Source organism: Furipterus horrens, unplaced genomic scaffold, assembly GCF_987537825.1.
Source record: "Furipterus horrens unplaced genomic scaffold, mFurHor1.1.pri manual_scaffold_5, whole genome shotgun sequence".
Lineage (NCBI taxonomy): Eukaryota > Metazoa > Chordata > Mammalia > Chiroptera > Furipteridae > Furipterus > Furipterus horrens.
Genome location: NW_028327175.1, coordinates 178,617,728 through 178,761,906, shown reverse-complemented (window position 1 = coordinate 178,761,906; position 144,179 = coordinate 178,617,728). Strand labels below are relative to the sequence as shown.

At 40.1% G+C, this 144,179-nt stretch overlaps 1 protein-coding gene and 2 pseudogenes across 1 annotated transcript; 2 read left to right on the top strand and 1 right to left on the bottom strand.

The window, feature by feature from the left end:
• The first annotated feature begins 39,550 nt into the window (after positions 1-39,550).
• Positions 39,551-119,059, top strand: ERCC6 (ERCC excision repair 6, chromatin remodeling factor). The gene is made up of 21 exons (XM_090278360.1): positions 39,551-39,678; positions 43,760-44,192; positions 46,469-46,589; positions 48,661-48,772; positions 52,896-53,616; positions 72,871-72,999; positions 77,445-77,603; positions 85,843-85,978; positions 98,049-98,219; positions 98,693-98,869; positions 104,477-104,593; positions 108,325-108,420; positions 110,358-110,573; positions 111,031-111,141; positions 111,545-111,664; positions 112,383-112,477; positions 113,799-113,944; positions 114,030-114,728; positions 116,201-116,405; positions 117,020-117,098; positions 118,197-119,059. Exons 2-21 carry the CDS (start codon positions 43,774-43,776, stop codon positions 118,617-118,619), a joined length of 4,452 nt encoding a protein of 1,483 aa, XP_090134486.1. The 5' UTR covers positions 39,551-39,678; positions 43,760-43,773; the 3' UTR covers positions 118,620-119,059.
• LOC150010461 (microtubule-associated protein RP/EB family member 1 pseudogene) lies at positions 57,132-57,907 on the bottom strand (annotated as a pseudogene).
• On the top strand, positions 109,592-109,676 carry LOC150010460 (U6 spliceosomal RNA; annotated as a pseudogene).
• Positions 119,060-144,179: the final 25,120 nt, after the last annotated feature.

Genomic DNA, 144,179 nt, shown 5'->3' with positions numbered 1-144,179 from the left:
GGGAATTGAAAATCTTACATATTTTAGGAAAATAAGATGATACATATATTGTATATTTTATAATTCCCCAGGAGGATCTGGGGGAGAGCCCTATAATCAAATACATCAATATTGTCTGCAGAGAAATATACAAATCTTCACACTTTGCAGAATTAGTAGAGACCATAAATAGACTTATGTTAGTTCAGGCAGATTTTGCCACCAAATGAATTAGGTAAAAACAGGTTTTACCATCTCATGAGCTACAAAAAATATTTTGGCCTTTATTGCTTTTTAGATTTTGGAATCGCTGATTAGGGATTATGCGTCTGTGCTTGTCCTCAAACAGGTTCTGAGAGGTTAAGTGAGCAAAGATCACAGAGCTAGGGAAGTGGCAGAGCTGGGGCTCAGGGGCAAGCTGTCTGGTTCCAACAACAGGCTTTTAGCCTGTGCAGCACTGGAGAGGCACCTACTACTGTTAATACACAATACACCACATTTGTAAGCGCAGTTAGGATATGGTGGTGAGAAACTTGCTCTCTAAAATCAGAGATGTCCAGAAATGAGACATCCCAGTCATAGCAGGACCTGAGCCAGCAGTTCATGGTGATTCAGAGAACCAATCCCCATTTCTAACACAGATGCAGAGCTCCAGGTAAGGGATTTTCAGACACAACATTCCACACAATCTTATCTTTGTAGTTTCTGAGGAAATACAACCCTGGGTCTATCTCTCAGCACAGACCCCCTTCACATACAACCTTGCTCTGTCTTGACTATGTAAAACACTTCTTCACCTAAATTTTTTCCTACATTCTGCTCTTCCCCAAAATCCTTTAGTAGCCTTGTCGCTCCTCTGGTAGGCCTACAGCTGCCAGGTGTACAGTCTCCCTTGCTGCAGCAAGTTCACAAATCTAACTTTGTTGGGCTATAATGGCACAGTCCTAGTGATTTTTATCAAATGGGGCTTGTTATCACTGATTAACAGAAAAACCTCATATCTGAGTCTCAAAGCCCTTTCACTTAACCCCCACTGAGACTGGCAAAGTCGATATGATTACTAGTCCCATTTTACAGATGGAGAAGAGGCTCGTTGTTGGTAGTCATGGTGTGCAAGACCTCACAATTAGTGGGAGCTGAAGCCAAGATGCAAAGCCAGGTCCACTAATCAGGGATCAGATTCTTCCCTTCTCTTGTGACCTCCTGGAAGGCTTCCAAAGGTAATGGTTTCAGTTTGTCACAGCTGTGAGTGACCTGGGGCATGGATCCCATTTGTTGTAGTCCTCAGATGGCAGGCTGTAGCCTGGGTTTCATATAAGCATCTCAATTTCTATTGTAAAACAAAGAAGTCTGATGAATCAGAGCGCTCTTTTCCACTTGACAACAGCTTACTGGGCAAAGTGGCAACTTCCCCTTCAACAGAACATGTGGTCATCAGCTTCTTACATGCCCCATCCAGCTCTGACACTCATGTCTGTTAGTCTCCAGCACCTCCTGAAGGCATTTCAGCTTATAACCTCTGCTCTATGATCCCTCTGACAAAATGGGCAATGGTCTCAACTCACATACCGCCAGGCATAGTCTCACTACTTTCTGAGGGAAGAGAAGATCATCTCCATGTGCTGAAAGCTTACTATGCATTATGCACTGTGCCAGATATTGGCGTGCTTGATAATTTAACAACCCTGTGAGAAATGTAGTTTTAGCTCCATCTTACAGATATAGAAATTGAGGCATGGTGAGTCTTGGTGATTTGTACAGAACCTGTAGAAAGTGGCAGGGCTGATACTAGAGTAGGTCTGTCTTCTTCCAGAGCCCATGCTCTTTCAGCTGCTATGCCCAGACCTTGTTCCAAGGCTCCATAGGCAACAGCATCATTATCTACTCACCCGCCTCCAGACATTGCTGGAGGGATACCCTCATGGTGTGAGTGTGGCACAGCCCAGGCTTTCATAGGAGAAACCAGGGCAGAACTAGTGGAATATGAGAACAGGTCTGGATTTTCCCTCTAATTTACCAACTGAGGAACTATGGAAAGAGGGAGCTCCATGGTGTATAAAGTTTTACCTCTATCGCCAAGTATGGCGAGAGATAAGGGCCCAGAACTGCAGATTGTGTTCCCTGGGTTGATCACAGGGTTCTTTTCCAAGAGAAGACCCAAGACAAGAAAAGTGTCACCTCCAGGTAATCAATGTGAGAAGCATTGAGGCAGGAGAGGAGGGTTAGACCTGAGACAAGACAGCCACAATGCCCAGACCAGGACAGTGGTGATGAGGTGGCTAGGTTGGCAGCTGCTTTTGTACACGCTTGACTCTGACCCACCCATTCCTGTTTCAGCACTGGTACCAGATTTAAAGCAGGTTCCCTGGGCTGACAGAGTGACTGCTGTGTTTTATTTCTTTCCAAAATGCAGTTTAGTGCCCAGCAGAAGCTGTTTAGCCAAATAAAGAAACATGTAATAAACTTCTACAATAGTGCCTGCTCTTTTGGAGAAAACTGACCAGAGCTTGGCTGCACAGTTTTCCAAGTGGACATCAGAGCCACCTGAAGGGCTTGATAAAATGCCGAGTATGGGGCCCTACCATCAGCAGTTTCTGATTCATTAGGTTTAGATGTGTATTTCTGGCAAGTTCCCAGCAGGGCTTTGTTTGCCCTTGCTTGAAATTTCATACCTTACATCTTCCTAGAACAAGCTGCCCTACCAGAGGCTGCACTTTGACTAACAGCTGAATGATTCCATTACTGGTATTTGCTGCCACTGTATGGTCACTCTGAAGAATGACATGCTGTTCCTCTCATGTTGATTCCATCTGGCTATTTAATTTTTTTTTTTTTCACTAAAAGTACCTTCACTAGGATAAGTTATTTTCTTTGTAAAATTATCACTGAAGGTTTGATTTTTCCATTGGGCTTTAAAAGTCATCTAATTTTTCCACTATAACTTCTACCTCTGAGGTTTTTTTTTTTTAGGAGTCATTATCATTCATTCATTTCTTTAGTCAATTAATTTTTGTATCTATGCTGTTTTACCTATTGTGTTTTGTGTTGCCTATTTTAAACAAATTTCTCCCCGCTCCGAGCAATTTGGTCAAAGTGTTGCTGGAGTTAAAATTGCAGAGTCAAATATCTTGCTTTATCTCGGTCACTTCAGAGTTATGAAAGGACTATTTCCTAAGAAGAACCAAGAAATCTGATATCATCAGAATTGGAAGGCTTGGATTTGAACTCAGTATCTGTCACTTGCTGGTGTGATCTTGGGTGAGTTTCCTGAGGATTTGGAGAGATAATGTCTGTAAAGCCCTTGGCACACAGTAGGATCTACAAAGACCCAGGCTGCATTCTCTCTCCAGGCTGGACTACATTCTGATGCTTTGTTCTCCCTGAAATGAAAATAGCAGGCCACCCGGAGACCGAGCTCAGTCTGAAGGTTTCATGCCTCCTTTATGCCCAATTGTACACAGTACTGTGCAACCTCCACGCATTATCTGCAGGGATAACTAGAATTCAGAGATGATCCACGTGGTCCTGGTCTGTGGAGTTGGTGGGGAATTCAAGGGGGTAGGGTGCGGGGACAGGTGGGTTTTCATGTGGCCTCTGTCAAGCCACTTTAAGGATGGTTGGCAATTGCTTCAGCAAAAGATGGGGAATGTTCTGACCTCTGTCACCTTCTCTGGAACAAATTTGTGGGTCTATGGTGACAGCTATAAATATTTCCTTAGTCTTATTTTGGGCATAAAGAGACAAGTTCTTTTCCCCAATTTATGTAAGAAATATATCAAAAGAGTAAATGAGAAGAATTTTAAAAGAAAGGGGCTTTCAAACACCTGCTTGAGATAGAAGATACATGTCCTCTTCCCTCAGAGCAGATTCATAAACTATTTTATTTTGGAAGACATATAGCGGTCTTGGCATGCTTTCCTGAATGACAAACAGATCGTCTATTGTCTCTCTGTCCCCAGGAGAGGAAGACACACTTCGGGCTGTGCTTGGCAGCACAGGCTCGTCCAAGGCATTTCCTGAGGATTCTTACAGCAAGAAGTGCCATTACTTTATTCAGGCTTGGGAAAATGCTAACTGACACTGAATACTAAACTCTTTAGTGATAGAAATTTGATATTGGTTTGCCTAATATTAGTTCTTCAAGTCCTTCAATTTCTGGGAGTGGTGCATTATCTTCTGAAGGTATTTTAGATTGGGAATAAAGGGCAGGATCCAGGGCTACATTAAACAGATTTGGCTTGGGTGTGTGTGTTTGTTATTATTGATCTGTTTTATTTTGCTGCAGAACTTCTTCAAAACTTAATGAGGTATCCAGTATCCCCAAACTTATTTGACCACTGAGTATTTTTACTCTTCTTGAAGATCATTTTAAGGGATTAAGTGTTGGAGAAGCTCTGGTGTGTTAAAAACAACTTGAGAATTGAAGCAGACAGCAAGCCAGTACATCTCAAGGAGGATTTGTTCTGGGACCCTTCTGTGTTCTGAGGATCCTTGAAGGGAACCTGACCTTTTCTGCTTTGACCAATGACCATTCATGGACCATCCCTAGCCCAGGCTGTGGGGCCCTGGGAAAGATCTGATATTGTGGGTGGTCAGAGGCTAGGCCTCAGAGGAAAAAATGTGTTTGGTGAATGGATTAGTCAGCATTCTAAAAAAAAAGAAAGAAAAGAAAAGAAAGAAAAAGAAGCAATGTATATACAAAGAGAGAAAGAATAATTTAAAGAAATTAACTCATGTGATTATGGTGGTATGGCTCAGAATCTTAAGCTTCTGCCTTCTGCCTCTGAAAAGGGTGTGTTCAGAGAGAGAAATCAATGTTTGTTGCTGTAAGCCACTGAACTGGGGTTGTTTATATGCAGAGTGGCTGTGGTGGGAGGTGCTGGTTCTTGGAAATATGACAAAAGGCACTGTCACTTGTGAGCCCTTGGTCTCATGCTGAATCTACTGTGGTCCAGATCCTGGCCACACCACTCAGAAGCTGTGTTCCTTGGACACTTACATGCAGTAGAATGGAGGTACACAGTTGTTCATTTGTTTGTTTGTTTGTTTGTTTTTGAGCACCCACAAAGAAGCTACTGCAGTGTGGAGAATAAGGGACAGTATTCCTGAAGAATGAGATCTAAACTGAGTCCAGAACTGGCTTGGTCTAGAGGCCTGCATTTAGCCATTATTACATGCATGTGTATGTGTGTGTACACATGTAATTATTCACACTCATGGCATACACGCACAGATACACACACACATACACATTAAGGCTGCCATTTTTCTTCTGAAGTCCATTATGTTATCCACTTGCCCTCTGTTCAATTATTAGGCTATCTTCCAACAGATAACCATCCCTATTCCAATTTCTATATAATTATGAGCAAATGTTTTTGAGTGCATGGGTAAACTTCCTATATTTGCTCTACTATACCTTCCCCATGCTTGGTTGATACACTCAGTCCCTGGGCCCTCTATGGGTGTCCTGTGGAATCTGTGGCACCACACAAAGCCAGGCTGGAGCAAGCCCAAACTCAGCCCACTCACTGACTCTGACTGAGGTCCAATCATCAGTGACACTGTTCCTCCTTACAGATAGGGACTGTAGGAGAACTTGTACTGCAAGCTCATGCTGACTGATGTGTAGGGCGAGAGGGCTTTTAGTGAACCACTTCCCCAGTTCGCAGAAACAATGAAACTGGCCTGGAGTCAGGAAACGTATGTCTGTATGTCCTGTAAACCATATAATGTGGCCCCAGATTCTGCTTCTGGAGGCTCTGTGGGAATGACATGCTGGGCTGCTGATTGCCAAATTTCAGAGCAGGAGAAGAGCAGCTGAGAGGCATGGAGAAGTGAAGGAACAGCCCCACCCACCTCCACTGAAACTGCTTTTCAGCTGATGTGTGTGCATGTCCTATTGTGACATTTAATTCTGTGGTCTTAGGTGATGTCTCTGCTTTTGTCCGGGTGACAGGTGGTAATAATTATTTCTCTGGTGTTCAAAATAGCCCAAAGTAATAAAATAACCCCATATGTTTTGGATGGGGTAGAGATGAAGTATAGAGGTGGGGAACCAACCCTCTATCAGCCCAGCAGCAGTAGGGAGAGGAAACCCACACAATAGATTGGAGACTCCTCCCTGATCCTTAAATGGACCTACAGGCAAATCAGAGTTAACTAGACCAGAGAGGAGGACAAGGACTTCCTAGGAGGAGGAACAGCCCATTTGAAAGAGCCCTGCCATTCAGACACACACAAGGAATTGGGCAGGGCTGGAATGCAATGGTTGGATGGTGAGAAAGGGTGGAAAGGAGGCCTGGGCATCCATCATCTCATCTGCTCTCAGCCTGAACTGGAGCTCATCCTCTCAGAAGGCACCATTTCAAGCAGAGGGAACAGCATGAGATAAGGATTAGTTGAGAGATCAACTGACTATATTATGAATTTGAATTCGCATCTTATTTTATTCCTCTTGTGTAGCCCGAGTCTTCTTTACCTTGCTTGAAATAGCCATAGTACCTTCATTCATCTACTAACTCATCGACCCATCCATCTTTCTCTGTGTCTGCCTTGGGCCTGTTGCTCTGTTGTGGGATGGGAACACAAAGGAAACAGCCATGGCTCCTACTCTCCAGGTTCCAGACCCAACAGCCTTTCCTCGTGTGTCTTGGTGATGAAATTGCTCATCTTACCCTCTCTGGTCTATATCATATTCACCTTTCAAAGCTCACCTTTTAGTGACTTCCTCCCCCTGAATCTCCCCACTGGTGGTGGAAGAATATGTAGTTCCCTATGTTGCTGCCTGGGACACAAGTCAGTTAAACAAATGAATGGACTAGCCAGAGGCGGTCACTTCCTGGTTATTTCACTGAGTTGATCCACAGATTTGCTGTTGGGTCATGAGAGTAAAAAAATTCAAAAATGAGGAAAAAGGAGCAAAAAGGAATCTTGGTAGCAGTTGGAGTTCCTTTTTCAGCTCAGAGCAGAGACCAGCTTCCAGATATTGAGGCACTGAACAACACTCTAGATCAAATGGATTTAGTCGATATATATAGAAGTTTTCACCCCAAAGAAGCAAAATATACATTCTTCTCAAGTGCACATGGGACATTTTCAAAGACAGACCACATGGTAGGACACAAAACAAGCCTTAACAAATTCAAGAAAATTGAAATTATATCCAGCATCTTCTCAGATCACAATGGCTTAAAATTGGAAATCAACCTCAAGGAAAAAACTCAAAAACATTCAAACTCATGGAGAATGAATAACATGCTATTAAATAATGAATGAGTTAACAATGACATCAAGGAAGAAATCAAAAAGTTTCTGGAAACTAATGATAATGAACACACAACAACCCAAAACCTGTGGGATACAGCGAAAGCAGTCCTGAGAGGAAAGTTCATAGCAATACAGGCCTATCTAAAAAAGCTAGAAGAATCTCTAATAAAAAATTTAACCCTATGGCTACAAGAACTAGAGGAAGAACAACAAGCAAAGCCGAGATCAAGTAGAAGGAAGGAAATCATCAAGATCAGAGCACAACTAAATGACATAGAGACTAAACTAACAATTCAAAAGATCAACAAAAGTAGGAGCTGGTTCTCTGAAAAGATAGACAAAATTGACAAGCCTTTAACCAGGCTCATCAAGAAAAAAAAGAGAGAGGACCCAAATAAATAAAATCAGAAACAAAAAAGGAGAAATCACAACTGATACAACAGAAATACAAAGGATTGCAAGAAATTATTACGAAAAACTGTATGGCAAGAAATTTGACAACCTAGAGGAAATGGACAAATTCCTGGAAACCTATAGTCTTTCCAAACTGAATCAAGAAGAAGCAGAAAGTCTGAATAGACCAATAACAGCTAGTGAAATTGAAGCAGTAATCAAAAAACTCCCAGGACACAAAAGCCCTGGACCGGATGGCTTCACAAGTGAATTCTACAAAACATTAAGGAAAGAACTAACTTCTATTCTCCTTAGACTATTCCAAAAGATACAAGAAGAGAGAAGACTCCCAAACTCTTTCTATGAAGCCAGTGTTACTCTAATTCCAAAAACAGGTCAAGACACAACAAAGAAAGAAAACTACAGGCCAATATCGCTGATGAACATAGATGCTAAAATCTTAACAAAATATTGGCAAACCAGATCCAGCAACACATTAGAAAGATCATACACCAGGATCAAGTGGGATTCATCCCAGGGATGCAAGGATGGTTTAATATTTGCAAATCAATAAACGTAATACACCACATAAACAAAATGAAAGACAAAAACCACATGATCATATCAATAGATGCAGAAAAAGCATTTGATAAAGAACAACACCCATTTATGATGAAAACTCTCAGCAAAATGGGAAAAGAGGGAGCATACCTCAACATAATAAAGGCCATATATGAGAAACCTGAAGCCAACATCATACTCAATGGGCAAAAACTGAGAGCATTTCCCCTGAGATCAGGAACAAGACAAGGATGTCCACTCTCTCCACTCCTATTCAACATAGTCTTGGAAGTCCTAGCCACAGCAATCAGACAAGAAAGAGAAATAAAAGGCATCCAAATTGGAAGAGAAGAAGTAAAACTGTCATTATTTGCAGATGACACGATAGTGTACATAGAAAACCCTATAGACTCCACAAAAATACAAATAAATGGAAGCGTATACCATGCCCATGGATGGGAAGAATCAACATCATTAAAATGTCCATACTACCCAAAGCAATTTATAGATTCAATGCAATCCCTATTAAAATACCAGCAACGTATTTCACAGACCTAGAACAAATACTTCAAAAATTTATATGGAACCAAAAAAGAGCCCGAATAGCCACAGCAATTTTGAGGAAGAAGAACACAGTAGGAGGAATCACAATACCTGATATCAAACTATACTACAAGGCCATGGTAATCAAAACAGTCTGGTACTGGCATAAAAACAGACATATAGATCAATGAACAGAATTGAGAGCCCAGAAATAAACCCAGGTTCATATGGTCAACTAATATTTGACAAAGGGGGAAAGAACATCAAATGGAGTGAAAAGAGCCTCTTCAACAAATGGTGTTGGGAGAAGTGGACAGGGACATGCAAAAAAATGAAACTAGACCACCAACTTACACCATACACCAGAATAAACTCAAAATGGATCAAAGACTTAAATGTAAGCCATTATACCATAAAAGTCCTAGAGGAAAAAATAGGCAGGAAAATTTCAGATATCCCACGTAGCAACATTTTCACTGATATATCTCCTAAGGCAAGAGAAATAAGGGAAAGAATAAACAAATGGGACTACATCAAACTAAAAAGTTTCTGCTTGGCTAAAGAAAACATCAGCAAGATGAAAAGGAAACCAACCATATGGGAAAATATATTTGCCAATGACATCTCAGACAAGGGATTGATCTCCAAAATATATAAAGAACTCAACACCAAGAAGACAGAGAACCCAATTAAAAAATGGGCAAAGGACCTGAACAAACACTTCTCCAAAGAGGACATACAGAGAGCCCATAGACATATGAAAGAATGCTCAACATCACTAGCCATCAGAGAGATGCAAATAAAAACCACAATGAGATACCACCTCACACCAGTCAGAATGGCCATCATCAACAAATCAACAAACAACTTGTGTTGGAGAGCATGCGGAGAAATGGGAACCCTGGTGCATTGCTGGTGGGAATGCAGACTGGTGCAGCCACTATGGAAAAGAGTTTGGAATTTCCTCAAAAAACTAAAAATGGGACTGCCTTTTGAACCAGCATTCCATTGCTAGGATTATATCCGAAAAATCCTGCAACACCAATTCAAAAGAACCTATGCACTCCAATGTTCATAGCAGCACTATTTACAATAGCCAAGTGCTGGAAACAACCTAAATGCCCATCTGTAGATGAGTGGATCAAGAAACTGTGGTACATTTACACAATGGAGTACTATGTAGCAGAAAGAAAGAAGGAACTTCTACCATTTGCAACAACATGGATGGAACTAGAGAGAATTATGCTTAGCGAAATAAGCCAGGCAACGAAAGAAAAATACCTTATGCTGTCAGCTATTACAGGAAACTAATGAACAACACAAATGAGAAAAATTGAACCAGAGCTATGTAAACAAGAAGTAGACTAACAGTAACAAGGGGGGGGAGGGGGGAGGGAGAGAAGGGGGTAAGAAGGGGAAGGGTCAAGTCAAAGAACATGTATAAATGACCCACGGACATGGGCAACTGAGTGGGGACTGAATGTGGGGGAAGGGAGGGACAGGGTGCAGGGAAGCAAGAGGGGGAAAAATGAGACAACTGTAATGGAAAAACAAACAAAAATTTTTTTTTTAGTGGGGGAAAAATGAAAATATGAAGAATGGAAATGCCAGTTCAGTGAATATTAGGACAACGATTTTCCTTCACGTTGTATATTTTTCTCCCTATCTGATCCCACCAGAGTTTGGCATTCTAAACAAGTAAGTAATGACATAAGTTTCTTTGCATAAAACTAATAAGACCAGTTGCTAATAGAGGTTCCTTTTCTTTTTTTTTTTTTTTCTTTTTTTTGACCAAGTCTTTGACTGGAATGTCAAGCCTAAAGGAGACATACTTGGGCTCAGATTGTTACCAAAAAGCCCTGAGGAACTGGGAATGACTTTCAAAGGTAATAAAAGCCCGCGAGATAAAAGGCCTGGTACCATGGTTGGTTGTATGGTACACAGCAATCTTTCCAGGGAAGGAACAAAGGTTGTTTTCCTGAAAGATGGCTAGAAGGGACCTTAAGGCGCAATGAAAAACCAGAAAGACTTGGAAAGAATAGGTGTGTACAGGCAAGGATGAATGCCAGGTATGTGGCCCAGCTTCTGTGCCCTGAAGAGCAGACTGAGGGTCACCCTAAATGTTCCTTGGGTAAGTTCCAGCAAAGCAGAACTAAAGATCATAAGTGATCATTTGCTGCTCTTGTTGTGTTTATGGAAATGAACAGGATAAATTAAAAATGGACTTAATGTAGTCCCTTTAATGACAAGGAGGGTAATCTTAGGGAGAAAAATCATTATTCAAGGAAAATCACAATGATCAGTAGTAGACTATAAAGTAGGGCAACTAACAGTCTTAAAAGTTTCTTCTCATTTAAAAAGTGGTTTCACTTGAAAATTAAACCAAGTCTGTGATATCATCAAAGATATTCAAGTTGCAGGCAAGTAGAATGTCAAGTGCCTTGCAACTGGATGTCTTCCCAATAAGACAGTCTTACAGATTTAGAGACTTGTTTGTGGGTTATGTTACATAAATTAACATGTGTTTTCTGTTTTCAAAGGGCATAAGCCTATGACCGCATTACCTGAGTGATTGTCTGTATGTATAAGGCTCACTTAATCCTCTCTGCAGCACTGCCTCCTGAGACTCAATGGTTTGGCTGAACTAAATGGCTGGGTTGGTGAAGAATGGGGTGGTCTGTGGGCTTCACTTTAAAACTGGTTCCTCTTTTCTATTCTAATGGCTTGGACAGAAAGGACCCAGAGGTCTGAGAGGCGGGAAACCTAAACTATTTCCCTCAGCCCAAACTAAGTATAATGGGCAAAAGGGTTTTGGACAGGTGAGATGTGCCTAGCACACCTTCCTCCAAAGAAGTCCTTTTTTCCTTTTTTTTCCCCCTAATGTGGAACATTGAAAAATTAATCCCTGCCTTTTGTCATCTAGTAGTTATGGATTGAATGATGTCTTTTAACCCTTTTCGCCGAATCTGTTGCCCCCAGAACACAACAAGGATGCCAGCCTGTTAAACCAAGTATGCCGTTGTCCGGAGACCGCCAACTGACCTGGAGTCTGCATGATCCTTCCCCATGTGGGAAGGCCACCCTCCCCTCCACACCCCCACTATTAATAGGGATTTCTGGACCCAAGGGTAGGTAGGACGATGACCATGTCCAGATTGAAGCAGCTAGAGGAGCTTGAGACCTTCGCCCATTGTCCTTTACAAGATTACAAAGGGTCTTAATATCTGAGAGGGAGGGATAGTTATTTTTTATTGTTAAAATAATTAATTAATCACATATTTACTAAGAAAAAAAGAGAGAAGAAGAAGAAGAATATATGAAAGGGTGAAGCGGGAAAGCTTCTATGTATGAACCATGGGTATGGACTTGGGGGGGGATTGCTGGGGGAGGGAGATGCTGGGTGGAGGGGAGTAAAGGGGAGAAAGTTGGAACTATTGTAACAATATAATCAATAAAATACATTTAAAAAAAAAAGAAAGAGAAGCAAGGCAAGAGCAGGTAGGCCACAAGATGTAAGGTCCATGTGAAATTCTGATGTGGTGGGGCTGCTTTTGAAGTTTCAGGACCTGCTCCACAGGCATCTCTGTGCTTCCTCGCACAGTGGCAGTTACCTTAACATCAGCAAGAGGGAGTGACCAGCTACTAATTCTTATCTTGGGGTCTTAGACCGTAAAACAGATCAGATACTAGGGTCATTTTGGGATTCATGAGAATCCAAAATAATCTGCACAATTTATGTGGGTTTCTTTTTATTTACTGTAGGGAATACAGTGTAGGGCCTTATTTAGTTTTATGTCTAAGGTCAAAATTTAAAAGCCAATAGTACTTAAAGAAAGAGGGAGAAGGTGAGAGAGGGGTGTAGAGGGGGAAGGAAAGAGAAAGGGAAGGGAAGAGAGGGAGAGGGAGAGGCAGAGAGAGAGATACTTAGGGAGAAATATCTGCTACAGTAGTATTTTACATATAAATCTGATTTTCAGAAGATTAATTTATCTCCAAATTTGATTATCTCTGATGTACACTACACCCACACACACCCAAAGCTCATGGATGTTGAGAGCCTTTTCTGGTAGCTTGTTCAAGACATAAAGAAAGAGATGTTTGGAAATGACTGGGCTGTTTTGAAATAATGGTTTTATACTGTATGCTTTTTTATAAAATGCCACAACATAACTCACAGCTCTTTTGATCCAGCTACTGTATAAATAATCCATTTTACCATCCAATGTGTAGCCAGGACTAACTATGTAATGTTTGGTTGTAGTGTCTTAATGAGGTTTAGAACAATCCTCCACTCCTTACTTGGCAAAACTTATTTTCTACATCCTTGGTGTTCTCAGGTAGGATGTTTATAAACTCTAGTCCTCTTTTTATTCTGTTCTCTCATGTAATCCTTCTGGGTCTATTCCATTGAAAGTATCTTATTACCCAATGGTCACTACAATTTCTATTGGACTTCATGAGGGAAATAGTGTTGTGGTTGCTCTTGCTCTCCCTTTTATAAAAGTCACTTGAAATTTGGAACATAATGGCCCACAGAGGAGCCTTATGAGAGCAGTAGGCCCTGGAGGCAGATAACAATGAGCCTTCTAATAGGTGATAAGTCATGGTGCACATTCCTGGGATGGCCCACAGGGGCTTTTGCATACAACAATTTGTTCAGTCCTTGAAGTGGTCATAGGAAGTGGGTGGTATAAATACAATGGATCACTTGCTGCCTCTTGAAATAGTCTCCATTTTTGTTTTTGTGATAGTCTCTCTTTCCCAATGTTTCTCCTACCCCAGTTTCTCAGTCTCCTATGCTGGTTTATTATGCTTCATTTTTATACGTTGGAGGCTCCATAGCTTGGTCCACATTTTTATTTACACATTGCCTTGAGGTGCTTTCTTCTACCCACATGACTTTGCATTCCATCCATGTACTGAAGACTTCCAAACTTAGGTTTCTACTCTAGACCTCTTCCTCAACTCTAGGTTCATATATCCAAATGCATACTTGGAATTTTCATTTAGAGGTATAAGAATTCTCTCAAACATAACCTGACCAAAACATTCCTTCTGTTTTCCTTCCCATCTGAATATATCTGCTTTTCTCCCAGGCTTCCCCTTCTCAGTAAATGATACCACCACCCAACCAGTGGCTAAACAAAAGCTCTTAGACTCATTCTTTTTATATATATATATAGAATTTTTATTTTGTTTTTCAATTACAGTTGTCCCATTTTTTCCCCCATTGCTCCCTCCCACCCAGCTCACCCCTTCTCCCGAAATCATATCCCCCCACCATTTTCCATGTCCATGAGTCATTTATACATGTTCTTTGACTAAACCCTTCCCTTACTTATCCCCCTTATCTCCCTTCCCTCTCCCCCCTAATAACTGTTATTCTGTTCCTTGTTCTATTTAGTTCATTTGTTTGTGCTGTTCCTTAGTTTCCTGTATTAGGTGATATCATATGGTATTTTTCTTTCTTTGCCTGGCTTGTTTCACTAAGCAAAATTCTCTCTAGTTCCGCCCATGTTGTCGCAAATGGCAGGAGTTCCTTCATTCTTTCTGCTGCATAGTATTCCATTGTGTAAATGTACCACAGTTTTTTAATACACTCCTCTTATAGATGGGCACTTAGGCTGTTTCCAGCATTTAGCTATTATAAACAGTGCTGCTATGAACATAGGGGTGAATAAGTTCTTTTGAATTAGGGTTTTATGATTTTTCGGGTGTAATCCTAGCAGTGGAATCACTGGTTCAAAAGGCAGTACCATTTTTAGTTTTTTGAGGAAATTCCATACTGTTTTCCAAAGTGGCTGCACCAGTCTGCATTCCCACCAACAGTGCAGTAGGATTCCCATTTCTCCACATCCTCACCGGCACAAGTTGTTTGTTGATTTGTTGATGATGGCCATTCTGACTGGTGTGAGGTGGTATCTCATTGTGGTTTTTATTTGCATCTCTCTGATGGCTAGTGATGTTGAGCATTCTTTCATATGTCTATGGGCTCTCTGTATGTCCTCTTTGGAGAAGTGTTTGTTCAGGTCCTTAGCCCATTTTTTAATTGGGTTCTCTGTCTTCTTGATGTTGAGTCATATAAGTTCTTTATATATTTTGGAGATCAGTCCCTTGTCTGAGACACACCAGAATAAACTCAAGATGGATCAAAGACTTAAATGTAAGCCGTGACACCATAAAAGTCCTAGTGGAAAACATAGGCAGGAAAATTTCAGATATCCCACGTAACAATATTTTCATGCATATATCTCCTAAGGCAAGAGAAATAAAGGAAAAAATAAACAAATGGGACTACATCAAATTAAAGAGTTTCTACTCAGCAAAAGAAAACATCAGCAAGATGAAAAGGAAACCAACCATATGGGAAAACATAATTGCCAATGATAACTCATTCTTAATTCTTTCTTCCTTTAACCCTCACATCAACTCCTTTGGCAAGATCTGTTGGTATTATTCTAATCTAAAGCATAATTCAAATCTATCCCTGCTCTCACTCTTCATTATTTCCATCCTAATCTCTATTTTAAAAATTGCAGAAGCTGCCTAATAGTCACTTGCTTCTATCCCACCCACTCCCACCCCTGCCACTGCTACCACCTACCTGTCATTTGCAGGCAGAATCATGTTGTGAAAACTAAAATCTGATATCATTATCTTACTAAAAATCATCCAGTGGTTTTCTATTACACCTAGAATAAAATTTAAGCAGGGAGTACCCTGTAGCTCACAAGGTCCTACATGATCCAGCCCCCACCCACCTCTTGGACCCATATCACCCCTACATCTTCTCTCTTCCTCCACTTGCTGCAGTGCTGCCCCTCAAAGACCTGGAATTCACTCTGATCTCAGCAAGCTCTTCTTTCTCTCACCTCACTTTCAATCTTCCCACAGCTGGCACCCTCTTGGTTACCAGGCCTCATCTCAAAGACCATCTCCTCAGAAAGGCCTTTCCTGACCACTCTGTCCAAGTCCCCTCCCACCTACCCAGCTACAGTGCCAGGCACAGTGACATTCACCACTGGATGACATTGTTGCATTTATTTATTTGTTAACTTGTTTATTATTTGTATTTTTTTCTCTACTAAAATCTAAGCTCCAGGAGAGTGGAGATTGTGTTTTTGTTATTTACTGCTATATCCTTAGTGAATAGAACAGTTCAGGCACAGAGTAGGAACAGCAATTTTCATTGACTTAGAGAAAAATGAGGAAACCAAGGCTCTTAGGTATTCACTCATTTGTCAGGATGCATAGCAGTGACTTAGCCAAGACATCAGGTCAGGCATTTTGCCATATTGCTCCAAAGCTCATGTCATTTTATACATTCAATGGTCGTCATGGGGAAGAGTCCCAGAAACTTCTTCTCTAATTGTGTTCATGGACAAGGAGCACATGGCCCAGGAAAGAGGGCAAGAACTGAGGCCCTGGCTGAGGACTTCTTTAATCAGCCACTTGAGGGAGGAGTGTGTGTGCCCAGGATGTTCAATGCTATACCCGAGTCTTGTAGAATAAACCAGACAGGCAGCTGCACCCAGCTGAGCCAGCAGTGTATGCAGCGGGATGGAGAGCTCTGGGTGTGGGTTGGGTCAGTGCTGATGTGATGTGATGTGGTCTCTCCTGGGAGGACACTGCTCCTACAGAACCTGGCTATGCAGTGGAAGGGTCTGGCTATTCTTTCAGGAGCCTAAAACTATGAAGGAACTCTCTAGGGCTCTTGGGTATGCTGTCTAGTTGGAACCAGTCAGCAAAGGAAAGGTGGATTTCAGCTTTTTGGGTGCTTAAAGGAAGCTTTCAGAAATAGGAAGTACTTGGGGAGGCTGTGGCCTGGCTTGTCATGTAACCATAATTCCCCAAGCAAGAGATTTGGCATCTGATGGCAAAGGGTGGCAGGGCTGAAGACATCTGAGGCACTGAATAAAATGAACTGTGACTTTGTGAGGGCAATACCATGGCCCATGGCCTTTCCTTGATTTAGTCTGGGGATAATCCAAGCTGGGAGGAGAGGGACATGAGTTTTTCAGGCTCAAGGAAAGTAAAGGCTATGTGTGAGTAGGTGCAGCTGCATAATGGAAAGGAGGGTGTAATTCCAGATAAAGCTGGCCCACAGGATCTGGTGACAAATGGGGGTGGAGAAGTAGCAGCTCATTGGGTACAAGGCTACTCTAAATACTCTTCTGCCAGGCCTGGAACCTTCAGGTCTTGCCTCCTGAAGGCCCCGTCCTGAGCATGCTCTGTGCCTCCTCCTTTTCCCAGTCTTCCACAAACTGGTGCTGCACCCCAGGAAAGCCCAGTGGATGGTCTGTTTGGATGGAAACACAGCCTCCCTGGGAGCATCATTTGAATAGAAGGAAGGTGGCTCCTGAGGGGAGGAGCATGAGACCCAAACCTTTATTTCCCCTCCACCCTAAATCTCCTCACAGAAATAGACCTACATAGGTCAATAAACCCCCAATGTAGCTATTTTTCTATTATTTTCCCACTGCTGGGCTAATGTGCTCAAGAGCTGCCTCCAGTTGTGCACCTGGGCAGCTCCCATTTGCTTCTTCTGAGTGCACAGATCTGACAGGCCACAACCTCATGTTGTTTGAGCCTTATGATGTCGAAGATGACTCATTAGGTTGATGCCAGCTTTACTGATCAATCTTACTTATGTATACATCTTCTTTCTCCCTGTAGGTTTGCCAGGAGCATTTATTTCTGCTACACTAGGAACAAAATCACAGGCAGGTCTCTGGAGCATTGCATATTGCAGACTCCATCTCCTTGGCCCTCCACATTAATTTCCTTCAAATGGCACCAAGGGGCCAATATGTTGCACACACACTGTTGTTTCGACAAAATTTTTGCTTTCACTTCTAATCATTTGTGTAAAAAGCTCTGGATTGGGTTTGTTCAGAGCTTTTGGGCAGGGAATTGATCTCCAAACCATTTCCAAATTGCTTCCATTTTGGAATCTTGCTGAGCCTGGCATTTTCTCCTCTGGACCAGGGGACTCAATTCTTTTATCAGTCAGAAAACTACACCACACTGGCTATGAATCCCAACCCTCAGCCCCAGTCATGGTGTTAACTTTTTTTTTTTTAATTAAAGCTGTGATCCCGAGGCATTAATTGAGAGTGCTGTGCATTGTTTTCTTGAGATTCTTCCTGAGAACTTGGTTGAATTCTATACCTTTGCTTCTTACTCCTGACCTGTATCATTTCCGTGTTGTCTGGGCTAGAACAGCCAGCTACAAATAAAATATGGGGTTGACCAAAAAGTTTGGTTTTTACCATAAGATGGCTCTAGTAGCACTTAGTTGTCTTTATTTCAAAACAATTTTGTTACATTGTATTGTGACAGCTGTCATAATAGCATGCATTAAAAAAATCAAAATTGGTGAATTTTTGTGCAGCCATTTTAATCTTGAAGATGGAAGAAAATACACATTTTTGGTATATTATGCTTTATTATTTCAAGAAAGGTGAAAAGCAACTGAAATGCAAAAAATGATTTGTGCAGTGTATGAAGTTGCTGTGACTGATGAAACATGTCAAAAGTGGTTTGTGAAGTTTTGTGTTGGAGATTTCTCACTGGACGATGCTCCATTGTTGGGCTGACCAGTTAAAGCTGACAGCAATCAAATTGAGACATTAGTTGAGAACAATCAATGTTATGCCATGTGGGAGATAGCTAACATACTCAAAATATCCAAATCAATAAAGTTATTGGTAAAAATGAAAAACATGTCTTTTATTTTACGGAAAAACAAAGAGAACTTTTTTGGCTGACCCAATACTATCTTTCCTGAGTGGGAAATGTGAAGTAGAAGGAAACTCTCTAACAGGCCCTTCCAAGGCCTCATGTGCTGGCCTTTCATTCATTGCATAAATACCAAACAATCACATCTGAGGTGCTGTATTAAGCAGGGTTGGTGCAGAGGTACTGGGTACTTTCTATCATGGCCCTTGGGCTGTGTTAGAAATAGAACACATGTTAAGTCTTATAACACACTGTGCTGCATGCTTACACTGCTAAAGCCTCATGCTATATTTTAGAAATATTACTTATGGAGCATGGGAGAAGCTACTACTCAAGTGAAAAAGTAAGTGCCATACTTATCTGTTTTTTAAAATAGTCTTAGTCTAACAGGCTCTTCTGTTAAGTGCCAGTGGCAGATAGGGATGTGATTTAGAGACTTCAGCAGACGTTTCTAGGTGAATCTCAGTGCAGGCCCTTAAAATTTTGGAGCAAGCCCTGCCATCTTCCACAGATGACTACTCTCCTTTTGAGAAACAGCTCTTGGCCTGTTACTGGGTCTTTACAGAGATGGAACACTTAACCATGGACTATCAAGTTACCAATTGATGTGAGCTGCCCACCATGAACTGGGTATTATCTGACTCACCAAGCTAGCAACATTCCAACATCAAATGGGAGTGATATAGACATGATTGGGCCTGAGCAGTCCCTGAAGGTACAAGTAAGTTACATGAAAAAGTGGCCCACATGCCCACAGTCCACACTCCTGCTATTCTGCCTTCTCTCTCCCAACCTGCATCTATGGCCTCATGAGGAGTTCCTTATAATCAATTGGTAGTAGAAGAAAGACTGAGGTATGGTTTATAGATGCTTCACTTAATATGTAAGCACCACCCAAAAGTGGACAGCTGCAACAATACAGCTGCTTTCTGGGACATTCTTAAAGAATAACCACGAAGGGAAATCATTCTAGTGGGCAGAATTTTGAGGAGTGTACCTGGTTGTTTACTTTGCTTGGAAGGAGAAATGTTCTGACAAGTGATACATGCTGATTCATGAGCTATAGCTAATGGTTTGACTGCATTGTCAGGGACTTGGAAGCAACATGTTTGAATAACAAGTGACAAAACGTTTGAGGAAGAGGTATGTAGATAGACCTCTTAGAATGGGCCAAAAATGTCAGTATATTTCTCCCATGTAAATGCTCACCAAAGGGTGATCTCAGCAGAGGAGGATTTTAATTAACAAGTTGATGGATGGCCCATTCTGTGGATACCAGTCAGCCTCTTTCCTCAGACTCTCCCAGTGGGTCCATAAACAAATTGGCCACAATGGCAGGGATGGAGTTTATGTACGAGATCAGCAATATGAACTTCCACTCACCAAGGCTGACCCAGCTATGGCCATTACTGAGCACCCCACCTGCCATCAGGAGAGACCAACACTGAGTCCCTAGTATGGTATCATTTCTTGGGGTGATCAGCCAGATACCTAGTGGCAGGTTAGTTACACAGGATTACTACTTCTGTTATGGAAGGGGCAGTACTTTGTCTTTTCTGGAATAAACACTTAATCTGAATATGGATTTGCTTTCCCTGCATGCAATATTTCTGACAAAATTACCATCCATGGTTTTGCAAAATGCCTTCTTGTTATTCCACAAAGCATTGCTTCCAATCAAGAAACTCACTTCACAGGAAAATAAGTGAGTCAATAAGCCCATACTAGTGAAATTCACTGGTCTTCCCATGTTCCCTACTATTGTGAAGCAACTGAGAATGGCCTTTTGAAGACTAGGTTATAGTGCCAGCTAGGGGGTAATACTTTGCAGGGCTGAGTAAGGTCCTCCAAAGACTATATATGCTCTGAATCAGCGTCCAATATATGGTGTTGTTTCTCTGATAACCAGGATTTACTGGTACAGGAATCAAAGGATGAAAATGGGAGCAGCACCACTTACTTTTATCCTGTGACCCATTAACAATTTTTTTTCTTCCTGTTCCTGTGACTTTATGTTCCACTGGACTAGAGGTCTTGGTTCCAGAGGAAGGAATGCCTTCACCAAGAGACACAAAAATGATTCCACTGAACTGGAAGTTAAGATTGTCATCTGGCCACTTTGGGCTCCTCATGCCTCTGAACCAACAGGCAAATAGAAGGTTATCATGTTGGCTGGGGATATTGATCTTGATTGCCAAGGGGGAAAGGAAAAGTATATCTGGAATGCACAAGATCCCTTTGGGTGTCTCTTAGTATGATTGTCCTTCATTTTGCTATGAATGTTTGTGTAAGATATATGTACATGTATTTGTATATCTTTACTTCATGTGTTAGCTCATGCATCTGGAGATGATTCTAATAGCTTACTCAGTTGGTTGATGGGAGCTTGGACTCCATGCCCACCCACATTTAATTAGGCTGGGATGCCAAAGCTGCCCTGGCATGACACAGAGAATGAAATTTAAAGGCTAGACAGATAGGAATTACGGACTGGATTTATCATGTACAACCTGTATATCTACTCCCACTCATGTTCCTGGAGAGGGCCCAGGAGACACACCCTTCACTAAGACATTGAGAAATACATTAGTGATCAGAACATCTGCACTCTTGAACAGCTATGTGGTTGCTTTCTTTTGTAGGTCAGGGAATGCTGACATTGAGATGAGCTCTCTGGTTTTAATAAGAATGAGATTTCACAATAGTAGAGGTCAAGAGGCAGTACTTAAATGCAAAGACACACCTACTGTAAAGGGTAGGAGGATGCACAAGTCATTAGAATGCCTTTACCCACAGAGGTCTTTGAGTGGCCAGTTATTTATGGTGTTCTTAAAAATGAAATACATGAACAGTCTATTACAGTGTTGCTTGATTTATAGAACAGGAAAAATTCTCAGTCTGGTAATGAAAATATGACTTGAGTCATGGCTTTTCAAGATGTTTTTCAAGCTGATTCACACTCAGTCCCTTGAATAAGAAGCCCCTTGAAAAAAACGCAGCATCATTTCCACAAGTAAACACTGTAAATATTGCTACAAACCTTCTCCAAAGACATCTGTAGCTGTTTACTAGTGACTGTGCATTTCTGAAGGGGAAATTGCCAGATCTCTCCAAGATTATGACATACTGACTCTGGGGACCCAAAATGCTATAGTGGCCACCAATCAGAGTGAGAGTTCATGAGATGAAATTTTAGCTGAAGCCTGACTTATAGTAGGCTCTCTTGGTCTATATATCAACTATGGGGTTACTTTTCAAATTTTTGAATTAGACATACTTAGCAACTGGTAGTGTAACAGAACCCCTGGGCTGCTCCGATTTGAAACAGAACCCACAGGCTGTTTTGTTGGGCATCCAATTGCCCGCTGCCAGAATTATAACTCTCAATACCAGAGTTTAGTGAAAAGAAAAAGAATTATTTAATAGTTATATAGATTTAGATTATTTGTGGATTTCTGCTGTTAAGTCTTGTGTTCTTTAAAACACCCACAAACACATAGCTCTGCCTCCCCCTACCAAACCAGGCTAGTTTTAGAAAAGTTAGAGATACTGTTTCCCTACTTCCTAGACATAGTTCAACTTTACCAGTAGCTGCCAATCATTCAATTCTGATTGGGGAGGTCTTTCTGTGTTGTGGTGCCCGTCAGCTTTCAATCCAAAACCTCGTGGATTCTCAGCCTCCTTGTAAACTGCCTTCTCAAAAGCCGCATGGTGTTTCCTTCTCAAAACAGCATGGAAAACCTTCTCAAAACCGCATGGAGAACTCAGCTTCTTTATTCCACATGGAGAACCTAGCGTCTCAAAACTTCATGGAGAGAGCTCCTTCACCAAGCCACATGAAGAGAGCCCCTTCACCAAGCCACATGGAGAGAGCCCCGCTAAAATGTCTGCAGCTGCTTTTAAAATCCCTGTCTGAGTCCCCTGACGCAGTGGGTGTGGTAACCAGTTCTGACCATTCACAGACCCTTAGGCAGGCTCTGTAAGCTCTTTCAGTACCATCCCATGGTCCAAGACCCCTCCCATCTTCTTGGGCCTTGGAAGTATCAAAGCCATTTGTGTAACAAAGACACTAGCCACTAGCTCCAGGCATGCAAAGGCATTTTAAAAGCTGCTTCCTTTTCCCCATCTCCCAGCCGCAAGCTCTGGGGGTTTTTGGACATCCCCATTCTGTAACAGTAGGATACCCACATGTTCTCTCTGACCTATAAGGTGAGGACCATTTAGATAAGAATGGCTAAGGAATAACTTCCACTTTCTTCAAGATACTAAACTAGAAGCAGTACTACAATCCTGGAAGAAATGCAGGATTAATGTTACCATAAAAGACTTTAAAGGAATAGGGGTGATGACTATCACATCCCTAAAACTCACCAGTTTCATCTGTTCACAAGTCAGAAGGATTTTGGAGAATGACTGTGAACGATTGTAAACTTAAGCAAATAGTAACTTCAATTTTCAGCTGCTGTCCCAGGTAACTTTACTAGAAAAAATAAACACAACTCCTGGCTCTTGGTATGCAGCTAGTGACCTAGTTGGTATTTTTATCCCATACCAATTTATAAAGATCACTAGAATTTATTTGCTTTTACCTTGCACAGTAAGTAGTATATCTTCACACTTTTGCCTCAGAGCTATGCTAATCTCCTGCTCTCTGTTAGGAGCTGAATGTTTGTGTATTCACCCAATTCATATGTTAAACCCTTAACCCCCAAAGTAAGGGTATTTTTCTTTGGGGGGTGATTATTTTTATATGAAGTCATGAGGTTGGGGCCCTCCTGATGGGATTAATGCTGTTATGAGAAGAGACACAGAACTTGTTCCTTCTCTCTCCCCACATGTGCACAAAGAAAAGGTCATGTGAGCACAGTAAAATGGCAGCCATGCAATAAGCCAAGAGAAGAGGCCTAGAATGAAATCCACAATGTGGGCACCTTGAACTTTGATTTCCCAACCTCCGGAACTGTGAGAGATAAATTTCTATTTTGTTAAGCCATCCAGTCAATGATATTTGTTATGCAATCTGAGCTAAGAGAGGTGTTGAGCTTTCATTAGAGTGGCTGCCCTCAGACTTCTGTTCATCCCTATTGTTACAGAGAGAAAGGGGTTCTTTCAAGTGGCGCCTTGGTGTAAAATCCAACAACTAGTGTTGAGGAAAACAGGTCTTTATTTACAGTATTCCAACCGGGGGAGGGCAGTGAGCACTTCAGCTCAGAGCCCTGTTCTCCCACGTGACCCAGCACTTCCCTTGATCCCCAAAAGGCTAGAAGCCAAAAACATGCCCAGAAGTTCCCCATTCCTTATCTGTCAGCTGTCTCCTTCAGCATCTGGGGTACAATGTCATCAGCCTCCATATAACAGTCCAGGAAAACATGGTATTCTCCCTTTCAAAGCAGCATGGAGTTCTCTTCTTACTACAAACCGCATGGAGTTCTCCTCTGCCCTCCTTGCAAACCACGTGGATCTCCTCTCTTCTTCACAAAGCAGCATGGAGATCTCCTTCCTGCAAACTATATAGATCTCCTCTCCTCCTCTCTAAAATGTTGCCGCCTATTTTTAAATCCCTGTGTCCTGTGATGCAGTGGGTGTGGTAACCAGTTCTGACCATTCACAGACCCTTGCGCAGGCTCTGTGTGCTCTTTCTGCACCATCCCATGGTCAAAATCCCTCCCATTTCCCTGGGGCCTTGGAATAACCAAGGCCATTTGCATAACTAAGACACTAGCTACTAGCCATAGTCATGCAAAGGCATCTTAAAAGCTGTTCCCTTTACCTATCCCCCAACCCACAGGCTTTGGGGATTTTGGGAGACCCCCACTCTGTAACACTATTGGCATTCTTTTAAATGTGTAGATAGACATGGAGGGGTCCAATGTGATGGCAGAGTAGCTGGTAGCTCTATCCATTTGCTCTCAGACTCAAGTTGGTCTTGAAGCCAGAACAAAGAGTCCAGTAGAGAGGGAGTGAGAGTGTCTGTGAGTGAGCACATACATAGACAAGTGCAGAGACTGCACAGCAGTGGGCAACATGCCCACCTGCAGGGCATCCAGGAGCCAGTGGCCTGGACTTTCCAAGTGGAGCTGCCACGGCTGCCCAGCCCAGCACTTCTGGCCGCACAGAGTTGAGACAGCTGCGGATTGGCTCAGGAGGCAATTGGGGCGGAAAGAGAAAGCCTGGGAGGTTTGGGCTCCAGAAACAGCACAGGAGGAGCAGGCTCCATGAGGCCGAAGATCTGTGGAGGGAGCGGAGTCAGCACTCTGCCACTGCCCTGTGTTACAGTATAGCTGTGGGGTTCTTCCCAATGTCATCCAGTAAAGATCCAGAGAGAAACTTTATTTAAAACTGTTGGAGGCTCTGAAAGGCAGTGGCCAGCCCTGTGAGAGATTCTGTAATTTTTGGGGAGAGGGAGTGCGTGGAGAACAGGTTTCCTGGGGATCACACAGAAACTTTTATAAGGAGAGTTGAGGTGAGACCGAGACTTGGCTGGGACCCAGGACTCACACATGTGTGTATGTGGGCATAGCAGCTCTGTGAACCAAAAACTCAAGAGGGATAGTCACACTGAAGTAACTGAAAGTCCCAACCCAGCACAGCTTGTGAGCAGGAGGCTTTTCAGAGAAAAGAATTCGGGCCCAAACCTCCTGTGAGAGAGTGGTGGGCACAGGACTGGAAGACAGAGGGCGAATTCCTGAGATTTGCTGTAGCCAGCCAGACCCCCACATAGATAGGTGAGCCTAGCTCCCTCCTGCAGGATTAAAGGCTCTGCAGATCAGTGAAGCAAGGCTCAGGAGACTCTCACTGGATATATTCTCACAGGGAAAAGAAGAAAAAGCTCTGAAAGGGCCCTTCACCAGACACTACGAGCTATACAGTTCCTTGGGCCCTGTGCCCTCCGTCTTCTTTATGATTGGCATTATTTTCTCTGCTGCATAGCTTTTTTAACAGTCATTTCTTGTCCTTCAAGTCTAGGCCTAATGAGTCACCAGGTTTTATGTTATAGTTGATTTCAAATCTCATATTCTGCTCTTCCCTTCTCTTACTCCATTTAACCATCTTCCTTTCTCTTTTTTCTAAAATTTCTTCTTCCTTCTACTTGTTTCTATTCTGCACTCTTACTATTTCTTCCCCCTCCAGCCTCTCAAAACCATTTTTGCTTGTCATTAGTCATCCCACATTCCTTTAATGTTCTTAAAATACCTTTATTCTCTCTCCAACTTAAATAAATTTTTGCTCATTGGTTGTGGTTGCATTTTTTCAACTTTATATCTTCACTATTTTTGTACTTCAAGTTTCCAATTTTACTGTCCCCCTCTCCTACATCACTTTGCTTTCCTTCTACCCTTTCTTTTTTCATTTTAAACATTAAATTTTCCCTGTCTTAGCCTGCTTTTCATTCCTTTTAATATTCCTTCCCACTCTATCTTCTCAAAATCACTTTTCTTTCCTCTAGGCATCTCTTAAGCTTTCCTTTCTTTTTTTTTTCCCTCTTATTCCCATCCAACCTATATTAATCTTAGCTCATTTGTTGTGATATTGCTTTGGTGGATCTTTTCTCCAATTGGGTCCCCATTTTTATATTTATATGGTTGTTTTATTCTCTCACTATACATGTATACATATACAAACATATATGTATTTTTAAATTTTTGGTTTAACTTAATACTATATGCATCCTTTCTCTCACTCCATTATGCCTTCCCTCCTCCCTTTTTATTTATGATGTAAGCTTTATTTTATTTTTTCTCTTTTCACCTTGTCTCTATTCCCTACTCTTATTATTGCTCCCACCTGTATCCTCGCAATATCACTTTTCTTTCAATTAGGTATCTCATATTCATTTTTCTTTTCTTATAATAGTCTTAATCTCTTTACACTTTTATTAATGTTGGCTCATTTGCTGTTGATAGTGTGGTTGTGGGTGGGGGTTATTTTTATGGGTGTGGGTGTGTTCCCCGGGCTGTTTTGTTTTGTTCTGGCAGCACCTGTACGACAGTATACAAGACGTGGTGGGTGGAGTGAGTCTCAGTCAGCCAGTCAGAGGGTAGGACCCATCAAAGAACAACCCAACAACAACCAAAACCCAATTACAGCAAGACAGACTATATAAATGGCTAGAGGGCATCCCAAGACAATCAAGCTCAAGAGATCAAGGAGGCTTTGCCACTGAGTCCCATAGGTTTCCTACCACAGAGGTCACACCATGAAGACAGGGAGTTAAAGTACATCAATCTGATACACAGAAACAAACAAGAAGAGTCACCTAAAATGAGGAGACAAAGAAACAACCCCCAATCAGAAGGAAAGGAAGAACACCCGGAAAGACTGCTAAACAAAATAAAGGCAAGGAAACTATCACATATCAAGTTCAAGATAATATAAGTATGTTCAAGGAGCTAAATGAGAACTACAAAGAACTCCAGGGAAGCTACAAGAAACTTACTGCAAACCACACCAGCATGAAAAAGGACATAGAAACTATCAGTGAGAGCCAGGTGGAAAAGAAGAATGCAATATCTGAAATGAAGAGCAGAGCAGAAAGAATTAAAAACAAGTTAGATGAAGCAGAGGATCAAATCAGCGATCAGGAGGACAATGTAGAAAAAAATTCCCAGAGAGAGCAAAAATATTAAATACTCAGAAAGAATGAAGAGGGGTTAAGGAAGTTGCAGGACAACATGAAATGTAATAATATCCATATCATAGGGATATTAGAAAGAGAGGGAGAAAGGGATAGAAAACCTGTTTTAAAAATGACAGGAAACTTCCCTAACATGGTAAGAGAAAAAGTCCAGGAAGCACTGAGGGTCCCAGTCAAGATGAACCCAGAAAGGCACCCTACAAGACACATAATTAAAATGTCAAAATTCAAACACAAAAAAGAGAATCTTAAAGGCAGCAAGGGAGACACAGCTAGTAACATACAAGGGAACATCGATAAGGCGATTATCAAGTGATTTCTCAAAAGAAACATTATAAGTCAGAGAGAATGGCAATAAATATTCCAAGTAATGAAAAGCAAAGGACTTACTGCCAAGATGGAGGCGTAGACAGACATGCTGTGTCTCCCTCCACAACTAAGAAGAAATACAACTACCTCAAAACTAGAAACAACCAGAAGTTCCAGAAAATCAAAGTGTATAGAAGTTGAGCAAACAAGGATATAAAGAAGAAATACTCATCCAACAGGTAGGAGGGGCAGGGCCTGGGAGGAGAGGACACGATGTGGTGGTGGCGGCAGCGGCAACAGCAATAGGCCGGTGGAAAGTGAGGTTACACGTTTTAAAGTCATGAGGGACACCTGGGGAGTGTTCCCAGCTCCTCACCAGAGCAACTCCATGTACCAGCTCCAGAGAAAATCAAGCCTCATTGCTTTTGACTGTGCAAACCAGTGGGGGTTGAGACGGAGGCAGAAACTGCCAGTCTCTCAGCAGAGTCCACTTGTTTAAAGGGCCCCCATGGACTTAGAACATCGGCAGACCCATCCACTCTGGGAACGACGGCCAGGGCAGCAGCTAGAGAAGCACCAGTCCGGTGCGGAAGTGGGAGAAGTGTCTGAAAAAGGGGTGAGTGCGGGGCAAGCGGCATTTTTCCTTCTCAGATCGCTCCCCTGCATATAGCACACAACGTGGTGAAACAGATCACCCATTACTGACAAATACCTAAGGTTCTGCCCCTTATAACATAGTAGTAGGAGCAACAGCTCTGCCTGGGACATGGAAGCAAACAAACACGGGAGACTTCCGGCCAAGATGGAGGCATCGAGTGACACGCTCCATCTCCCTCCACAACTAAGAAGGAATACAACTACTGCAAAACCAGAGATAACCAGAAGTTCCACAAAATCAATGGAAGTCCAAAGTATGACGTTATAAAAAAGTGGTGCTCATCCAGACAGTTAGGAGGAGCGAAGCTGGGGAGGAGAGTTCAAGCTGTGCTGTCCATGGCTGCAGCTGCGACAGAGGCAGGACAGCAGTAAGCACAGACACCCGTGTTTAGGGGGAGGCAAGAAGCGCCTGGGGAGCACCCCAAGCTGCAGACTAGACCCGTGATCTTGCGATTCCAAAGCCAGGGAAGGCAGACCCCCATTGCCTTGGACTGTGAGGTCCAGTGGGGATGGGGACAGAGGAGGCTACCAGTCTCTCAGAGGAGATTGAACAGCAGGAATCCATCTTGCACCCGAACCACTGCAGAAAACACCCCATTGTGATGACTGCACAGGGCTCCGCCCCCTATAGCGTGACAGCCCTGCCCAGGAAGAAAAGGTAAACACAAAACAGTCAGGAAGGCACAGATCATGATAGAGATCCTGGTGATGCTGCTGACCAGACAGCAAATTTCTAATCTAACTAAGCAGCAGATAGAAAATCTTTCTGAAGCACAGTTCAGAGCTTTGGTTATAAAAATGTTTACAGGCCTAACAGCAGATATTAAACAAGACAGGGAAGGAATGAAGGCTAGTCCTGCTGAAATGAATGAAAACACATACAAAACTAGTGGTGAGGGCAAGAAAACCAGGGATCAAATCAACAAATTGGAACATATGGATGGAACAGTCAACCAGTGCAGAAAGAGGAAATGAAAAATGAGGAAAATGAGGAGAGGCTCAGAAACTTATCGAACAGTTATAAGCAGGCCAACATCCAAATCATAGGGTTGCCAGAAGATGAAGAACGAGAAATTGAAAACTTATGTGAAAAAATAATGAAGCAGAACTTCCCTAACTTGGGGAAGGAAATAGACTTATAGGTCCAGGAAGCACAGAGAGTTCCAAAAAAACTGGACCCAGGGAGAACCACACCAAGACACATTATAATTAAAATGTCAAAAATTAAGGATAAAGAGAGAATCTTAAAAGCAGCAAGAGAAAAGAAGAGAATTACATACAAAGGGGTCCCAATAAGACTATCAGCTGATTTCTCAAAAGAAACTCTGCAGGCAAGAAGGCACTGGCAAGAAATATTCAAAGTTATGAAAAGCAAAAACCTACAACCATGATTACTCTACCAGCGAAGCTGTCATTCAGAATAGAAGGGCAGAGAAAGTGCTTCCAGAACAAAGTAAAATTGAAGGAGTTCATCAGATCCAAATCACTGTTATATAAAATGTTAAAGGGACTTGTATAGGAGAAAGAGGATCAAAACTATGAACATTAGAATGAAAACTGTATCACAACAACCAACAACAGAAGCTAGGGAATCAAAACAAAGGCAAACTAAGTAGGCAATGAGAGTGGGAAAAGAATTATAGGTATGGGGAACATTATGGGGGGAGGTCAGTAGGGAGAGGGAAGGGGGGAAAGGGTGGGAGATGGTACAGGAATCAAGAAGCATAGTAGGAGGGAGTAGAGTAGACAGAAAGATGTTGAGAAGAACTATATGCACAACCAATGGGTATGGACTAAGGTGGGGGGACAACTGGAGGGAGGAATGTCACTGGGTGGAGGGGAACAAAGGGAAAAGTGTCACATGAATATTTGTGGAAAGGAACGCTGAGATTAAGTCCAGCAAGCAGGATGAGTGGCCAGCTACGCACGGAGGACTGTGGCTCGCTCAGGCCATCAGCAATTGTTCACAGGCCTCCGTCTCTTTTATTGGGTTGCAGAAAAAAAAAATTTTTTTTTAAAGTAAAACTAAATAGAAACTAAAAAGGCTTACATGGTAAAAAACATTCTTTCCACTAAAAGGAATAAACATTAACCTATAGAGCTACGGAACTAAAAGGCTTACGTGATTCCACTAAGAGGGATAAACATTAACCTATAGAGCTACAGAGCAAAGAGCAAAGCAGTAAATCACAAAGGTTCAAGGGTCTGTTCCACATCCGATATAGTTGCTAGGAGAGAGGAAATACTAATTTTCAAGCTTCTTTGTTCTTAGAGACTTGTAAACTGGCCCCCAAGAATTGTGTGCGAGTAAGAGTCCAAGAGTCTGCACCATTCGACGTTATCACTATGGGAAGGAGGCTTAGGTCTTCAGCCCTCTTTGTTCCCTTGATTCTATGACTCAGCCACCAGGAGCTGCGAGCAGCTGCTGGCGTCAGCAAGACTCGCTTGCAAGTTCTTGCAAGCTGAGGTCACAGGACACCTGGGTGGGGGGGCCTGCTTGCAGGCCCTCCGGAAGAGGGCTTGTGACTTTTGCCTGCAGAAAAGAAATTGGGAAAACTGTAACAGCATAATCAATAAAGCATATTAAAAAAAAAAAAAAAAACTCAGGAAAAAAAGAAAAAAAAGAAAAGCAAAAGCCTGCAATCAAGATTACTCTACCCAGCAAGGCTCTCATTCGAAATGGAAGGTAAAATAAGGAGTTTCCCAGACAAAAGAATGCTAAAAGAATACATCTCCACCAAACCAGCAATGCAAGAAATGCTAATGAGACTGTTTAAGAAGATGAAGAAAAAGAGAGAGGAACAAAGTACAAAGGGAAAAAAATGGCAATGAATTAGTGCCTATAATAATAATCTTAAATGTAAATGGATTAAATGCTCCAATAAAAAGAAACAGGGTAGCTGAATGGACAAGAGAACATGACCTGTATATATTCTGCCTACAAGGGACCCACCTCAGAAGAAAAGATTTACATAGACTGCAGGTGAAGGGATAGAAAAGCTATTTCAAGCTAACAGACATGAAAAAAAAAGCCAGGGTAGCAATATCAGACAAATTGAAGTCAAGACAAAGGATATAAAAAGAAATAAGAAAGGATACTTCATAAAATTTAAGGGAGTAATTCATCAAGAAAATAGAACCCATGTAAACATATATGCACCCAACACAGGAGACCCAAATATATAAGAAAAATCTTGGAAGGCTTCAAGAAAAATAATGACAGCAACACACTCCTAATAGAAGATTTTAACACCCCATAGTCAACAATGGATAGATCTTCCGAACAAAGAATCAAAAAGGATATTTTGGCACTGAACAACATGCTAGAGCAAACGGACTTAATGATATATACAGAACCTTTCACTGCAAAGAAGCAAAATATACATTCTTTTCAAATGCACATGGGACATTTCAAAGATAGATGACATGGTAGAACACAAAACAGCCTCAACAAATTCAAAAAAATTGAAATAATACCAAGCATCTTCTCACATCATAATGGCTTAAAAGTAGAAACCAATCTCAAGGAAAAAACTCAAAAACACTCAAATTCACAGAGACCGAATAACATGCTATTAAATAACAAATGGGTTAACAATGAAATCAAGGAAGAAAATAAAAAGTTTCTGGAAACAAATGAAAATGAATACACATAGGAGTAATACCTATGGGACACAGTGAAGGCAGTTCTGAGAGAAGTTTATAGCAATATAGGCCTACCTAAAAAAGATAGGAAAATCTCAAATAAACTACCTAACCCTACAGCTACAAGAACTAGAGGGATAACAACAAACAAAGCCTTGAGCAAGTCAAAGGAAGGAAATAGTCAAGATCAGAGCAGAAATAAATGACATAGAAGCTAAAAGAACAATTTAAAGGATCAATAAATCCAGGAGTCAGTTTTTCAAAAAGATAAACAAAATTGACAAACCTTTAACCAAACTCATCAACAACAACAACAACAAAAAAGAGAGGACCAAAATAAATAAAATCAGAAATGAAAGAGGAAAAATTACAACTGATACCACAGAAATACAAAGGATTGTAAGAAATTATAATGAACAACTATATGCCAAGAAATTTGACAAACTGGGAGAAATGGACAAATTTCTAGGAACATTAATCTTCCAAAACTGAATCAAGAAGTGAAAGCCTGAATAGACTGAAAATAGCTAGTGAAATTGAAGCAGTAACAACAACAAAAAAACACCAAGCACACAAAAGCCCTGGACCCGATGGCTTCACAGATGAATTTTACCAATCATTTAGGAAGCGCTAACTCCTATCCTTCTCAAACTATTCCAAAAAATTCAAGAGGAATGACTCCCAAACTTTTTTTATGAGTCTAGAATCATCCTAATTTCAAAACCAGGTCAAGACACAACAAAGAAAGCAAGGTACAAGCCAATATCACTGATAAACATAGATGCTAAAATCCTCAACAAAATATTGGCAAACTAGATCCAGCAATACATTAAAAAAGATCATATACCACAATCAAGTGGAATTCATCCAAGGGATACAAGGATGGTATAATATTCACAAACCAATAAATGTAATACACCATATAAACAAAATGAAAGACAAAAATCATTAGATCATTATCAACAGATGCTGAAAAAGCATCTGATAAAGTACAGCACCCATTTATGATAAAAAAAACACTCAACAAAGTGTACATAGAGGAAGCATAGCTCAACATAATAAAGACCATATATGATAAACCTACAGCCAACATCATACTCAATAGGAAAAAACTAAAAGCTTTCTCCCTAAGATCACTAACAAGACAAGGGTGCCCACATTCACCACTTTTAATCTACATAGTATTGGAAGTTCTAGCCATAGCAATCAGATAAAAAGAAGAAATAAAATGCATCCAAATTGAAAAGGAGTAAGTAAAAAGTTCATTGTTGAAGATGACCTAATAGTGTACACAGAAAACCCTGTAGGCTCCACGAAAAAAACTACTCAACCTAATAAGTGAATTTGGCAAAACTGTGGACAAAAAATGAATATTCAGAAATCAAAGGCATTTTTGTACACCAACAATGAAATGTCAGAAACAGAAACTAGGAAAAAATCCCATTTACTACAGCAAAAAGAAAATTAAAGTACCTAGGAATAAACTTAACCAAGGAGGTAAATGGCCTGTACTCAGAAAACTACAGAACACTGAAAAAAGAAATTAAGAAAGACACAAATAAGTGGAAGCATATACCATGTTCATGGATGGGAAGACTTAACAGCATTAAAATCTCCATTTTACCAAAGCAATTTATAGATTCAATGCAGTCTCTATTAAAATACCAATGACATATTTCACAGATTTAGAACAAATATTTCAATAATTCCTATGTAACCATAAATGACCCCAAATAGCCTCAGCAATCTTGAGAATGAAGAACAAAGTAGGAGCAATCACAATACCTGATATCTAACTATATTACAAGGCCATGGTAAATAAAACAGTCTGGTACTGCCATAAGAACAGACACCTAGAGCCATGGAAGAGAATAGAGAGCCCAGAAATAAACCCAGGTTTCTATGGTCAATTAATATTTGACAAAAGGGGCAGGAGCACAAAATGGAGTAAAAATAGCCTCTTTAATAAATGGTGTTGGGAGATCTGGACAGATACAGGCAAAAAAATTAAAGTAGACCACCAATTTACACCATGCATGGAATAAAGTCAAAATGGATAAAGGATGTAAACATAAGCCATTACACTATAGAAGCCCTAGAGGAAAACACAGGCCGGAAAATATCAGATATCCCATGCAGCAATATTTTCACCTATATATCTCCTAGGGCAAGAGAAATAAAGGAAAGAATAAACAAATGGGACTACATCAAATTAAAAAGCTTTTGCACAGCTAAAGAAAACATCAGTAAAATGAAAAGGGAACCAACTGTATGGGAAAACATATTTGCTAATGATATCTCAGACAAGGGTTTGATTTCCAGAATACATAAAGAACTCATATGACTCAACACCAGGAAGACAAACAATCCAATTAAAAAATGGACAAAATACCTGAACAGACACTTCTCCAAGGAGGACATACAGAGGGCCCACAGACCTATGAAAGGATGCTCAACATCACTAGCCATCAGAGAGATGCAAATTAAAACCACAATGAGATACCACCTCACACAGGTCAGAATGGCCATCATTAACAAATCAACAAGCCAGTGCTGGAGAGGATGCGGAATAAAGAGAACCGTAGTGCACTGTTGGGGGTAATGCAAACTGGTGCAGCCACTGTGGAAAACAGCATGGAATTTCTTGGAAAAACTAAAAATGGAACTGCCTTTTGATCCAGTGAAGGCACTGCTGGGATTATACCCCAAGAATTCTGAAAGACCAATTCATAATAACCTATGCACCCCAATGTTTATAGCAGCACTATTTACAATAGCCAGGTGCTGGAAACAGCCAAAGTGCCCATCAGTAAATGAGTGGGTCAAAAAATTGGTATATTTATACAATAGAATACAATACAGTAGAAAGAAAGAACTCCTACCTTTCACAACAGCATGGATGGAACTGGAGAGTATTATGCTAAGTAAAATAAGCCAGGCAGCAAAAGACAAATACCATATGATTTCAGCTATAAGTGGAACCTAATGAACAAAACAAATGAGCAAAACAGAACCAGAGACATGGAAACAAGAACAACTGACAGTGACCACAGGGATGGGGGAAAGGGATTATGGGGGAAAGAAGAGGAAGGGTCTAGTCAAGGAACATGTATAAAGGACTCATGGACATGGACAACAAGGTGGGATTGACTGTGGGAGCAGGGGTGTGGTGTGGGAGGGGTAGGGTAGAGGAACGGGGAAAATTGGGACAATTATAATAGAACAACAAGTTTAAAAAAAGACAATCACTGTTTCTTCAATTCTAAAAAAGAAAAACATGTAGAGATACAGCAAAACCTCCGCTTGACTGCCCACCTCTCTTGTTCTTATAATTCCATGTTCTACTGCTTGTACTCCATCTTTCTCTATAGGCAAGGCTCTTGATGACTCTAGCCTAGCTCTTGTTGATAAATGCTGGCTAGGTCTTGAAGTTCCTTTCCTCAGTCAGATTAGCACTCTTCTGGCTGGGTTATGTTGTAACCTGACGCTGGTTATTGGTCTCCTGATTAGTAGAAGGGGTGGGGGTAGATCCTGAGGAGGTATGTATTGTGTTTAAGCAGGGGAAGTAGGTGGGTTTTAGCTTTTAATAAGGAGAGGCTACTTCTGAAGACTTAAAATTTCAGGAGGACATGGAGTTTTAAAGTTCTCAAATGCCATCAACCCAGATGTCGCCATCTTGTCTCAGAGTTCCACCCTTCTCATCCCTGGCTCTGACCTTGGCATTGCAGACTTTCTGGGTAGAGAATTCAATTTTCTTTGAACTTCCACTACTTTTATAGTTAATCCTGGGCCTGATCTCAGTTCTTTCTGCAAGTGAAGAGAATCTCTGCATTGCTAAGAAGGCTCTGACTTTCATACTTTGCCTTTAAGTGATGATTAATCGCCCTCAGCCCTCCATTGTCTTTCTTTCATTGAGCATCAGTGGCTCTCAGTAAGAGCCAATTTCATTGTCTTTATAATCCTTACTCCTCTTGAGCTTCTCAGAAACCTGAGGCATTAGTCTTCGGCAGCCGTCCGTCTCGAGAGACGATGGTGTAGCTTCTTAAGAGTCTACCTGCACCGCCGAGAATGGTTGTGCAGTCCGACTCGGGAGTGACACGGTATCTGTCTCCTCCCGTGTTGAATCGACATCTTGCGATGACGCTGGAGTGTCCTCTCCAGTGAAGCTGAAGCTACAGATCCTCGAGAGACGATGGTGTAGCTTCTTAAGAGTCTATCTGCACCGCCGAGAATGGCTGTGCAGTCCGACTCGGGAGTGACACGGTATCTGTCTCCTCCCGTGTTGAATCGACATCTTGCGATGACGCTGGAGTGTCCTCTCCAGTGAAGCTGAAGCTACAGAGCCTGGGCAGGGTGATATGGAGGGTCTGCTGTTGCCCATGCAGCAGACCCCCCCTCTCTTCGCAGCTGAAGGATCCAAGGGAAAGACGGAGTCAATACAGCTTGGCTTCAGGTGCGCCGCAGGAGTTGCCGGTGTTGACAACAACGTCAAACCGCCTTAGGGACTCCGGCTCCGGATTTTCTGTCGGGGTTTACTCCCTTAGCCTTTCCCCTGAAGAGGTATGCCGCAAGGCAGCAGAGGTTTTTTGGAATCAGAGTTTTCCTTCTCTGATGTGCCCTGACTGGAAGATCGAACCAGCGACACTTAGCTCGCAGGCCGACGCTCAATCCACTGAGCCAAACCTGAGGCATTATACCTGTAATATCTTACTGCGGTCCCATTTCAGTGCATGACTGGTGTAAGTTTTTAAAAATTGCACTGCTTCAGCATGCTAGGGGCTATCTACTCCATCTATCCCAGTTAAGGGGTCCTCATTGTCAGCCAGTGTGTGATACTGAGGAAGAGTAGTAAGAATTTAGGAAAATTCTTTGCCAAGTGGAATGCGGAAACTAAGACAGCTGAGTCAAACGGGCCCCACCCAGCACCCTGACTCACTTCTTTTCCCCTTCCAAGACCACTCTTTAAGCATTAAGCCCTCAGGACAATGAGGTTCTGACCTACATCAAATAATCTCAGGAATTAGTGGCAATGATCACACAATTTTGCAAATATCCTAAAAAGCTACTGTATTTTACACTTTTAAAATGAATTTTGTGGGTGTGAATTATATCTCAAAAAGTTTTTTTAATGCTCTAGTGCCTTCGGGCTTGAACTGTTGGTTGTCTTGGAAATCTTGCGACAGCTGCTATGCAAATAGGCTCAGTGGACATCAGGCCAACTGCAGCTGTGTGAATGCGGCCGTTCTGTAGCACCCAAAGTCAGCAGAGAATGGAGCCTTCAGCTGACTGCAGCAATTGGTGGAGCTGACCCAGACCAGGGAAGTTACTTGCTGACTCAAAGAATTGTGAGAACTAATAAATATTGGTTATATCAAGCACTGTTTTCTGGACTACTTTGTTATGCAGTAAACGTTAACAGATATGGAAAGTGACCCAAATGGCTGTCACAATGCTCAGTACCAGAGATGGGGAAGAAAACAAGATGGCTTCTTTGAGAACTCCTGGTACAAGAGAGGATCTGCCATTTACACTGCACTGTCACCCACAGAGCATGCAGATCCACCAGGAATTCAGAGTCTGCACAGATTGCCAGCATTCAAAGTAGATGCAGGAATGAGCAAGCAAGAGACTCATTTCTGCTTCCACCAAGAGCAGGTTTTCGCTAAGTGGGACTGTTACAGAAACAGGGGTGGCAACCCCCCCCCCCCCACCCAGGTTGTGGCTGGGGGATGGGGAGAAGGAAGCAGCTTTCAGGATGCCTTTACATGCCTGAGGTTGGTAGCTAGTGTCTTTGTTATGCAAATGGTTAATGCATCCAAGGCCTCAGGTAGATGGGAGGGGTTTTGGACCGTAGGATAGTATGGGAAAAGGACACAGAGCCTGTGTGAGGTTCTGTGAATGGTCAGAACTGAGTGCCATGCCCACTGCGTCACAGGACGCAGTCAGGGATTTAAAAATAAGCAGCAGACATTTTAAGGAGGCTGACCATTCGGATTTAACGGGGACTGACGATGCAGTTTTAAGGAACATACCTTGCTGCTTTGAAAAGGAAGGCTCTCCCTGTGGATTACAAAGGACTAACCATGCAGTTTACAAGGAGGCTAAGAATCCACGAGGTTCTGGATTAAAAACTGGTGGACACCATAGCACAGACGAGGTCTCCCCAATCAGAATTGAATGACGGGCAGCTACTGGTAAAGCTGAACTGTGTTTAGAAAGTAGGGAAACAGTATCTCTAACTTTTCTAAAACTAGCCTGGTTTGGTAGGGGGAGGCAAGAATGTGTTTATGGGTGTTTTAAAGAACATAAGATTTAACAGCAGAAATCCGCAAATAATTAGATCTATATAACTATTAAATAAACAACTCTTTTTCTTTTCACTAAACTCTGGTATTGAGAGTTATAATTCTGGCGGCGGGCAGTCGGGCCCCTAACTAAACAGCCCGTGGGTTTCTGTTCAATTGGAGCAGCCCAGGGTTTCTGTAACAGGACCTTTCCTGATACTGTCCCAGCGCACTGGCCTCATTAGTCCTAGGACCGCTGGTGCCATCCTGAGTTTTCCTAAATCAGGCCTATACCTTTGTAAGAGTTATTAATTCTCAACTACCCAGTTTAATGTACCACCTGCTACCTGTCCAAATTCTGATACATAGGGACTCTCCAAAATAGTACATATTAAAAAGGGGGCCTCATTCTCAAAATGTTTGGGAATCACTATATACGTGGGAGAAATTCTGCTTTCAGATTCAAGTATGAAAACTATCTTATCAAATGCCTTTCAAATTCTCAATATTTTACTCAAAAGACCAATAGACTTCTTTATTCCCCTTAAAAAAAAAACAAACACAAATTACATTTTATGCGGTTTGCCAGGAGGCGTACGTACATCAGCGCTTATAACAGGAGAGATATGGTGATATTACTAAGCATTTTTCAAGTTCGCTTCCCAACCCCTTTCCTGCTGTAAGTCTTCAGTCTTAAATGAGTAAGGCACTTTCCTACCCAGGCCCCAAAGGTCCTTTCCACAACCCTCTGTGATTCTCAGAGGGCTTTCTGGTTCTAGACGCTGGAAAATTTACCCTCTCCTAGATTGGAATTCCTGCACCAACCGCTGCCACCTGGTACACTTCCCACAACCAGGGCTACCCCTTTCTCAGGTGAACCTCCGTTTCCTCCGTTTCTTCTTAACCTGTGCGTGGACATTTTATTTCTTCAAACGCTCCAAGCTAAAATTTTCACCTGGCTCATAATACTCCTTACCTCTTCGATCTTGAGAGCAGGTATTAAATGACCGATTCACTAATGCAATCAAAACATTCATGTAAGTCCATTAAGAGCACACACCGCCCCCGCTCAGTGTGTGTGTGTTTGTGCGCGCACGCGCTCGCACGTGTGTCGGCCAGATAAGTCCTCACCCTATTTTTAAAGGGCTCACAGCTGTACCAGGCGACCAACGGAAGTCACAACGCCCGCGCGTGGTTACTGACATGGGCGGCGTTCAAGCCAGCTCCCTTCCTAAAGCTTACTTTCTCTTTGGGATTCGCGATTTTAAGTATTTACATTCTCACGGCCTACTCAAATATCTCTCTCCGGAAACGTCTTTTTCCTGGTAACCGCCTTACGACAGAAGCATTTCGCCAGGAGTTAAGCGTGGAAAACTAAGTACATATCCGGACTCCGAGTACTCATTCAAACCGGGTCAAAGGTAGAAAGGCGGGGCTGAACCCTGCCCTCAAACCACGTGACCTTGCCGGCTTTGCAAATCAACTTCGCAGCTGGAAGCCTGCGCAGTTGGCCCCACCCGCGTAAAGCCCTTTGGCTCTGTGTTGGAGGCGGTGCCTACGGCGGGCCCAAAACGCATGCGTCGTGGTCGCTGCCGGTCGAATCCCTCTGTAGCTGCTGTGTCTACATTAAAAGTGAGCTTTGGTTTCCCTCATGGCCCTTGGGTGAGTGTTGGCGCGGCTGGGTCGAAAGTTGGGTGGGTAGTATCTGGACCTCGCTCGTGTTCCCTAGGCAGGCCCTGGCCTCTGGTTTCTGTCACGGAAGCCGGCCGCGCCGGTGGGCGGGAGCTGGCCCTCAGGCCCGGCGCGCGCCTTTCGTGCCCGCACGTCGGCGGTCGGAAGTGACGATGAGGCGCGCGCTCAACCGGGCTGCGTGGGCCCCAAACTCTGGCCTGAAGTGGGGTGGGTGAGCAAGCTAGGAGGCGTCAACCTCTTGGCTTTGTGTCAGGACACCGCCCGCAGGGTCAACTCGGCCCAGTTTGATCTTGACTTAATACTAGAGTTGTTACTTGAAAAACAGAACCGGGCTAACTGCAAGTCAGGCTTTGGGCATTGATATAGTCAATGTTGTGAAGGAGGATTGAATAGTCTGCACGTAAGTGCTGTAATAGTGATTTCCCACGTAGCATCCATCTTCACTGCGCTGACCCTGTACCACGCTGCTGTCGCTTTTCACTCGTCTGTCGCCCATCATCTTGTTGCACTGTTTCCTCCAATCCATTATCGTTACATTGGCCCACAAACATCAGTTGGGTCATGCTGTCATCACTACCATTGCACTTGTAGTAAAATTCAAGTTCACTTTTAACCCAAGCCCGCTGGGCCTGGTCCTCTCCTGCTCCTCCGTTTCACTTAAGTTGGGCCCCTCAGCTTTGTGTGTGTGTAGCCAAACCTCCAAACCAGAATCCAAGTCGTTCCACGCAATCCCCAGTACTCAAAGAGGACAATGAAGATACTGTTTCTCCAGATGATTTAAGCCTTGCGAACATTAGAAGATTTGCACGATGAATGGAGTCCTTATCAAGTTCTTTAATTCAGTATTTATGTAAACTAGATTCTCACTTCCATTTTCCCAAATGCACCAGTTCTTACCAGCCTTAGAAATTACACATATTGTTTCTTTGCAAAAACGTTCACTCCACTTTTGGCCTGGTTAATTCCTGTTCATTCTTCAGATACTGGCTTAAATATCACTATCAGAGAGGCCTCCCTGACCTCATACCCACCTCCACAGTGTCAGTTAGGTTCCTCTGTTATTTTGTTGTAAAGAACCCTGTAGTTTCCTTTTACAGCAGTTACCACAGGTACCACGATGACGTGCGCGCGCGCGTATACAGCATGGGGCAAAAGTAGGCTTATAGTTGTGAGTGCACAAAACAGTTTATTCTTGTATTTTATCAGAACAACTGTAAACTTACTTTTGCCCCCCCTTGTATATTTTTTATATGTAATTCTTAAAATATTGTCTTCCCCTAGAGACTCTAAGCCCTATGGGGACTGAAACTAATTGACCTAGCACAGTGCCTGGTATAATTAACTCTCAATAAGTATTTTTGAATGGATGATTTATTTCACCTCTGAATCTCTTAACCTTCCAATGAGAACCTTTTGGTTTTTAACTCTTACTTCAGAAATCGTGTTCTTTGATCCACAGACTCCTAAGTAGCTTCTTGATGTCTTTTCCTTCTTACATTCTTCCTCTTCCTTCCCTATCTCCCTGCTTTCTTTTCCCTCCCTCCCTCCTCTAGTCCCTTCTGGCCTTTTGTTTGTTTGTTTTTTTGTTTTATTAATTTATCCAGCTTGGACCCTAGGGTCAGTAACTTCAGCTGTTCTCCTCCTTAGCATCTTTACCCCATGCCTATTTGTCTTTTTGCTATTTCTGCTCTGAAAACCCACAACAGTGCTCTTTCCCCTGGGATTGTTATTTACTGAAGTAGGAAATTTTACAGTGTTGGAGATTGTTAGCAATCTATGGTTTTGGGTGTCCAACTTAGATAGGCCCTCCACACCTGTCACCATTATTTGTCCCCAATCAGCTTTTCCCTTCTATAGGACATTTATTCCAGAATCTTATTCTTCTCCATCACCCATCCCAAGTTTGCCCCCTGACTCATGAGATGTACAAACTTCTACCTGATAAGTTATTTTCTTTAAGGTCCACCTCAACCTCTCTCCTCTGTACCTACAAGTTGGAAGTACATCAGAAGTCATACTTCTGCCAGAAGTATTCTACAATATTATTATTTAGTATATTTGGTTGAATTAATGTCATTTTAACTGAAAAAGAAATCCTTGCATACATATAAGTAAGAAAAATGATAACAGTTGTTAAATTCCAGCAACTATTAAGAATCTGAGGCAGAATCCTGCTTTCTCTGTTGAAAGGGGAGACTAATTAATGATGGTGCACTAAGCTAATTCTTTCTCCTAAAAATATTCAGGACAAAAAAAGGAGGGACTTTCTTACTCTGTTTGTTCACTTTTAACCATTTCAATATTAGCTTTCTCTTACCTTCTGAAAGGATCTCTGGTATCTATCATAGCTTTGGGGCCTCTGGCTGTTCACTCCGGTGATGCGTCCACATCTCTTTCTCCAGATTTGCATTTCTGACTACATCCTGGACATGTCGCTGGCAGTTTGTAAGCTCCCCATCAGTCCATCTCCCTGGTTCGTCTGCTTTTACAGAGATTTAATTTTTGTGTCTGAATTTACCAGTGATTCAGTTGTCTAACCAGACTTGTTATTTCAGACTCTTTTCTGAACCTGACTTGACTTCAGCATATATTGAGCACCTCCTATGTATCAGACCCTTGGCCAGGTGTCCAAATCTTAACCTGTACATGTTTTTTGAGTTCCACACCCAATGCTGTCCTTTCTTCTGTTTGCATGTGGCCTCTTCTCCATTTCTCTTCTATAGCTTTGTCCCACTGTGTTGTTTTTGACACTCTTCTCCACTAGAGAGTCAGCCTCTCAGGGCAGGGTGATGCTAAGTTCTGTCATCTTTGCATCCCAGTGCATGGCCTCTGGGATCTTTATGTTTAATGAGGAATGAGTAGAGCTTATTGGGGGAACTAGTGGTCATTTCACAGAAACATAGTTTCAGTGCTGAAGGAAACCTTAGTTTATTCTTAGTTAAATTAAAAGCAAGGCTACCTCTTGGTAATTGTGTTGCTTAATAATCTATTTATTAGCGTTACACAGGCAATACAGGAATACATTTTCATTCAAGGAGCTCCTGACTACTTGGAAATGTGGAAGTTTCTCTCTATTCCTTCCTGCCCTGTCTGCTTCCCACTTCCAGCTATTGTAGGTTTAGTATATATCTCCATATCACTTTGAACATATTCCATATACACAGATGCACATAAACATTTTTTTTTAACATAGATGTGTTTATACTATGTGGCTTTTTTCAGTTTATAAGACTTATTGGTACTGAATGTACTTAATACCTACATTAAACTATTAAAGCATGCCACAATAAACATGTTTGTACATATGTATTTCTCTGCAATAAACACTTTAAACCTTAGTAGGTATTGCTAAGTTGCCTTCCAAAGGAGCTTTACTCATTTATATCCTCACCAGCATTGTGTGTGGGTGTATCTTTTTTGTTTATACTGGATAGTATCTGGCTTTATGTTTTGCCAGTATAATGGGCGAGAACTTATATCACACATTGAAATTGAGTTATTGTTTGAGGATGTGTTAATTTTTCTCACATTCTGGTTTGAGTGGTGCTATGATTATTTCTTGCTCAGAATTTCTGTTTATTGGAGTATATATTCAAACTCTGGTACCTAGTGTCAGATTCATATAGAAGCTCTCCTTATATCACTAAATCTAAATCTATACGTTACAGTTGATCATACACTGTAATGTAAATCATTTGTGCCATAATGCAGTGAAGCTGCTAACTTGGAGAGCATCAGTCGGATATCTTCAGTTGATTTGGAGAAGACTCTAGGTGTCACTCAGGATGTTGGCTGCCATCTTTTTTAGCTGGCTCCCCAAATGCCCTTTGTCAGTGATACTGAATTTTTTTCTTCTGGGTTTTTCTTATTTATTATCAGAACTCAAGAAGATAAATAACTTTTAAGAAAAATAATACTTTGAAACTTGAATTTGTGTGATTATAAGATTATTAATCTTTTGAGAAATCAGTCTGCTTCATAAAATATTTAAGAAACTATATATCAGTTCTGTATAACCAAAAGGCTTATTGAAAGGATCTTTTTCTTTTAGGTAATCTGTAGAGGATGTCAAATGAGAGAATCGCCCACTCAAGTCAAACTCAGGAGCAAGAGAGTTTACAGAGTCCATATGTCAGTGATAATGAAGAAATAGCAATCAAGCAAGAAAATGATGATGCGGAGATGGAGGACAGCCTTCCTTCTTGTTCCTCTGCAATTGAGCCATCCAGTTCTGCAGAGAGGTGTCCGTCAGAATTTCCTAGGAGAAGGCCTGCCTTGCTGCACATTGACAGACATCAGATCCAGGTGGTGGAGCCGAGTGCACAGGCCCTTGAACTGCAGGGCTTGGGTGTGGACGTCTATGACCAGGACGTGCTAGAGCAAGGTGTGCTTCAGCAGGTGGACATTGCCATACATGAGGCCAGTCATGCTGCCCAGCTTGCTGATGCAGAGAAGGAGTATCAGTCAGTCCTGGATGACCTCACGTGAGTGTGGACCATCTTCTCTCTAATTGCAGAGTTGTGTTTACTTATGATGGAGAAATTCAGGTAATAACTGTAGTATTCAAGAAATATTAGGAGATTGATAGAACTTATTTGAAGGATAGAGTCAATAAGGGCAGTCATCAACCTTGTGCTTGAACCTCAGCCCTTTCCCTCTAGAGCAGCATTGTACATAGTAGTTAGGGTCTCAGTCTAGCTTACAACAGCCTATTTATGCATAATGTCTTGGGGAGAAGTTAAGTGACCCAGAACTCACAAGCATATGCACAAAATGGTTCTCAGAAGTATACCTACAGTTCTGATGTGTCCTGCTCTAGATATCAGGGACACATCGGCCCCCTCACATTTTTCTGTGTCCTACCATTTCTTTCCAGTTTCTTGTCCCCAAACCGAGTGTCAGTCTTTTGGTAATTTTTCAGATTTTACACTTCTAGAAATGAGCAACATCTTTCTGCTTTTTTTTTCCTCTCTGTTACTTTTGACTTTGAGGGAGGATGAAGTCCCACGGAGATTTCATTTGTGTTTTAGAGGAAACACAGCCGTGTGCTCTCTTGAGCATAGCAAATGGTTAGGGAATGGAGAGGCTCTGGACCTGGGCTAGAAGAAGGGTGTGAAGGATTATGCTCACTCTCCATTGCCAGTCTTCCCTCCCTTGGCCATGTTCTAGGCAGTGTCAGGCAAGCAAGAAAGGGAAGGGGAGGACTGAGTGGAGGAATAGTGCAATCTTAAATGGGGGTGATTGGGGGAGGGGAGAGGGACGAGCAACATAGATCTGTTGGCTACCCATTGGGGAAGGCTGTAGTACAGGTGGCTGTTGACACTTAAAGGACATGTCTTGTGTTAAGTTTTCTGGTATGTACTCAAATAGTTGTAGTCTGTGTGAAGACCTTGACTCCTTGTAATGAATACACCTTTTACATTTGACCTTAGAAATGTGTTCATTTCTTACAGAGGTGACAGAGCAGAGTGAGTGCTGGAGAGTCACAAGGCAGGTTTAACACTAGATAGATGGTGGCCTGTATTGTTTAGCCTGCCAGTAACTTACATTGGTAATATCTTTTTATGCTGAAATCCATAAAGGATATAGCAGCAAATTACATAAGGGTAAAGATTGAGTTTGTGTTTTGAAAATTGGGAGCTATAATTCTATGGTGTCTATTTTTGGAGCAATGTATTATAAATTGATTTTTCCACTTCGCTCTACAAAAGGTAATTCTACAGCAAATATGTCTTCTAGTCACGTGAACGAAAAATATTGGCATAAATATCTGACTTACAGAAGAAAATGTTAAAGCATTTTCAGTACTTTTCCAAACTTTGGAAGATTTCCATAATGGGCTTTTAAAGCCCATGTATGTGTTGTTGATAATGGGGGGAGGCTGTGCATGCTTGAAGATGGGTGTATATGGGAAATCTCCATACCTTGCTCTTAATTTGGCTGTGAACCTAAAACTGCTATAAAAAGTAGTCTTTAAAAAAACCATGCATAATTTTTTATATTAAAGGACAACATATTGCACATTGATTTTAGCATAGTCTCTGGGATAAAATAGACACTTATACTTGTAGAATCAGAGAAGGAAAACTCTGACTCCAAAAAACCTCCGCTGCCTTGCGGCATACCTCTTCAGGGGAAAGGCTAAGGGAGTAAACCCTGACAGAAAATCCGGAGCCGGAGTCCCTAAGGCGGTTTGACGTTGTAGTCAACACCGGCAACTCCTGCGGCGCACCTGAAGCCAAGCTGTATTGACTCCGTCTTTCCCTTGGACCCTTCAGCTGCGAAGAGAGGGGGGGTCTGCTGCATGGGCAACAGCAGACCCTCCATATCACCCTGCCCAGGCTCTGTAGCTTCAGCGTCATCGCAAGATGTCGATTCAACACGGGAGGAGACAGATACGATGTCACTCCCGAGTCGGACTGCACAGCCATTCTCGGCGGTGCAGATAGACTCTTAAGAAGCTACACCATCGTCTCTCGAGATGGACGGCTGCCGACGATACTTGTAGAATAAGCTAATCAGATTACAGAGTGAGATAAACTGATTTAAATAAGAGAGAAAAGAAGACAATAGTAGTCTTAAACTTCTCACAATCCTTCAGGTTCTATTTGTGGCCAACAAGAACATGTATTCTGGTTTAGTTTCTTTTATCTTAGTTAATAAAAAGTAAAAGAGACATGTTTTTAGTATTTCTCTCTTTATATTATATTATTTAAAATGTTCCCAGGATTGAAAGTAGACATTTTATCTTATTTTTCAGGTCATGTACGACATCCCTAAGGCAAATCAATAAAATTATTGAACAACTTAGCCCTCAAGCTGCCACCAACAGAGATATCAACAGGAAACTAGATTCTGTAAAACGGCAAAAGTATAATAAGGTGATTTCAAATAAAACTTGAAAAAGTCATCATTTAGTCATTTAATATTTAGGAAGTATTCTAAAAAGTACTTATAAGATGTGAAGCAAATATTTATAATAGAAAATTCTGAGGTCTATTTTTTGTATGTTTAATTTTTTTTGTTTCTTTTTAGTATCCTCTGTTAAAGAGTATTTTTAAAAATGCACAGACATACGCATATATATACATACATACATACATACATATTTTAGAAAAAGTTTGTTTTTGCTTTGCCTGCCTCCTCACTCATGTGTACTTTCATAGTCTTCTTTGCTCCACCATTTACTTTTACCCAGCTCAAGCTTCTGTTTTGTATGCCGACCTCTGATCAGTCTCCTTGTCTTGTGTGAACTTTCTTTTTTTCCCTGCTTAGCTCCTACTTGTACTGATTGTTTACACTTTATTTCCTATTGATACAGTCATCATCCCTCACACACTCGGCTCACTGTTCTGAGAGACAGGCCTTAGGTATTACCATCATCACCCAGCCACCCTAGGTCTGTATTTAGAGTTGTAAAACTTAAGGGTAGGGAATATCTGTTAATTATGACATTGTTTTTACTGGATTTGAAACACTTTTTAGAATTTATATACAGTTTATGGAAATACATTGCAGAAGACAAGAATGACTAGTTTTGTTCATTTTATTTCTGCCATTCAAAATGACTAACAGGTACTGTGTGCTTACAGTTGATTCATGGCCGTGAGTAGAGTCTGTGCATCTTTCATTTAAGCTCTGCTGTTGGGGGTGTGTATAGACTTACTTCCTCCTTTTGCTTTCCACTCACCACTCCATTATCTTTACCACCCCATCTTCTTTCACCTCCAGAATAGCAGCTAGGAGTGGCTTGAGGCATCTGTTGGTATTCCCAAATCAGAGAGGGAGCACCTGGCCTCTTGTGGGAGCATATGAATTAATGTGCAGAGACCTCTGACCTTGGGCTTCTGGTGGGCTGGAGTTGGAAGGAGAGGAGAGTATCAAACGTTAGGCCACTTTAGGAAATAGTTCAACTCAATTATTCCTGTCTTTCTTTAGCAGCTCTTTAATATTTATAGATAGACTATTCAGAGAGAAAGGCTGTTTTAAATCAGATTGTGCTGAGAAAAACTGCGAGAGAAAACAAATTACAAGTCATTCTGACATGGCCTTTATATTCAGGTTTTCCCCTTGCCGCACATTTGTATTTGGTATTTAAACATTCTTGACCTTGGGAAGAACCAGGTACCACAGGCTTAGTTAATAGGGGAGGCCCTAGGGATGTCCCCATATCTGAGCTTTGGTGATATAGAGGGTGACAAGACAAAGAGGAGTCTGGGGTCCCTCACTTATCGCGGGTATTACATTCCAGACCCCCCGCGAAGTAGGAACCTTACATTTATTCTATACTCTTAAGCCTACATAACTTTAACAACATACGTATAGCGTACTGCAAAATCCTGCGATATAGTGAAAAATCCTTGATAAATAATTAAATATAATATTTTATAAAATCCCGCGATACAGTGAGGGCGCGATATAGCAAGAGACTACTGTATCAAAATATATTTTCCTTTAAAAATATTGTGATTGTGTAGAATACTATAAAGGACAATCATAAATATGGTAGGTTATCAAAAGAGACTGACTTTTTCAACTTTTGAACATTTATTTTTATGTTTCTTATCTACAGCCTTTTGACTTCATAGCCCATTGGCTGTTAAGGTCCAAAACACAAAGAAGTGTGGTGATTTACCCAGTTGTGATGGGGGAACCGAGTAGAGCAAGTCAAGGAGAGTCAGTACATGTGAACATCAGTACTCGGCACATGGCCATGTCAGGGGAGTGGGTAGGAACAGGGATTCCTGCCTGATAGAAATGCTTTGAGGCTTACTTCTTGCTAGGAATATGGCAGTTGCTCAGATAAGGTTCTCTGTAGTAACAGCAATTTATGGAATTGCTGTTTTATTTTAATTTTGCTCTTAAAATTTTTAAATTTTGAAATGCTATCTTTTGTATTTAACAATAAATCACTGCATTGCTGTTTTCTATATTCAATATTTACCATTTAAGGAACAACAGCTTAAGAAGATCACAGCAAAACAAAAACGTCTCCAGGCCATCCTTGGAGGAGTGGAAGTAAAAATTGAAATAGATCATGGCAGTCTGGAGGAGGAGGACACAGGTAAGGATACTGGGAACAGTGTCTCTGTGTCCTTGAATTGATGCCTGATGCCTATAGTTAGTCCTGGCCTAGGTTTTAAGAAAAATATATTTCTTTGCCTTAGTTAGTATCAAAACTGATTTAGGAAAATTTTATTCTCTGCACTTGCAGAACCCAATCTCTTTTAAGTTAGGGGGAAAGTAAAATTTTAACTCAGTTTACTGTTGGCTGCTGGTGTACATTTCATATTATGTTTAGTAAATTAGAGATCTTAAAATTTGTAGTTTATTTCATAAAGAAACTAATATCTTGATTGAATTACATTTTGTAAGCCTAATGTCATTAATCAGCATTTATAGAATTGCTTTCATGTATCTTTTGAGTAAATGTTTGACAGGTTTTACAAACATCAGGTCTGTTGTTTAAGAAAAGACAGCTTCGTGCCGTGGCCATGATTTTGTTTACATCACTGCCTTAGATGGCCATCTTTTAGAAATCTTTTGAGACAATGCATAAGTACTGAAACGAACTATCTCTGTAGTTAGTGTGTGTATATGTGTGTTTAGAAGTTATTGGTAGTTGTTCATTCATTTACTACTTAAAATAAAGATGAAGGCTTCTTAGCATTTAAGCTCTTCAAGCAAATATTTTCTACTAGCTCCAACAATTCATTCAGTAAGATAAGAGAGTTATGAAGAATTAATTGAGGCAATAGAAGAAATATTACATGTGTTTTTAAAGCTCATGCTTTCTGCTGTTGAGGTATCATATTTTTCATTGGTAACAAATAAATGGGGGGTACGCCCCATGGTAATGGATCAAAGATGTGGTATTGTAATGTCAGTTTTATCTATCTATAGTTTCAGTGCAGCCCCAGTATAAATTCCCAGGGGGTTTTTGATGAAGGGGATGTGGGATGGAAAATGTAGGATATAACATAGGAAAACATTTTCATGACCCCGGGGCAAAGACTTTATGAGACACAAAAATGCTCACTGTAAAGGAGAAGTTCTGATAAGTTAACTATATTACAACTAAGAACTTCTGTATGTGAAAAGATAGCATTAAGAGACTGAAAAGTGGCAGAGTGGGAGAAGATATTGCCAAGACATGTATCAAATCAGAGGGCTTGAATCCAGAATGTATAAAGAACTAGAAACCTTTATTTTTTTAAGTGTATTTTATTGATTATGATGTTACAGTTGGCCTGATTTTTTTCCCCTTTGCCCGGTACCCCCACCCTTAGTTCATGTGCATGGGCTGTGCGTGTAAGTTATTTGGCTTCTCCCTTTCCTATACTATTCTTAATATCTCCGCTGTCTGTTTAGTTCTTACCAATTATACTTCTTAGTCCCTGCACCATTTCTCCCATTCTTCCCCTTCCCTCTCCCAGCTGATAACCCTCCCAGTGATCTCCATATCTGTGATTCTCTTCCTGTGATTCTATGATTGTTTACTTAGTTTTTTGTTTTTGTTTTTCAGATTCAGTTGTTGATAGTTGTGAGTTTGTTGTCATTTTTTAGTGTTCATAGTTTTGATCTTTTTTTTAAGTCCTTTTAACATTTATGTAATAATGACTTGGTGATGATGAACTCCTTTAGCTTTACCTTGTCTGGGAACCACTTTATCTTCCCTTCCATTCTAAGTGATAGCTTTGCTGGATAGAGTAATCTTGGTTGTAAGTCCTTGCTTTTCATCACTTTGAATACTTCTTGCCAGTCCCTTCTTGCCTGCAAAGTTTCTTTTGAGAAATCAGCTAATAGTCTTATGGCAACTCCTTTGTAGGTAACTCTCTGCTTTTCTCTTGCTGCTTTTAAGATTCTCTCTTTATCTTTAACCTTTAGCATTTTAATTATGATGTGTCTTGGTGTGGTCCTCTTTGGAGCCCACATTTTTGGGACTCTGTGTTTCCTGGACTTGTATGTCTTATTTCCTTCGCCAAATTAGGGAAGTTTTTTCTCATTGTTTTTTTCAAATAAGTTTTTAATTTCTTATTTTTCCTCTCCTTCTGGCTCTCCTATGAATTGGATGTTGGTACATTTAAAGTTGTCCTGGAGGTTCCTAAGCCTCCTTGATTTTTTGCATTATTATTTCTTCTTTCTAGTCTGGTTGTATGTTTTATTTCTTTCTTTTGTTCCAAATTGTTGACTTGAATCCTAGCTTCCTTTCCTTCACTGTTGGTTCCCTGTATATTTTCCTTTATTTCACTTTGTGTAACCTTCATTTCTTCCTTTATTTTTTTGCTGTACTCTTATGAGTTCTCTGAGCAACCTTATCATCAGTGTTTTGAACTCTACATCTGATAGGTTGGCTATCTGTTTCATTTAGTTCTTTTTCTGGGTTTTGATATGTTCTTTCATTTGGGCCATATATTTCTTTGTTCCCTCAATTTGGCAGCTTCCCTGTGGTTGTTTCTGTGTATTAGGTAGAGCTGCTTTTACTCCCTGTCTTTGGAGCATGGCCTATGTAGCAAAAGCAACTTACATATTTTTTTTTTGTTTTTGTAAAGGGAGACCACCTATGAGAAAAATGGGCAAAAGACTTGAACATTTTCTTCAAAGGAGGCTATCCTAAAGATCAATAAATGTATGAGAAGGTACCATAGCATTAATAATCAGGGAAATAAAAATTATACCTTAAAGTGGTATTAGTACATGCCTAACAGAATAGTTAAAATGGAATGGCAAAAATATGGACCAGTTGAAATTCTCAAACACTATTGGTGAAACTTAAAATTGGTAGGCCCATTTTGGAAAAGTGGTAATGTCAGCTAAAGCTTAACATAACCAAAGAATTATAAACATATTACCAGTGGAAGTGTTCCAGAATATTTATAGCAACATTATTCCTAGTAGCCAAAATCTGGAAACAACCCAACTGTCATTAATTGTGGAATGGAAAGATTATAGTATGGTTACATAATTGAATTCTAACAGCAATGAGAATCAACAAACTGCAACTATATTCAACAAGTGTGAGTCTTACAAGTGTAATGTTGTGTAAAAGAAGCCAGACTCAAGAGTATGAACATTTACATTTACATAAAGTTAAAAGTCAGGTACAACTTGTCTTTACTATTGATAGGTCATTATCTTGAGGTGGGGTAGGGGCTTGGAGGCGCCAAGAAGGGCACATCTGTTTCTTGATCTGGATGCTGGTATATGTTTTGTTTTGGTATGATTTTTTGTTTATTTCTGAAAATTCATTGAGCTATACATTTAGGATTTGTGTATTTGTGATTATTTTTTCCTTTTAGTGCAAGTTTAATGAGAAACTGGTTGTGGTATTATTGGCCTACAAGAAATGTAGAGTATAGAATATGGATTTCTTCTTGTTAAGCCTTATTTCTTTTGGTATTTTGGTGATGGGTAAAATGATCTTTCCAGAGATTATTCAACTAATGAAAGAAGGATGATTTCTAGGTTACTTTATAGTTGTTATGGCTATTATAGTCCATGCCTTCAGTCAGTTAACTTCATATATCTAACACATGCTGTCCAGTAGACCTTTTTCAATGATTGAAAAGTCCTGTATGTGTGGTCCAACGCATGTGGCTATTGAGCACTTAAATTATGGCAGGTGCAACTGAGGAACTGAATTTTGAACTTAAATTTAAATTGTCACATGGTGACTATCATATTGGTCATTCAAGATCTTATATTTATGCTTCACCTATTTAGGTGCATGCTGATTCTTCAGATATCTGTTTTCAGTTTTACTTAGTCTTGAATTTAAGTCCACCTGAATGCTGATATTAGTCATGACATGGTAACTTGGGAGATTGCTTCCTCCCAGGTTACTCTTTAATTGATAAGGAAACTTAGCTGAATGTATCTATTTCTCTTTATGTTACAAATTATTAGTTCTGTCTTTGGATGCACGAGAGTATATTTATAATGCTATATTCTGAAAAAAGTTATTGAGAAACCCCTTTTTTGAAGAGGAGTATATTGAAGGTGGCATGATGAATGCTATAATAAATTTTACTCTATTCTTCATAGATAATATGCTTTAGTACATTAATGATTTATTTTTAAAAATGAGTTAGTTGTAGGTGCCTACTGTTTATTGAATAAAAGAATATATCCCATGTACTACTAGAAAGCGTTAATGCTAATGGCCAGTGCATTGTCATCTCTTTCAGAAGCGGAGCCATCCTGTCTCGGCAGCATGCTCATGCCTGCTCAGGAGACTGCTTGGGAAGAACTCATCCGCACTGGCCATATGACACCTTTTGGTACTCATATTCCTCAGAAACAGGAGAAAAAGCCTAGGAAGCTAATGCTCAATGAAGCATCAGACTTTGAAAAGTATTTGGCAGATCAAGCAAAACTGTCTTTTGAAAGGAAGAAGCAAGCTTGTAATAAAAGGGCAGCTAGAAAAATTCCAGCCATGGTCACTTCTGAGCTGAACCCAACAGTCAGTGAAAACAAGCCAAACAAAAGCAGCAACATTCTCTCGAAAACAGACAAGCGCTTGAAAAAACACATCAGGAAACTCCAGAAGAGGGCTCTTCAGTTCCAAGGGAAAGTGGGATTGGTGAAGGGAAAGAAACACTTGGAGTCTGTTGTGAGGCCAACGGAAGAGGGAGACTCTGAGGGTGAAGAGTCTGAGTACTTACCCACTGAGAAGGAAGAGGAGGAGCAGGAGGTGGCAGGGGTTGACCTGTCTGTAGAAGGCCCTGACTCTGTACTGGGGCCTGTGCTCAAGCGCCAGAAATGGCAGAAAAAAGTCACAGTGCAGGAGACTGATGATGACTATTTTCCAAGTTTTGGGGAAGAATCTAAAGCCGCCAAAGGAGGAGGTCGAAAAGTGGTGAGATGCAGAGACGATGGAGATGAAGATTATTATAAACAGCGGTTAAGGTCAGTCTGCAGAGATTATTATAAACAGGTTGTACTGCTTGATTTATCTTAGGCAGCAGGTTTATTAATAAGAATTCTGGATCCAGCTTAATATATTATACCCTCATTTATTCAAAGGTTGGACTTTTGCAGCCTTAGCCTGCTAGAACCATCAGAGCCCCTGAGTTCTTTATGGAGCAGACCCAAAATCCTTCTACTTCTGGGTCTTCACTCAGATTTGGGGGCAAGTCTACAGCAAAAGTCTGAGGGGAAGGGCTTGGGCAAGAGGAAACGAGGAGGCCTGATGCATGAGCTGTGTAAGGAGTTACCCTGAGACATGGTGGGGAGAAGGAAAAGGGTGACTTCTGCAGTGTTTGCTGAATGGTTTGTGTTTTCTTTTGAAGCACTAAAGTAATTTTAGAGAATTTTCCTTAAAATAAGTTGAAATGTAAGCTTTAGTATGTGAAAGAATAAGCCTGGTTTCTTAAATCCTCCCTCCTTATCTTGAAAAAGTAGTTATCTACAGGATTATAAACTGTTGTCATGCTAGAAATGCACTCTGTATGCATAGCATACCTTTCCTGTTCACTGCCTTTTTTTATGTTAGAGATGTACTCTGGCTTTTATTTCTATGACTTTGTTAGTATATGATACAAATAAGATGTAAGAGAAAAGGGAAGGTGAACACGTTCTTCTAAAGTCAATATTGCGTATTTTCTGTGAGCCAGTAACAGTGTTTGCTGCAGGTTTCTGCACGGTGTCTCCCTGAGCACAGTACTCCTGCCTCTCCAGCCTCTCACTGTAGCTTACTAAGAGCACCAAGAAACTCACAGAATAGAGGAATCCAGTTAACAGTTTACTTTTTAAATATTTGCTCTTGGTGTGGCTTTTTTCCCAGTCATCAACAGGTTCTTCTTGTTTCTCAATGTAGGGAGACCTAGTTTATTGGGTGTTTTTGTAGCTTTCCACTGACCTGATATCTTTTTTTCTGTTATTTAGAACTACTGATTACCCACATCCAGATGGCTACATGTATTCTTTAACCTTTTAAAAGGGGATGCAACATAGTTCTTTTCACAAATAATTTTAGGGTCTGTGACCTACATCCAGTTGTTTATAGAGCTGTTACACTCACATTATAGTAGTACCTTAAGTAGTACAATAATACATAGTTGAAGAGTGGTTTGAATTTGTTATTTCTCATTGCAATTTTAAAGCTACTTTGCATATTTAATATCCGAAATTTTTGAGGGATATTCAGTATCTTTGAACTGTGAGCAGTGTCAGTCTTTTTCTTAACTATTATAGAGAATTAATAAAAATGTTAATCTCAATGTATTAATTAAATGGAACTATATTTTTTCCATTAAATTGAGTCAATATTAAGTTTATTTTAAATATATCAGTATTTTGATCATGAGCAGTTTGTTTTAATTGAATTTTAAGTATGGGCTTAGTTTAAATTTTGAGTTTTTCTTAATAATGTTAAGATTGTAAAACAGTTTTTTCCAAAGCCATATCATAAGTCAGTTTTTTGCTAAAGTTACAGTAAAACCTCAAATGAATTTCAAAAATGTCAATAACTAATTGCCACCAAAATACTATAGCTCTTAAAATTTTGTAGCTGTAGTCATTAGGCTGTTAAACTACAGATATCCACATTGAAATGTTTGTACTTATATCTCCTTTGGTACTCTTTGCATTAAGCCCTGGCTGGTTTAGCTCAGTGGATTGAGCGTCGGCCTGCGAGCTAAGTGTCGCTGGTTCGATCTTCCAGTCAGGGTACATCAGAGAAGGAAAACTCTGACTCCAAAAAACCTCCGCTGCCTTGCGGCATACCTCTTCAGAGGAAAGGCTAAGGGAGTAAACCCCGACAGAAAATCCGGAGCCGGAGTCCCTAAGGCGGTTTGACGTTGGAGTCAACACCGGCAACTCCTGCAGCGCACCTGAAGCCAAGCTGTATTGACTCCATCTTTCCCTTGGACCCTTCAGCTGCGAAGAGAGGGGGGGTCTGCTGCATGGGCAACAGCAGACCCTCCATATCACCCTGCCCAGGCTCTGTAGCTTCAGCATCATCGCAAGATGTCGATTCAACACGGGAGGAGACAGATACCATGTCACTCCCGAGTCGGACTGCACAGCCATTCTCGGCGGTGCAGATAGACTCTTAAGAAGCTACACCATCGTCTCTCGAGACGGACGGCTGCCGACGACGACTCTATACACAGTTTAGACAAGCTACCACCAGAAACAGATCAATGCATATACTTACGGGGCTGAGCAATCTCAGTAGTGGGTGACACACATTTTGCAGAATTCTGCCAAACTGGCTGTGGGCAAAGCAAATGAGGGAGTGTTAAGGAATGGAATATTTTAAAAATAATAGTTCAGACATGGTACTATATTTTCTGCAAAAGAAAATTAACATTTAGTAACAAGCTAATGAATTTTATCTCCAAAGAGATTAGTGCACTGGCAAAATATTCTGTTAACAGTGAAGGGCTGTGGAAGTAGGTACCAAAACACCCAGCCTTGCAGATCCTAATGTAGTGAGGGCCTTCACTAATCAGTCCTTTTGTCAGAGGTCTAGAAAGAACTTGCAGTATGATCACCTGCCTGCTGAATTTCCACTCTAGGCAGCAAACTTTAAGAAGCCAAGAAGGAATCCCCTGTAGGCAAGGAGAGCAAGAAGGGAAACATGTTAAATGTAAACTTAAAAGACATTAAAATGGGCACAATCCCCATTCAGATCCCAGAGTTAAAACACACACACACACACAATAAATAGAAATTTCAGGGGTAATTGGAAAAATTGTAAGAGAAATGCTCAATGAAAATCAAGCTGTTCAACTCAAATATCTCATGGCTGAAACACCATCTATTCATCAGGCACCATTGCTTCTTAGCAGAGATACAGTTGGTCAAGGATACCAAATGACTTTCCATAGCAAGCTTTTAAACTTTCCATCTGTGCCAAGGTTATATCTATGAAGATTCAGGAGCCATGCAAGGCCTGAGAACAACAGGTTCCAGAGTTCCAAGTACTGGCCCTTCCTTCACAGGCACAAGGGCACACACAGACTCTCTTGTCAGGTTACATTTTCTGTTCGGAAATATACTTTAAATACTCTAAAGGTATTTATTTATTAAAACACTCTCTGCCAAGATTCCATATTAGTTCAAAATTCAGGTCAGTCTTTACGTTTTCCTAATATAATAAAGTCTGCACCTCAGCATATCACATGAACACCTTCAGCAATCAGTGTTACCAGCATCCATACAGTGAGCACCATGGTCAGTCTCTTTGTTTCCAAGTTGAACCAACTAGATGTTAATAGTGCTCTGCTACAGAGTAAAAGCTCCTAACTCAAACTTACTGGAAAAGGAATGAAACTTGTGCAAAGTGCACTTTAAGAAGAGGCACTTTTATTTCTTATGAAACCAGTGAATCTTCTAAGAATACTGAAAGAGTATTTCACAACTAGGTGCATGATTTAGAGTGAAGAGTTTGGATGTTGTTCTGCTGGTCCAGGCTGCTAATACTCTTGTGTCTTCTATGGGCCCCCTTCATCAGGTATCACAAAGCCTTCGTCTGTGGCATAGAGAATGTCCACAGTCCTCTGCAATACAGGATTGTTTCCCGCCTTGTTCTTACACATCAGTTTCATGTTCCTTAGCTTTCCAGAGTAGAAGTTGCTCTCTTTCTACAAGTCTTCTACGGTAAGTTTCAATACATTGACCTGCTGTGTCAGTTCGGCTGCTTTGTCATCCCTATTGCCCACACCAGGATTCTTTGGCACCACACCTGGACCAGCCTTAGGGGTTGCAGTAGTTCTGTGTATCTCAGTGGTCTCTGTAAAGCTGCCCTGCTGGAGCTGAAAGGTTTCTTGGGAGAGTTGAAGCAACAAGGGAGGGAGCCACTGAGGTTTCTCAACCTTGTCTAGCAGTTACAAGATAATCCATCGTCTTTTCCATCATACTTTACATCAAGAACCCTCTTGAACCACTGAATGAATTCAAAATTGTCCTGAAACTTCCCTTTTACTGATTTGTCCACAAGAATTACTTTGTCAACACCCATTCTCTTAAAAACTGCTTGTATTTTGAAATTGTGGATTTATTCATACCCTAACTTAGCTTGGAATGTCACTTTTTTAAGGCAGTGGAGCCAGGGAACAATAGGCAGCCCCTGAGCACAACTGTTGGATCCTTGTCAGGTTCAACCACAGAGAGACTCATTGATACAGGCCGGCATGTCATGTCGACTTAGGTTATCGTTCATGACTGATGCTGAGTGTATGTTCACTGCCATCTTAGTTCTTGGCAGAACTGTGTGCCCACTGCCGGTGTCTGGCTGTAGTTCCATCTTGCTTGGTCTTGTTCAAACCACTTGACCCTACTCAGTGACCTCACTCACACACCCCTGCCTTCTTCCCATTACGTGCCCATGTCTAGGCACATTATTGAACTTAAGTATGTATTATAGCCCTGTTAATTATAATGCTCTGTTAAATTCTTAAAAGTGAAAGTGGGTGACTCCAGACATCTTTATTCTTTCAAATTGTGTCATAGGTCTCATTAGCTCTAGGTTAGTCCTAACTAGGTATCTGTTTTTAGCTGATGCTTAGTGGGAATTTCCTACCAACTCTTCTCTACAGCTTAACCTTTCCTGGGACTGGATATTAGCATTTATGATCCTACTTTCTGATTCAGCCTGAGAACTCAGATCGGTTTTAACCATTTCTTAAAATGTCCATGTATTTTGCCTTTCCCACATTTTTAGCATGCTTCCTTCACTGCACTAAATTGCTTTTAGGGGCTGTCTCCTTAGTGGTGTTTTCTGATTTTCATATCTCCTAATGTATCAGAATGTATGAGTGTTTCTTAGAAGTATTTGGTCTGTTCTTTAAAAACATCCATTATTTTTTAATTTTGATTTTGTGGTACCAAAGTTTCCATGAGGTTGCGGCTCTTAGTAGTGAAGGTTAGCTCTTAAAATTCATTGTTGCTTTGGAAAGTTTGGATCTAGTAGCTCCAGGAGCCAAATAAAGACTCAAAGGAAATAACACATTTTCAGTGTTTGAGTGACATGTTCGCTGATGGTCACTTACATGTCACTTATCTAGTCTATAGTTTGTATAGCCAGGACAGCCCCTGAGTAGCCTAGAAGACCACATTCCATAAGTGTGCCTTTCTCCTCAAGGTGACCAAAGATCAGTGGTCCTTGTTGCCTCTCTTTTTAACTCAGTTCCCATAGGTCAGCTGCCATTGCTTTGTCTTTGCTCTCAATGCATGAATGCATGTCTGCATTCTAGGACTGGCTTCTAGGGTTTCTGGCAAAGAACTTTGAGTATTTTAGGGACCATGGGTACAGATAGGACCTAACCAGTGTGAGGGAAATAATTAATTCAGACTGGGTATTTGGGAAGACTTGGTTGGAGGAGGTTCATTCCAGCACAGAGCTTCTTCTGATGGCTAGTTCAGAAACTTTGATATGGATTTTAGGATGCAGGTTAAACACTTGCCACATTTGCCCATAACTTCAAGTGCATCATTGGAAAGGAAAATGCTTGCTTTGCTTGGAGGCACGTTATTCCCTAAGGGCTCACATTGGATTGCCTTGGATGTTGGTATGGTGGCCATAGTCTTCAGAGGCCCGGTTTCTAAGCTGTCTGCTTCAGAGCAGGGAGGGCAGACACCTTTACCTTAGTGTGGGGAAGCAGCAGCATTAATTGCAGCTATTTGCCAACCTTGAGATAGAACACAAAAAATGTCACCAAGTCTTGCCTCTTTCCCAGCACCAGTCAGCACTGCATGGGTCAGACTTGGGGCACATGTCAGGTTACATCTTGAGTGAGAGGATGCGCTTCCAAATAAGTTTTGTTTTCTGTTGGCATGACCGGAGTTAGCATTTATAATTTGACTTGAACCCATACCCCGAAGCTCTTTTTACTATTTCCATTTGCCAGCCATTATTGTTTCACTTGCTAACCTAACAGCTTGTATTTCCTTGGCAAAGAGCATAGATTAAGACAAAGCTTCCCAGTCCCATAGGCTGACTGCAGAATCACCTGTGAGGCTCTGCCCTTGGAGGTGCGGGTTCAAGGAGTCTAGTGTTGAGCTACCAGGCAATAATTTTCAAAACCTTTCCCAGGTGATTATGATACAGTGTCAAGTCTGGGAACCAGTTGATGTATGTAAGTAGATTTATGTATTGTATTCTTTCCTGAGGCTGTAGCTTCTGGCAGATTCAGTTTGTATGTCAGCTTTTCTAAAACTCTTCTTTCACGTACACTGCAAATTGTGTCTACATAGGAGAGGGTTTGGAGGGGAGCTTTGGGGCAGTTCATTCAGTTAAATGCTATACTGTACATAATAGATCATCTGGTTTCTGTTAGGGCCTTTGCTTCAGAATCACCTGAGGAGTATGGTCAGGGCTCAGCCTAGAGCATGTGAGGCAGCAGGTCAGGGGCAAGAGGAGCTGGGCACTGCACTTGGACTTTGACTGTGTTCTCAGTAATTCTGAAGTGAGGTTGGTGGTTATTTTCATTATCATAGGCCCCTAATGCTCCCAATTAGGAAACCTCTGAGGCAGTTGGAATAAATTGTTGGAAAGGATGCTAGAGTTTGAGAATGTTATGTTCCCTGCTCTAGCGCAGTCAGCTTTGTATTGCTGCTGGAATAAATTACCACTACCACTCCTTCCCTTCACCCCCTCCAGTCCTTGAAACTCAGTAGAGCTTAGAATCAGACTCTTCAGTAGGTGGTGCCTGAGTCTTCTCATATTTGGTACCTTGGGCCAAGCTGCTGAGATCACAGCCTGGAATTGATTTGAGTTGTTACCTTCAAATGGTTTGAAGATTTCCTTGCCATCCTCTCCCCTTTCACTTTTGATGATTCCTTTTTTTTTTTGAATAATAAAATTATAAGAGGAAAAAAACTACCTACGTCTTTTATTTAATTTTTCAGTGACAGTTTACATTTAATATTATACTATACTAGTTTAGGCATACAACATAGTGGACAATCATATACTCCACAAAGTGGTTCCCTAGTACTTCAAGTACCCCACACATATATAGTTATTACAATATTAATGACGACACTGCCCATGCTGTAATTTACATCTCTGTGACTATTCTGTAACTACCAAATTGTACTTCTTAATCCCCTCACCTGTTTTTTATCCAATCCCCTTCCCCTCTGGCAACCAACAGTCTATCCTCTGTGTGAGTCTGTTTCTGTTTTGTTTGTTTTCTTTAGATTCCATATAGAAGGAAATCATGGTGTTTATCTCTCTGACTTATTTCACTTAGAGTAATACTCTCTAGGTCCATCCATGTTGTGGCAAAAGGTAAGATTTCATTCTTTCTTAACGCCGAGTAGTATTCCTATATATATATCACAACTTTTTTATCCACTCATCTGTTGATAGGCACTTAGGCTGCTTCCAAATCTTGGCCATTGCAAATAACTCTGCAGTGAACATAGGGATGCATATATTCTTTTAAAGTAGTGTTTTGGTTTTCTTTGGCTATATATGCAGAAGTTGAGTTACTGGATCATAAGGAAGTTCCATTTTTAATTTTTTGAGGAACCTCCACACTGTTTTTCCTAGTGGTTGCACCAGTCTGCATTCCCACCAACAGTGCATGAGGATTCTCTTTTTTCCACAATCTTGCCAACACTTGTTATTTGTTGATTTATTGATGATAGCCATTCTGACAACCTACACCTCTGTTTGTTGTTATTTTTTTCTACATTTTATTCCAGTCTTTAATTCAATGTATACATGCCTTTTGGTTGCTATAATGTTTGTAGGAAGCACAAACACTTGATCTTGGCCCTTTTGAGTTGATCAGCTTGCCCATGATCTCCCTGTTGGGATTGGGAGCCAGGACTGGATTGTGTAAATACCAGTTTTCTTCCACTTGTAGAATTATGTGGAACGTGTAATATATAGGTGTGACCACAAGGTGGTGCCAGGAATCAGCACATAACTGCCTTCACCTGCCTGTCTAGAAAACAAATTAAAACAGCCAGTTTGATGGGCATTTGGGGAAATTACTAGGGAGTCTAGGCCTGACAAGATTGGTGTGGAGGTGGATAGAATTTGTTTCATGGTCTGGTGTAACCTGACTCTATAGCTATGATGCCTGTTGATGTAACTGGTTTTTAGTACATTTTTGACCTTAAAGATTTTTGTTGTCTTCTGCCCTATTTTTCACTTTATTTTACATGAATAACTTTGAACTAAAAAGGACTGATGACTCCATTCATTATGTAAATCTCACAAAATATCTTCTAATACTCTGCAAGGCTTAGTCATTTGGGAAAACTATCTTCATTGTCCTCCCCCTTCGGCATTGGGGCTTTTGTGATCAGCGGTGAGTTGGATCCTGGTTTATAGAGGGTTTACAAGCATAATTCTAGAAGGGGAAGACTGAGCATTTTCACATGCTGAGAGGGGTCACATTAAACAGGATAAACATTGAAAAAAGTCTTTGGATTTGGAAATTTGGAGGTGTCAATGGCCTGAGCAAGGGTGGCATCAGTGGGGACTGGAAGGAGGTTACACGAGAATAGCAGTGATAGCTAGCTAACATTGTTGAATGTTTACCACTATGCAGTGCTTCATGTTATGTGGGTTCATTGGTTTAATTCTTACAACCCCCTGGGAGAGAGGAACCTGAATCCAAAAAGCAGAAATAATTTGGGGTCTGAAAGAAGTTTGGGTCAGGTGGAAGGGATGCATCAGCTTGGCCTGGTGTCGGGGACTCAGAAGAGCATTGCCTCAGCAGCTGGTTTCTCCTGCTGTTCGAGTGCACACTCGCCCATTCCTCACTGGAAATGCTGCTAAGACCGTGGCCCTGAAAACCACTCTCCCAGATGCTCTGTCTCCATTTTTCTTGTCTTAATGGAGTTTCTTCTTTCCTTTCTTTCTTTTTTTTTCTCTCTCTCTCTCTCTTCTTTCTCTTCTTCCTTCCCTCTTTCCTCCTTCCTTCCTTTCTCTTTCTTTTCTTTTTTTTCTTTCCTTTTCTTCTCTTTTCTTTTTTGCCTAGAGATGCCTTCTTTTGCCCTGGGATTATCCTGTTTGTCCTTCAGTTGGATCTTTGCACTGAATGAGGTTTCAGCACATTCAGGGGACACTTAGACAAAGGCCAAATTACATTGTGGAGGGTGATTTGCTTGTATCTTTAAAAAAACAAAACTGAATCTCATTTGATTCCTAAAAACCTGATTTTAGTGAAAGTTTAACCTAGACTTGATCCAGAAACCTAAATATAATCAGTTTCTTGGAGTTAATTTCTTTCTCAAGAAATAAAACTATGTCCTTTTTTCTTTTTTTCTTCTAAATATCTGTTTTAAAGAGAAGAAAAAGTTATTCCCTTAAGGAATTTTCTTAGAGTATGTCTTGGCTTCTTTTAAAAGATGAAGTTAAAACACAAATGAAGACTAATTTTGCTTTGTGATCTGCACACACCTCTCATTCTCAGCTCCAGTGCATAATTGTCTGCATCAGTCTTAATTTACTCTGTGAAATCTGGACTCATAACTAAGGGTGTTTCATCTGCTTAGATGTGCCAATTAAGTCCACCTAGATAGACCATGAAAAGACAGATAAGAAAAGTAAGACACTGAGTATCTTAATTTAGCAAATTAGGCTAATCTGTAAGGGATTCTTAGCCATAGGCAGTTGAGTATATTGGTTTGCTGATGTTAAATGCATCTTTAAGTATTTGTTCACCCCAGATGATCTGTAGTCAAAAGAACTAAACTGATTTTACTGTTTTTGGAAAAGATGGCAGGTATCCAGTGAAAAGTGAGTTTGAACTCATCTGCACAGTTTCCAGGTAGGGAAGAAATCACACTATTCTACAAAAATGAAGGCCATCTTTCCTCAAACGTTTAGCACTGACATTTTTCTTTGTTACAAATTTAAATTGAAGTTTTAGAATTTGTTTTGCTCTTGTATAGTTCTCTCTGTTCTAAAGTCGGTGTTCCAGATCCTTCTGTTGTCCCTTATAAGGCTTGGTTCCCACAGTCTTGCTGTCCTAGATGTGTAGGATGGCATGCGCAGAGTGGCCTATAATAATCCAGATTTTGGCTTACGTAAGGTTGGGGTTAGCATGATGGCCTTTAGACTTGTGAGCTGCAATTAACTAAAATGTCTCAATTTTACCTTTTTTCTGTATTCTGACAATAATTATAAGAGTATGTTATGTTAAAAAAAAACAAAACAAAAAAACGAGTTTCCAAAGGGTATACATATGTAATCACATTTAGTTCTATAAGAACCTCATATTTGATTCATTTTGTGGTCAAGGAGGCGAATGTAGCAATTAATTGTTAAATGATGTTTTTTTCATTTATTTATTTTTATTGTATTTTTTTCCATTACCATTTATCCCCCTTATACCATCTTTCACCTCCACCCTTAAATGGTGTTTTTAAAGTTCATATCTCTGCTCTGGTTGGGTGGATTAGTTGGTTGGAATATTGTTCTGTGCACCAAAAGGTTGTGGTTTGATCCCTGGTTGGGGCACGTAAGGAAGGCAACCGATTGATGTTCCTTTCTCACATCGATGTCTCTCTCTCTCTCTCTCCCTCCCTCCCTCCCCTCTCCCCTTTTCCCCTTTTCCTCTTTTCCCCCTTTCCGCCTCCCCCCTCCCTTCCTCCCCACTTAATCCCTCTCTCCCTCCCTCCCTCCCTCCTTCCCTCCTTCCCTCCTTCCTTTTCTATTTCTCTCTAATCAGTAAGCATATCCTTGGGTGAGGATTAAAAAATAGTTTACAGTTCAGACCTCTCTTTACCTATTACAGACTTATACTGCAGCTCTCTGCCTACATCCAGTTTTCACTCTCAGTGGATGTCTTATATCTATGTTTTTTACTGGGTTTTTCTCTAGTGGCTGCCACTGGAAACTGAGGAACTGTAGGAGTTAGATCACCCCAGCCTTAAGTGAATAATGCACTCATTTTATTTGCTTGCAGCTGTGACTATTATGTGTATGGATTAAAAAGATGAAGGTGGGAACATCAAAAACATTATTTCCTTTTTACTAATGTAAATATATTGTACCTTAGGGCTAGCTACTCAAACATCTTTTTTCCTCTACCAGAAGACAAATTATTTAATCTTTTGCCCAGCCTTTCCAACTATCCTAGGGAAGCTTGGACCTAACTTGGGGTTTATGATTCTTTCCATCAGCTGGTACGCTGAACCCAGTTGCAAAGTGAATCTGCTGGAAAAACCAAAAAAACAGACTTCCGGACTTGAATATAACTTACAAAATTTTTATATTCAATATAACATTTTTTTGTTATAAAATTCTAAATTAAGAATTTTTCTGATTTTGCAATTACTGTTTGCTATGGCTGATTCTTTGTAGTGGACCTTAACCTGTGGCTACAGCCAGGAGTCGTACCTTAAAGTCATATGTGTAGAAGGAGTAGAAAATGCACCAGGTGGTAGGCTGTAAATGAGATAGAACTGGAAGTTTCTTCAACCCATTTCTGAGTGATCAACTTTGATCATTTTCAAGCCAGTCCCTCTTGTTTTCCTTATCCCTGGCCTGTTTCTTAACCTCATTCATTCATTCATTCATTCAGCATTTACCGAAGTGTCTGTGGTGAGGTTGGCATTTATACTAGTCTCTAGGAATATAAAAATGACTAAGAAGGTCTCTAATATCAAGTGGCTTCAGTCTTATAGGTAGACATATAAGGATTCCAAAAGATGCCAAACTTGCCCTGGCTGGTGTGGCTCAGTGGACAGCTCTAGCCTGCAAACCAAAGGGTCACCAGTTCAATTCCCATTTGGGGCACATACCTGGGTTGTGGGTCAGGTCCCCAGTTGGGGGTGCATGAGAGGCAACCACACATTGATGTTTCTCTCCCTCTTATTCTCTCTCCCTTCGCCCCTCTCTAAAAAATAAATAAATGAAATTTAAAAAAAAAAATTTTTTTTAAAAGAAAAGTTATAAAGGAAAGATGCTAAACTTGATGACTGCTCTAGTAGAGACACCAGGTGTGCCCAAGGTTCCATGGGACTGGGAAGGCACCTACAGGACAGAATGGCTAACTGGATGGGTCAGGGAAGACTTCCTTCTCTGGAGAAACTTCTTGGGCAGCGGTCTGCAGGATCCACGGAGTGTGTGGATGTGTGCATTGGAGGGAGGGAGGGAGGGAGGTTGGGGACAGTGCAGTAATGTCAATGCACAGACATGAAGCCACAAGGTGTGACATAATGTCAGCTAGGTGTTTCTTTCCATGTGTGCGTATTGAACATCCTTGACATGCTGGAAATTCTCTTTTGGAAATAAATTAACTGTAAGTGGTGGCAGGTAGCTCTCAGGTGCATTGTTATGGTTTCGTTGACAAGGTACCACAGTAGGTTACAACTGAAGGAAGTATTTATTGTTTGGTGCCTTTTAGCTGGTAATGCAGTGCCATGTTGCTAGCCATCTGGCCCTGGTTCTGAGTTACTTCTGATAGATTGTTACTGTATTGTAGTATCAGCCCCAGGCCCCATAGCCTGGGCCAGGTTCTCATTCCTGCATGAATGTAGGGAAGTCAGGGAGTGTTTTCTCTGCCTGCATCTGATTGGAATTAAAGTTTATGTTTATTACTAGGTTCTCTTCTAAGTGGCTGCCATTGGAGTCAACAGCAGGCTGACTGTGGTAGTTATGTGAGACACTGCCAGAAACACCATGCCTGCTTGGTTTTATGTGGCTGCAGCTGTGACTGTTACATGTGTGGATTTTTAAAAATGAGAGAACAGAAAACTGACAAAAGTTTCTTTTTCAAAAATGTAAATGTCAGACTGCTTACTGCCTCCTTCAAATTTTAAATCAGTCATCTGGCTTAAGTATTGAAGTAACAGAATTAAGACATTTTGGAGCCATTTCTAATTTTTAGGTTACTGAACAGCACGTTGGAGTCCTGCTGCCGCCCTGTAGGCAAAATTTCAGAGGCAAATTTTTGGTGATAAAGGAAAGGAGTCTATTCAAAAGCTTCACAATTTTGGAATAACAGCTTTCTACAAGAATTAGTCACTTAAGCCTATCAATTAACACCTGGGTTCTATCATTCCCCTGTTAGTTTTTAGTTATCTTATTTCTATAGGGTTAATTTACAAACTAAAACAACATAAGATACAAAAGCTACACAATTTTGGAAGAATGGCAGGCTTCTGCCTCAGAGCCTTTTCCCTCTAGAGCACCCAAAGAATAAACCTGCCACCCTCTGCCAGGCCAGCCGGATCCTAGGCTGTGCTTGGAGATCCTTCTCATCCAAAATACTGTCCGTTGGGAAATGCAGGCAGCTGCAGCATGATCATCCAGGCATCCTCGAGGAAAAAGAGAGCCAGCCTGAGAGCCCCCGAGCCAGAGAGATAGCCCTCTTTTGTTTCAAGTCTTCTAGCCCATAATTCCATGCACTCTGGAGGCAATCAACTTGTCAGCCAATCCCATCCTAGACTGCTTTCCATTGTCTCAGCAAACTCCTACGACCCCTCCCTACTTCTCCCCCGTGATCTGATCAGATCTCTCTGCATCACCACCATCAACTAATTTTAAGTCATTCTGTGCCTTTTTTTGGGTCACATCATATAAAAGATGGCTGTACTTCATGACAGTTCACTGTTTACAAATCTAAATATTACAGACTTATTCCAGTAGGTACCCTCTGATGGCTAGGTGTCTTTATTCATGGTGATCATGTTATTCATAGTAGTTTACGCAGCATTCATTTGGTAAACTATTTTAGTTTTAGTTCAAATATACATGTTCAGGGAGTTCTGTCAAACTGTGGTGTTTTGCTTTATCACATGGGATTGTACTGGACTATATGTTGCTGTCATTTTCCCCTCTGTAAGTGAACATAGTAATAGTTCCTGCCTCAGGGTTGTGTGAGGGTTTTGCACATGTAGGTAGCATTATGTATAGAATATAATAGCATTTTAATTCATTTAGCACTTATTTTATGTTAGGCTTATGCTACTAAGTATGACACCTCATTTAATCCTACCCCAAATGCAGTGAAGGGAATGCTGTTCTCTCCATCTCACAGTTGAGGAAACTTAGATGCTAAAGAGGTTAATTTACTTGCTATGGGTTAAGGAGCTAATAAGCAGCAGTCAGAATTTGATTCTAAACTGAGTCCAGGATTTTATGTTTTGGCCTGTGCTTACTGCATTTGTCCAACCCAGCTTTTTCATAGTACAGAATCCCCCTTGACATCTGCTGGCCGGGCAGATGACTCAGCCTTCAGGATATAGGAGAAGTGGGTCAAGCACTCTAAAAAGAGGATGTGATTCTTGATGGCATCTAGGATGGGAAAAGCCTGCCGTGTTTCTCTCAGAATTCAGGGTAATCTGGCTCTCCTCCACCTGAACAGGTGCCTTATACTTCTTGTCAGTTAGCACTTTGTGCTGCTCTGCACAGTGGCACTAGTTAGATGGTCAGGTCTATAGACCACATGAGGAATTGCTGCTTCGGGTAATGAAAGAATCTTAGCCCGAGTCATATATGCATGTGGTTTATAGCTGGTATTTTCTGTCTTTAATAATGTGTATGTGATTCTACTGGGGTGATTTGTTTTCACAATGATATAAATATTTGTATGCAAAAATGATTTTTCCCCATCACCTTTATTCATCCTTTAGCTAGACTGAATAAATGTTTGTTTCTTTTCATCTTTCTTTGTGAAGTGGAAGGTGCTGGAATGCAGTCATTTCTGTAGTGCCTCTTGTGGTTTCCTAGGTGCTGTGTGTTCTGTGGGGACCTGATGCCTGTAGTTTAGGAGCGGGGGAGAAGGGAGGAGGAGGAGGAAGCTGAAACCCTCTTGATACAGAGCGATTCAGTAGGAAATGTAATAGCCATAAAGACTTCCTGGCTCAGTCTAAGAAAATAGTGATTATCAATGAAGTTTGTTAGGTGATCCTCTTACATGTAAAATATTTAATGACATGTTGTGCCATACTTCTAAAGCTAGCACTACTGGTGGTTTTCTTTTTCTTTTTCTTTTTATAAAATTATCTTAAGTGGCTGTGATAGGTTTTGTGGTTTTCCCTCAAATTTCGCATTATCCACAAACTTGCTAAATACAGATACCTTTTGTTATGCAGATGTTTGGTTCTGAACTGTGATACTAAGTTTGAATACTGAGGAATATTTCATCTGAATTTGCTTGCTTGCTAAATTTCAGGTAGTGAGTAGCAAGAATTCATATATATATATATATATATATATATATATATATATATATATGGAAAATGTATGAACATCTAAGTCCCACTAGTAAGAGATACCTATATACTAGGGTTCCTCAGCCCTAGCACTACAGACATTTGAGATCAGATAACATTTTGTTGTAGAGGACTGTCTTGTACATTATAGGATGCTTAGCAACATCCCTGGCCTCAGTGGGCTAGATGTTAGTAGAATATCTCCCCTCCCCCAGCAGTTGTAACAACCAAATATGTCTGCAGGTATTGTCAAATGACCCTGGGGGCAAAGAAGGGGGAGGCAGTGGATGATCAGTTTGCCCCTTGTTGAGAACCACTGCTATATGCCATTGCACTGAACTAAATTTATAGATAATGTGAAACTCAGAAGAGTAGCAGACTATTATAGCTGCATAGAGCTGCTTCATTTTGTCAGTTGCATGAAAATGATTAATAAGGAAGAAAAATACAAATAAAAGAGGAAGAGATTGCCTTTAGAAGATAAGCACAAAAAAGGTAAATGTTTTACATAAAAAGACTATCACATATTAAACGTTATATGATAGCTATTTCTTTACACTTGGCCTTTTATCGCCTCTTCCATTTGCTGTTCTTCTCTGGAATTACCAGCAGTGCTGATTTGTAGGTTCTTTTAGTGCCCTGAGAGGCATTTTCACATCACCAGCTGGTTCTTCCTTACTGGTTACAATTCAACTTCAGCTAACCCTTCTTTTTGTTACTTTGAGGAGTTGAAATTTCATCAAGGCAAAGATTTATCAGAGAATATGCTTTAAGCAGCAACCTGGATGTGGTTGCCTGTCACTCTTTTTGGTCTCTGCTAGTTTGGTTTTAATACCGGAAAATATAACATTCCTCTAACTGGACAGTGTATGCAATGTTATCCTTCCATTTTCTTTTCCTGATTTCTTTTTATATTTTTAAATTATATTTTATTAATTATGCTATTATAGTTGTCCCAATATTTCCATATTTGCCCCTCTCCATCCAGTTCTTCCCTCGCTCCCTCAGGCAATCCCCACGATGTTGTCCACGTCCATGAGTCATGCATTCTTTGGGTAACCCATTTCCTATGCTGTACTTTACATATTCATGACTATTCTGTAACTACCCATTTGTACTTCTTAATCCCTTTACCTTTTTAAAGCCATTCCCCAGAACCCCTTCCCATCTGCCAACCATCAAAATGTTCTATGTATCTATGATTCTGTATCTGCTCTGCTTCTTTATTTTTTTAGATTCAATTGTTGATAGGTATGTATTTTTTTGCCGTTTTATTATTCATATTTGTGGTCTTTTTCTTCTTAAAGAAGAGCCTTTAACATCTCATATAATGCTGGCTTGGTGGTGATGTAGTCCTTTAGCTTTTTCTTATCTGGGAAGCTCTTTATCTGTCCTTCAATTCTAAATGATAGCTTTGCTGGATAGAGTGTTCTTGATTGTAGGTCCTTGCTTTTCACCACTTTGAATGAATATTTCTCGCTAATTCCTTCTAGCCTGCAAATCAGCTGACAGTCCTATGGGAGCTCCCTTTTAGGTAACGAACTGCTTTTCTCTTGCTGCTTTTAAGATTCTCTCTTTATCTTTAGCCTTTGGCATTTTAATTATGATGTGTCTTGATGTAGACCTCTTTGGGTTCATCGTGTTTGGGACTCTCTACACTTCCTGGACTTGAATGTCTATTTCCTTCACCAAGTTAGGGAAGTTCTCTGTCATTATTTTTTCAAATAGGTTTCCAATTTCTCGTACTCTTTTCTTCCAGCACCCTCATGATGTGAATGTTGGTATGCTTGAAGTTGTCCCAGAGGGTCCCTATACTATCCTCATTTTTTTGGATTCTTTTTTCTTCTTGCTGTTCTGATTGGGTGTTTTTTGCTTTCTTATATTCTAAATCACTGATTTGATTCTTGGTTTCATCCACTCTACTGTCGATCCCCTATAAATTGTTATTTATTTCAGTTAGTGTATCCTTCATTTCTGACTGGATCTTTTTTATGGTTCCCATGCCCTTTTCCATACTGTTGAAGTTCTCACTAAGACCCTTGAGCATCCTTATAACTAGTGTTTTGAACTCTTCATCAGGTAGCTTGCTTGAATCCATTTTGTTTAGTTCTTTTTTTGGAGTTTTGTTCTGTTCTTTCATTTGGGCCATGTTTGTCTCCTCATTTTGGCAGCCTCCTTGTGTTTGTTTCTGAGTATTAGGTAGACCTGCTCTGTCTCTCAGGCTTGGTGGAGTGTCCTGATGTAGTAGGTATGCTGTAGGGTCCAGTGACACAGCCTCCCCTATTACCCAAGCTGGGTACTCAGGGTATGCTCTCTGTAGGGACTATGTACACCCTCTTTTTGTAGTTGAGCTTTGATTGCTGTTGGCACATCCAAGGTTAGCCACTGTCTGTGTTCTGTCCAGGGTCACACAGCATAAGATACAAAGCAATCTGCAGATGGCTGTTACTTCTGCTGAGCTTGAAGGTACCCAGGTGAGACCAAGCAGTGAACCAAGGCCAGCTGCTGCTAGTGCCAGGCCTGGGGCCATTTAGCAAGAGGTACGAGGCTTGCTGAGGCCAGATGCTGCTTGTTTGAGAGGGTTTAAGAAAATCTGAAGCATGAGCCAAGACAAGCCATTAGTGTGGAAAAGCCCCTGGAAGTAGCTTCCATTTTCTCCTTTATCCTCCCTTACATGTTCTCTATTATTCTTACATAACAAGTGGCAGATAAATGCCTTCTTATATATGTTGCTGTTCTCATTCCCTTCTGTGAGCCTTTTATTTCAAAGGCATTTATCATATTATTCCTTTCATTAATTTCCATCATATTGTGAAATCCAAAATGTCACTTGCATGCATACTGAAAAAACTCATCTGTTTCGGAGGTGAATAGAATGTGAGGCTGTTCACTTTTTTTGAATTCATTACACCACTTCATTATAGTTATATGAATACAGAATTAATCTGGCTAAATGGCTGCACCTTCCCAACAACCTTGGTGTATTGCTAAGACTTTTAGATGTTTAGACATTTTCCTTTTATGCATACATAGTATTACCCTCTGAAATATAAATATGCATTGTATTTTATATGTGAAAAGCATCATATTACTAAATTTATAATTTAGATTTTATTTAGTGAACACTTTTTCTCAGTAGAATAACTATCAGTACCCATATTGTCGTCCCCCCCCTTTTTATTGAATTTATTAGGGTGGCATTGGTTAGCAAAATTATACAGGTTTCAGGTGCACAATTCACAACACATCATCTGTACACTGTATTGTATGTTTACCACTCCAAGTCCCTCCTTCCATCATCATTTATCCCCCCTTTAACCCTTCTCCATCTCTCCACACCACTCCCCGCCATGCAATCCCCGCACTGTTGTCTGTGTCCGTGAGTTTTTTTCTCTTTTTTTCTTTTTTGCTCTATCCCTCCCTCCCCAACACTCCCCCGTAGCTGTCATCTGCTCTCTGTGAGTCTGTCTCTGTTTTGCTTAGTACTTTTATATTGTTGATACCCCGCCCCAATTTACTAATCAATATGTGAATGAGATATATAGTAATTTTGACCAAAATTTTGCTTTATGTTCAAGATACTGTGCTGTTTTATACTATTACTAGCATATTTTTAGCACAGAAATAGTGATTATAAGTAAATTTTTTTTGTTGTTATATTGCCATTTTGGTGATACTTTGTTATATTGAAATTTTCACTGAATTAAGTCATATATCTTAGGAACTAGAAGAGAAATTTTCCCTTCCAGTATGCCAGAAGAGGAGCAAGTAGTTTTGATAATGAAATGGGACCTAACAAAACTATTTCTAGTGCAGCTATAATAATTAAATAAGAATTGAATTGAGAAGGAAGGAAAAGAGAATTAGTTGAATTGAATATTGGTGTTTGGAATAATAATGGCAGCAAAAAGCTATAAGATTATTCTAATTTGCCTGGGTTTTTTTCCTTTGCATAACTTAGAACTATATATTTTAATCTGTCTTATAATCAAAATAATGAAAATATGCTTTTTATTTTCATGGTAGGAGATGGAATAAACTGAGACTGCAAGACAAAGAGAAGTGTCCGAAGCTTGAAGATGATTCTGAGGAAAGTGATGCTGAATTTGAGGAAGGTTTTAAAATACCAGGTTTTCTGTTCAAAAAGCTTTTTAAGTATGTGCCGTGTGTTCTTTCCTTTATATCTGTTATCAAGCCATTGTGTGCAGATTAATATTTTAGGAATTACACACTAGTTACCCTTAGGTGCTTGCTGTAGTTTATTACAAATGCAGATACTGTGAAATGAAATTTTAGCCACATGCTGTTCATTAAAATTAGATGATAATAAATTGACTAAAGTGAGCATTGGGTATGTTTGTAAACTGATGAATCTATATGGACCTGCCTTAGCAGACTAAAAGCAACATATTCAAAAGCCAGCTGCATTGAATTATATTTTTGTTCTTAGAAATTTTAAGGAACCAAACCTCTAATTTCTTAAGTCATGTTAATTAAGCAAAAAGAGTTGTATATTAAAATCAGCAGTGGGAGGTTTTCTTCTTCTGTGTGGAAATAAAAAAACTGTTCAGATTATTTTCTGAGTGCCCTATACTTTACCTAAGGGTATAATACTTCTGAGCTGACCAAATGGGCATCTAAATATTTTATGTCAATGTTCTAATGTCAAAAAAGAAGATGTAGGCAAACACCTTCAGGATTAAGTTGCTATTTGAAACTATGTTTCATATGTGAGGTGGCCCCAGTGCTATAGATAACCGGATGCTGCACAATAGATGCATGCCTAAAGCCTACAAGGTCTGGGCAAGTCTCCCTAGGCACATTATCAATCTCATCACTCTTGGGACTTAACAAGGTACTTTAGGAAGGCTTCTTAGATGCATATAGGAAGTTAAACCATTAAATGGCTTCTTTTTGTTTTTTGTATCGTCACTTGGTAGTTGGCTGCAGGATGCAAACTCCCTTCTTCGAGATGGTTATGTTTAATCTTCATAAATTTATCTGTCAGCCATGCTTTAAACTTTTGCAAGATGTCTATTTTAAAAACATGCTTTTTATATTTCATCTCAAAGAGTTTTTATTTATAGTTTTAATTTTTCTTGGGAGTGTGGGGAAGAAGACAAAGATGGGGAGAGTTATTTTATCCCACCAAATGTTAAGCTGAATCTTAAAGATGTGAAATGTCTTGGTTGGGTTGCAAACTGGATGGAAGAACTGCAAAGAAATTAAAATCTGAATCTCTCTAGTAATTTTTAGAGATATTTTATAGCTTGGAGAGGTGACTGCTTTGTTTATTGCTTTTCCCAACTGAAAATTAACTATGGAAAAATAAATAAAGCAATTTATTGGCAGCTCTTTTCATCTTAGCTTTCTTCTCTAAAGCAGCTGCTTATTAGTAACAGGCTAGGTAATATCAGTGTTGTACTAGCAAAAGAAATACCCAAATTACAGATTAAATTGACTTACCAAAGGCAGGATACTTCTACATGTATAGTAGGTTATTTGGTAAATATCCTCAAGACTCAAGTTGAATATTTATTTTTTTAATAAATGTGAGATTTTCTAGCACAAACAGTTTTGCAGTTATTACAAACTTTGTGTACTAAGAGTATATATGATTCAGTGATTTGACTATTAACCTTATTGTAGTTAATATAAACATATATTTGTCTTTTAATTTATCTTAATTGCACATTCCTGGAAAGTATTTTGTTTTTGTCTTTCATCTCTCAAAAACAGGATTTAAATAGTTCATAAATGTTATAAAACTACCTTTGTTCCTTTTCTTCTGCTATATGAAAAAAGTAATAGGATTGATTGTCTCTATTTTTCTTTTATGATTAAATTTTAGGTAGGCCAATTTAATTTTAAACTGTAGATATATATTTTTACTGTATTTACTGCACTCTGTGGAATTAAATCAACAGGATATTGTATACAAGGGATTCAGAAGGTACAATAATCCATTTAAGTGCTATTTTCTGCAAGATCATGTTCAACTTTGAAAATTCTGTTTTGAAAGTTTGCCCAGAAAATGCATTCATCTCTATAATTTAGCAATTGGATGACAAACCTTACTCTTCTGACCTTATTTTTAGCTGCACTAGTAAATGCAAACCTGGATTAGTGTGACAATGTCAAAACATATCAGTTATCTGTGGTTATTTTGTGATGTTTTAGTCTCATGGGAGGAGCAGTGTATTTTGTTGCTGTTGTATCATAGTTTGTAAAAATGTTTAACTTTCCCTAAAGACCCCCCAGTAGATGCCTGAAACTGTGGATAGTACCAAACTTTTACCTCTTCTCTTCTCTTTGGCATATCTGAATTGCCAGTATCACTACTCTTGTGCTTAGGAGTCATTATTAAGTAAAGTAAGGTTACCTGAACACAAGCACTGTAATATCTGAACAGTGGATGTGGTAACAGAGTTAAGTGACTAATGGGAGGCGGGGAGTGTTTATAGTGTGTATACACTGGAAAAGGGGTGATTTATGTCCCTGGAAGAATGGAGTGGGATGACCCTAGATTTCATCGTGCTACTCAGGATGGTGTGCAGATTTAAAACTCATGAATTGTTTATTTCTGGAATTTTCCATTTAATATTTTTGGACTGTGATTGACTGCAAGTAATTGAAACTGTGGAAAGCCAAACCACAGATAAGAGGGCTCTACTATACATTAATTTTTTTGGAGAGTTTTTGAATACATCTTTTTCCAAAACTGAGATTAGTCGATTTTAGCCAGTTCACAACCAACTTTTATTCTAGATCTAAATTTCTCACCTTCAACACTACTGATATTTTGGACTATGAATAATTCTTTGTTGTCGGGACCATTCCTTTGCATTGTAGGATGTTGACCAGCATCTTTGGTTTCTACCACTAGATAACAATAGCACTTTCCCAGTTTGTAACAACCAAACATGTCTCTAGACAATCCTCTTCAGATTGTCCCCTAGGGAACAAAATGACCCCCTTGTTGAGAACCACTGGTCTAGATTATCTCAAGTGGTTTGGAATCTGAGGTTCTGGATTTCATTCTGGCTTGTTCATTTTTTCCTGGGAGTGTGACCTTTGGCAAGTTACTTAACCTCTTTGTACTTTCATTTCCTAACTATAAAATGAGCTGGTCATCCCCCTGCAGGGTGGTTTTGAGACTATATCTAAACAACCTGGCCTGGTACCTCCCTGACAGTAGGCTCTAGGCTCCCTAAGTGGTTGCTGTTATTCTCTGATTGCATGCAATGTGTTAGTGGAACTTGTACTTCTTCCCAAATTAAATTATCTTTTATCCATACTTCACTTATTATGTTTTGATTTGTAATCCTTTTTTCCAGGGTGCAAGCAGCAAAATGGTCATTCAGAGTTTTTCTTATATGATAGATAACTGTGGCAACAGATAAAGTCAAACTTTTGGATTGATTTGCAGAATACTGGGGGAAAGTTAATTATGACATATTTACTCAAAGGAGAGTAAGTAAAACTAGTTCAGCAGGGACTGAAGTTCATAGTGAGATTATAGGTAGAAGTATGTACTAAATACATACATAGTAAACATTTGGGCAGTAACACAATAAAATCATATTCTTTTAAGGTGGGAGGGTCATTAGTCTTTGGTATTTTCCATGAAAAAAAAAAATCCTTTGGATTTCATTGTTTTTTAATTCAGGTGTGTTTTACTTTAGATTTTTTTTTTTTTTTTTTAACTTGGCATATAATCTTTATACTGTTCCATGATGTTAAATCTTTCATCCCCCCCCCATTTTTTTGCCTTATTTCTTTTTTAAGCTTCATTTTTAGATTGTAGGTTAAACATGCTATTGGAAAACAAAAATATCAATCTTTTTTAAAGAGGGGACTATGTTTTTCTCTTTGACCTGTACTCCTGATTTATAAATTTTAATAGTTCTGATGTTTTTGTAGCTATGAAAAAGTCCCTGAATCAAATTCTGCTTTAAAATATTAAAAAGCCCTTTTGTATTGTTGAGTCTTTTAAACTGTTCTTTTTTGCATATGCTAGTAATATGACAGAATCATCTGTTATGTATTAATTTTGTGAGGAACCCTATTATTCAGACTTGTTATGGCCTTAAAATTTAATTTAATTTTTCTTATAAAAAATGATATGATTACCAAGATACTTTTCAACAGTATATGCTGTAAATTGTGGCATTCTCTGTCCTGCTTTTTGATGCTGTTCATAACTTTTTTTCATACAAAAATTATTGGAACTTAAAAAACTAGACATATTTAAGGTATATTTCCAGCAAAATACTGAATAAAAGATAATAAGTTTATGCTTGTTTACCAAGCTATTTTTAATGTTGTAAAAGAAAGGAAATAGTCCCTAATTATCCCATCTATCAGTTTAATTAGAAATGTGTTAACATTCTATAAAGAAAAATTTGTGATTTGATGCCTAGGTAATCAAAAATGTATGACTTTGTAAATATAATACCCGTGTAAAACACACATCCAGCGTGTTTCTCTGACTGTTACTAGAACTTAGTGAAATGATTAATTCATGAGTACTTTCTGTTATGATCTGTATTATCCACCATTTGCCATTTTCTCTTTCTTGTTGGTGTTTGTTGTTGTAGGTACCAGCAGACAGGTGTTAGGTGGCTGTGGGAATTGCACTGCCAGCAGGCAGGAGGAATTCTGGGAGATGAAATGGGATTGGGCAAGACCATCCAGATAATTGCCTTCTTGGCAGGTCTGAGCTACAGCAAGATCAGAACTCGTGGTTCAAATTACAGGCAAGTGCTCCTCTGCAGACTGTCAGTCTGTGGAACTCAATTAATATTTCATCAGATGTATTGCTGTGGAGGAGGGTCTTGTGAATTATTGATGACATTTCAATTACAATATTCCTTTAATTCTTTTAGTGGGGGACATCAAAGGAAAATTTTTACGAGACAATGGAGCTGTAGGGCAGGAGAAATTAAACATGTAACACTTTTAATGAATTCCAGGCATTGAGCCTTCATTTTGCAGATGAGCCCTACTAAATACTTTGGGTCAATACAGTTGTCTAAGGTTAGCTTCTACAAATGGATTGTTTACAAACTCAATTATGTTAATATCAATAGTTTACACAATATGGAATTTTAAATTAGACATAATACTTTTAGTTCCATTTATTAAATTTTATATTAAAATATTTGTTTTGGCTGAAGACCAGGTGAACATTACAGTAAGTACAAAGTCTATTCATGGGGAAGGTTGGAGCTTTGGAGAAGCCATTCCCTGAATTTCTTTTATAATTAGTATGCATGAGAACATTTGTAAATAGTGATTTCTTTTTAATGAAGTCACTGTGCTTTCTACCTCCTCTTCAAGTCTTTAAGAATTTTATATAAATTCTAAGGCCAAAGTCTAAATGGTTATCTAAAATGCTAAGATGTTAGAAAACTATGTTTAGATTTTAGTCTTTATTCTCTTTAGGGATTAAATAAACTATTAAAGCTATAGTATTCTGAAAGGAGCATTTTAAACTGTTAGCTCAGTATGGTAGGACTGAAATACTTTATCTTGTAATCAGCACAGTGACTTCATATTTTAAGCTGTAAATTTGTTTTATGTGATTCAGTATTGGTAAAAATAATACTGAGTAAATTATGTGGGTTATTTTCTCTTGAATCCAGTTAATCTTAGAGCTTCTTAGATTCCAATAGGTTTTTCTAAGGAGTAACAGCACGATATTTGCCAGATGGTTATGTTGTAGAAACCTCAGGCTCTCTCTAGGTAAGATTTGGAGACACCTTTAAATAGTATCAATGTGCCTGAAGTCAGCGACTCAGGAAGTCCCTGTGCTATACTCTGGTTCATTGGCAGACAGGTATTTAGTAGAGAGCCAAATACAAATCATAAGCTGTTGAGTGAAGAGCTTTTTATTTTAGTCTTCAGAGTTTAATGGTTTGTTTTTAATCCCTTACTCTTTTATTAATTTAGTAGATCAACACTTCTCATGAGGCATATTTAAAGTTTTAGAATATCTTTTTTTAATTTAATTTTTTAAAAAGATTTTATTTATTATTTTTAGAGAGTGGAGAAAGGAGGGAGAAAGAGGGGGAGAAAAACAATGTGTGAGAGATACATCGATCAGTTGCCTCTCACATGCCTCCAACTGGGGACCTGGCCCACAACCCAGAAATGTGCCCTGACTGGGAATCGAACAAGTGACCTTGTCGTTCACAGGCTGGTGCTCAATTCACTGAGCTACACTAGCCAGGGCTAGAATATTTTAGAAATACTTATATAATTGCAGGAAAGAGAAAAAACATTTGGAGATTTTTAAATACTAAATATTTTGTTATTACAAGGAGGCTGCATTGAAGCAGAGCTTTTTCTTCAAATATTAGAATTCTGTTACCTTTTTCCTGGAAATACATGAAGGCATTTCAGCCCAAGGGAAAAGTCAAAGTTGAAGATGTGCATTTCATGTTTCTTTTCAATGACTGCCGTTAATTAGTTTATTATTTGTAAAAGTGCTTTCTCTCTTCTAAATAAGCTCTTAGGTGACTTGACTCTGTAACTCTACTTGTTTTGTTTGTTTGTTTGTTTGTTTTAACGAGAATGCCCCAAACTGTACCAGATGTTTTACAGGACTGTCTTTTCTTAAATGATTTCTGGGGTTTTCTTATTTCCCATGTCTTTTCTTCCTTTCCTTTCATATTATCATGAAACTTGTGTGGAATCTAGTACTCTGGGCCTAGGAAACCTAAAGTCATTCCTGCAGTGTAATTTTGATCTAAAAATTAAAACATGCTCTCTTGAGTAGTGACAGTCCTACTAGGAGTGACGTCAGGGCTAAAAATGAACAACAACTGTAATCAATTAACTATCAATGTTCATATCCTCTTTTCCATAATGAAATAGTGTGGCATGTTGGTCTGTAGCCCAGATCGTCTTCATTAAAATAGTATTGGTAGAAGTGACCGCCCAAACTGTTGTTATATATCATAAAAACATCTGGGCTCTTTATGGAGAGAGGTGTACTGAGGGATCCCCTCCACTTTTGTGTGCCAGAGCAAATTGTTTTAACAGTTTTATAACATGTCCTCCTCTGAAACTGAATGAATTTGGAGTTTTCCTCTATGTTTATGTCCTAAAGAAAAATAGTCAGATGAATAGTTAAATGAAGTTCAAATAAAATTGAATTGTCAAGTGTTGTGAGTTGGCATTACTCCATTGGCTGTGTACATTTCCTCTGAACTCCTATAAGCTGTAGATTTTGGGGCCCTAATTTCAGATGGTCTTAGTGCTGCAGTTTTAAGGTCCATGATCATTAAGATAGTGTAAATCTCTGGGATACCAAGAAGAAATGTTATGTAAGAGAAATTATTTATTTTTTTAATGTGTTTTGTATGTGTGTTTGTTTTTAAGGAGAAGCATATTACATGTGGTTAGTAAAAATCTATCCTGTTTATGTTCCCAGTTCATAATGTACATACTGTCTTATTTTCACTTTGCTGTTTGTATTATGATACAATAGACCCCTCCCCCAAATTTCATGATGGAGAGGAAATAAATTATTTATCCTTCAGACTTTAGTTAATACTTTAAAGTCTTGCACATCATTTAGGAAATTCCTAATTACAAATTAATAGCCTGAAAAAGTTAATAAACTTTCAAAGGTAAATATCTTAGTTTGTAATTCTGGTAAGTTCTAGACTATGAATAGCAGATTTCTGTCCTACAGGTTGAAATATTTGACCCTGGAACTATTGGCTTGTCCTAAATTCATGATGTGTAAACAATGATAATCAAAGATGAAAGGAATTTTAGCCAGTTTGGTAATTGATACTGTAACCACTCTAGTACATTTAGCCATTTCTTTTTTTTTTTAATTAATTAATTTATTTTTAGAGAGAGGGGAAAGGAGAAAGAGAGGGAGAGAAACATCACTGTGTGGTTGCCTCTCATGTGCCCCCAGATGGGAACCTGACGTGCAACCTAGTAACGTGCCTTGACTGGGAATCGAACCAGCGACACTTGGCTCGCAGGCCGATGCTCAGTCCACTGAGCCATAGCAGCCAGGGCTGATGTGACTGTTAATGGATTTGATGCCCCTTCTGTGGTGCAGGTCTGCTCCTACGTGTCCACTCAGCCTGAAACCCCCATCGTCTTCTAATAAAGGGAAAACAGCAGAAATTAAAGGGTGTAATAAAGCCAGATAGATGATCAGCCAAAATAAGATACTGGCCTTAAATGACAATATGTGAGTCATCATTGCAGTGATTTGCAGAAAGCATGTTATAAAAAGAAAAAATGCTGTATAACATTAAAAAAGCATATGTGTGTATTAATGCTTATTTGAAAGTGAGTTTCTTTTTAACTATTTTAGACAGGTTTTGATCAGTTTTTCATAATCCCTGCTGAGTACATATTGACTCTTTTGTTCCCTTTGGAGGATAATGTTGGTGCATTTAATCCTTTTAGAAAGGAATATTGTCTTGGAAGGCACCAGGGCATAGCCATGCTCTTCGCAGGAAACCTGAATGGGACCTGTCTTGGTAAGCAGCAGAGAAATTCTTGGGAATGCTGCAGAAAGTGTCAGAGTCAGTTTCAGCCTCTGGCTTCTGCAGTCTTAGCCCTTTCTGCAGAGCAGGAGGCAGAGCCACTAACTGTAGTTGGAGGTTGAAGGATTTTAGGAGTAGGTAGAGGCGTTTTGTCACATTGGAGTGTAAGAGTAAGCCTCATTTAAGTTACAGCTTGTTTTTCTATTACAACTACAAAGTATTTTTCAGTTTTGCAGAAGATTTAAAAAAAAATTTCAAGCACTGTGCGATTTACTCTAATTTACATTTTTTTTTAAGTTCAGGTATCATTTATTGAGATGTAGCAAGGAAATAAAAATCACCCGTGATCCCCCTACTCAGAAATGATTTCTTTTAACATTTCAATATATTTTCTTCCAGTCTTCAAAAACTGTTTTCCTTTACTGAAACCAATATTCATTAATTACCTCCTGTAGTTTAGGCATTGAGATCATTTGAAGAAAGGCTGTCTTTACCTTCAAGGAGCTTAGGAAGGCTCTCATATACAATTTCAGTAAGGGATATGATAGGGTTAATATGAGGTTCTAATTAGGGTGGATGCACTGGGGAAGGATCCTTAGCCCTGGAGAGAAAAGGACAGGAAAGATGCTATAGAAGAAGCTGAGGTCTGAAGGACAAATAGACAGTAGCTAGAATAAAAGGGTAAGAAGGGACAAGGCAAAGAGTGAGTGGTCAGGATTATGCTCTTTGTAGTAACTGAAGACAGTGCTGACAGGTGGAGTGCTGAACCTCAAGGGCAGGTGTTGGGATGGGGGCAGTGAGAGGTAAGGCTGAAGAGGTGAGCAGAGGATGGATCCTCATGGGTTCACAGGCCAGGTTACAGTGTTTAAACTATCCCAAGAACAACAGGCAAACGTTAAAAGGGTCTTTAAGTAAAGGGATGAAGCATTCAGATTTTGCTTTTTTGAACTAATCATGCTAGAATGTGCAATAACCCAGGTAAGAGATTATAGTAGCCAGAACTGGAGTATCAACAGTGTAGTTGGAAACAGCAGGTGACTTTGAGAGGAATTTAAGAGGCAGATATTACAGGAACTCTATAGATGATTGGATATAGTGGAGAACAAGAGGGGTCAACCAAGGATGAGGCCTGGATTTTCATTTGGTCACCTGGAGAATAGGTGACAGTTCTTCTGTTTGAATTTGGAAACATGGGAGGAGGGCAAGGTGTGGGGAGGATGGCACCATGGGGACGTATAAGTGGAGATATCAGCCAGCAGTTAGATATCCAAGAATATGGTACTTTGGAGTTCAAGAACAAGACCTGGGCTGGAGACCTAGATTTGGCATCATCAGTGTAGAGAGAAACTACACTGAAACTTTGGGAATTAATGAGATAACATGGGGGAAGTATGTGCAGTGTGCATCTAACTATAGATATTCAACACCCATGATGGATGGGAAAGGTAGGGGTGGGGAAGAATGACAATTTAAGAATTGCCAGTGACTGCTCCAGAATGTGAGAGAGGTAGGCTGTTTGGTCTACAGTGTCCTTAACCAGTCTTGCTCCCAGTTGCCTCTTGTAGCATGAGCTGAGTGAGTCTAGTGTTGAAGAGACTCCATAGTTAGTTTTACTTGCTTAATATTCATCTTATGCACTTAGATGAAGCAGCCACAGTAATGGGGGTGTTGCTCTGGTGGGGCACAGGCTCACTGCAGTACAGAGCTGTTGGTCTCAGACAAGAGAAGGAACACTTGTTTCATTGTAGGAGGAGGGAAGGGGAGGGCAGGATGGTATAGATTCAGTCAGGTATATATGGTATGTAACGCATCAAGATATTTTGACTGTGATTAAATAAAACCTTGTCTCAAATTGGGTTTAATATTCACAATATGTGTGATATATCTAGAAACCACAGGAGTAGGCTGTAGACACAGCATGATCAGTAGATTGGAAATGTCATCAGGGACCCAGATACTTAAATTTTCTACTCAGGCCAGTTCTCCTTGTGGTTATAAGGTCTCCTTGCACTGTAGCCCAACTGCTCAGTGACCATTGGGCTGTTGCCTTATTCACAAGCAGCAGGAGAGACCAACAGCAAAAACTTTCGTCCCACCCTAGAAGGTACAGAAGTCCCTCCTTATCAGAGGAGACTATGTTGCAGGACTCCAGTGGATGCCTAAAACCTTGGATAGTACCGAACCGTATATATACTATTTTTCCTGTACCTACCTGCCTATGATAAAGTTTAATTTATAAATTAGGCCCAGTAAGCACTTAATAATAATAGTATAAAATAATTATAACAATATATTCTAATAAAAGTGAGTGTGGCCTCTCACTCAAAATCTTTTTTTTTAAATAGACGAGCTAATTTTTTTTAGTATATTTTATTGATGATGCTATTACAGTTGTCCCAATTTTTTTACCTTTGCTCCCCTCTGCCCATTTACTCCCCACCAGCATTCCCACTCACCTTAGTTCAAGTCCATGGGTCATGCATATAAGTTCTTCAGTTTCACCCTTTCCTGTACTGTTCTTAACATCCCCCTATCTATTTTGAGCCTACCAATTATTCTTCTTAATCCTTGCACCATTTCCCCATTTCTCCCAGCTGATAACCCTCCAAATGATCCCCACATCTATGATTCTGTTCCTATTCTGGTGGTTTGCTTAGTTTGTTTTTGTTTTTATTTTTTAGATTCTGTTGTTGATAGTTGTGAGTTTGTTGTCATTTTAATGTTCATACTTTTGATTATCTTTTTCTTAAATGTGTCCCTTTAACATTTCATATAGTAATGGCTTGGTGATGATGAACTCCTTTAGCTTTACCTTGTCTGGGAAGCACTTTATCTGCCCTTCCATTCTAAGTGACAGCTTTTCTGGATAGAGTAATCTTGGTTGTAGGTCCTTGCTTTTCATCATTCTGAATGCTTCTTGCCAGTCGCTTCTTGCCTGCAAAGTTTCTTTTGAGAAATCAGCTGATAGTCTTATAGGCACCCCTTTGTAGGTAACTCTTTGCTTTTCTCTTGCTGCTTTTAAGATTCTCTCTTTATCTTTAAGCTTTGGCATTTTAATTATGATATGTCTTGGTGTGGTCCTTCTTGGGTCTAGCTTGTTTGAGACTGTGTTTCCTGGACTTGTATGTCTCTATTTCCTTCGCCAGATTAGAGAAGTTTTCCTTCATTATTTTTTCACATAAGTTTTCAATTTGTTGCTCTTCCTCTTCTCCTTCTATGATTCTGATGTTGGCACGTTTAAAGTTTTCCCAGAGGTTTCTAAGCCCCTCCTTGTTGTTTTCAATTCTTGTTTCTTCATTCTGTACTGGTTGACTGTTTATTTCTTCCTTTTGTTCCAATTCGTTGATCTGAACCCTGATTTCCTTTCCTTCACCACTAGTTTTGTGTGGATTTTTCGTTGTTTCACTTAGCATAGCCTTCATTTCTTCCTTGTTGTACTTAATCTTGTCTGTCAAGTCTTGAGGATCATTATCACCAGTGTTTGAAATCTGCATCTGTTAAGTTGGCTATCTCCTCATCGCTCAGTTCTTGCCCTGGAACTTTGATCTGCTTCCTCCTTTGGGTCGTACTTCTTTGTCTCTTCAACTTGACTGCCTTCTTTATTTGCTTCTGTGTCTTAGGTAGAGCTGTTGCACCTGTTATTTTGTAAGGGGTGGAACCTTAGGTATTCTTCAGTGTGGGGGCAACCCATCTCACCAAGTTGTGGTGCTGTATGTGGTGGAGGAGTCCAAGAGGGAACAGTGCCACCTGCTTAGCTCTCACCCCTTATCCACTAAACAAATAGACTCTGCTGAGAGATGGGCAGTTTATTCCACCACCCCAACCCCCACTGGTTTTCACAGTTAGAAGCAACGTGGCTTTATTTTCTCCTGGCACTGGAACTGTGAGCTGCCCTATCTGGTCTGGGACTGGAATAGTTCCTCACGTTTCCTTCCTGACTTTTATAATGTGTGACTACACTTTCCACTGGGCAGCCCCAACCACTGTGCCTCTGTTACCACACCACGTCCTCTCTGCACTGGCTCTGCCCCTTCTACTTCTCTGGATGAGTATTTCTTTATTTCTTTGTTGGACTTCCCTTCAATTCGATTTTCTGGAGCTTCTGGTTGTTTTTTATAGTTTTGCGGTAGATGTATTTCTTCTTAATTGTTAAGGGAGACACAGCATATCTACCTGCGCCTCCATCTTGGCCAGAAGTCTGAAATTCTTTTCCTTTAGATGTTATCTTTTAATGTATTGGTTACTGTTTGCTCTTAATACCTGCATTCACTAGTTGATTAATGGGATCATAGAGATTTCACTTACTGGGTTTTAATGTCATAGCTTTTTCTATTAAAGAAAATATCAATAAGTTTCCATAGGAGGATTTCCTTTTTTAAGCTAAGTTTTTTTCTCTTTTTTTGCTTTTTTGGCATTTTATCATTCATATGCTCTCATTTATGCTTGTATTTTCTTCTTGGATGTTTGGATACAGGTTTCAGGGTTTGGGTCCAACTATCATCGTCTGTCCGACGACAGTGATGCATCAGTGGGTGAAGGAATTTTATACATGGTGGCCTCCATTCAGAGTGGCAATTCTACACGAAACCGGTTCCTATACCCACAAAAAGGTAACTTTACCACACGTTAGTATGTTTTTGTTTTTTTTGAAGCCTTCCATTTTACATGTTTTTTCTTTGATCCATCTATTTCTCAAATGTACAGTGTGTTTCTATGTTTCTTTTCATGTATTTAAACTTATTACAGATCTAATTTAGAGTTCTATATTTGATAGTCCCTAATGGTGTTGAGATATGTTTGTTGTCCAGTGGAACAGCTGGGCACAGGCATTGTGCACAGCTTGAGAGCACAAGTAGGACCATAAATCAGGGGCCTATGGGACAGTTAACTGGCTGGAATGGGGTCATTAACGGCTTTAGGAAGTTTTAGGAATGTGGGTACAAAACGTCATATAAAACTCTTAATTAGTAAATGCATTCATTAATATGCTTTTAAAACATGTTTTTAACGAACAAAGGAACAACCTACCATTTTGAGAATTTAAAAGTTTGCATTGTTGCTCTTTAGTTGTTTTTTGTTTTCTGAATCCTTAATCATCATATAAGCATAATCACTATTTCTATAGTTGTATTTCTCACTTATTTATAGTTTTAGCCACATTATCTAAAAGGAGGTTTATCTGTGCTCCTATGGGTAGCATAGGTATGTTGTTTTAAAAAGCATAGGTATTATGCTTTTTTATTCTCATCTGTATCATCATCTAGACTAAGCCCCATAAAGTAGGGACTTTATATGTCTTCCTCATTTTTATATTCCAAGTACGCTATAAGCATTTGCTGAATAAATAATAATTGCACATTTATTTTTATTTTTATTTTTTTAATTTATTTTTATTTTTTGGTTTTTCATTTACAGTTGTCCCATTTTTCCCCATTGCTCCCCACCCACCCAGCCCACCCCTTCTTCCACAGTCATATCCCTCCCAGTTGTCCATGTCCATGAATCGTTTATACATGTTCCTTGACTAAACCCTTCCCTTATTTATCCCCCTTCTCTCCTTCTGCCCTCCCCCCTAATAACTGTTAATTACACATTTTTTACTGTGGTTTGCAGGTTGTTTTATTGACAAGAAGTGGCAGTTTATGATGAGCTCTTTCTTTACTGGGTCTTTGAAGCTTTGAGTGAGTGCTCATGCACCCTGTGAAAGAGCTAGTGAAGGGTGGCCTTGCTGAGTTAGACACGTGAGCCACTAAGCTCCAATGTTTCTGTGATTTTGTCAGTACCCCTTCTTTCCAAATTTCCATCTTGTTTGTGATTATGAGTAAGCAGAACTTTTGGTAGAAGTGAATCAGAAATATCTATAGCTTGGTAGCTCAAGCTTGGTGAGAAGGAATCTTACTTATACTAGCAGTTATTAAAACCAACTGACTTTGTCTTGAATTTTAAGTGATAAACGGAAAACAAACTGAGTTAAAATATAATACTGTGAGTAAAAAAGTGATTTTTTTAAGGAGCATGAAAATAACAGTTTAGATTGTTTTTCTGGTCAAATAAATTATCACCGTCCTATCATTAGCCTTGTAAACATTTTTATTCACTTTCATTGTTTATTGATATCTCTTCATGTTTTGTATTGCAAAATTCTGTAGGATTCATTAGTTGATGTTTATCTTTAAAAGGCAAAATTTTCATATGTTCATATTTATCCTTTTATTTTCTTTGGACTAGTGAAGTATCTATATTTCACACCTTCATCTGGGTTATGGCTCACCTGAATTTTCTCTGTAATTATAACCTGAAAAACTACTTTCATGTAAGTGAAATACGTTGACTCATATTGGAAATATAATTGACACTGGTAGGGCTGACTTCCTTACTTGTTCAGAGAGCAAAACCTTAGAGTAGATATTTCACTTCTATTTACAATAATTCTACCTTCTGAGGTTGTTTTGCACACACAGACACATGTATACATATGATTGTTCATAAATTTTTCATGCTTTACAGTTCACCAAGGACTTTAACCTGAAGTTTCTTACTTATTTAACTTTTTAGGAAAAGCAGTAGACTTGTGCTTTTACTTTGACCCTTAACTCTTTCTGCTGTTCCTTTTTTGTTGTAAAATCTCTGAAAATGTAAGTTGTCAAGCAAAAGGTCAAAATGATGTTCTCTTGCACCTTTCAAACCATACTGATATACAATCAGTTTATTATTTGTTATTAATACTTATATTTTACTATTTGTGATGATGACACAACAAACGTGTTAATTCCTTGCAGATACATTGTTAGTAACACTTGCAAGGTCAGAACTCTGGCTTCTGGATTCAGGCACCCTCTGCTCTGTCCTTTTCTACTTGTATATACACAGCTCTTTGCCGTTCCATGCACACCTGTTAGCTTACAGGTGTGTTAAATTGCAATAGAGTTTATGTTTCTTAATCATATTTCAAATATTCTGTCAATGCCAGTCTGGTCTCTAACCCAGCATCTATAGCCTGACCTTTACATCCTATCAGCTGCGATTCCTTCTCCATGAGGGAGCTTTCTATGCCCACCTGCTGTCCTATCTAAATGTAATAGTAGTGTTTTGGCATATGAACATTCAGTGCTGAAGAAATAGGGAAATATTTAAAAATACCTCAAAGAGTAGTAATGCCATACTTATTCTGTGTGCCATTCAAATAGATTATTTCCTAATGACTTGTAGCTGGTATGACATAAAATTTGAAATTTTTGCATTTAGAGAACATATTAAATAATCAAATAATTTCTGAATGGAGCACCTCTATTTTTCTTCTTCCCTAAATAGCCTTTTACAGTAGCTTCCCACCTCTCTCACTGTTTTATCTTATATAAATTATCTTTGTTAATTTCACTTTGACAGCATAATTGGGAATTATCAAATAAAGCCCAGCAACCATGCAAAAAAATATATGGCTAATATTTTCAACCACAAGATCCAATAAAGACATTTTAGTCTCTTGAATCTCCTTTAAGAGTCAGTTGAAATCTTATTTAAGGGGAGTCAGATTTTCCCTTTCTCATTATGCTTTATGATCCCTGTTTTCTAACATAGACAAACTTAATGTGTTAGTCAGTTAGTATTTATTTTTTGAATAACTATAAACACAATATTCCAGGTTTTTGATGCTATTAGGGCTCCCCAAACTGGATGTTGGTTTTAACTTACCTTGAAAAGCTAACCATTTTTATGGGGAAAGAAAATAATGGGTTGGCCAAAAAGTTTGTCTGGTTTTTTCTGTAAGATGGCTCTAGTAGTGCTTAGTTGTCTTTAACTTCATTCAGAATAATTTTGTTAGATTGTATTGTGACAGCTGTCATATCAGCGTGCATTTAAAAAAAGCAAACATCAAAATTGGTACATTTCTGGGTAGCCATTTTAATATTAAAGATGGAAGAAAATATGTAACATTTTCAGCATATTATGCTTTATTATTTCAAGAAAGGTAAAAACACAACTGGATTGCAAGGAAAGATTTGTGCAGTGAATGGAGAAGGTGCTGTGACTGATCGAACATGTTAAAAGTGGTTTGCGAAGTTTCATGCTGGAGATTTCTCACGGGACAATGCTCTACAGTAGGGTAGACCAGTTGAAATTGATAGCAATCAAATTAAGATATTGAGAACAGTCAATGTTATAACATGGGGGAGGTAGCTAACTTAGTAAAATAATCCAAATCAGTGAAGTTATTGGTGAAAATGAAAAATAATGTCTTTTATTTTATGGAAAAACCATACAAATATTTTGGCCAACTCTACATATGAAAAAATAATAGAGCATTTTTGCAATACATATGCTATAACTTACAGTGGGTGGTGGTATCTTTAACATTCTGTTGTAAAATTTATTTAATTATTAAGGACCCTTTTTTCCAATTTGTTTGTTAGAAGATGTGTAATGAGAAATTTCTTGGTTATATTCTGAAACAGTTGTCACTTTATGTCTCTCCCACCTTATTCTTCTATGTAGGATGTGGTAATTCTGTGGAATATTTTAGGTAATTCAAAGTTTTATTAATTCATGGCTTTTAGAGGCTTAAGAGTAAGAAATACAACAATGGCATAAAGGGTTTAAAGCATAGATTTTGTAATTACCAGACCACGGTTTGACTCTTGGATCTGTCATATTATAGCTTTGTGACCTTGGGCAAGTCACTCAGCTTCTGTGATCCCAGTTTGTTCTCCTAGTAAAATGGGAATTTTTAGTAATTTTGTGAGGATTTGTTGGGTTACTGTGTGTGCATAAAAAGCTTACATTTACTATACCAGGTCTGTGGAAAAAGTCCACCCATTGTGCAACATCGATGTAACCTGGCAGCCAAGGCGAGTGAACTGGAATGCACATACGTGAACAACGAATACTTCACTGTACTAGTCAGTGGGTGTGGTAGATGCTTTTGAGTCAGCATGTGTACTCTGTGGCTGTCGCATTCAAAAATGACTGAGTAGAGCAACGAATCTGTATCAAATTTTGCATTAAGCTTAAAGATTTCTCTGTGGAAACTATTTAGATGATTCACCGGGCTGCAGCTATGGGCAACTGGTGATTAGCAGCTTCATCACGACAACATGCCCCCTTATGCATCATGTCTTGTGCAGAATTTTTTGGTGAAACATCAAATCACCCAGGTGACTCAGTCCCCCTACAGCCCAGATTTGGCACCCTGAAACTTCTGGCTTTTCCCAAAACTAAAATCACCTTTGAATGGGAAGACATTTCAGATCATCAGTGAGATTAAGGAAAATACTATGGGACAGCTGATGGTGATTGGGAGAACCGTGTGAGGTCCCAAGGTGCCTTCTTTGAAGGGGATTGAGGCGTCATTATATTATACTATGTACAATGTCTCTTGTATCTTTTTTGATAAATGTCTATTTTTCATATTACATGACGGGATACCTTCTGGACAGACCTCGTATATTAGAAACAAGATGATTGTAGATCTCCTTATCTCAGTGGTTGAGAAAGAAAAGATGCTCTGGCATTTCTTATTGATCCTCTATAAATACTTCAAAAATGTTCATGCTCATTCATGAATAGACCTTTTTTCCTTGTGTCCAGACATATTTGACCCAAATGGAAACAATGAAATAGAATGTTAAAATGGAGGTGGGGGGGGCACAAGAAAGAAAAGACCACATAAAAACATGAACATCTGGTGAAACTATCATGGCGTGTTCTTTAAAAAGCCTGTTTTCTGATACACTAGAGTAAAAAGGCTTGGCTTTTTTTAAAGCTGGAAGGGAGTAAAAACACAAATAAAAGGGCCATAGTCATTCCGTCATTCTAAATATTCAGACCCATTTCAAGTACACAAATTATTATGCAAAATAATGTAATTCCTATTAACTTTAGAGATGGTATATTCACCGGATACAAGAAATGATAGATGTTATGCTTGTTCTGTGAGGTGTATTGTGAAATTATGTTGCCAGAGTCCCTTTTTCTTCATTGTCAGCACAAATCCTTGTTTATTAAAGATTTAGCTTGAAGGAAATTTTAATTAATTACAGGTGCAGTAAGTCCTGCCTGGGAAGCTGCCATGCTGTATTTACTGTGAATGGCCTTCATGTGCCAGTGCTCCACTCGCTCTCCCGCTGCCTGACAGTGTGATTTATGGCTGTTGTTTTCTACCAGTCCACTGTTTGCCCTCTAGGAGCTATTGGTCTCCAGAGCCTCCATAATAACAGTAGTACTTTCACAGACATCTTTTAATGATAACAGCTTTACATTCAGTAAGTCAGGCTAATTGCAGACATACCTTATTAATTGCAAAAACTAGGAGAGAGGTTACATATTTTACAAGCTTTTAATTTGAATCCTCCCGAGATAATTTATCTTAAGTATTTGGATAGAGGCGTCCATAATATTCAACAATTCGCCATTATTGAAACTTCTGTCTAAGCAGTTACAGAAGTCTGTGATTGAATCAGGTGAAAACAAGTAGTCTTAGTTGTGTTTTTACCCAGTGGCTATTGAATAAGTGGAGGTTATCTTTTCACTGGGGACATTTTCAAAATTGTCTTCATCTTTTTATAAATGTGTTTTCTTAATTCTTATTTATCATTATACATCTATAAGCTAACATTACAGAATTTTAAAAATAAACTTCAATTTTAAACATACAAAAAAAGCTGAACATGGTTCCAGTGAAACACGTTTGAGAGGCTTGGAATCTCATTTGTTTAACTTGGAGAAGTGATGTCCAGAATCCAGCTCAAGGTGGCATTCGCTGGAGGCCAATGAATTGACCGTAGTGATTCTGTGCATCCAGCAGTTAGAAGTTGCAGGGTCCACATTTGCAGGGTTTAGTTATGACCCATTGGTAGTTTAACTTCTGCTGTATTTCAGGCCCAAAGCAGTTGTGATTGTTTTCATCTCTCTTTTCTCTGTGCATACACACAGCTCTCTGTCTGGAGTTAAATGGGGCATGGAACATTCTGGGTTTCAGTTTGCTGTCATCTCTCTTCATGAGTTCTAGCAGACGCTGCACTTCTGGAGGAAAGAATGGGGATAGCATCAGGGTAGTTTGCCTGCCCAGCGTCTCCATGGAAAATTTAGATGTGGACGGACTATTGAAATCATCACTGGCTTCTAAAGGTTCCTGTGACTGGTGGTGTGTGTTGCCCGCTGCTTTGACAGCAGCTGTGGCAGGGCAGGTGGCAGTGGAGTAGCAGTGGAGTCAGGGAGAGGTCAATGAAAGCGAGTCCTGGGGGAGCCTGTATGTATGTTTGTAAGGCTGTGAACCCTCAGGTATTTACTGCTGTGTTTATCATCAGGTAGAAAGTCAAGAAATGGTTAAATGAAGTGTGGCCTTTAACGTAGTATTGTGGAGGCGCTAAAAATTGTGAACAGGAAGATGGCAAAATAGCAGTCATAATAATAGTAGCTCTCCTCTGTCAAACCTTGAATAGGCACCAGGTGTTTTACTTATTCTCTAAAGCAAATGTTATTGACTGACATATTAAGTGTATTATGACATATGAGAAGACAGTTTTCTCATCTTTTTTATCTGTCAAAATTTTCTTGGCCCATGTACTTTATTTAATTAAAAAATATTCTAATCCTAGCTTATTAAGATACCATTTTTAAAGATGTTACATTTTACATAATTTTTATGATTGTGATTACATGTATTAGATTTCCTGATATTTATCTATTCTTATGTTCCTGTATAAGCCTTATTAGGTTAGTATGTTGTTAAATTTTATTTATGAAGTAATAGATCTCTAATGTGTTGAGTCTGTCAGTTTTGAAAACACCTTTTACTAGCTTTATATGAATGATTTGGAATGTGTTCTACCTTTTTACGTATTTTGGAACAGTTTAAATAACAGAATCAAATCCTGCTTCACTCATGAAACCCTTGGGTGTGGTAGACACTTGGTGGGAAGAACATAACTTCTTTTTTAAGTTCTTCACTTGGTCTGATTGGTGTGTCTCATTTTTCTTGGATTGATTTTGGTAATTTATTTTGTTAACAGTCATCTCTCAGATGTTCAGATTGTTTTGGAATTAGATCGCACACAGTATTGGTTAACATTTTGTAATCTCTGTATCTGTGGGGATACTTTTTGACAGTTCTCATGCTGTGCATCTGAGTCTGTGTGTTCTTTGGCTTGACTTTTTCGAGGTTTGTTATGTTTGATCTTTTCAAAGAATTGTTTAGTTTTTTTTGCTTCATCAATTCTACCAGTTTTTTTCCTTTAAGAGTCACTAATTTTTTTCATATTACTAATCTTCTCATTTTTCTTTTTAGCAGATGGCATTGACTGCTGAGTTTCATTTCAGTCTTTCTGAATATTGTAAAGAATGAGTATTCCTTAGGCTGATAGCTAGTAAAAGGAGCTCATTAATGATGATACTCAGATTTTTTGTATCTTCATTTTTTTATATTTCATTTTATTTTTATTTTTTAAATTATATTTTATTTATGCCATTACAGTTGTCCCAATTTTCTCTCTATTGTCCCCCTCCTGCCAGAATCACCCACTGCCTCAGGCAGTTCCCACACTGTTATTCATGCCTGTGGGTCATGCATATGTGTTCTTTGGCGACTCTATTTCCTATGCTGTACTTTACATCTCCATGACTATTACTATTCTGTCACTATTAATTTGTACTTCTTAATCCCTTCACCTTTTTCACCCATTCCCCAGAACCCCCTCCCATCTGACAAACATCTAAACATTCTCTGTATCTCTGATTTCTGTTCCTGTTTCTGCTTTTGTTTATTTTGTTTTTTAGATTCAGTTGTTGATAGATATGTATTTATTGTTCATATTTTTGATCTTCTTCTTCTTAAAGAAGACCCACTAACATTTCATATAAACTGGTTTGGTGGTAATAAAATTCTCTAGCTTGTTCTTGTCTGGGAAGCTCTTTATCTGTCCTTCAGTTAGGTCCTTGCTTTTCATCACTTTGAGTGAATTATTTCTCACCAATCCTAACCTGCAAAACTTCTTCTGAGAAGTCAGCTGACATCCCTATCTATGGGAGCTCCCTTTTAGGTAACTAACTGCTTTTCTCTTGCTGCTTTTAAGATTCTCTCTTTATCTTTAGCCTTTGGCATTTTAATTATGATGTGTCTCAGTGTGGGCCTCTTTGGGTCCAACTTGTTTGGGACTCTGCACTTCCTGGACTTATATGTCTATTTCCTTCACCAACTTAGGGAAGTTTTCTGTCATAATTTTTTCAAATAGGTTTCCAATTTCTTGCATTCTCTCTTCTTCCAGCACTGCCATGATGTGAATGTTGGTATGCTTGAAATTGTCCCAGAGGTTCCTTACACTACCCTCTTTTTTTTGGATTCATTTTTCTTGCTATTCTGATTCGGTATTTTTTGCTCTCTTATTTTCCAAATTACTTATTTGATTCTTGGCTTCATCCACTGTACTGTTGATTCCCTGTAAACTGTTCTTTATTTCAGTTAGTGTATCCTTCATTTCTGACTGGATCTTTTCTATGCTGTTGAGGTCCTCACTAAGTCCCTTGAGCATCCTTATAACTAGTGTTTTGAACTCTGCATCTGGTAGCTTGCTTGTCTCCATTTTGTTTAGTTCTTTTTCTGGAGTTTTGTTCTCTACTTTCATTTGGGCCATGTTTCTTTGTCTCCTCATTTTGGCAGCCTCCCTGTGTTTGTTTCTGTTTATTAGTTAGAGCTGCTATGTCTCCCAGGCTTGGTGGAGTGGCCTAATGTGGTAGGTGTCCTGTAGGGTCCAGTGGCACAGCCTCCCCTGTTACCCAAGCTTGGTACTCAGGGTACGCCTACAGTGTGAGCTGTATACACCCTCCTCTCGTAGTTGAGCATTGATTTCTATTGGCACATCTAAGGTCAGCCACCGCATATGTTCTCTCTGGGGTCACACAGCATAAGCTACAAAACAATCTGTAGATGGCTGCTATTTCTGCTGGGCTTGGAGGTTCCCAGGAGAGGCCAAGCTGTGAATGAAGGCCGACTGCTGGTAGTGCCTGGGGCGATTTAGTGAGAGGTATGGAGTTCACTGAAGCTGGGTGCTGCTCATTTGAGTGGATTTTGGAAAATCTGATGCAGGAACCTTCAATACAAGCCATTCATATGGAAACGCCACTGAAAACAGTTTGGGTGGGCCTGAATGTTGGGTGGGGCAGGGCCTCAGGGAATTTCCAGGGTGGGGCAAACAGTGTGAGCCAGGTTGATGGATACTCAGATATGGCGCCCTTCTGCCAGCTCTGTGGCTCTGTGGGTGGAAGGCTCAGAAAAGGAGCAATGGTCTCTGTCAGCACTCGGGAGAAAGCCGCACCCCAGCTCTCATCCTGATGCTGGACAATTCATTTCCTTTCTGAATGTTTCTGATGCCTTTCAATCTGCTGCCCCAGTGCTGGAGTTCAGGGGGAGTGAGTCTGAGTAAGTCTGTGCATAGGCCCTTTAACAGGGACTGCCTGGGATTCCAGCAGTTTCTGTCTTCCACATCCTCAATCTCCGCTGGTTTTTACAGACATAAGTTATGGAAACTTTCTTTCCTTGCACTGGAACCCTGGACTGGGGGACTTGTTGTGGGGCTAGGACCCCTTGCTCCTGAGATATTTCTTCCAATTTTTATCCACCACATGTAGGTGTGGGACTAGCTCATTTTGTGTCTCTGCCCCTCTTACCAGTCTCGATGTGATTTCTTCTTTAATTTTGTAGTTGTAGGACTTCCATTCAACTCGATTTCTGATGGTTTTAAATGATGGTTATTCTCTAGTTTACCAGTAATTTTGATGTGGTTGTGCTAGGAGGAAAGCTGTGTTTACGTATGCTGCCATCTTGACTGGAAGTTGTATCTTAATTTTTAAATTTTTGTTTTCTTTAATGTTTTTCCTCTTCTGATCCATGAAACCCTGAAAGGCTGTGGTCAGGTGCCTGGAGCTCTAAGGCCTTTGCTTTTGGGTTTTGTTGTAGTGCTTTTTTGGTAGGTAAAGTCTCAAACGGCTCTTCTTTCTTTATGTTGTCTCCTTTAATATATAAAACATCCCTCTTCTTTCTTTTCTTTTTTTTTGTTGTTGTTTGATATCTATTTCTTATTCTGCCCTGTTTTTGTTTGCATTTCCTTGGTATATCTTTGATAATTCCCATAATTTCAACTTTCAGTGCCAGTCTGGTTTGGAGCTCTTTTAAACAAGGGTAGGTTTTTGCTGTACTTACCTAGTGGGAAGTCTGGTTGCTGATAACCCACTGTCACATGGAGACCCTGACATGTTCAGTCCTTTTTTCCCTGTAGTGGTTTGCTAGTTCTATATCACTTATGCCCCATTCTACCATGGGCAGGGTGAGATTTTTATACACTTTTGTTTTGTCCTATTCTCACTCTGGGTTTTGTTAAACTATACTGGAATTATAATAACATTTAAAAATATATCCCTTTTTATATTTTAGATCCTTTCTTAACAGGTTCATTAGTATTTGAAAGTGTTTTAACATTTAATTATTGTTTTAATAACTTATTTTAAGAACTGGTATGTATATTACATGTAATTTTCCCTTAAAATTTTTCTTTTGTAGTAAAGTAAAAGGCAATGTTGCCTAATATTTAGTTAATACTAGCTTTAGAGTTGGCTGCCTTTCTATATTAAATCCTGACTTCACCACTTATCAGCTCTGTTTCCCGATATATTATTTACTATCTCCAAGCCACAGTTTCCTCGCCTGTAAAATGGGTGTTAAAAGGACCGCAGAATTGCCTTAGCACTCTGTGCTGAGCTCTCAAGTCTGGAAGATCTGTTGTCTATAGGCAGCCCTTTGCTGGCTGTGTCTGGCATCCTGCACCTATCCCATTCTTGCTGCTTTATTTTCTGGCCAGGCTTGTCTGAAGGTAGAGTTTGTTTTCCTTTGGAGCATGGATGCTAGTTTGGATCAATGCAGGGTTCCAGGGTCAGCTTAGCCCTAGAATTATGGAAAGATTTTCCCTTTGTTTTCTGAAATTTTTAATGTTGCAGAAAAGATGTTCAACACAGGTAGTCTTTCCTCTGAAGGGAATAGTTTCTTTTTTTTGTTCTGACAAGAAGCTACAGTATTTTCAGTAGTCTTTCTTTTTGGAATTTAGCCATCTAGTAGGTATATGCCTAAGTCTATGTCTTTTTTCAGTGTTTCTTCCTCACATTCTAGTATGTTTTGCTCTATTTACCCAGTCTCTCCTCAGATATTTTTCTACCATTTTTAAAAATGATTTTTTAAAAGATATCCTTTCTACTCTGTCCTCTTGAAGTTCATATTATAAATCATTAGAGCACTTGGATTTGTTTTTCTTGTCTCCTTGGCTTTTCTCTCATTCTTTTTTCTTTTGTTTTAAAATAAATCACTTTTTATCTGCCTTGTTTTAAATTTAACAAGGATTGACATAGAGTATGTTTTGGAAAAATAAAAATTGAGTGTTTGTATATTATAACTTTTGGGGGTCTTCTTTTGAGCTCCTCTCAATAGTGGATATGTAGTATTTACCACTTACAGATGAATGAAACCATGTAGTAACCTTCCATTGTTGATAATGTAAAATTACAATTGTATGTATTATGTTTGTATCTATATTTATAAAGTGCTTTCAATTGCATCAAGATTGGAAGGTTGTCATTTCAAGAGTCATGCTTGTTTAATGTAACTTATTTAAAACTGGCTTTACCATTTTATTGTCATTTTAGGAGAAACTAATTCAAGATATTGTTCATTGTCATGGAATTTTAATAACTTCTTATTCCTACATTCGACTGATGCAAGATGATATTAGTAGGCATGACTGGCACTACGTGATCTTGGATGAAGGACACAAAATTCGAAATCCAAATGCTGCCATCACCCTTGCTTGCAAACAGGTATGAACTCTTATAACATGGGAGATTTCCAGGTGAATAATAGTATTTAATTGAGAATTAAGTCCCTGTTTTTAGTAACACACTTATTTAATTTTTTGTTGTGCCTTTGCATAAGGAATTTGAAATATATATTTTGCCTTAATGCAGAAACTTTTTATTCTTGCTGTTAATCATGTTTTCTTTTAAATTCTAATTGTTCATATCACTTAATGTCTCTTGTAGGGATCCATTATTAGAATGTAACCGTATCCAAATTAACCCCATAGTATTCAGCATGAGCAATAAGAAAAAAAATTTCCCTTATGTAATTGAATAATTAAATTAGCATAAAATGTCTTCTATGTTTTAGAGAAGACCAAAATGATATGTAATGTGTTAAATAATGAGATTTGGTGGGAATGTTTTGGGGTAGGGTTGGTGATTATCTGTTAAAAGGTGAATTTAATAAAAAAGTATTTTCTTTCCCAAAATAGTTTCGCACCCCTCATCGCATCATCTTGTCTGGCTCACCAATGCAAAATAATCTGCGGGAGCTGTGGTCCCTCTTTGACTTTATCTTCCCGGGAAAGTTAGGCACATTACCTGTGTTTATGGAACAGTTCTCGGTCCCCATCACCATGGGGGGATATTCAAATGCCTCTCCAGTTCAGGTAACATTATTAGTATTTTAATATTTTAATATTATATTTTGTAGCCAAGTCATTCAGAATATAAGGGAAATAGCCAAACTTATAAATTGGTATCTGATAAAAATTACAAAATAATTTTTGCTCGATAGCTCATATTTTTCCAGATGAGTTTTTAAAAATCATGTAAAATATTCCAGAGTAGTCAGAAATTATGAAATAAGAGTGAATCAGTTCTGGACAGCATATAATTTAGTGCAAATTGAGGTAGTACATTTTATAAAGTAGTATAAAGTTTTAGAAAAGGGGAAACCAGAGAGACTTGTTCAGAGAAGGCTTAATGAGACAGGTACCTCTTATCCTGATTCTAGGATAACAGATTTAGAAGAATGGGCATTAGATTAAGGCAATAGCTACATTATGTGGCCATGTGCAGTGAAGAGACACACTTGATTGGACTGGAGATGTTATGGGGAAGTAGCAGTAAAGCTGTGGATTCTGGAAATGGGAGCCTTGAAAAGGAGGCAGAGGCCCTCAGACAGGAACAGCCACTGAGGTTGTCTGAACAGGAGACTGGGATGGGCTGTTCTCAGAGGGTTACTCAGGTTGCAGGTAGTTATGGAAGGGAAGCTGGCATTGGGGGACCTGTAGGAATCTTTACAGTGAGGGTGATGAAGACCTGGTCCTGGACCTGCATGGTAATCCTGAGGAAGAAGGTGAAGACCAAGGACCCAGGTGGCAATTTTTTAAGCAGAACAAAGACAATGTGAAGGCTGGTAAGGTAAAGGAAATGGTGTAAGTGGTGGTAAGCTTGCTGCAGCTGACCCCTTAAATTTTAGGCCTGGGTGACCAGTAGAATGGAGTTGTCACAGGCAGGAACATCAGGAAATGAAGCTGACCTGAGAGCAGGTTTCACTCTGGGTGAGAGCCAAGGTTTCTGCACAGCTCTCAGGTGGGGCCTGCACCAGCCAGGTCATGACTGAGCCATGAAGAAAGCCTCTCACTGAAAGAGATATTCACATGTTTTGAAATACTTAATTAGAAAAAGAATTTTAGATCTTAAAATTAGAGGACTGTCAACAACAATTTTAATACCTTTTACATTTTGAGATTGAATGATTTTTAATTAACTTTTGTAAGGGCTCTCTTTATCCACTGACTCCCTGTTGTGCTTCATTTGTAGTGTTCTTTTTTAAAACTTTTTATTTTGAAATAATTTCAAGTTTAACAGAAAGTTGCAGGAATCATAAAAAGAACTTCTATATACTCTTCACCCAGATACTCCAGTTGTTAGTATTTTGCTAATGTTTTGCTACATTTGCTTGATCTTTCCTTCCCTCCACCTCCTGCACCTCTCTATACATCACACAAATTTATGGGTTGTTTTTTTTCTGAATCATCTGTGAGCACATTTCACATGATGCCCCTTTCCTCCAAATCCTTCAATGTGTATTTCTTGAGAACAAGGACATTTTCTATAGAATCATATCACATCAATATAATTTTGTTATCTAAAGTCTATGTCATTCGTATTTTGCCAATTCTTCTAGTAGTATCTATGTCTAGTCTTCTTTAATCTGGGGCAGCTTCCCTAATTTTCCTTATGCCTTCACATTTTTGAAGGCCACAGGGCTGTCATTTTATAGAATGTGACTCACTTTGGGTTTTTCTTCTGTTCTTTGTGATCGGATTTAGGTTATGCATTTTTGACAAGGCTATCACAGAAGTGACATGCCTTTCTCAGTGCTTCCTAACTGGAGGTACATGCTGTTTGTTTATCCTTTTGTTGGTGGTATTAATTGGCAGTGGTCTGAATACTTGGGTGAGGTAGTTATTTGCCAGATTTCTAAACTCTTTGAAGTTACCACTTCTCCTTTGGGATTAATAAGTCATTTGTGGGGAAATACTTAGAGAACATGTAATATTGTCTGTTTCTTCCTTGAAGTTCTTGAATTAGAAATTTGTGCACTTAACTTTTTCTTTCATTGTTAGATTATAAGGTCCTTGGGAGCAGAAGTGCTATTTTCTTGTTTGTTTGTTTTTAAGTATATTTTATTGATTATATTGTTACAGTAGTCCCAATATTTTCCCCCTTTGTACCCCTCTGCTCAGTACCCTTCTTCCCCCAGCAATTCCAACCCACTTAGTTCATGTCCATGGGTCATGCATGTAAGTTCTTTGGCTTCACCCTATATTATTCTTAACTTCCCCCTGTCTATTTTGTACCAACCAGTTATGCTTCTTAATCCCTGCACCATTTCCCCATATCTTCCCCTTCCCCCTCCCAGCTAATAAACCTCCAGATGATCCCCATACCTGTGATTCTGTTCCTATTCTGGTTTGCTTAGTTGGATTTTATTTTTATTTTTAAGATTCAGTTGTTGATAGTTCTGAGTTCGTTGTCATTTTAGTGTTCATAGTTTTGATCTTTTTCTTAAATAAGTCCCTTTAACATTTCATATAATAATCGCTTGGTGATAATGAACACTTTTAGCTTTACCTTGTCTGGGAAGCACTTCATCTGCCCTTCCATTCTAAATGATAGCTTTGCTGGATAGAGTAATCTTGGTTGTAGGTCCTTGCTTTTCATTATTCTAAATACTTGTTACCAGTCGCTTCTTGCCTGCAAAGTTTCTTTTGAGAAATCAGCTGATAGTCTTATAGGCACCCCTTTGTAGGTAACTCTTTGCTTTTCTCTTGCTGCTTTTAAGATTCTCTCTTTATCTTTAAGCTTTGGCATTTTAATTATGATATGTCTTGGTGTGGTCTTCTTTGGGTCTAGCTTGTTTGAGACTTAGGTATTCATCAGTACAGGGCAACCCGTTTCACCACGTTGTGGCGCTATATGTAGGAAGGGGTCAGAGAGGGAACAGTGCTGCTTGCTCAGCACTTTCCCCTTTTTCAGGCACTTCTCCCACTTTCGTATGGGACTGGTGCCTCTCTAGCTGTTGCCCTGGCTGTCATTCCCAGAGTGGGTGGGTCTGTGGACACTCCAGGACTGTGGGGGCCCTTTAAATGAGCAGACTCTGCGAGACACCAGCAGTTTTTCCTCCACCCCAACCTCTATTGGTCTGCACAGTCAGAAGGAATGAGGCTTGATTTTCCCCTATGCTGGGACAGTGAGCTGCGTGGGTGGTCAGGAGCTGGGAACGCACCCCACGTGTCCTCCCCACTTTTTAAAATGGGTGACTGCGCTTTCCACCAGCCTTCTGCTGCTGCCGCTGGCACTGCCACCACAAACATGTCCTCTTTGCCCCTCCTACCTGTCTGGATGAGTATTTCTTCTTTATATTTTTGTTTGTTGGACTTCCATGCAGCTCGATTTTTCGGAACTTCTGGTTGTCTCTAGTTTTGAGGTAGTTTTCTTCCTTCTTAGTTATGGAGGGAGACCCAGCGTTTCTGTCTGAGGTGCTGTTTTTATTTGTTCCTTTCTGTTTTAAGTTCATGGCTGCTGTGCATTACTGAATCCCAAGGATATAGTCTGTCAACAGGTATTTATTGTGTCAGGCTGATGCAAAAATGATAGGAGATGGCTGGCAACCAGAACCTCCCTTTGAATAATATTCCCAATTCACTGGAGGCTGTGTGGGGAAAAGTGGTAAACATGATTATAGTACAGGGTAATAAGTAAGGTCTTTCTACGATCAGAGGAAATAGCCAATATTAGAGCTTGTGGGAGTCAAGAAAGCCTTCCTGGGGATGGGATGACTGTGCTAGGACCTGTAAGATTGGGGAGGAAAAGGGGGAAGAAAAGTTAACTACCAGATATAGGGACCGTTTCTTGGATTTGTGTGTTAAACTTGTGCTGAAGATTTTAAAACTGAAAAGAACCTGAGAAGTCATCTAGTTGTACCTTCTTTCATCCTCAAGGTTATTGAGACTCAGCACTTCGCTCTGGCAGAAGCAAAGCTGGGGAATAATTATCACTCTGCTTTGTCAGAAAGAGGAAGGAAACATGGGTATGCTCAGCTAGGTATCCATTTCCCACAGTACTGGGGAGTTGGAAGTAATAGAGAAATGCATTTGGATTCACTGCCCCCCTCCCCATGCCCATATGTTTTTTACTCACAGAAGAGAAGACACCAGAGGAAGATGGGAATTAAATACAGAGTCAGCTTTATTGCTTGAAGGACAGGATTCCCTAAGAGAGTTGAACTGGAAAGTGTGGCTTGACATGAAGGCTAAAATAGGGTTTCCTGGTCGTTCCTGCTTTCCCATCCCCACCCCAGTCTAGAGCTTAAGGGCTTCCTCTGGGGAGAGTTGTGTATGAGAAACAGACCTAGACCCATGCCCAGCTGCTCTGGGCTCTGACCCTTGTCAGCTCACCTCAGTGGCCCAGGAGCAGGGGAACTTTCCAGAGGGGTGGACAGGTGGGAGGGAGAACGGAAGTGAGTAGCCAGGCCACTCAGCAGCAACCCTGGTCTCCCAGCATCACCAACTTGCTCACTAGTCCTTCTGGAGGAGACAGTTTAGGCGCAACACTGTATAGCTTTTTGAAGAATTTGAACAAGTACTTGCTTCCATGGTGGGACTGTAATGTTGTGATGTTTTGTTAAATTCTGAAATTTAATTATCTCTGCATTAACAACCCATTATATGTACCTGATCATCATCTTAAAGGTAATTTTAATCAATGTCTGAATGATATTGAGCTTCTGTATTGTCTGCTATTCCAAGTAAAACCTGTTATTTATGTTTACATACTCATAAACATAAGATAAACACACATACACGAACATACATGTATATATACTCGAGGTGTTCTTAGGGTCCTTTAAAATGTTTTCTTTTATCATGTTAATTTTGTTACATGAAGTTTTATTTATTATGATCAACCTCTCATTTATTGTGCAGCTAACTTCCTTAAATTTAAACTTTGGTTGGAATTTTTCTTGTTCCATTAAAGAGTAATTTACTAGGTTGTTAAGCCTATTTAGATTTTTTAAAATATCAATAATGTATTGAATTCTTTCTTTGCCTTTAAGTGAAATGCAGAGAGAGTGGTTTTCTGCAGTGTGGGTCTTTGTTTTTCTACGGTGCAGTTAATATCCATCTCATGTGGCTATGCTCTGTTGCAGAACCATATGCTCCATTGTAGACTAGAGTGACCTTTCATTTCTGAGATCATAGGGCTTTTCTTGAACTTGCTCTCCAAAGTCTCCAGTGAGCAGTAATCTCTGCTGATTATCTGGTTGCTTCCATTGCAGCAGCTTCCCCCATGGTTGGCTTTTGATCTTCAGCTTGCAGAGTAGCAGTTCCTTTGTAGCTTTTGGAGACTCCCAAGATTATAAATAGATTTGTTTGAAAGCAGTTTTTCCCTAGAGGGTTTAACTACGCAGTAATAATTAAAGCAAAGTATAGAAAAGGAATAGGGTACAAAATTATCAGTAGCTCTTTTGATTGTACATTTTGGTCAGTTTTTTTATTTTAACTGATATTATTATGAAAGCCCCTACCTCCTGGAGCATATTGAATTTAATACTAATTTTTCCAACCATTTCCAACCAATTTTATGTAATAATTGGTCATCCTTTTGAAAATGACTTGTTTAAGCTTTGGAATCAATTGAAAGGTAAGAACAAATGCATTTCTTAAACATACAGTAATTGTTTTCCTTTCGTCTTACTTAAGGTTAAAACTGCTTATAAATGTGCATGTGTCTTACGAGATACCATAAATCCATACCTCCTGCGGAGAATGAAGTCAGATGTCAAAATGAGCCTTTCTTTGCCAGATAAAAATGAACAGGTCTGTAAATCCAGGAGTTAACAAAACATTTCTAAAGCCTGGGTTGGGTGGCAGGAGCTGTGGGGGCAGGCTGATCTACATTTGCATATACTAGTATGTAATGTGACAGGTGAGAATGATGTGACATCTGCATATACAAGTATGTGACAGGTGAGTCTGCTGTGACCCCTGCCCTCAGCAGGACTCTTCCTCTAGTCCACAGACTTGGATCTTTCTTATTAACACATGGATCCCCATAGCTAGTCTCTTTAAATTTCCTCAAGTCCCCGATTCATTCATGCCACAGATTATGTTAGGTGCTGTCCATATGCCTGAGACATAGAAGTGAACAAGAAACACTTGTTCTGACATTCATTCTTTTTTTTTTTAAGATCTTATTTATTTATTTTTAGAGAGAGAGGAAGGGAGGGAGAAAGAGAGGGAGAGAAACATCGATGTGTGGTTGCCTCTCACATGCCCCCAACTGGGGACCTGGCCCGCAACCTCAGGCATGTGTCCTGACTGGAAATCGAACTGGGGACCCCTTGGTTCCCAGCTGACGCTCAATCCACTGAGCCACACCACCCAGGACCTGACATTCATTCTTGGTGCAAGATAGTCATAAATAAATATATCAGATGGTGGGTGATAGTGTGAAGAAGGAGATGAGGGCAAGGATTTGGAGAAGCAGATTTTTATAAGGGAAGGTCAGAAGACCTCACTGATAAACTGTCAATTAAGCAGAGACCTAAAGAAGATGAAAGAGGGAGTGATAAGAGATTTTGGAGGAAGAGCATTCTAGGTTGATGGAAAGTGGGGTTGTGTTGGTACATTCACAGAGGCCAGAGTGGCTGGAGGGCAGGAGCAAGGAGAGGGCTGAAAGGAAGAAGTCATATTGCTGCCCAGATCCCCAGGGCCCGCTGGTCATGGGGAAGACTTTAGAGGAAATTCACAGGAAGTTACTGAGCAAAGGAGTAACGTCATCTGAACTTTGGTTTTGAAAGGATCATCCTATTAAATTTATTCCTAGTGTTCTGTTATCTAAATAGATGACTACACCATCTCTTCAGCATCTAAATGTAAATGCATTGCAGATTTTGAATGTTGAAACTCTAAAGGATCTGGGAGATCTGTCATCAAGGCTGTTGACATCACTGCCTCTTCCCTGCCAAAATTCCCTGCCAAAATTTATTTCCAAATTTACCCCTTGCTCTTAGCCTTCCCTTATAGGTCTCCCTTTTCTGCCAGTTACTCAAGGCCACACCCTTTGAGCTGCTTCTAATTCCAGATCGACCAGTTGCAGTGGTATTTTATTTGTCCTTTGTTATTCCCTCACATCTCTGCTTCACATCTTCATAATTTAGTGCAGTTTAGTGGACTAGTGCAATTAGTCTGACTGGTCTCCCAACCATCAGGCACTCCCCACTGCATTCAGTATTGCACAGTGGATTTATTTTTCCAAGGCTTCCTACCAATGTACCTTTGATATCCCTCTTCCCATCAAGAATATTGATTTAGCTTATGACAATGTATTTTTACTGCGGAATCCTAGAATGCCTCTTTAATAGTCCATGCAGTAGGCAAGGCAAATTGTTTTCTTTTTTTAATGCTCCACTTTTCATTTGCATTTGAGGCTCCCTCTGGCTAAAGGTTTGCCCACCCCTCAAGCAAACACACACATAGAAATTTTGTTTGAAGACCTCACAAGTCTCTTCACTTTAGTTGACTGGAACTCCTTGAGGGCAGGATTTTGTCTTATCCATCTACAGATTTCGCATGACACCAAAAACAATGATTTGTATTTGTAGGCACTAGGTACCTGGTGAATAATTTGTTCAGTTAATTTTGTGATGGGGAGGTGAGGCTTTTCTGTTGCCATTTTTAAAGGACTGAAATACAAATTAAAGACCTTAAGAATTATAAGTATTCAGGTTCATATTTTAGAAAGATTACTTAGGTACCACTTGAAAGCATTGATGAGGGAAGGAAATGGACGCAAATTAGCCAATACCTACAAAATTCTTAGGGGAAGAGATGAGGGCCTGAACCAAGGCAAGGGTAGGGCTAGCAGGAGGAAGCTGAAGGGCCTAGTGACTCTCAGGTTTCTCACTGGGATGCTGGGGTGGATCTGCTGCAACAGAGGCTTCAGAAGAATAAACTTAGAGGAGATAGCTAATGAGTTTAATTTAGGTTACATTTGAAGTGTCCATGGAATGTCTACTTGTAATAGGGCAATAAAAGGGGTTAAACTGTGAGGAGAGTTCTAGGCTGGGATATAGATGGCCTGAGAGCAGAGAACGTGTTAAAGTTAGAAGCAGCAGTGAGTCCATGTAGAATGAGGAGCGATAAGGAGCCCAGGGGAGTGGCAGCATTAAGGAGAAGGTAGACGAGGAGCAAGCTGGGAAAATGGGAGGCCTATGTAGAAACATAAGAGGTGGGTCAGGGGAAGTGGAAACATGAGGCCCAGGGATCTGATGTGTGGTAACTGGGAAGTTATTAGTGACCTCACTCATAATAGTTTCAGTGGTACCAGCAAGTGTCCTCCAGGATTGTGCTGGTTCATGAGTGATGAGAAAACAAGGAAATGGAGATGGAGATTATACATGATGCCTTGACAGTTTACCCCTCAATTTTTGGAGCGTCTAAGGGGTAGAACTCTGTCCTAAGAAAGATGAGAGGGTTTTCAGATCTGGTGGAAACGTTGAAGGGTTGCTCTTCATTCCATACAGGAACCTATTCCTCTAGGAATAAAGGAAAATAAGCTGAGGCAGATGAAGGGAAGTAGATACATTTTAGGGAGTGAAAATTAGAGAATCACTCCTGATAGCTTCAGGATAGCTAATTTTACTGTTTTGTTTTTTATTATTTTTAAGTAGAGGTTGAGACAAAGGTAGGTGGATAGGTGAGCAACTTGGGGAGTGTGGAGTGTTGTCACAGCCCTTCCGTTGGATAGAGTGCAGAGGATTCCCCTGGAGACCAGGAGCCAGCTGCGGCAGGACACTGCCCTGAGGGGTGACACACACTAAAAGTGCTCAGCACTTAACAAAAAGGAGGGAGAAGCAGGAGGTTGAAGTAAGCTACATTTGGAAGTTTACAGGGCAGATGCAGTGGCTGGTGGAGGGGTAGCTGAAGGAAAATTCCTTGGGAATATGATTAGCTGAGGAATAAAGTCCAGCTATGAGGTGGTGGTGGTGGACTTAAAGAAAGAAAGGAAGGTTGAGTAGCAGCGAGTCAGAACGTAATGGCATGGAGTAATTGCTGCAGTTGGGCTGGGAGCTACCCTGCTGCCAGAGATAAGTCTGGTGAACTTGTGGACCTGCACTTAGAAGTCCAGGGAAGGGAAGTGCAGGTGAAGTTAAGGTCCCTGGTTAGGTTTGCTGACGTGCAGTGTGGATGAAGGGCATGGGAAGTGAGCCAGCCCGAGCACTTGTTGGCTAGGATGGAGGAAGGTCTGTGCACCTAGTCCTGTGAGCAGGAAACCAGTCTTCAGGGACTTTGAGGACAGCGGTGTGTGGATCAAGAGGTGGACAGATGACAGAAATGGGGGCTGGTTAGAGGAGAGAACTGTACTCATTGTTCAGTTCTGAGCTGTAGCTTTGTGTTTTGTTCTGTTTTTTTTTTTTTTTTAATGAGGTACATTGTTAAAATTGCATACATTGTGCATTTTGATTAGGAAATTTTGTTGATATCTTAATTCTGTTAAAATGTTTTTTGAAATTATAGTTGCTCTGTTTTTCCTTCCTCCCCCATAGATCTTATTTTGCCGTCTTACAGATGAACAACATAAAGTCTACCAAAATTTCATTGATTCCAAAGAAGTTTACAGAATTCTCAATGGAGAGATGCAGGTCAGTTAAATGACAGAAACCAGTGAAATTAAGGAAAGCACAGAAAGAAAGGAAAATAGTATTAGTCAGGGAAGAATTCACTATTACTGTCTTGAAACCATTTCGGTGCAGGTCTTCACTTAATTTGAAACCCTTATGGAAGAAGTAAGAGACGACGTGGTTAAATTCCAGCACACTCCCTTTTTGTCGGTGACACTTAAATCTAACACTGTGTGGTCTAATAATAGAAGAATAGCACTAGACGACAGGATCTGTAACGGTGAGTCCTTCAGGGACTGCTGATCCTATGTATAATGTAGGCAGGCAGCCTCAGAACTCTGGGGTTAGCAAGTGCATGAAGGAAGAATTATTATTACCAATTTTTTCTAGAGTTACAGTTATTGACAATACTCAGACATCTATGGGTAAATGTCTGCTCAATGAGTATATATGATAGATTTATAATCAGCATTTAAGTCTAAAGCTTTGTGTAAACTATTCAACTTGTTTGTGTTTCAGTATCTTAAAATGTCAATTACATTTTACTTAGTTGATGTGTAAGACTTTCTTAATCCTTGATCTGTGCTCATTGGAGGTACAGCTGAGTAGCAAAGTATGCTCCATCATCCTCACTTTCCTGTTTATACTTGGAGGTAGATAAAGAGTTGAATGCAGGTGACTTGGCTTCCTGTGTTCCCTAACATCTACATGCTTTTCCTCCAGGTTAAGTAATTTCAGTTCTTTTAACCATCTCTCATATTTTCTTATTTTGTGTTTTTTGGAGGTTTTAAAATTATTCACATTTATTCATCTTTCCTAAATCTCCCCTTATCTTCATATGCCTCATACTTATGAAGATGGTCTAGGTCAGCACTATCTAGTAGATACAGAATGCAAGCCACATGTGTGATTTTACGTTTTCTAGTGATCACATTTAAAAAGATAAAGAAAAATGCTGAAATTAATTTTTATAATATATTTTATTTACCTGATGTATCCAAAATACTTTAATATGTAATCAAAATTTAAAAATAATTATTGAGGTAGTTTACTCTTCTGTTGTTGTAAGTCTTCAAAATTGAGTAAAATTAACCCTTAAACAACTCAGGGGTTGGGGCACTGGCGCCCCACCCCCACTCAACAGTCAAAAATTTGCTTTTAACTTTTGGCTCCTCAAAAACTTAACTATATAGTGCTCACTCTAGCAGCACATATGCTAAAATTGGAATGATACAGAGAAGGATGTCATGCAAATTCATCAAACATTCTGTATTTTTAAGACAAATACCATATGATCTCACCTATAAGAGGAACCTAATAAACAAAACAAAAAAACAAGCAAAATAGAACCAGACATGGAAACAAGGAACAGACTGAGTAGAGGGGAAGCAGGGGATGAGGAGAGAAAGAAGGGGGAGGGGTCTAGTCAAGGAACAGGTATAAAGGACCTATGGACAGGAACAACATGGTGGGGATCGACTGAGGGAGCAGAGCTGGGGAGCAGGGGAGAGCAATGGGGGACAATTGGGACAACTGTAACAGAACAACAGTAAAATAATAAAAAAACTTAACTATAGTCATCCTTCGGTATCTGATGGAGATTTAGTCCAGGAACCCCTGTGAATACCAAAATCCAAAGTTGCTCAGGTTCCTGTGACCTGCATACCGTTTTTTCTAGTGAGGGAAAATAAATTTATCAACCGAATATGACCCCTACAAACATATTTGGCCCAATAGAATATTTTTTTTTCCCTAAAGAACTTGCCCTATCAGGTAAAAAAGATGAGTGAAGGTTGATTTCCTCCAGTTCGCTAATATGCTGTGATTAGGGAGGAAGATAAGAAGCTAGTGAAAAATTCCTTCTTAATCTGTGTTACATGCCTCCTTTCCTTTCTTCCTGAGTGAATGTGAGTTTATACAAAATAATCTTGAGTGCATATAATTCTTCTATACCATAGATTTTCTCTGGACTTATAGCCCTAAGAAAAATCTGCAACCACCCTGATCTCTTTTCTGGAGGCCCCAAGAATCTCAAAGGTATTTCAGATGATGAACTAGAGGAAAATCAGTTTGGATACTGGAAACGTTCTGGGAAAATGATAGTCGTTGAATCCTTGTTGAAGATATGGCACAAGCAGAGTCAACGAGTGTTGCTCTTTTCTCAGTCAAGACAGGTGAGCATGCACAGCTCACACAAGAAACAAGTTGATTCTTACAACTGTTAATTCAATATATGGAATATAATCTAAAATAATAATTCCAAATGCAAATCTGCTTGCTGATACTGGAGTGGCTGCTTGTATATCTCTTTGAGAGAGCTTAGGTGTTTCTCTAGATTTGATGCCCAGTAGTTGGCTTTTTAAAACAACTTTAGTAACCCTCTGATTCTGGGGTGTGGGCAAATTTGGGCTTGAACTCAAATAAATACCCAGCTATTTGCAAAACTCGGAAGAATTAACAGTAGGGAAATACCAAAAATACTCTTATAGCAATTATATTTATCTACCTCAAAGCAAGAAACCCTCTTAAGACTGTTGGGAAGGTGTGACTGTTTACACAAATGTAGAAGCACTCACTGTGCATGTGTATTTGATTTTTAAACTCTTATCCCCCGTCCTCTCTCCCAAACAGATGTTGGACATACTCGAAGTATTCCTTAGAGCCCAAAACTATTCCTATCTCAAAATGGATGGTACTACTACAATAGCTTCAAGACAACCCCTGATTACAAGATTCAATGAGGTAACAAGTGAAGATAACAGTAAAGTCCAATGGTGCTAATATATGCAGAGGGACAGGAAGTTTTTCCGCACCCTCCTGAGCAGTGCTTGTGTCTGGACTGAGCAGCAAGGGGAGTGGGACTTTTTGCTTTTAACTTTATACATTTATGAATAATTGATGTGTGGGTTTTAAATTAATTAATGTGTGTGTATTTTTAATTGAAAATCCAACTTTTACATATTACTAATATTGAGATTAACTGTAGGAATTGTGAAATGGCATCTTGACTGACCAGAGGTCTATAGAACATAACCCATTCCTTTTATCAGGAATATTTTCCATGTTAGAATATGGAAAGGCAGAGGTGAAGAGTTCTAACTGGTCTTAAATGTACATACTAAGTATTGTATGTCTTAACCTCTAGGACACATCCATATTTGTGTTTCTTCTGACCACTCGGGTGGGTGGCCTAGGAGTCAACCTGACAGGGGCAAACAGAGTCATCATCTATGACCCCGACTGGAACCCAAGCACAGACACACAGGTCTGTTTATTTTTTAAAAGGTGTATATTGGTGACTTGATCCTTGAACAACATGGATTTGAATTGCATGGGTCCACTTACATGTTGATTTTTTTCAATAAATGTAGTAAATATAGTTTTGTCATCTTTATGATTTCTTAGTAACATTTTCTTTTTCTAGCTTTATTGTAAGAATACAGTATATAATACATATACAAAGTACGTGTTCATCAGAGGTTCATGTTATGGATAAACTTCCTGTCAACAGTAGGCGCTCAGTAGTTAAGTTTTGGGGAGTAGAAGTTACATGTGGGTTTTTGTGTGTCAGCACATTGTTCGAGGGTCAACTGCAGTTTAATGGCCAGCACTTGGGTATTTCCTTTGTGCTCCTGTTCGCTTCAGTTCTACATCCAGGTTGCTGCCTAGTCTTCCAAATGAGGAAGATGTCCTCCAGTATCATAGACAGGAAGAGTTCCAGCAGTTTGTTCACAGTATCCATCACTAGATTTGAGGTAAAAAGAGTATGTGACAGTACAAACACTCATTGTTTTTTAGTAGAGATGTTGGTCTCTCTTAGTCACATGCCTGTTTATCTTCCTTAGTAGGCCTCAGATGTACTTAGCCTCACTAGACAAAATTCTAACTTTGGGAGTGGAAGGAAGCAACCAGTTACCTCTCTTTCTTTTAGTGACTGCCTATATTGGGAAGGGCCCTTGTAAAGATGTATCTCTCTGCCATAGGCCCGGGAGCGAGCATGGAGGATAGGCCAGAAGAAGCAGGTGACGGTATATAGGCTTCTGACTGCGGGCACCATTGAAGAAAAGATTTACCACCGGTCAGTCTGCCCACCCCTTGATTGATACCTGCCCTCCTGGCTGCAGTGTGTGCAGGGTATACAAGTACACTGCCAGGGTTGTAAGCAGAGATTTATTTTTAAGCATTGTTTTTAAGAAGTCTTTCCATCTCGAAGCAGTAGTTGCTATAACTTGAGTAATGTGGTTTTTTAAAAATTCTTGTTTTTTTTTTTTTCTTCTTACTGAATTAAATGGCTTGTGAGTTTTAAAAAAATTTCTTTGAACATGGTCATTTTTCTATCTAATTAAATTTCAAGGACTGCTTATGTTTAAACTTCATCTTATTTGAGAAAAATGTTGTTCCACTTACTTGAGTGTGCCATATTTGTTCAGAAAAATGTTAAGTGACAAAATTGAAAGTATATTGGTATTTATACATAGCAAGTAGGTGTGATCAGTGTGGGTGTTCTGTTGGCCTTGGCTCGGAGCCCATAGAGAAAGGTTGATCAGGATGCCTGTTTCTTCCTCTGTCTCTCTCTCTGTAAAGTGTAGGGGATTTAAGCAAGGTTAACTTCAACAGTAGAATGGAGATATTGCCAGTTTTTCCCCCTGCCCTGCTGAAAACCTTATTTAGCCACATCCTACCTTATTTAGCCACATCCTTTTTTCTCCTCAGTGTTGGTCCACTGGTGGGGTGGCTCATGTTCTGCAGGACTTAGTGTGAAAGTGCTCAAGGCAAGCTGAGTCCTGGTGGGAGAGCTTCCTCTGAGAGAGATACTCCTTAGGCCAAAGATTAAGTAGCCAGAAGGGGGCGGGGGCAGAGCTACCACCTGGAGCTATCTGGGCAAGAGTGACAGTGGTACGGTGCTTTAGCATGGAGTGAAGGTGCTTTAGCATAGTGTGAATCGACAGGTGGAAGCTGGTGAGATAGCTCCAAGTGAAAATTTTGCAAAGCCTAGGTACGAGTTTCCTGAGCCGCATCATAGGAATGTCCTGCCTAGGACTGGGCAGGGGACCTTTGGTGTAGGGGTTAGGAGGCTGACTCTGCAGCTTAGAGAGGCTGTGAGTCACTTAAATGTATGTGAAAAGGTGTTTCTTGAAATGTGATGAATCTTGGAAATGGCAAAAACCCATTGGGTATGAATAATAATAAGCTATCATTTCTTAGTTTCTGTGAAACATGGGAGGCCACCTGATGTTTTATGTACTTCCTGTATTGTAATTTTCCAAGGCTAAAAGTTCTGGGGATTATTTAGACATCTGCACAGCTGCAGCTATCATGTCTTTCTTACATTGTTTTATAATTAGAATTTTGAGGTAGAGCTAAACATTGTTTCATACCAGTTTAATTTTTTATTTTAGACAAATCTTCAAGCAGTTCTTGACAAATAGAGTGCTAAAAGATCCAAAGCAACGGCGATTTTTCAAGTCCAATGATCTTTATGAGCTGTTTACTCTGACTAGTCCTGATGCATTCCAGAGCACTGAAACAAGTGCTATTTTTGCAGGTATTACATAAAGTCATTTAACTTAAAGAAATAAATTATGTAAGAATTGTGAAATGTAACTTTGGTGTGTTTTTTTCTTTTATAGGAACTGGTTCAGATGTTCAGACACCCAAACGCCATTTAAAAAAAAAACCTCAGCTAGCCTTTGGAACAGACCATAACATTCCAATGTGCAAAAAGTTCCCTGATTCTAATGCATTTGTGAATGATGGTACATCATCTGAAGAGAAATCCACAGCTGTTGGAGCTAACATAAATGCAATAACTTCTAATCAAGATGATCCTTTGAGAGATGCCCATCAAACACCTAGGAATCTAACCAGCAGTGATAGACTTGGAAGAGAGACAGATGCAGTGTCTAGACTGGAAGACCCATCATTGTTGAGTGGAAATGGAGAGGGTTCAAATTCTCCAAGAACCAGTAAAATGTACAGGATGTCTGGTGAAGAAAACAATGATGAACAGCAAGGTCTTTCTGATAAAATAGAAAGTTGTCAGGTTCAGACAGAACCTCTTTGGGAGAATGAACAAATGGAAAATAATTTTTATAAGCACAAGTCAAAAACAAAACATAGTATGGCAGAAGAAGAGACGCAGGAGAAACTTCTGAGACCAAAGCAAAAGCCTAAGAACTCAAGGTGTCGTAGAGATGCCAAGTTTGAAGGAACTCGAATTCCACACCTGGTGAAGAAAAGGCAGTACCAGAAGCAAGATGATGGAAATGAGAGTGAGAACAAGCAGAGCAACGATAATTATGTTTTAGAAAAGCTTTTCAAAAAATCAGGTAATCCTTTTGCTGAATTTACCATCGGTGTGCTAGGAACAGAACATAAATAGGTCATTTCTAGTAGTAGCAGCCTTTACTGACAGAGTGGACTCTCCACTGAAAGTATTTTTTCTTCTAAAATTAAGATTTAAAATTTATTGACATTTTAAAAAATCATATTCAACTCTTTTAAGACCTAGAGAAGAATTTGAAACTTTGGAGAATAATAGTACTTATAACCACTTATGGGAGGGGTGCAATGCTTTAAATGGACTTGTACTATGGAAACATTAACAGAAAATTTCTCTGCATGCAATATTTATCTGGTTTTCCAGCCATAGGAGATTAAGGTAACATCATGAGAGAGGCAGGGATATGGCCAGAGGCAGGTACTCTGGACGCAGGAAAGCTGAGAGCTAATATTAAGGGAGAAAAATCAGGAAAGCAGACTCAACAATTGCTCAGGACCCTGGCAAAGAGGCAGTCCTGCAGTTAGTCACCCTTGGAAGTGTCATCTCATTCAGGCCTGGGCAGTCATTGTGTTCACTGTGTGATGTGAACTTGGATCTCCTGAAGATCACTGTTTATGGTTCTTTATTCAAGAAGGCAGGCTTATGTATGGCATTTCAGAAAGAAACCATCTGGGTCTGTTGCCCTCTCGTAACTTAACTATTTTTTTTTTCTACAGTTACTGGTCCGTTTTCTTAGGAAATTATCTATTTTGTCTAGTTTTCAAGTTCATTTGCATAGAAACGAAATATTCTTGTAATTGCTTCTGCTTCAAGATAATTACCCCATTTCTAATTTTGTATATTCCCCCACTTTTTTTCTTGATTAAGGTAAGCTAGTGGTTTGTCTTTTATTTTTTTCCCAGTGAATGAGGATTTTGATTTATTAATTAGATCCATGGTTGTTCTGTACCTTGTTAATTTTCACTTTTATCTTCATTACTTCTTTCCTTGTGCTTTTGTTTTTGTTGTATTTTGGTGAATTTTTTGGCTTAATTTTTATAAAACTGACTTGAAAATTTAGTCCTTTTATTCTTTCACTTTTATTGATTTAAGTATCTAAGGCTATGAATTTTCCACTGATAACTGCATTAAATTCTGATATGTAGTGTTCTCATGGTCATTACATTTTAGGGATTCTATAATTCTGATCTATATTTTTCCCTTCGATAAAGAATTTATTGATAGAAGCTTTAAAATTTTTCACATAGATGGGAAGAGGTTATGTTGAAGTTGTGATCAAAGCATTATGCTGCTTCGATTATTACAAATCAGGGATGGTAATAGTCTATTATACCTCATTAGGTGGTGATGAAGAGAAATAGCAATAGTATTTGTAAAGTTCCTGGGTCTCAGTAAAAAGCAGCTAAAAGGATTCATTGTTTTTCTCCACCTAGAACGTGTTAGACTATACAGAGAAAGAAAACTGTGATTGTTTACAACCTGAAATAGCACATTCCCTGTTTCCTTTGTTCTTGCTAGTTGGTGTGCACAGTGTCATGAAACATGACGCCATCATGGATGGATCCAGTCCAGATTTTGTGCTGGTGGAGGCAGAGGCCAACCGCGTAGCCCAGGATGCTCTGAAAGCACTGAGACTCTCTCGTCAGCGGTGTCTGGGAGCAGTGTCTGGTGTGCCCACCTGGACTGGCCACAGGGGTTTTTCTGGTGCACCATTGGGAATAAAGTAAGAGATTACTGTCCTACCATGCTTGTGAGAGGGTCAGTCCATCCAGGCTTGGAATAAAGTCAGGGCTGATGTGGATACTTGTCCTGTTTATATGCAGTAGTGGATAATCTCTCAGGGAGGGATTGAATCAGACAGTTTGTGTGACTCAGGGAAACACATTTTTAATCTTATCTTCTTCCTTGCTTTCATTCCCCGCTTTCCAAAGCCAGTTTTATAGGGGAAGGAGAAATGATCGTTTTTTTTTTAAGAGATGATGTTAAAAATAGTAAGAGATGTAGAATCATGATAAACCTTAATAAGATGATTAGTCAGTTTTCAACAATCAGCAATTGTTATACTATTCGGTCTCCTCTTTTGGAAGGATTTTCCTACCTAGGTTTGAGGATAATTTCCATCATATGTTGAAAAAGGGTCTTGAGTGGTTCTTACTCCAGATGGAGCAGTTACTTCCCAGGAGAATAAAGGAGAGGAATCAAAGTGTTATGGCTATGAAAGAAGAATTGTGCAGAAGAAAAATTTTCCAGGAAGAATTTAGTTGTTGAAAGGATATTTCATCTCTTAAACCACAAAAAACAAACATTTTATCTGCTGTGATTCTTTTCCTTATTTAGGAGTAGATTTGGTCAGAAAAGGAATTCCAGCTTCTCTGTGCAGCATCTTTCTTCAACCTCTCCAAAGGAGAAGTGCCAGGTAATATAATAGCCTGTCTGCTTTTCACATGAGACTTACTTGATTGAATTGCCATGAGAATTTAACCCAATTGTGATGTGAAAAAAATTTGCTGGCATAATGATACCTGATATTATGCTGTTTGCTCTGATTTATGAAGCACTTTCATTTGAATCTAAAGGGGCCAGCTAACTTCCTAAAAGAAAAAGTCTTTAACCCAAGATCTGTAACAGAATCTCTGTTTTGCTCTTAAAAAGTTAATACGGGGCACAGGGGAGTGGTGGGCAGGGGAGAAAGTTAGTACAGGGATAGGTGACACATGAGTCACTGCCCATACAGCCTGCCCCATCCGGACGTTCAGTACCAGTTCGAAAAACCACTGCCCTCTAGAATAAAGGTCTAGAAGACTGCCTTGAATGTCTGTGATTCACTAGCTGCCAGAGCACGTGTCTGTCTCTCCCTTAGTGCCCTGTGCGCTTTGCTGAGGGTAACTTGTAGACCAGAGTCAATACTTTCTTTGGTCTTTGCTGGTTAAGGGTTATGTTACTGATAAAATTTGAAAATTCACAGGGTCACATTAGATTAATATGAACATACTTAGGAAAACAGAACCTTTGTTGTTTTAAGGAAATGCATATGAGGTATAAAGTAGTAAACAAAATGATTTAAAAGTGAAGAAAAAGAAGTACACCTGTGATATTGTTTCTTACTCCATGGTGCCAACCAAAATCAGGGTAAATTTGGGAGGAAGAACAGGAAAAGCCCACAGAACTCGTGCCTCCTAAAGGTAGTTTCCTGGAAACTACCTCTGGAAGCCTGTTATCCAGCCACTCAGCTCTCCTTCCAACCTCATCACTCAGAATGGTGACCAAGTGATTGAATAGTTTAGTTTTGGAGGATTTTGTTTGTTTTTTTAGGAAATGTTCTTTAACTGGGTGGATTTAGGTGCTTGACTGTTTTTTCCCTCTCTAGTAGATGGTGTTTTATTTTTTCTCCATTAACTTTCCAACCCTGGCCTGTGTATTTGTGTTATTTAAGGCCCCTCAGAACCTTTGGGGAAATTAGTGGGGCCATAAATTGGAAAGTAAATGTATCAATGCAGTGGTCCTCTTTCTTCAGGATGGCATCATGAAAAAGGATGGAAAAGATAATGTTTCTGAGCATGTTAGTGGAAAAATGGAAGACATAGAGTCCTCATCCGGGGCCCTCACTTCTTCGTCACTGTTGGCTAAAATGAGAGCTAGAAACCACCTGATTTTGCCAGAGCGGCTAGAAAGTGAAAATGTGCACCTTCAAGAGGCTTCTGTTCCATTGCCCTCTACCACAGAACATGATGACCTGCTGGTGGAAATGAGGAACTTCATTGCTTTTAAGGCCCGTGTGGATGGCCAGGCCAGCACTCAGGAGATCCTGCAGGAGTTTGAATCCAAGTTATCAGTTGCCAAGTCTTGTGTCTTTCGAGAACTATTGCGCAACCTCTGCACTTTTCATAGAACTTCTGATGGTGAAGGAATTTGGAAACTCAAACCAGAATACTGCTAATTAACATTAATTTCTAAACTTTTGACTTTTTCTAATGGAAATTTCCAAATATTATAATTAGTAATCATCGTGTTTGTCAACAGAGGTTGGCTGCATTTGATGTTTACATTGAATGATAGGTAGCTCATAATTAAAACTTCAAGGGAGAAGAAATCCTTCAAAACTTAAAAGTTTTAAAAATACTTGGGTTAATTTTTTTGGTACTATGTATTTATGTTATAAAATTTGGGACCTGCCCTGGGTGGGTGACTAAGTTGGTTGGAGTATCATACCATACACGAGAAGGTTGCTGGTTTGATTCCCAGTCAGGGCACATACCTAGGTTGTGGGTTCAATCTTTGCTCAGGATGCATACGGGAGGCAATTGATTAATGTTATCTTTGTATTATTTTAATTGCCTTTAAACAATCTTTTAAGTGTTAAATTGGCAGGTATTTTTGTTAAGCGTGAAATAGCTTGGTAATAATAATAAATAAGACATGTTTGTAGAAAGTTGTAGTGTACTCAGTTTTATACTGACTGTACTTTAAGCAAAGTCCCTGCAGTGAATATTGGTTTAGGAAAATGAAATGTGTTATCTTAGAAAACAAAAACAAACAGAACCAAAAGTAAGTACTGACAAAACCACTAACACACACATGCACACAAACATCACTCCAGACCACAACTGGATCCACCATCACTGCATAGTGACCACCATCCCAGCCCTTCTCTGCTTCTCTGATAGGAGATAACTGAACATTTTTATTGTATTTGTTGTTTGCTTTCCTAATGGTGTTGACTGCTTTATATCAGGCAGACTATTCTCCTTATGTGTCATCTTGTTGTCATCTCTGTTTTTTTTGCACTCATGATAACTCTCCTGTTTTACGCTTTTCCACTGCATGTTTCCAGCTGTGATGGGTTGTGATGTATTTGTAGGTCTGTGATGGTGTTGGTTGGTTGTTTTTTTTTTAATATTTTATTTATTTATATTTACGGAGAAGGGAAGGAAGGGAGAAAGAGGGAGAGAAACATCAATGTGTGATTGCCTCTTGAGCGCCCCCCAACTGGGGAAACTGACCTGCAATCCAGGCATGTCCCTGACTGGGAATCGAACTGGCGACCCTTTGGTTCACAGGCCGGCACTCAATCCACTGAGCCATACCAGCCAGGTCTGTGATGGTGTTATTTTGACCCACAGTTTGTTTTTTTAGCCTTGTTTTTCTTGTTTCCTTCTCATTGTCATGTTAAGTCTCACCTCTGAAGTCTTGCTTTCTTAAATTCATTGTATTCCTTAGATTTTTTTCTAGAGCTGGTAGTGTGCAACTTGTTTTTCTCTTGGATTTGTTCTCTGGCTTGCTGTTTACCTCTCTTTGATTTTTCTGTGTTATACTAGCCTTCCTCCCATTCCATTTTTTCACTTTGTACTCCTGCTGAAGGTAAGCAGCCCTGTCCAGATCTCTATGCTCCTCCCTGCCACCCAGAGAGGAGAGGTCTGGGCTTGGATCTTGGGGAGGTGTCTGTTGGGCAGCATGAAACTCTGGTTGAAGGACTTGAGTTTACTTTTCCATTCTGAGATTTCGTTAAATAGCTTGAGCCAAGAATCTCTTTCCTTTGATAGGAGAAGTCATAAAATTGGGATTAACACAAGGATTTTCTTCTGATTTTTAAAAATTATTATTCTGGCTTGTTCATTTTTTTTTTTTCCTTCTTTTAGAGTGATTCATTATGTATTAGAGGATGAAGATTGTGTTATTATGCTCCTTCACCATCATTATCTAGATGTCATAGAAGGGATTTTTAAACAGGTCAATAAATCCTAAACTGAGTACTAGACTCAGAAGGGAGTCAAACTCATGAATGTTTTGTTGCTGAGAAGGGCTTTATTATTTTTATTTTTGTAATCATTAGCCTACAAGAGAATTGTGTCCTGTTCTGAAATTGAAGTCCTAATGTAGTTAATGAGTATGAAGTGTTTGGGCATCATATTGTGTGGGATCGAAGTTATACTGAACTACAGAAGTTGTAGCTTTTTCAACAAGTAGCAAATGCTATAAAAAGTTACGATGCAGTGAAGGGACGGTGGTCTTTAGTACAGTTCTTGTCTCAGCCACTGGCATGCCGTGACCTTGGCTAGGTCACTGCCCTGCTGTATCTCAGTGTGACTATCTATAAACATTGTCATTATGTCTCCCAGTGGGGTGAGAGACTTAGAGGACGAAGCTCTTCTAAGTATATAGGTTTAACAATATAGAGTAACCTATTTAGATAAAAAATTAATTTGGGGAACTTTAAAAGCTTTGTACAATGTATTATAGATAGATTTAATGTGTTTAACATGTTATATCAGTATCAAGCTACAGATAAAAGATTTTAAAATGTGGAATTTAAAAAATTCCTTCATTAATATATAAATAATAGTGTTTTAAAATTTTCTTGCAATACTCTGCCTCTCCACCACTCCTGCTCCTGTGTCAAAGTAGGTACTATATATGGTGCATATTCTAGGCTATTTACAAATATTAATACATGTGGCAGGGACTTCTGATATCAGGTCTGTTGTGTTTTTTTTTTTACCAATAAGATGCCTGAGTTTTATCTGGACATGTGGCTGCTCAGGTAAAGACTGTTTCCTAGCCTTTCTCATAGGTAATTGTGGCCACATGACCAGGTAATGAATGGGAGTAGAACTTCTAGATTAGGCCTTTAATGAATGAATTAGATGTATACTCCTTTTCTTATTTCCTTTTTTTGCTGGCTGAGATGCCAGTGGGAGCTTAAGTAGTGACATGGGATAACAGAAGTCATGTGTTGAGGCCAAAGAAATTGGCCTGCCAGCCTCGAACTGCTTTCCTTCCACCCATTACTTAAGAGCAAAATAAATTCCTGACTTGTTTAAAGCACTGTCCTTTGGAGTCTTATTACAGCAGCTAGTTTTGTTATATATGTGTGACTTACATAAGTGGGATTATATCATCATCATTTTGCAATTCACTCTTCATTTAACATTATATGCAAGACATCTTTTCACTCTTAAAATTACAGATCTATCTTCATAGAATTGCTGGATAAAAAGTTATGTATATATGTTAATTTTAATGAATGTAATAAAACTGTTTTCTTTAATTCACAGGACCCATACTTTATATATACCCTTGCCAACAGTAGATAGTAGTGTCTTGGGAGTTGTTTGTTTTTTTAACAAATCTTTTAGTTGAAAATAATCTTGCTTTACCTTGAATTTCCCTGCTTACTTTTAAAACCAAACATTTTATGTTTTTTTAGTCATTTGTAGGTTCTCTGTTATATATCGCTTGTTCATGTTATATTTGCCTAGTTTTACTATTGGTTGTTTATCTTTTAGGGTTGTCCCCTCCAAAGCAAAAATGAAAAGACAGTTTCCCCAACTATTATTGAATAGTTCATTCTTCACTAATTTGAAATGCCACGTTTATCACTTGGTAAGTTGTCTATTTCTAGACAGTGGATCTAGATGTCTGCTCTGCCAGCCACGCTCTTCACTGTCATTTGACTTCATATAGACAGCATTTTGCTGCCTATAGGGAAGTCTCCCTTTCTTTTTTTCTCCCTCTTCATTGTCTTATTTTTGTGCATTTTCTTTTCAGGGTAAATTTTAGAATCAGTTCAATAAATTCTGCAAAAATTGGATTGCTCTTTTGATTGGAATTTCATTAGTTTATACATTAATTTGAGGATAATAGACTTATTTATAAATAATTTTTCCAATTAGTATTAAGATAGGCCCCTTTATTTAAAATATTTTATGTTCTTGTATAAAATTTTTTTTAAGTATATATATTTTTAATTATTTGTTTATTTTTAGAGAGAGGGAAAGGAGAAAGGGAGGGAAAGAAACATCACTGTGTGGTTGCCTCTCACTCGCGCCCCCAAATGGGGACCTGATGTGCAACCTAGTCATGTGCCCTGACTGGGAATCGAACCAGCGACACTTGGCTCACAGGCTGATGCTCAATCCACTGAGCCACAGCAGCCAGGGGGTGGGTGTGCCTCCTGACTTTTTAAAACGTGTGTCTGCGCTTTCCACTGGCCTGCCGCTGCTGCAGCCACCACACCACGTCTCCTCTGCCCTGGCTCTGCCTCTCCTACCTGTCTGGATGAGTATTTCTTCTTTATATCTTTGTTTGTTTGACTTCCATGCAGTTTGATTTTCTGGAACTTCTGGTTGTTTCTAGCTTTGAGGTAGTTGTATTCCTTCTTCGTTGTGGAGGGAGATGCAGCGTGTCTGTCTACACCTCCATCTTGGCCGGCAGCCCTATAAGCTCAGTATCCTTCCCATTTTTATTCACCACTTGTGGATATGGGACCACCCATTTCCGTCTCTGTGCCTCTGTGCCACTCCACATCTCCACCCCACCTACCTATCTGGATGAATTTGGCTTCTTTAAATCCTTGGAGTTTGGACTTCCATACAGCACAATTTGCTGACAGTTCTGGATGATATTTGTTTTGTAGTGTGGCTGTATTTTGGGTGGGTCATTCCTCAGAATAAAGAGCAATGACAGGGAAGAGAACTCTAAGCAGCCAGGGGTGGATGAAGTCACCTGCTAGAGGTGTAGACAGCCCCAGGCCATTAAGGCAAAAACCTGAGTTGCAGGAGGGGCCCCACAGCCCTCTCTCCAATCAGTCCCCTAAGCTCCCATGGGAGGGATTAGTGGAATGAGTTCAATATTCTAAAAAGGCAACAGGATTATCACTATAATGAAATCTTCAAACCACTCGACTTGCATACTTTATGAAATAGTTGTTTATGTTGAATCCCAAATGAAGAAGGTTGCATTTTCAGTTTAGTCCTTAGGGCCTTCGAAGTCCTCCCGGCTCTGGGGTTGGCTGTTGGGAAGAGCTCGCAGGGCCCACCATTCTCATCCTGCTTTCTGGGCCTGCAGGAAGCTGCTCAGTTCCATTCCTTACACAACTCCTGCGCCAGCAAGTCTGGCTCAGTTTTTCTATTAGTCCACCATGAAGGGGTTGTAGGAAGAATTGGCAGCACCAATGTCCTGCCTCAATGAGTTCCTCCATGGCTCTGTGCTTTTACTCTGTCCCACCCCACCCACCTCGATCTGCAAAGCAGTCTGGGATCTGCAGAGCAGTTTGGTGGTGAAAAGGACCCTGGCCCACTGGTGGCCCAGCACTTAACCAGCAATGTCCCTGAGTCTCTAGTCCAGACAGAAGGTTATTATCCTACAGTGAAAACCAACTACACAGGAGCTGGCTGTCTGCAGGGTGAAATGGGAATGGATTCCTTGACAGACCTGCGGAGCCTGCTGTTGTTTCATGTGGAAATACTGGATAGCTGGACATCCTGGACATGTCTGGATCCCTCTGGCCCGGCAACACTTTGTTGATCAGAGAGCTACAAGCACACACAAGACCCCTGTTTCTTCAAATAATCTCCTGGCCAAAACAGGCAAGCATCCCCCTCCCCAAACCTTCCTTTTGCAAACAGCTTGGTGGTAATACAGCATGGCTATGAAAATAGCGTGGCTGTGGGGCTTCCCTGGGGCCAGCTTCCCTGGTTCGTTTTTGCTCTGCCCTGGTTTGCATGGATCTGTTAGAACAAGATGTCCTAAGCTTCAGCCCTGGGAGAGGCAGCTTTCACCCTTCTGGCTTAGAAGCCAGAGGGTAGCTAGCTCATACAGACAGAAGTCCCTGCACCTGTCCCTGATGGGTCAGAGTAGAGCCACTCTGATTGGTCAGAGCTGCTCAGCTCCAATTAGATGGGGAAAGCCGCAGCCTTATTGGTTGGAATAGGACTCCAGGAATTGCTTTATAAAGGGCTGGCTCAAATGGCAGAAACAATGCATGCAGGCAGTTCTGTGCAGTGCACTTTACACGAAAGGACCCTGTGCAGAAAGGGATGCTAGGTTCTCCATTTATTTTTTTCTTGAGCCCAATTAGCTACCAGGAGTCCTCCTTAGTCCTCAGGGTTCATACACTGCTCCCCTCCAAGAGTCTGTGTGTCCAAGACCAGCCTCAGACTGAGCCAGAAAGTCCCACCAGGGGCATGTCTCTTCCTTCCAGCACCCTAGCTCTGAAGGGGCAGGGGAAGCTTGTGAAGGGCAGGATGTGGCTCTAAAGAGTCATCTGAAGCCTTCCGTTTCCAAGACCCCCTCCCTACCTTCTTTGCAGCTGACACAGCCTCCCAAAATCCCACTGTCAAATACTCCCTTGAGTGCTGGTGGATCTGGAAAGGAGCTTGCACTCTCCATTGGTAGACTGAGCCACCACGGTGTTTAGAAGTCTTTCTGTGAATATGCACAAGTGGAGACAAGCCATTATGTAGCATGCTCTCCAGGGCTCATCTGTGCGGTTTTATAAGTACGTATTTCCTTTCCCCTTAATTCTCACATTGGTGTTCCAGAGCTGTTTTTTCCTCCTCTAGTTCCTCTCTCCCAGGAAAAGACTGATTCAAAGGAGCCAGGAGCCTAAATGCAAGACTAAAATTGAAAATGTTTCCACTTCCTAAAGCTAGAAAAGTAGGGGTGCAGAAGTGCAGGGTGGAGGAGGGGCAATATGGGTAACAGGCGAGATCGGGGTCCTCCCAGGAACTGGAGAAAAGGGGGTCCACCTCTGGTAGCTAGAGAACCAGCTCCCAAGTGAGAAAGGGAGGTTTAAGGGTGCTGCTTTCCCTGACTTGTCAAAAGGGATATGGAGAAACAACTTTTGCCTTCACCATTACGAAAGAGCAGAGCATGTGAAACGTGATCGTCCAGCCACTGCCACACAGTAAACCAAAAAAAGCATTTGCAACACAGGTGGCAAGGAAAAGAGTAAAATTTTATTGCATATAGAGCTCTGACAAATCCTCCAATAGGAGTTATGAACCCTCCAACAGGAAAATAGGCATGGAATAAAAAGATGCCTCTCCCCAAAACCCCAAAAGAAATACAATACATTATAGGCAATATGTGTATGGTAAACTGTTTAACCGCATAAAAATGAAAAAATAAAAAAAGATAAATGGCTGTGTGTGTGTGTGTGTGTGTGGCTTGTCAGACTCAAATTATTTTAAAAGTTGCCTGCTGCCATATGAGTATGGGGAAACAAACCCATGGGAACTTCCATTGTCCTCTGGTCATTGGGTTCCTGATTCCTCTCCTGAGAGCAGACATCCTACCAGGTTGGCAGGTCTGGAGCCAAAGACAAAGAGGGATAAAAAAAAAAAAAAAAAATGAGGGGTATCTGGGCACAGGAAGGCAGCAGGGATTATAGCAAGTGAAATCTGAACAGCAAGGATCTCTCACCAGCACCCTGCCCTGGTTCAGACTTGAAATACTCTCTTTTGTGCATCCTAGTTTCATTATGGCCCCTTAAACAGCAATAATTGAAACAAAATCTATTTTATTTGTTTATCCTGTACTTTGTAAGAAAATGAGGTTTTCAGTGGCAGTAGTGCAGAGCCAGGGCTATAGGACTCATAATTAGCAAGATGATTAAGGATAAGTTGCCTTTGTAGCAAGAAGGTGCACTTCTTAGGGGTAATGAATTCTGGTGGTGGGGAGTCTGAGCTCGGGGGTGTACAGAGGGGACTCAGGAGCTGCTGGAAGCTAGTTTAGCCAGAGAACAGCTGGGGTTTGTTCAGTCAGCAAAATGCTGTGTGCCAGGTGCTGTTCTAGATGCTGGGATGGACCACTGAGCTTGCATACTAACAGGGAGACAGACAAATGCTAAGCATGTGCCAACACAATATGCCAGAAGATGTTGATGGTTAAAAGGGAAAGTAAAGCTAGAGAAGAGCACAGAGTTGAGGTGGGTGGGGAGTGGGGCTATGGTAGCCCTGGAAGTCTCTTGAAGAGATGACTTTGAGCAGACAAAAAAATGAAGTGATTACCAGAGCCTTGAAGCCTCCCAGCCAGGGAACAGCAAGGGCAAGGCTGGATCAGAATGGGTGCTGGAGCGGCTTCTCTGATTGCCCCAGGTGAGATGCAGTGTTAGGACATCTCTTGAGACTTCCAGTCAAGATGGAGGCCTAGACAGACACACTGTCTCCCTTCACAACTAAGAAGGAATACAACTACCTCAAAACTAGAGACAATTGCTGATTCAATTCCCAATCAGGGCACATGACTAGGTTGCACACCAGGTCCCCAGTTGGGGGCGTGTGAGAGGCAACTGCACGCTGATGTTTCTCCCCCTCTCTCCTTTCTCCTTTCTCTAAAAACAGATAAAATAAAAATAAAATAAAATAAAGTAACCTTGTTAAAAATAAATAAATTGAAAAAACAAACAAAAAACTAGAGACAACCAGAAGTTCCAGAAAATTGAGGTGCATGAAAGTCCAACAAATTAAGATATAAAGAAGAAATACTCATCCAGACAGGTAGGAGGGGCAGAGCCCGGGCAGAGAGGACATGGTGTGATGGCGGCTGCAATGGCGGCAGTGGCAGGCTGTCGGGAAGTGCAGTCACACATTTTAAAAAGTGGGGAGGGACACCTGGGGAGCATTCCCAGCTCCTGACCAGACCTCGCAGCTCACTGTCCCAGCACCAGGGAAAATCAAGCCTCATTGCTTCTGACTGCGAATCAGTGGGGGTGGGGGCAGAGGAAGAAACTGCCAGTCTCTCAGCAGAGTCTGCTTGCATAAAGGGCCCCACGGTCCTAGAACATCCACAGACCCACCCACTCTGGGAATGATGGCCAGGGAAACAGCTAGAGAGGCACCAGTCCCATATGGAAGTGGGGAAAATGCCTGGGAAAGGGGCAAGTGCTGAACAAGTGGCATTGTTATCTCTCTGACCCCTCCCCTGCATACAGCACCACAATGTGGTGAAATGGGTTGCCCTGTACTAATACCTAAGGTTCCACCCCTTACAACGTAACAGGAGCGACAACTCTACGTAAGACACAGAGGCAAACAAACACAGCAGCCTGTCAAGATGAGGAGACAAGTATGATCCAAAAGGGAACGAATCAAGGTTCCAGTGAGAGAACTAAGCGATGAGGAGATAGCCAAACTAATAGGTGAAGAATTCAAAACACTGGTGATAACGATGCTCATAGGCTTGACAGATATGCTTGAGTATGGCAGACACATAAGGGAAGAAGTGAAGGCTATGCTAAGTGAAACTAAGGAAAATCCACACAAAACCAATGGTGAAGGGAAGGAAACCGTGGTTCAAATCAATGATTTGGAAGATAAGGAAGAAAAAAGCAGTCAACAAATACAAAATGAGGAAACAAGAATTTTTTTTAAATGAGGAGAGGCTTAGGAACCTCTGGGACAACTTTAAACGTGTCAACATCCGAACCATACACGTTCCAGAGGGAGAAGAAGAGCAAGAAATTGAAAGCTTACGTGAAAAAATAATGAAGGAAAACTTCTCAAATTTGGCAAAGGAAATAGACATACAAGTCCAGGAAGCATAGAGAGTCCCAAACAAGCGAGACCCAAGAAGGACCACAGCAAGACACATCATAATTAAAATGCCAAAGGTGAAAGATAAAATCTTAAAAGCAGTAAGAGAAAAGCAAAGAGTTACATACAAAGGGATGCCTATAAGACTTATCAGCTGATTTCTCAAAAGAAATTTTGCAGACAAGAAGGGACTGGCAAGAAATATTCAATGTGATGAAAAGCAAGGACTTACAACCAAGATTGCTCTATCCAGGAAAGCTATCATTTAGAATGGAAGGGTGGATGAAGTGCTTCCCAAGCAAGGTAAAGCTAAAAGAATTCATTATCACCAAGCCATTATTATATGAAATGTTAAAAGGACTTATTTAAGAAAAAGAGGATCAAAACTATGAACACTAAAATGACATCAAACTCACAACTATCAACAACTGAATCTAAAAAATAAAAACTAAATCCAACTAAGCAAACCAGAATACGAACAGAATCATAGGTATGGGGATCATTTGGAGGGTTATCAGCTGGGAGGGGAAACGGGGAGAAATGGGGAGATGGTGCAGGGATTAGGAAGCATAATTGGTTGGTACAAAATAGACAGGGGGAAGTTCAGAATAATACAGGAAAGGGTGAAGCCGAAGACCTTATATGCACAACCCATGGGCATTAACTAAGGGGGGTGGGATTGCTGGGGAAAGGGGGGTACTGGGCGGAGGGTAGCAAAGGAAAAAATTGGAACTACTGTAACAACATAATTAATAAAATATACTTTTTAAAAAAAGGATATGCCTTGACCTCTTGCTTTCTTGCTTTTTACATCCAGGCATGGAGGGTAGACTTGGTTGCCACATATTTTTGTAAAAATGACCCTCTCCCCAGGCTGTGAACCCAGATGGGACCAGAGGCAGAGACCCTAGGGAAGGCCTGTTCTTGGGTGGGAGCTGCTTGTCAGGTCAAGGGCACACCAAGTTTCCTTTCAGTGCCCACTTGAAAGAAAAGAGGTGCCTAGCTCCTACGGGGAAGGGATCCATCCACTCTGCAACTAGCAGACATTCGGAACCCCTTCTCTGTGCAAGGGTCTTGGTGGGAGCTGGCAATGCCCAAATAAATCAGCCAGGGCTCTGGTCTTCCACATTAAGCTGTATCCACGGTGTTTCTTCTGAAGAAAAGGAGCTACTCCCTTTGCAGTTTAGTGCCACCAGGTGGCAGTTTTTGATTCTCGCTTAAATCGATGAGTGGTGGGTGCGGCAGGCAATTCTAAGTTGGGTGGCTCCCTATGACTTCAAAACAGCTGCAGCCATTTCAGAACTTGCTCCGTGGGTTGCTACCTCCTTCTTACTCAATCTGAGGAAATAGGGCTGAGAGAACTGGGGGAGTCAGAGATCCTTTCTTCCTCCACTTCCTTGCTTCCAGAGATGGGGTTGCCTAGGGTTTTCTCTATCCACCTGCCACCCCTGTTCTCCATTTGAGGCACCAGCTGCTATTCTGAACTTAAATTTTTATGGAGTTTACAGAACTGTGACCCAGGAAGTATGGCCACGCTGTAGGGATGTAAGTAGAGAGTTCTATCTGCTAGTGGCAGCCTCCCCTAAGACCTCCCAGAGGAGCTAAATGGGTTCCTGAGGACCACTGTTAAATGACCCTGACTTGTGGAGAAATCAGCCAGTGGCCTGGCATCTTGACTCCCCTGTTATTTGATATTGTGAGTGAATATTTTCCTTCTCCACCCTGGAAAAGAAAGTCCTGACTTTATGCTTGTTCCAGGACCATTCTCTACAGCATTCCAACACCCACCCCAATATCCTTATGCCTTGGGTCTCCTGATTTTAACTTCTGCTCTCAATCAACCTCTTTATCCAAAGATCTGTCTGAGGGGTCAGGGGCTTCCATCCAGGCTTTCATCCTCTGGCCTGTGTGTGGTCCTCACCAGAAGTACCTGACATCCCAGACCATCTCTGTGACTGTCTGGTTGCAATTTTGCTACCCTCAAACAGAGGGGGCTGACTCAAGCCTGTGGGGTTTGCATTATGGACCTGGTTCTCATTGATGTCTACTACCCAATGCAGACTGGTCCTCTTGTTAAAGAATGGCAAACTGTAGGGTGCTCAAGGTGAATAGAAAGCCAAAAAGAAAAATATTTACATGGGTATGTGCTTTCACAGAAATAGGAAAAAGTGCAAACAATTCTCAAGAATCTTAAATATGCTCATTCTTTGGTCAAATAGTTTGTCTACTAAAAATTTATCTTAAGGAAATAATAATGGGGGTCCAAATGTTTCATGGCAGTCCAGATACTGACAGTTGATTCCTATTCTCCTTTGGTCAGATGTCTTTCAATACCCATTCCCTTTTCTCCCATAATAATAGAAACCGATACTTGTCTGGGCAAATGGATTCCAAGATAAAAACTGTTTCTGAGCCTCCCTAATGGCTGGGTGTGACCACAGTTCTGGCCAAAAGGATGAGAGGAGGGGTAACACATGCAACTGCCAGATCCTGAAGGGGCTGTGCCATCTGGGAGGCATGATGTGCCACCAACCCCCTTCCTTTCCTATCTTTCTTGGTAGCTACAGTGTAGGTATGGTGAGGGGTCCCCTTGGGTCATGTGGGTAAGGACTACACTGAAGGGTTGGTGAAGAAAGCTCATTAAAGGGAGCCCAGTAAACAGTCTTAAGCCACTGTTTAAGATCTCCACTACAGCAACTGGACATATATTCTAACTATGTATAGAACTTGTCAGACTATTATGAAAGAACATTTAATGACATGAAAAGATACAACAGAAGTGAATAAGAAACTACAAAACCAAGTTGTGGTACGATCTCATATTTTTTCTTTGAAAAGTGTTTATACAATAAGTTCATGTAAAATTTGGTAAGTTATAGAATAAAATTATAATGATTAGCTTGTAAGATTGTGGATGATTTCGTTGTTGTCTTACATGCTACTTAAAAACATTTTAACATTTAATTCATTGATTTTTCCTTTAGACAACTTTTTCTGAAAAAGACAATAAAAGGAAAGTCAGCCATAATCCACAACTATAAAATAATCTATCCACCAACCACAAGGAATGATATTTTATTGACAAGCTGAACTGGCATTCAAAAGCAAGTCTCCAGGCTTTGGCTTTACCATGGTGGAGTAGGAAGATCCAGGGCTCACCTCCCATTGAGAGCAAAACTACAATCATATATATATATATATATATATATATATATATATATATATGTATATATATATATATATATATATATATATAATAGAACAGTTATCTCTCAGAATTACCTGAAGACTAGCAGAACATATTTTTTGCAACTATACATATAAAGAAAAAGCCACATTGAGATGGGTAGGAAAGGAAAAGACTCAATCTAGACAGAATCCACCCTACCCCCCATTCCCTGTGTGGTGACCCACAAGTGGGAGGGGTATCACAACTGTGGAGGTCCACTTTGAAGAGCAAGGGGTCCAAGCCCAGCGTGGCGAGCTGCACCAGGAAGAGGAGACCCCATAACATCTGGAAACCAGCAGGGTTTATATCTGGGAGGGCTGAAGGGCTGTAGAAAACCAAGGTTGTGCTTTTTTTGACACACAGCATAGAGGCAGCAGTTTGAAAAATACTTGGGCCATGTGTAAAGGTGTACATTGACTAACTTTAGGGCATGTACTAGAGGGATAGGGATCTGTTGGAACTTTCTCCAGTCTCCAAAGTCAGAAATGCCAGTGGGAGCCATTTTTCCCCTTTCTTTATTCTTTTTCCACCCACCTGGTCTGATGCTGGCAGATGCCATTGCTGACACTCCACTAACCTTGCTAACACTTCACCCCACCCTGGCATTTCCCTGAGGACCCACCCAGACTGACACATTTCCAAAGTGGTTCCTGCCCTGCCGCACTTGGTGGGCAACCCTAGTAGGCACTAGCACACAGCAGTGCGTATGAAATAGTCAAGACTGGGCCTTCAGGCATACACACTGAAGTCCTGCCCTCCACACTAGTGTGTCCATAATTGTTGCAGCCAGGTCTCACAGCCAACTGGGTCAAGGACCAGTCTTGCCTACCAGTGTGGCCCAACCACAACAGGAGGCCACACCTAGTCCACAAAGGAAACACTGCTGGACACCTGGCTCAGGAGACAAGGGGGGATTTCACCACTGCCCACTGGACACCTCTAAATAAAGCCACTTTTTAAAGACCAGAAGACAGGATTGACCTACCTGATATACAGAAACAAACAGGTAAAATGAGGAGAGAAAACAATATGTTCTAAACAACAACAACAACAAAAGACAAAAACCCAGAAAAAGAACTAAATGAACTGAAAGTAAGCTGTCTACTAGATAAAGGGTTAAAAGTAATAATCATAAAGATGCTTATCAAACTCTGCAGACAAATGGATAAACTCAGTGAGAACTTCAGCAAAGAGATAAAAATCATTAAAAAGAACCTATACATTGGAGGGAATCAGCAGCAGATCAGATGATGCAGAAGAATGGATCAACAATCAGGGAGACAAGATAGTGAAAATCATCCACTAGGAAGATTAAAAAGAACAAGTACAGCATAAGGGACCTCTGAGACAATATCAAGTGTACTAACGTTCAAATCATAGGGGTCTCAGAGGGAGAAGAGAGAGAAAAACTATAGAAAACATAGTTGAAGAACTGATGGCTGAAAACTTTCCTGATTTGTTTAAGGAAAGAGACATCAAGTCCAGGAAGCACAGAGAGCCCCAAACAAGATGAATTCAAAGAGACACACACTAAGACACATTATAATTAAGTTGTTAAAAGTTAAAGATAAAGAGATAATTTTAAAACCAGCAAGAGAGAAAACAACTAGTTACATCCAAGGGAAAGCCCTTAAGACCATCAGCTGACTTTTTAACAGAAATGTTGCAGGCTAGAAGGGACTGGCACCATATATTCAACATGATGAAATGGGAAAACCTACAACCAAGAATACTCTACCCAGAAAGATTATCATTCAGAATTGAAAGAAAGATCAAGATTTTTTCAGACATGGAAAAGCTAAAGGAGTTCCTCACCATTAAACCAGCATTACAAGAAATGTTAAAGGGAATTCTTTAAGTGGAAAAGAAAAGGCCAAAAATAGAATTAAGAAAATATATGAAAGCAAAAATCTCACTAGTAAAGGTAAGCATATAGTAAAGGTAATAGACCAACCAGTTATAAATATAGTATAAAAACAATTAAAATTGCAATAAATACATACCTATCAATAATTACTTGACATGAAAATGGTCTAGGTGCTCCATTCAAAAGACATAGGGTGACTGAATGAATGAAAGAAACCAAGACCTTTACATATGCTGCCTTCATGAAACTCACTTCAGATTGAAAGACACACACGGACTGAAAGCAAAGGGTTGGGAAAATATTTTCATGAAAATGGAAATGAACAAACAAACAGTAAAGCTGGAATAGGAATACTTATATCAGACAGAATAGACTTTAAAAAAAGGCTATAACAAGAGACAAAGAAGGACTCAGCAATTCCACTTCTGGGCACTTATCTGAAGAAAACAAAACTAATTTGAAAAGATATACACACCCTTGTATTCATTACATTATTTACAATAGCCATAATATGGAAACAACTTATGTGTCCATTGATAGATGAATGGATAAAGAAGAAGTGATTTTACACACACACATACACACATACATACATACTTTTTCATGGCTGATTAATATTCTGTTGTATAAATATATATGACTGAAATATTGCCATTTGTGACAGTATGGATACACCTAAAGGGTATTATGCTAAGTGAAATAAGTCAAAGAAAGACAAATACTCTTTCATTTAACTTATATGTGAAATCAAATCTAAAAATCTAAACAGGACCTCTGTTCCAGATGGCAGTGTAGATAAAGGTGGCTTGCCTTCTCACACATCTACATCAAAATTACAACAACTACAAAACAACCATTATTCAGAGCTGCCAGAAATAGAACTGAGTGGCAGTCCTTCAACTAAGAAATTAAAGAAATCGTATCGAGACTGGTAAAAGGGATGGAGACATGAATGGGCTTGTTTCACACCCATGTGTGGTAGATGAAAATCTGGAGAGATATCTTGGGAGTGAGGGGTCCCAGGCTCACACCAGGCCTTGCAAGCCTAGGTTTCCGTGATAGGAAGATAAGTCTCCATAACTTCTGGCTATAAAAACCAGTGGGGATTGAGGCTTTGAAAGACAAATTGTTAGAGTCCCAGGTGGTTCCTCTTAAAGGACTCATGCACAGACTTACTTGGACTCACTCTCTCTGAGCTCCAGCATGGGGACAGCAGATAGAAAGGCACCAGAGACATATGAACAAGTACTGAAGTATCTGGCCTCTGGGTGAGAGCTGGAAGGGGGAGGGATTCTCCCAGAAAGAAGTGGTAGCAGGGGCCATTGTTCCTTTTCTGATCCCTTCCCCAATAGAATGAATAGGCAAGCAACTTACCTGAGATACCATCAACCAGGCTCACACTATTTGCCCCACTCTGCTGATTCCCTGAGGCTCTGCTCTACCCATCTTCTGTATCCACCTTAGCTGTTCCCAGAAGCCCTAGATCCTGTGCTTCAGTGGACAGCTACAGACCATCTCCTAGCACCACCACCAACCACTTCCACAAGTGACACGCTCAAGGGTTGGACTCAGCAGGCACTAGACCCTGCTGAAGTAATTCTTGCCCTGTGGAGTGGGCCCCTGCAGAGCTGAGCTTCTACCGTGGTCAGACATCGGTGGTCAGTGGTCACAGTCAGTCCTTGTAGCTGATTGGTCTGCATAAATTCTTCTCATTGGTCTGCTAACAGCAGTCAAGCCTCAACTATAAGAGGAGGGTGTATATAGCCCACATAGTGGGCATACTTAGAGAACCAAGCTTGGGTGATGGGGAGGATGTGCCACTAGACCCTACAGGACACTTACTACATTGGGCTACTCTTCCAATCCAGGAGTCATAACAGCTCTACCTAAAACATAGAAACAAACACAGAGAGGCTGCCAAAATGAGGAGACAAAGAAACATGGCCCAAACGAAGGAACAGAAGTAAACTCCTGAAAAAGAACTAAGCAAAATGGAGACAAGCAGAGGTTATAAGGATGCTCAGTGAACTTAGCGAGAACTTCAGCAGCATGGAAAAGATCATGGGAACCATAAAAAAGAACCAGGCAGAAATGAAGGATACACTAACTGAAATGAAGATCAATTTACAGGGAATCAAGAGTAGAGTGGATGGAGCTGAGAATCAAATCAGTGATTAAGAATATAAGGAAGCAAGAAATACCTAATCTGATCAGCAAGAAGAAAAAGAATTTTAAAAAATGAGGATAGTATAAGGAGCCTCTGGGACAACTTTAAGCATACCAACATTCACATCATGGGGGTGCCAGAAGAGAAGAGAGAGCGCAAGAAATTGGAAACCTATTTGAAAAAATGACAGAAAACTTCCCTAACTTTGTGAAGAAAATAGACATACAAGTCCAGGAAGCACAGAGAGTTCTAAACAAGATGAACCCAAAGAAACCCACATAAAGACACATCATAATTAAAATGCCAAAGTTAATGACAAAGAGATAATCTTAAAAGTGGCAAGAGAAAAGTAGCTCCCATAGAACTGTCAGCTGATTTCTCAAAAGAAACTTTGCAAGCTAGAAAGGATAGGCAAGAAATATTCAAGGTAGTGAAAAGCAAGGACCTACCAAGATTACTTTACCCCCAAAGCTATCATTTAGAGTCCGAGGACAAATAAAGAGCGTCCCAGACAAGAAAAAGCTAAAGGAGTTCATGATCACCAAGCCAGTATTATATGAAATGTTAAAGGGTCTTCTTGAAGAAGAAAAAGAAGAAGATGGAGAAGGAGGAGGAGGAGTAAGGGGAGGGAAAAGAGGGAGAGGGAAGAGGAGAAGGTGAAAAATATGAACAATAAATGGTACTAAATACATATCTATCAATAATTGAATTTAAAAAATGAAATAAAGAAGCAGAATAGAATCATAAAGAGAACATTTTGATGGCTGTCAGATGGGAGGCGGGTCAGGAGGATGGACAAAAAGGTGACGGGATTAAGAAGTACAAATTGACTGTTAAAGAATAGTCATGGGGATGTAAAGTACAGTATAGGGAATATAGTAGCCAAGAATATATATATACATGACTCATGGACATGGATAATGGTGTGGGGATTGCTTGAGGGAGTGGGGGAGGGATTGGATGGAGGGGGGAAAAGGTGGAATAATTGGAACAACTGTAATAGCATAAACAATAAAATATATTTAAATAAAAAACTAAACAAATGAACAAACAAAACAGACTCACAGATACAGAGAACAAATTGATATTTGACAGAGGGTTGGGCAGTGGAGTAGGACAAAAAGGTGGAGGAGATTAGGAGGTACAAACTTACAGTTATAACATAAATAAGTTACAGGGATGTAATACAAAACAGACAATAATATCAGTCATTTTGTATGGTGGCAGATGGTTACTAGGCTTCTTGTGGTGATCACTTCATAAGGTATGTAAACCAAATTACTATGTTGTACACCTGAAACTAAAATAACATTGTATGTCATCTATACTTTAATTTTAAAAGTTTCACATCCAGAATAAAAATTTAAAAAAAAATCTACTCAGGGATTGTAAACCCAGATGTATTCAGATGTTAGGCTGAAATCATTACTGTGTGAAGGGGAAAGATTTTATGAAGGATCAAGGTATGGATACACAGGTGACAAACTCTACATTATCACTGCTACCTTCTTCATTCAAATGCTATTTCCTGTTCAAAGGCGTGAAAGTGGTGAGAAGTCAAAGCCAGTGAGAATGCTCTTGGGGCAGCTACTGCAGAGATGGAAGGAGATAAGCATGCCTTGAACAAAGAAGAGTTGAGCGTAGGCTTTGTCATATGGAGGTTGAACTGGATTAGGGGTGAGGTCAGAGAAGACCAATGTCAGAGAGAGGTAGACATACTAGACCAAAGACACAGTGGAAGGGCTGTCACCAGCTCCCCCCACAACCCCACCTATAGCTTTATGAAAGGGAAATCACTTACATTAACTACCACCACATCTATGGGGCATTTATCTTTTCATAAAGGATTTCTGAGTGGGAATCATTTCTCTTTTGCAGTTGAGAAAAATTAGGTTCAAAAAGTTCAGTTACAACAAGGATTTTGACCACAAAACAGCATATTCATTCTATTATTTTAGGCTACAGAGTGGGGAAAGAGAAGGCACTAGAATGGTGTGAGTAAAGTAGGGAAAAACAAGTTTTGAGAAGTGTTCTCGTGCTGTTGTAGTCTCTACTAAAAGACTGACAGAGTGTCTGCATTGCTCTGTAAACCGTGTGTCACTTATGATCATCTTGGAGCTGATTGCTTGCGACTTTTCAAAAGCCCTCAGCAACATTTAGTAAGAGATACATGAGAGAGGAGACGATTGATTGGCCCTTGAGTCATGTGCTTATTTATGGCCTGACTTGTCCCAGAGAGCATCAAAGAACATAAGACTCACACTGCTGAGAGAGAGGCATTGGTTGCCAAATGCTCTGTTTATGTCTGTGTTTTCTAGTACTTGAGTCTATAGATCTTGTCTTATTCATTTATGCATTCAACAGATTTTTATTGCATGCCTACTAAGTAGGTGCCAGGCATTGGGCTAAGGGTTTAGAATATCATAATGAGCCTGAGCTGACCTACTCTCTACTTCTACAGCTTTATAGTCTACTTGAGAAGTTAACAACAATAATATAAAATAATATATATTAAAAAATCACAGAAATGTATTAAAGAGGTTTTAAACACAGTGAAAGAAAAGTCATCTCTTTTCTTGTGTAGTCAGCATAAGGCTGGCATAAATGTGGTTCTCAGTAAGCATCTGTCAAAGGAATCAGAGGACGAAGGAGAAGAGGAATGTACAAGCCAGAATGAACACCTGGGTGAGGGGAAGCAGTGCTGGGGATCTCCATCCCCCTAACAAAGTTAAATCCTTGTCCACCCCTGGTTTAACTTCCTGTGTTCCACAATGGGGCTCACACTCTCTGGCTGGGATTCTCTGGGCCAAGCTTTTGGGGGTCTCTGGGGCAGCCTTGGAGAGCTGGGATCTTCTCTAGGGCCGCAGTCTCTTGCTGGGGACCTGGTTTTAACAAGCTCCATTACAATGGTTATGCAAAGGTTTCCTGACACACCAGCCTCCTAGATCCCTGGGGTTTTGTACACAAGTGCATTCTCGAATGTGGCACTGGCTCTCCACAGCTGCTTGACGAATGGATGAAGAAACAAGTGGATGGACAGTTACATGGTGAATGCCCTCAGTGTGTATCAGTGTGTTGTACAGAGCCTTGCTTCTCACAAGGCTTTCTTGTGGGGGCTATGGGCTAGTTGGAGATGAGGCTGAGAGGGGGGAATATCTGACCAGCCTTGCTCAGACATCAGTCAATTTTATTCAATAAATACTTAAGTTGGGATTTAAGTGTTCTCTGAGAGCCTGCTGTTAGGCGAGGCTGAGGTCAGCAGGAGGGAAGAGAAGCAGTGAGTGTGCTACCTCTGGAGTGTGCTGAGAAGTCCTGCTATGCACACATGGTCTGCCCAGGCTAAGCAAGACAATGGCAAACCAAGTCACAGGGAGAACCAGACAGTAGGAGAAGGCTGTGAAGTGGGTGGGGCCGGGGGCAATGTCCTGGAGAGGGGAACTAATCATGGACAGGAGTGGGCTAATCTGAAGGGAAGAGAGAGGGGCCTACAAATCCAGGATTGCAGGGATATCCCAAAGAAGTTACAGTTGTGAAGCACCTACTGAGTGTGTGTGTGCACGTACATGGCAGAGAGAAGTGGGGGGAGACCATAAGCTACTGATGGTTGGGTCAGACACTGAAAGACAGGAATTGTCAATCCCACTTTGTAGACAAGGAAAGAGGGGTTTAAGAAGAAGGCATATTTGACCCCAAGTTCACCTGATTGAACAGCAACTCCCCTCCTGCCCTATCCAGGTAGCTCATTCGGTGAAAGCATCATCCCAATACATCAAGGTTTCAAGTTCCATATCCAATCAGGGCACATACAAGAAGCAACCAATGGTCCTGTGGCTGGGAGGCTAAGTTGGTTGGAGTTTCATTCGATACACCAAAAGGTTGTGGGTTTGATTCCTGGTCAGGGCACATACCTACAAATACCTAGATTGTGAGTTTGATTCCCAGTTGATGCACATACAAGAGGCAACTGTCTTTCTCTTTTTCTCTCCCCCCACCCTTCTACCTTCCTAGCTGTCTAAAATCAATAAAAACATATCCTTAGGTGAGGATTAAAAAAAATAAAAGCAACCTATGAATGCATAAACAAGTAGAACAACAAATCGATGTTTCTCTCTCTCTCTCTCAAATTAATAATAATATAAATTATAAAAAGAAAACCCACTCCCCTCCTACTGTAGATGTTTACATTATTAAAGTCTTTTAGAAATTGAAAGGTTTTCATTGTTGTTTACTAATTACTCATGTAGCAAACTTATTTCATTTATTTAATAGTCATATCAATTAAATATTGCACATTTATTGAGCACTTAGCATGGGCAATCAACTGAGGATTTTGTTTCAGAAGAAACATAGTAAAGAGGGTGGAGTGAAGAGTGTGGAGCTTGGAACTGGGTTCCAGTCCTGCTTCTATGGTTTACTAGCTCTGTAAGTCATCTCTCCTCTCCTACCTCTACCAGTCTGCAACTGTTATTTCATTCTAATGGGAAACTGTTTCATACCAAAGAGCTGACCTTGAAAGTTTCCTTTTTCACAGAGGTTCATTAGTGAGATAATTTAGATTTGGAGAATGAGGTCTTTCTTTGATTTTTGGCTGTATCCTATTTGAGATTTTCTTGAATTGACTTTATTTTCTTATTAGCAGTTCATTATTACACCTTCAATAATAAGCACCTAGACTTACCAACTAAATGTTTATAGAATGATTTTTCTCCAAGTCACTGACTCCAGTAGATCCAATAGAGTAGAACTGGAAATTGGGATCTTAGAAATTATATTTCACAGATGCACTTGTAAGATGTATCCCAGACTGAGGTGTGGTGCAGTACCCACCTTCCAGCAACCAAGATTCTCACTGCAGCTAGCTAGAACTGGAAAGCAGGAGGCTGAAGGCTAATGCTGAGCCCTGTCAAACCTCTTGGACTCTGGTGTGATGAGTTGAAGATGGGGGATAGATAGGAGATTGTCCATGGGCTCTGCGGAGACAGGGTGTTTCTCTAGCTGAAGTTGCATGAGGGTAGATGAGTATGAGGGCCCCTCCCCCAGCTGGGGGTGGCCTGTAGTCTGAGAACTGCCTTTCCAGAAAGCTCTCTAGGGCATTGGAGAGAAGGTCCAGTAGATCTAGTGCCTTCTGCTGGGGAACCACACGGTGCCAATTTTCCTTCTTCCTGCTATTCTTTCTCCTTCCCTAGACAGAATCTCTAGGGGATAGGTCCTGAGGCCTAGATATGAGGTCTTTGTCCCTTGTACCTAACACAGAATAGGTCCTGGATAAGTGTTTGTTGAGATGGACCGAGATAGATTCTGAAACTCTAGAGGTTGTGGACTTAGTCTCTTTCAATAGATCCTTTTCCCATCCTAATACTGGACAGGAAATTATTATCAGTCTGGAAGTTATGATAAAACTCTCATAGAATTTATGTCAGGGGTAGGAAAGTCAGATGCCTGCAGGAACCAGGTGAGTCACACAAATGTGGGAGATGACCTGGAGGACAGTAGTGTGGAATATTGTGGTCTGTGGTCAAATGGAGTTGACTTGTCCAGTCTATAGGCAATCAGTTTGAACTTCTAAAAAATTTCTGTTGGTCAAATAGAATACCTCTGATTCAGTATAAAGGCCCTTGGTTTACATTTTCTGGCTAAATAAGTGTGTGCTGAGTAAAGCTGGACAAACCATGCAATGAAGCATGAAGAAGGGGGCATGTAAGAAAACAAGCACAGCAGACTGGTAACAGATAGGAGGGGCTACAGAGGAGCTCTCCCAGGTTGCCGGTGCTTTGGCCCAGCTGGGCTTGTCCTGGAGACAGCCAGAAACAGCTGTCATCTGTATGTACCCGAGGCAGTTCTGGGCAGTATCTTTCCAGAAATGTGGCCCCTAGTGGGCCATGGTAGTGGCAAGACAATAATGATGGTTATAACGGAACAGTCATAGCTGGTATTTATGGAGTGGCTGCTATGTGTTGGGCATTGTTTTCAGCACTGTCTGATTTTTTTCTTTTTTCTTTAGTAGACTTCATTTTTTTAGAGCAATTTTTAGTGCACAGCAAAACTGAGCAGAAAGTATGGGGAGTTCTCATGTCCCCCTGCCCCACACAAGCACAGCCTTCTCCACTATCAACATCCACCACCAGAGTGGTACCTTTGTTACAATCAATGAATCTACATTGACACATCAGAATCACCCAGAGCCTATAGTTTACTACAAGGTATTATATAGTCTATGGGTTTTAACAAAATTATAATGACATTTATCCATCACTGTAGTATCAAACAATAATTTCACTGCCCTAAACATCATCTAGTACTGTTTTTATTCCTCCCACCAGTACTTGATGTAGGCATTTTTATTCCCCTTTTCAGGGGAAGTCATGGAGGTCCTGAAAGACTAAGTGATCTACTCAAGCTCACCCAGCTCATGAGGATAGAAGCCTGCTTGAATGGAGCTAGGTATACACAGATTTTGCAGAGCATGAGCCTGTTTCAGGTGCAATGCTTTCTTATTTTGTGAGGATTAGGCAGCCTTGAGCTGAGCTGTGTGATTCCTCTGGAACCACATGAGAAAACACTTTTCCCTCTGGCCACTTCCTGTGAAGTTATTGGATGTTGGCTTGCAGTTAAGTAGCTGCTTTTACTTTTTTACATGACAGTAAAACTAATGAATGATAGGGAATCTCCAAAATAATAAAATGTGTGTTTATCCCTATTGTATACATATATTTGCTGTCCATAGTCCCCTGTTCATCTGGAATTTCAATTAACTGTTATATTTGTCACATATTGATCATATTTAGCTAACCCCAACTTTCTTGGCAATTTCCAAAACTACAGAATGACAACAGTATGCGGTGTCCATACTGAGCAGGCATGTGCGGCACCTTCTGTCTGGGGAGAGCTGTGTGGCCACCAGGGATACACCAGAAAGGCCTTTAAAATTTTTAATAAAAAAACACTACAAACCACTGGAACCCTTTCAATGTGCATAATTAGGAAAGCAGTGTGTTTTTTCCTTCCTGAAAATTGAAGTATTTTATCTGCTTTACCACATTATTATGATTTTAGACTGTATTTGCTGAAATTGTTTCTGCTAAAGAAAGTTTTAAAGGGGAGGTTGGAAAAAACTCTTCTGAGGACAATTTAAGTGACATATCCAACATATATGTTCATGCATTTGGGCTCAAAAGATGTTGACAGCGGTGCCTCCAAATGTTTCTTCAGTTTTCCTAAAACAGAGCAAATGGTAAAAAGTGAATACCATGTCTGGTGTTTGACATCAACTCAGAGTTTCAAATACCTACATTTTATAAGGACTTAAGTTCTTTTCAGGAATCAATTTAAAATAATTCATAATTCAACTACAAGACAATTTAGGGGCTTACAGATATAGATGTTCCAACTTCCAGCATTTTATTGCTGCTCTCAGTGTTTTTGAGATGACAGTTTTCTCTTCATAGAACAAGTTTAAAATTAGAAAAATCAAACACCCATTAGAGAAAGCAGATTTATGCTCCTATTAATTGATATAGAGATGTAAAGCTCCTATCATCCAGATGGGAGCCCAGCGCATTCCCTGCAGATATTTTCAGGGGGCAGAACCTGTGTCAGCAGCAGCCCACTGGCCTCAGCCGGAGCTGTCTGCCTTTAACAGTAGAAGCTTGAATTCACAGTGTAAGGATGTGCTGCTCTGGGGGAGCTGCCTCTGCAACACCTGCACATAAATCTTGGGGTGTGTGTGTTACTCTCTTCCTTCTTTTATTTTTTAAAAAGTGAACAACCTTGAAAGTAGAACTCCCCACTCTGCTCTGTCTTCTCTCTGCTCTGCTGGACAGGAGGTAAAGTAGCGCTCCTGTGTAGTAACCAGAAAATTATTCTTATAGGGAATGTAGACTCTGAGAATTAAAATACGGAGAGAAGGAGCACTGACGACCAACTACAGAATTGTCTCCTTCCCGAAGCTGGAAGCAACCCAAGTAGGGGAGGGAAGGACCCCTGGGGTGAGAATCTGTTGAAATATGACCCGTGGTTTTAACTTGAAACATTTCAGTTGTAATAGAAGCCCCCTCTAATGTCTTCTGTAGCTTTGATTTTGGAACTCGTCACATTCCTCATTAAAGCAATCACTGTTAAAACATAAAGCAACACAGGATTTATTTCTTCATTAAACTGATGATCCGTATATGAAGCCAATTAACATTATGAGTCTGGTGAACATCAAGTGTAAAGAGGTTAGAGAAAATTAAAAGCAGTCACCTTGGTCTTTAGATAAAGAAAGTACACTTTTAGATTGTAAATCATCAGAGTGTCCAAGCGGGACAGATAGGTGAATTTGGTTAATTGGAAAATACATTTTATCGCACAAGAATTAAGGAAAAATAATCTTTTCGTTACTAACGTCTTCTCCCTGGCCGGGGTTGTACTAGACAATCAGAGGGGAAAAAAGGGATTTCGCGTCATCAAAGTTTGCTGTAGCCTTTCGTTGCTAACATTGCTAGTTGTTTGTTTATTCGCTATTTTGTCAACAGCAACCAGCGTAGCCTCGCGGCTCCGGCAGAGGGGACGTCGGCTGAGTCCAGGCCGAGGGTCCTGAGCGGGCTCCGAGCGCCGTGAAAGGTGAGTGTTTCCCAGGAGCCTAGCTGGTTGTTTAGCCAGGGAGACGGCCAGGCTAGCCTCGCGGACGCCGGGAGGGCCAGGACCCAGCGGGACAGGCCAGGGGACGCTTTCCGGGTGGAGTCGAGGGGCAGGAGCCGCGCTCGGAAATGCGAAATCGAGATTTCGGTCCCGGTTGGGAGTGCTGAGCGCGCGTCCCAAGTAACTGTCGCAGTTTTGGACCAGAAAGGATTCCAATCGGTCCCCGAAATTCCGGAATCCGGAGGGTCGGGACCGGCCGCCGCTCAGCTGAGGGCCCCAGAAGGACCCTTGGACCCGCCTCG

What these genes read in the sequence shown, in the direction of transcription:
- ERCC6 (XM_090278360.1), top strand. Translation starts at nt 43,774, where the DNA reads ATGTCAAATGAGAGAATCGCCCACTCAAGTCAAACTCAGGAGCAAGAG. An exon ending in TCTGGAGGAGGAGGACACAG is followed by an intron (nt 48,773 to 52,895) that starts GTAAGGATACTG and finishes CATCTCTTTCAG; the next exon opens with AAGCGGAGCCATCCTGTCTC. An exon ending in GGTGCACCATTGGGAATAAA is followed by an intron (nt 116,406 to 117,019) that starts GTAAGAGATTAC and finishes TTCCTTATTTAG; the next exon opens with GAGTAGATTTGGTCAGAAAA.